Here is a 143,871-nt window from a genome sequence, read left to right as displayed (position 1 = left end):
TCCTATTACTGTAGGTGACTTATCTCCTCTCAGTCTCTTTTGTTTTAATCCGTTGACCAAGATCCTAGCCCTGATGAAGTCTAGACACTTGTTGTTTTCCATTAAACAACATTACAGGTGTACTATTGAGCAACTTATTTTTCTTCAATGAAAAACAGTTCCGTTGGAAAAGTCATCCAAGAAACTCCTTCCAACCCCCAGGTACGCTTTCTGTCCAATAAAGATAAAGGTAAAGGTTCCCCTCGCACATATGTGCTAGCCGTTCCTGACTCTAGGAGGCGATGCTCATCTCCATTTCAAAGCCAGAGAGCCAGAGCTGTCCGAAGACATCTCCGTGGTCATATGGCCGGCATGACTAAATGCCAAAGGTGCATGGAATGCTGTTCCCTTCCCACCAAAGGTAGCCCCTATTTTTCTACTTGCATTTCTTACCTACTTTCAAACTGCTAGGTTGGCAGAAGCTGAGACAAGGAGCGGGAGCTCACCCTGTTACGCGGCACGAGGGATTCGAACCGCTGAACTGCCGACCTTCTGATCGACAAGCTCAGCGTCTTAGTCACTGAGACACCGTGTCCTCCCTTCTGCCCAATAGATACCATTAAATTTCACTTCTCCCCAGCTGAATTCTACCTCCTTTCACAACATATTCCAGGAGGCTTAAGAGCTCAGTCAATTGTGAGCAGGATAATCCTGATGCATCCAGGAGAATTCTGTAGGAGAAGAGCAGATAGGGCTGGGGAGGGAGGCAGAGTTAAACGTGTCATCAGTCTGGAGTCATTGCGTTGCCACAAGAGATCCAAGTCCAACCTTTCCTGAATTCTTTTGAGCCTTATCTGGTGCCAATTTAGTGTTGAGCTTTAATTGACCAGATTCCTGTGTATAGGCTTGAATAAATCTTCTATAGCGCAGCCTGACCAGTGGTCCTGATTCTTTGTGCTTGACAAATTCCTCGGGAACCAGGCAAAGATCATTTGACGGCCCTGACCAAGGGGGCCTTCGCACAGGTACGCCTTCTGCGCCAGTTGCGCCCTTTCCTAGATCGGGATGCCCTTGCCACAGTCACTCATGCCCTTGTTACGTCCAACCGTAATGCCCTCTACATGGGGCTGCCCTTGGGATGCACCCAGAGATTACAGTTAGTCCAGAATGCAGCTGCGCGGGTTGTTACGGGGGCTTCTCGGTACTCCCGTGTGACACCTCTCCTGCGTGAGCTGCACTGGCTGCCGGTGGCTCTCCAGGTTCGTTTCAAAGCCCTACATGGTTAGGCCCAGGGTATCTGTAGGATCATCTCCTGCCTTCCTCCCACCGTCCGGTGCGCTCACACAGAGCGGGCCTCCTCAGGGTGCCGTCAGCCAGACAATGTCGGCTGGTGGCCCCCAGGGGGAGAGCGTTCTCTGTGGGAGTGCCGACCCTCTGGAATGGGTTGCTCACCGACCTCAGGATAGCCCTGGACCTCCTCTTCTTCCGCCGCGAATTGAAGACGTGGCTTTTTCACCAAATGGGCTGAATCCGCAGGGGTGACTTCAAATAATTTTAATAATTTTTAATTGATTTTAATTTAATTTTAAACTGATTTTAAATTGATTATGTAATTCTTTGTTTCGTTTTGTAAGCCGCCCTGAGTCCTACGGGAGAAGGGCGGCATATAAATTACATAAATAAATAAATAAATAAATAAATAAATAAATAAATAAAATTCTTGCTATTTGCTGATCTGACTTGCTTACCTCCATAAAGACAGAGCTCATCAAGAGGAAACCAATCCGTTTTGCTATACGATGGGAGAAGAGCACCTCCTTCATCATGAGCCACAGCTTCGGCGTATGAATCACTCACCCAACTATGCTCTCTCTAAAATAAATAAAATAGAAGAAAAACATTTTAAAAAGGCCGCGTTGGCTTTAAAAAGTTTCAAAGCTGACCCACTAGGCCTGGGGTCTCCAACCTTGGCAACTTTAAGACTTGTGGACTTCATCCAGTGGTGGGATTCAATTTTTTTTTACTACTGGTTCTGTGGGCGTGGCTTGGTGGGCATGGCAGGGAAAAGGATACTGTAAAATCTCCATTCCCACCCCATTCCAGGAGAAGATTACTGCAAAAACCCCATTTCTGGGACTCGGGAGGCAGAGAATAGATGGGGGCGGGACCAGTCAGAGGTGGTATATGATATAGAAGAGAGATAGAGAAATAGAGAGATAGATACAGACAGACAGACAGATAGATACTGCTAGATAAATAGATATCGATAGATAGCTACAGATAGATAGATGATAAATATAGATAGATGATAGATAGATAGATAGATAGATAGATAGATATAGATAGATGATACAGATATAGATAGCGAGAGAGAGAGATGACAGAGACAGATATAGATAGATAGATAGATAGATAGATAGATAGATAGATAGATAGATGATAGAGACAGATATAGATAGCGAGAGAGAGAGATGACAGAGACAGATATAGATAGATAGATAGATAGATAGATAGATAGATAGATAGATAGATATAGATAGATGATAGAGACAGATATAGATAGATAGATGATACAGAGATAGATAGATAGATAGATAGATAAATAGATAGATAGATAGATAGATAGATGATAGATAAGATAGCAGTTAGATGTAGATAGATACAGATATCAGATATAGAGAGAGATAAATGATAGATGATAGAATTGATGATAGATACAGTACAAATGGGGAGGGGAGAGAGAGAGAGAGAGACCTTAAAAGAAAAATAACATCAACTTGCATGAGGAGCCTGGCACAATACCAAGGGAATTAGCAGTGGCATTGTTCCACATACCCACAACTCAGCTTCCTTGTGAGTCAAAGTCACCCCGACCTGCCAACCAACAACAATTTGAAAACAAACCCAAAGTGGCATCCAAAGAAAGAGACTCTGTTCCCGATTCCTGGAAACATCACATTGGCATTTTATGAAAAGGTTGCCCGGCACTGATTTGCATGTTGGAAGCCACCAATAAAGCTGCCAGCATAATGGGAAAAGGCTTTCTGTTGAAATAAAACAATTTTTTTTTTTTGGTTGCATCCATTGAGTCAAGAGGATAGAAAATAGAGGAACTCCAAATGCTGGTAGATGCAGAAATTACTTTTTTTTTTTTGAAGGAGTGGGAGAAAGATACGAGGGGTTCAGGTATTAGAGGGGGCTTGGGAGGGAGGGAGGGGCAGGAGAGCATCACACCCCATGTCTTGGGTTCAGACTGAAAGCGAGACATTGCCTTGGTAAGGCCACACTGAGAATCCTGCATTCAGTTTTGGTTGCCACGATGTACAAAGATGTAAAATGAGATGCGGAGACTCTAGAAAGAGTGCAGAGAAGAACAACCAAGAGGATTAGGGGACTGGAGGCTAAAACATATGAAGAACGGTTGCAGGAACTGGGTACGTTTAGTTTAATGAAAAGAAGGACCAGGGGAGACATGATAGCAGTCTTCCAATATCTCAGGGGCTGCCCCAAAGAAGAGGGAGTCAGGCTATTCTCCAAAGCACCTGAGGGCAGGACAAGAAGCAATGGGTGGAAACTAATCAAGGAGAGAAGCAACTTAGAATTAAGGGGAAATTTCCTGATGGTTAGAACAATTAACCTATGGAACAACTTGCTTCCAGAAGTTGTGAATGCTCCAACACTGGAAGTTTTTAAGAAGATGTTGGATAACCATTTGTCTGAAGTGGTGTAGAGTTTCCTGCCTAAGCAGGGGGTTGGACTAGAAGACCTCCAAGATCCCTTCCAACTCGGCTATTCTATTCTATTTCGTCAAAAGTTCAAAAAAGCAGTGAAACAAAAATCTGTGGATTTTAGGAGCAAATACAGACGGAGTAGACATTGTATTAATTTTGATTTTTGTTTCCTGCTTGCTTATTTGTACCCTATGACTATCATTAAGTGTTGTACCTTATGATTCTTGACAAATGTATCTTTTCTTTTATGTACACTGAGAGCATATGCACCAAGACAAATTCATTGTGTGTCCAATCACACTTGGCCAATAAAAAATTCTAATCTATTCTATTCTATTTAATTATGGAATTCTTCAAATTTATATAGCCACCCATCTCACAAAAAAGGGGGATAGAATCTTACACCTTTATTACACCAAAAGCGAGTTTGCATTTCGGATGCTCCAATAATCCTTGGGTTAGTTCACACCTTGCACCGTGGAATGCACGGTCTTATTTTATTGAATAAACTATAATGCCAGTCCACTAAACCAGAGGTGGGTTTCAGCAGGTTCTGACCAATTCTGGAGAACCGGTAGCAGAACTTTTGAGTAGTTTGGAGAGCCAGTAGTAAAAATTCTGACTGGCCATGCCCCCATCTATTCTCTGTCTCCCGAGTTCCAGCTGATCGGGAGGAAATGGGAATTTTGCAGTAGCCTTCCCATGTCACGCCCACCAAGCCATGCCACGCCCACCAAGCCACACCCACAGAACCAATAGTAAAAAAATTTGAAACCCACCACTGCGCTAAACCAAAAATAAATCAAGCTAGATCATGATTCCAGGTCATCTGTGATAGTGGCGATAGTGCATCCCTGCAGGATTAATTCATTCTTTATTAATAAAGATGGTTAATAGTTGCAGAATTGTCCTCCTCACCCCCAGCCATTCGGTGTCACAAGTCACGAGGCTACCAGTTCTTTGAACTCATTGTTGTGACTACGACCCCCGAGCCTGTCTTATCAGAGGGAGAAGACTTCGAAAGTGAAGGAGAGGAGTTGGCAAGGCCTCCCTCTCCAGGACCCTCCTCTCTGGCAATGCCTCAGATGTCCTCCGAAGGCCAAGAGATAGGCCAGGAGCCAGGCACTTCCGAGCAGCCGCAGTTAGACAGCGACGGAGATGAGTCTTGGCTGGATCCCCGACAGCGTCGGAAAGATAAGCGCGTGCAGCAGAGAAAGAGGCGTGCCAGAGATTAAGCTGAGTCACTGGACCACACCCAACAGGGGATAAAAGGGGGTGTGGTGGCCATTCAGGCCTTGTGATGGACAAAACTGAAAAGCTAGCAAATCATACTGCGTTTCTGGAACTTCGTTATATGCCCTCCTTGGATTTATTATGGACTGGACTTGACAATTCTTTGGCTTTGTGGACTTATTTTGGTGTATCGGACAGAGGAAAAAAACCTCCCTTTGTGAGTAAAGTCTTTGGCAGGCAGCTACTGGGTTGCTGCCAATTCTGTTACCTCAAAGGAATTCCTGACTGCTGGTTTTATTAACTCCTGGCTGACTGTTTGTGTGCGTGTGTGAGACGGGGACAGAACACCCATGAATTTATAACACGGATCCTTTAAGTCGGATCTAACAAGTTATGAAAACCCACTGTTGAAAATCATAATGGTCTCCTCTGTTGAATGGATGCGGCTAGCCACAATTGCATCATTAACCGTGGCTAAATTTTAAAAAAAGGGGGCCTAGCAAATTGTGTGAATACAGACATGGTCACAACAATCCAAGCCAACATATGGCTCTTAATGGGGTCTGATTAATCATTCTTGCTGTAGAAATGTTGTCCTTACTTCTACTCTTTTTAACAAGTTTTCCACCCATTACTTTTTACTTTCCAAAGCACCTGAGGGTAGAATAAGTCAACCCCCCTCTTTTTTGTGACAGCCCCTCAAGTGCTAGAACAAGGGTCAGCAACCTGTGGCTCTGGAGCCGCATGTGGCTCTTTCATCCCTCTGCTGCGACTCCCTGTCGCTGGTCGGTGCCACAATTTGGAGAGAAGCTTCCAGTTAAAGGAGGGAAACATGGCGTCCCAGGAGGAGACTCTATGGCAAGGGGTGGGTTTTCTGGTCAGCTCCACGATTGATAGGGCTTTTGGTTAGGACAAGTAGAGGAAAAAGGACACCGCACTAGGAGGAGACGATGGTGGGGGAACTGGACTTCCAGTTGGCTCCAGAATTGAAGGGGGGGCTTCCGGTTAGGACCTTTGTGGCTCTTTGAGGGTTTAAGGTTGCCGACCCCTGTGCTAGAAGATAGCTATCGTGTCATCTAAATCTTCTCTGCTCTGGGATCTTCTTTTCACTGCTAGGTTCAACTTGTTCTCTTGTTTAGCCCACCTTTGGACGTGGTTGGGTCAGGCTAGAAACTTCTGGTGCTCCCTTCTGTCCTCAAAGCAGGACAGGTTACATGAATCCAGGGACGACCTGAATCTAATTTCTGAACTATGCTGGACTCCCTCTTTCTGGTCAAACATGTTCCTGCTTGCAGATAACATTAAAACCAGGGGTAAAATCTAAAATTTGTTATTACCGGTTCTGTGGGCATGGCTTGGGAGGGTAATGTGACTGGGTGGGCGTGGCCAATTTTTTTTTTTAACTTTTAAAACCATTTTTTCTACAAACCTCTTCGGTGAAGAGGTTGTAAAAAAATGCTTTCAAAAGGCTCTGACGATCCCAGCTGAGTTGCCTGATCAGCAGAGACTTTTTTTTTCTTTTAAATGCCTCTGACGATCAGGCAACTCAGCTTGGATCGTCAGAGGCATTTAAAAGAAAAAAAGGGTTTTTTTCTTTTAAAAGCCTTTGATGATCCCAGCTGAGCCGCGTGATCATCAGAGGCTTTTTTTTTTACTTTTAAAAGCATTTTTTCGGCCGAAGAGGTTGTAGAAAAAATGCTTTTAAAAATTAAAAAAAAAGCCTCTGATGATTGCGCGGCTCAGCTGGGCATGGGAAGGGGGCGCAGGGAGTTTTGCTACCGGTTCTCCAAACCACCCACTGCCATTGCTACCGGATCGGGTGATCCGGTCCAAACCGGGAGCATTTCACCCCTGATTAAAACCCTTTGAGCATTGCACTCTTTCCTTCAATTTCTTCAAGGCACTTGAAGAATGTTGTGTAGGAATTGTCCATCACTGAGCCCTCAGGTGATAATGAGTACATCAGTACAAAAGCATACATCACTCTTTCTTAGTCCCTTCAGGTACTTTAGGGCAAACCTGTGGACTTCGAACTCCACAGTCTGGCTGGGGAATTCTGGGAGTTGCAGTCCACAGGTTTTAAAATTGCCAAGGTAAGGGACCCCCGCTTTAGAGTAAGATTTCCATCACATCACAGCTAGTTTTGCATATTATTTTGTGCTGAAAATGAAAAGAAGCAACTTGGAATTAAGGAGAAACTTCCTAACAGTTAGATTAGAACAATTAAATGGTGGACCAGTTTGCCTTCAGAAGTTGCGGAAGCTCCATCACTGGAGATCTTTCAAGAACAGATCGGCCCACCATTTGTCCAGAACAGTATAGGGTCTCCTGCTTGAGAAGAAGGTTGGACTAGAAGACCTCCAAGGTCCCTTCCAGCTCTATTCAACCATGAAATAATCATGAGTTACAATTAGACTCAAACGAGTTTCTTTGAGGAAGAATTGAATTTTAAGAATAAATCCAGACAGATATTTAGACAGATATAGCAACAAAGAGGATTAGGGGACTGGAGGCTAAAACATATAAAGAACGGTTGCTGGAACTGGGTATGTCTAATCTGATGAAAAGAAGGACCAGGGGAGACATGATAGAAGTCTTCCAATATCTCAGGGGCTGCCCCAAAGAAGAGGGAGTCGAGCTATTCTCCAAAGCACCTGAGGGCAGGACAAGAAGCAACGAGTGGAAACTAATCAAGAAGAGAAGCAACTTAGAACTAAGGAGAAATTTTCTAACAATTAGAACAATTAATCAGTGGAACAATTTGTCTCCAGAAGTTCTGAATGCGCCAACACTGGATGTTTTTAAGAAGATATTGGATAACCATTTGTCTGAAGTGGTGTAAGGTTTCCTGCCTAAGCAGGGGGCTGGACTAGAAGACCTCCAAGGTTCCTTCCAATTCTTATTCTATTCTATATTCATCAAGTCCCATGTTCAGAGATGCCATTGAAGGTACGTTTTGAAATCCAGGCAGAAATTCCACCACCTTCGTTTTATCTTCACCAAAACCCACAAGTTCCGGAGCCTTTTAAGGACAGTAACCATCTCTTTCCTCTTCCTCTCTGGACATTTTTTTTTTCTAGAAGGCTCCTTAGGCTTGAAAGAAGACTGAGAATTCAAAAGGAGGCATCCTAACAAAGTCCTCGGTGCCCCGGTCAGCTTCCCTTTAAAATCCAAAAGCGCCCCAAATCCATGCGAGACTCTACAAATTGGATGATATTTGGAAATATTTGGAGAGGGAAATGATGCCCCTCTCATTCAAGTCTCCAGATACGACCAAGAAAAAAGAAAAAAACAAAAAAACCCTATTCTGTGACCCAGCTGGAAGGACCAACGGCATGACTGGCTGCTGAGAAGGAGAAGGAGAAGGAGGAGAAGGAGAAGGAGAAGGAGAAGGAGAAGGAGAAGAAGAAGAAGAAGAAGAAGAAGAAGAAGAAGAAGAAGAAGAAGAAGAAGAAGAAGAAGAAGAAGAAGAAGAAGAAGAAGAAGAAGAAAGATCCTTTGCACATACTCAGACACACTCTTGCAGAGATACCCCACTTCCTTATCTTCCCCCCCACGCCCCCAATGCAAAATCTTCTGGAGTCAAATCCCCGCTTCGTCCAGACTTCAATTAAACCTTAGCAACTCTCCACCTGGGAAATTGCGCGCGTACATGCCATGTATGCATGTCGATGCATAGTATACTCACACGGCGCCTGTGGTCGAGGTTGTTGCCGTGTCCCTCGGGCTCAACCTCACAACCCACCCACCCACTCACCCCAAGCCTTTCCCGGCCTCGGGGGCGTCTCCCTGCCCCTTACCTCCTTAGTGTGTCTCCTGTATAAGCCTGTTTCCCACCTCCGGGTAGATGGAGAGGTCTTTCTCGCGCCCCACAGACCCCGCGCTGGTGGGGAAAACGCCAGGCACGGCACGGCACGGCACGGCACACTACCACCAGTAGGTCAAGATCGCCCCGGGCGAAGAGGCGAAGAAGCTTGCGCCTCCGCAGAAGACCCGGTATCCAATAGAGGTTTGGCGCGTCCTAGCCTGCCCAGCCACCGCCTCCGCCCCTCCCTGCTCCACGTGGCGTCCTGCTCGGGGGCGGCATTTTAAAGAAACCTGGCTTGGGTGGTGGGTGCGTGCGTGGGTGGGTGAGTGGAAAACGCCTCCCCACCCCCGCCCCCGCGTGGCAAGTTTCTCCTTCTGCAAGCGCCGCGTCCGGTTTGTCTGGTTTTTCCTGCGTAAAGTTGGGAAGCCCAGCCGGCCAGGCGTAGGGCTCGCGCAGATCGCCCTGGGCTCCGTTCTGGAGGGGGGTGGATAACTCACCTGGCCGGCTGGTCCGTTCACACGAGGCGCTGAGCCTTCCGGACGGGAGCTGGACTCCCCAGCGTTACACAACCAACAAGGATGGCTGAGGAGGGGGGTGTGCAATGAATGAAAATATCGGCTAAAGCAGCTTCTTGGCTCTTGGGCTTTGTTTCCATGTGCTAAATTAAGTTGACTTTGTATAAATATACAAAAGTATGAAGGCTATTGCTTAACACATTCAAAGCTGACTTTGTATAAATATACAAAAGTATGAAGGCTATTGCTTAATGCATTGTAAGCCGCCCTGAGTCTCCGGAGAAGGGCGGCATATAAATAAAAAAATTTTTTTTTAAAAAAAGTTCACAAGTATAAATTGTGGCTTAGCAGGTGGGAACACAACCATGGCTTAGGACCAGGGTATTTGGCGGACCTTCTGCGGCCAGCAACAGCTCCCCATCACCCGGTGCGTTCCCACAGAGAGGGCCTACTTGGGGTGCTGTCGGCCGTTGACCCCTAGGGAGCGGGCCTTCTCTGTGGGGGCACCTACCCTCTGGAATCAGCTCCCCCTGGATGGCCCCCGACCTTCGCTCTTTCCGCCGCGAATTAAAAACATGGCTATTTCGTCTGGCCGGCCTGGACTGATGGGGGGTTTTAAAATGGATTTTAATTGATTTTAGGGATTTTATGTGTAACTTTTAACCCAGAGTTTTTGTTTTCTTTTTCTGTTTTATTGTTGTGAGCCGCCCTGAGTCCTCTCGGAGAAAGGGCAGCATGTAAGTCTAAACAAACAAATAAATAAATAATAAAGCGGTTGGCTTGGTTCTGGCTTAGTATGTTTCTATAGCCTTTGATGAATCCATCCCGTCCCATTAAATTAAAGCTTCATCACTGGAAGCTTTCAAGAAAAGACTGGACTGTCATCTGTCAGAAATGGTGTAGGGTCTCCTGCTTGGGTGGGGGTCGGGCTAGATGACCTACGAGTCCCTTCCACCTCTGTTAATCCGTCAATCCGTTAAATAATAGAAAGCAACCAATTGCCATTTAATAGCAATCCATTGTTTAGTTTATTTTTTTAACTATCATCCAAATGAAGAGGGAGATTTTGGCTTTAGCTGCTGAACCCTCAGAACAGCTCTGAATTTGGAATTAGTGTGTAGTTTGGTGGGTTATAAGAATGTAAACAGTGACTGATGCAAACTATGAAATAAGTGGCAACCCCACACATTTTAAACCACTGCATGGATTAGTTTGGCAACACAATCTTCAGACTACAATAGCAGCTCATTTTTCCAAATCTCTGTTATTCTCTTTTTTATTTTAACCAGTGTTTCTTAGTCTCAGCAACATTAAGAAGTATGAAACTCCAAGAATCAATCAATTAATCAATCAATCAACCAACCAATCAATCAAATTCAAATTCTTGGAGTAGTAAGCTTTACAATTTAAAGTTACTGAGATTATATCTTGAGGTACAAATATTTTATCAGTATCATTCTTAAAATATTTTATCAGTATCATTCTACAAAAAAAAAGGACCATAACGGATACCTAATTTATTTTTTTGCTTTGTTTTTTATCATTCTTTGTAGCTATAAAAAAAAAAAGATTCGTAAGAACTAGATAATGATTAAAACATCCCAACTTTAGACTTTTTTTTTTTGATCCAGAAGGACCAAACTATCCTCTCTTTCTGAAGAGTAGGACAAGAAGTAATGGGTGGAAACTCATCAAGGAGAGAAGCAACTTAGAACTAAGGAGGAATTTCCTGAGAATGAGAACAATTAGCCAGTGGAACAACTTGCCTCCAGAAGTTGTGAATGTTCCAACACTGGAAGTTTTTAAGAAGATGTTGGATAACCATTTGTCTGAAGTGGTGTAGGGTTTCCTGCCTGGGCAGGGGGTTGGACTAGAAGACCTCCAAGGTCCCTTCCAATTCTATTATTCTATTCTATTCTATTCTATTCTATTCTATTCTATTCTATTCTATTCTGTTCTGTTCTGTTCTGTTCTGTTCTGTTCTGTTCTTTCCTAATTCTATTCTATTCTATTCTATTCTATTCTATTCTATTCTATTCTATTCTATTCTATTCTATTCTATTCTATTCTACTCTACTCTCTTCTATTCTATTCTATTCTATTCTATTCTATTCTATTCTATTCTATTCTATTCTATTCTATAGAAAGTTTGAATCATCATCATGTCAATTTCCCAAGATTCACTGGTGGCCTCTCCAGTTCTATTCACAGCACTTGGAGTGGCAGCCAGTGCCAAGAGAGCCCTTAAGATGAAAAGCATTTTGCCTTGTTCCTTTATTCCCAAGCACTTCTACATCAAACCAATTGTGTGGGGGGGGGAAAAGCCTTTTAATTTTAAACATCCTGTTTCCAGTAGCAGCCAGAAACTTCTTGCCTCTTGCTAAGATGGAATTGGCTTGCCAGATTTTTAAGTTTCTGGCTTAATACAGGGAATCCTTGATTTACGACCATGATTCAGCCCCCAATTTCTGCTCTTAAGTGAGACATTTGCAAAGTGAGTTTTGCCCCATTTGAGTTGGTTATCAAAAACTCGTTTTTTGGACACATTATAACAGCAGCCGGAATGGTATACGCCCAACAATGGAAAAGTGAAAATATGCCTTCAGAAAGGGAGATAATAAAGAAAATATTGGTTTGCGCAGAAATGGATAGACTGACGTTAAAATTAAAAAACAAAGGAGAGACAGAATATCATGATATATGGATTAGATTTTACCAATGGTTGGAACTGAGAGGTGGGAGTTGGAACAGGAAATAATCAGGATTTGTAGACCAGAAATGTGATGTAATATATGTAAATGTAAAGGAGTATACAGGGCAGAATAATTGTATATAATTAGTAATGTATAATGAGTATATATGATATTTGTTTCATATTTTAGTGTGTACAGTGAAGATAACGCCAGGATGGTCGCACCGTATCCAATATTTTAATATGAAATGAATAAAAAAATTTTTTAAAAAAACTTGCGCCAGATTGATGCAAACTCACTCAGGTTGTGTGATTCCCCATGGTCTTCGCTGAGGGTTCATTAATTTGGCTCCGCTGATTGGTTTAGAGATAAATCGTTATGTACGTTATAACCCGCTCACTCATTTTCACATTGCAAATCCTCGCGGGAGTTCCTTTGGCCCGAAAATGAGATGGAGAAAATTATTTTAATAAGATTCTTTTTTTAAAAAATAAATAAATAAAGATGGCGATTCCACATTTTAAGGGCAATTTTTTTTTTAAAAAAAAAATTCTTCTAAGATAGCAGAGGGCAATCAAATATAAAACTGGCATCAGTCCCCAAGTTGTGTGCTGAGAACAACGTTGTACACTTGTACAGTTGTAGTGTGAAGATGGCTCAGCTGCCCAAGACCCAGCAGCCTAATTTTTCACATGGTATTCATTGTTTTGTATTTTCTTTGCCAGTTCTTTGTATTTGCTCAAAGATTCTGCAGTGGCAGGAGATCTGGACATTACAGATGACCGAGGCTGGGAGGCACGGCTGTGCAAGGGAAAGGTTGCTTCATATTGTTAAGCCACTTCTTGGTGTCCCTGGTCAATATTTATTGACTGCAGAGAAATGAAAACATAAAAAAGAGAGAGAGAAAATGTCCTTCCCAGCTCTCTCAAAGGATTTGGGGGCCTTTACCGAAGGAGGAAGGAGCTCTAATGCTGCTCATTTTTCAGCTGGTTCCTGAAAAAAAACTTTTGCTTGTTTTTCATAATTAAGAAGAGCGATTTTAAGAGGCTACCGAATACTTTTAGCCATTTTCTTGAAAGCTTTTGGGAGAAGAGAAGGATAGGATTCTAAATATTAAATAAAATTAAATAGCGTTGGTCTGAACAGATTCAATATTAAAAGCACAACGGCAACTGTGAAGTATGTATATAAGCATTCCCTTCTCACCCCTAAAGAAGAGGGCTGTGAAAATATTTACAGACCCCTCGCATCCTGGACAAAAACTGTTTCAACTCCTACCCTCAAAACGACGCTATAGAGCACTGCACACCAGAACAATTAGACACAAGGACAGTTTTTTCCCAAACGCCATCACTCTGCTAAACAAATAATTCCCTCAATACTGTCAAATTATTCACTAAGTCTGCATTACTATTAATCTTCTCATCGTTCCCACCACCCATCTCCTTCTGCTTATGACTGTATGACTGTAACATTGTTGCTGGTATCCTTAAGATTTATATTGATTGTTTCCTAGTATGATTTGATTGCTTATTTGTTCCCTATGATTATCATTAAGTGTTGTACCTTATGATTCTTGACGAATGTATCTTTTCTTTTATGTATACTAAGAGCGTATGCACCAAACACAAATTCCTTGTGTGTCCAATCACACTTGGCCAATAAAGAATTCTATTCTATTCTATTCTATTCTATTCTATTCTATTCTATTCTATTCTATTCTATTCTATTCTATTCTATTCTATTCTATTCTATTCTATTCTATTCTACTATTATTCTACTCTATTCTCTATTCTGCCCAGGACTATGAGAGAAGGCCTGGTTTAAGGTCACTCAGCTGCCTTCATGCCTAAGGCAGGACTAGAACTCAAGGTCTTCTGAATTCTAGTTGGTTCCCAGTCCACTACACCAAAGTGGCTCTTGAACCTTTTTTTTTTTTTTTGTAAAAAGCTTTTTATTTTTTATTTTTCAAAATATAAACTTTCCATCTTTCCTTAAACAGTATGCTGTCTGGGTTCATATATGTGCAACAACCTTCAGCATTTACAACATCATTCACATAAGGAGCCTGAGTGGCGTAGGAGGCTAATGCCTCCTACTAAGGCAGCATTTAACATCCAGCTGCCTGCAATTACTGCGAGTTCAATTCTCACCAGGCTCAAGGTCGACTCAGCCTTTCATCCCTTCTAAGGTGGGTAAAATGAGGACCCGGTTTGTGGGGGCAATAAGCTGACTTTGTATAAAATATACAAAAGTATGAAGGCTATTGCTTAACGCATTGTAAGCCGCCCTGAGTCTCCGGAGAAGGGCGGCATATAAAAATAAATAAAAATAAATATTAATATTAATTCTAGAGTCTTAAAATTATAGTATGTTAAACAGTTAAACATTATAAGCCTATTTATTATTCCTCTTAACATATCTTCTAGTGTAAATACAATAATAATAACATTACAGATAATTATCCTCATCTTCATAATACTAACAAATTATCATCTTATTTAGACCCCTATCTTAACCTATTTTCTATTTTTCTTTAATCTTCTTCTTTTATTACCACTTTCCCTTTTTGCTCTCTAACCATTGATAGAATACTTCCCATATCATATAATATTCAGTTTGTTTCTAGCTGGTTTCCAACCCACAACACCAAAGTGGCTCTTGAACTTTAAACATGACCCTGTATTAAAGATCGGGCAAACGGCACTTCTAGGCAAGGCGTAAAAAGGAAGTCCAAAAAAAAAAGAGAGCTGTCTCCAATTACCACATTATGGCATTTGAAACCGAATAACCGGTTGCTAATTCAAGTTTATGGAAACTGCAATTTACAACAGCACATTATGTTTTAATTCACCAAGGTCAGACTGCAGCAGAGAAGTGGAGAAATGGTTTGGACACCCAAATTCAGGACCATGGAGAGAGTACACGTATCTACCCTAGCTTCAGCACCATGGAGAGATCTTGGGGGGGGCGCTACCATTGTTTCAGAACCATGGAGAGCAACACCAAAGATAAAGACCAGCTGCCCTAATTCTGATTTGACTCAAGTGCTATATTCATATAAGACCCCCAGCTACAGTCTTTGATTAGGAAACAGGCCTGTGGTGGTACTTTACCAGACCTGCAAATGGCTCTTCACAAAAATTACAGGTTTACCATGCCTAAATCCTAGACTCCCTCACCTTGGATGAAAGTGCCGTAGCTTTCTTGTACAGTAATAGCCAAAATTGTGGAAACCTTTTGGGAAAAGTGTATTTTCTAAAACTAGTTAATGACACCACTTTTTTTTTTGGACTAACCCTAACCCTAAGCATAACATTATATATCAATGGAAAGATAATTTAATCAAGAATGTAATGCAATAACTACGAGATATATAAAAATGATCACCATAGAAAAAAAGAGATATACAAAAATTATCACCATGTCAGTTAATCCTTCGTTGGGTAACCTTTAGTATGAATGACAGCCTTACAACGTCTTTCCATGGAGTGAACCAAGTCTTTTAGTTCTGCAGCTGTTATCATGTGAAACCAAGATTGAATTATGGCTTCTATTAACTGGGTTTTATGGCTGGGAGGCTTCTGACTAACCAGTTTCTTTAGCCAACTCCATAGATTTTCAATTGGGTTAAGGTCTGGGCTATTCCCAGTCCAGTCCAGCAATGAAATATGATTATCTTGAAACTCCAAAAAAAAAAGTGGTGTTATTAGCCATCAAACCTCAAAAATACACTTTTCCCAAAAGGTTTCCACTATTTTGGCTACTACTGTAGGTATACAACCTTCTGATCATGGCAATCCAAAAATGACAATCTTTGAGGTCAGGATAAAAGCCAAACTCCATGAGCTGTATGACATAGAGGCAAATAGCACCCCAACCTTCCTAATCAGCTTTCTAGTTGAGCTAAATTTTATACCTATGGCATAAATATAGTGAAGAGGGGGAAGGCTGTTGCCTTAGGCCCTACAGGCACTGAGGCCCTTTGGAAGATCTTGACCGCCAGGCTTCACCCCATGTCTTCAACAACAACCTGATTTCAGGGTCATAGGATGGGACTAGCATATCACTGCTGCAGAGATATAGAACAGTAACAGTTTCCATTTCCAGTCATGTCTAACTCATCTCCCAGTGCTCATCTCCTGGTTTTGTCAAGCACTGTTGTCCAAAGACCCTTTCCATGGTCATGTGGCCAGCACGACGATACACTGAGGAGCACAGAACACAGTTACCTTCCCACCAAAGTGACACCTATTTATCTACTCACATTTTGCATGTTTTCAAACTGCTAGGCGGGCAGGAGCTAGCTGGAGCAAGTAATGGGAATTCACCCCATCATATAGGCACTCAGGTCTCGAACCTGGGCTGTTAGAAGAACTCAGTGTCTTTCACTGCTAAGCCATCATGTTCTCGTTGCCGTCATCCAGGGGTGGGCTGCTGGGGGTTCGCAGGGGTTTGAGAGAACGTCTAGCTAAGATTCTGTGCAGTTCGGAGAACCCCCAAATCCCACTCCTGGCTGCCCCACCCCGCCCACCCCACCCCTCCCAGGAGTCCCCACACAGCCCATTTTGGATGCAGGTAAGTGCTGGGTGTGCACGAAGGCTCAGGGAGGGTGAAAAAAAGCCTACCAGAAGTTCGGGAAGAACCTCCAGAGGGCCTCCAGAGCCTGGGGAGGCCGTTTTCGCCCTCCCGGAGGCTTGAGAAAAGCCTCCAGAGCCCGGGGAGGGCAAAAACGCCCCCCCACCACCATGGTGCAGGAGGCTGGCTAGGCCACGCCCACCCAGCAACTGGGCAGAGAACCCCTTGCTAAAATTTTTGAAGCCCACCCCTGCCGTCATCTAATGAAATCCAGCAAAGAGGCCATCCTGACTTTTGCAGAGTCGCCTTGTCAGCCTAATTCTCGGGCTCCACTAAGAGCCGTAGCTGAAGTAGAATTCAGAAGGGAGGAAGCAACGGACAATGTAAGAACTATTGCTTCTGATCACGTTCTCCCTGTGCTTTCCCTTCTGAGTCAGCCATTGTCTCAACAGCTTGTCCTGGAACAGGAGCCCTCGGAGGTTTTCTCTGGCTGGTGACCTTTTCTTCTTGCTCTCCTCTTCCTCCTTCTTCCCTGCTTGGGAAGAAAAGAAGGGAGAGAAGGAGAAGAAGATCATTGTTTGGCTGCAAAAATCCAACTGCTCAGTAGCATGAAAAAGTTTACTGCATCTCTTTGCAGCCATTCGGTGCACAGCTCAGAAGAGAAATCTCCCTTGAGACCCAGTTTTCAGTCCTCTGAGTAGTCCCTATGTGCATATGGACTACTCAGAGGGCTGAAAAAGTTATTTTTGACCGGTCCTCGCACTTTTGACCAGTCCTTGAATTTACGATTGTCCTCACATTTTATGTTTTGTGCCCTATCTTGTCACCGTGATGAAGAGAAGTAGTGGTGAAATGACTGACACAGTTGTTAAGAATGCCGCAACGGGCATAAATGTGAGGATGGTCATAAGTCCGAGGATCGGTCAAAAGTGCAAGGACCAGTCAGAAATGACTTTTTTCAGCCCTCTGAGTGGTCCCTATGCACATAGCCTCGCCCACCTGGTCACACGACCAGCTAGCCACGCCCACCCAGTCACGTGACCACCAAGCCACATCCACCCAGTCACATGACCACCAAGCCACACACACCCCAACTAAACCATGCCCACAGAACCGGTTGTTAAAAACATTGAATCCCACCATTGGATCCAGCCCAAGATGGTTATTTGAGCAAACCAGGATTAAGCAAATTATAGTTAGGGAATCTAGTAGTAAACATGTTTCTGGCTGGTATGTATTTATTCTTTTTGACAGGAAAGAACGAGATAAAAATTAACTAATGCTTCATAGTTTGCTTCTTCTGCAGTGTAGCTCCCCTTCTCCTCTCCCCAGAGGTCTCTTTGTCCCTGTTAAGGCAGGGACCCACCAGCTTCTGTTAGCTGGGCCTTAGATGCCCTCCAGCATCCGTTGCTGGAGGGCATCTCCAACCACCAATTATTTTTGGAGATGGCCTTCAGCAAGAACTGGAAATAGTACAGCTCACACCAACCTCCATTCTAAGTTGAAACCAACCAACAGACTCTGGGGAGGCAGATAAAAGCTGGGGAAAGAGATGGATTTTGATTTGAAACCAAAAAGGTAAGCTGTGAGTGATGGGGAAAGTCCTTCTAGCCTCCAGCTGTTTTCTCAGTTCTAGATTTCCTTGCAAGTCATCTGCACCTCTATAACTGTCTGGTTTGGCTCTGCAACCCAACAAGACAGACACAGACTACAGAGGATCATTAGAACGAGGCTATAGAGCACTGCACACCAGAACAACTAGACACAAGGACAGTTTTTTCCCAAACGCCATCACTCTGCTAAACAAATAATTCCCTCAACACTGTCAAACTATTCACTAAGTCTGCATTACTATTAATCTTCTCATCGTTCCTACCACCCATCTCCTCCCACTTACGACTGCATGACTGTAATTTTGTTGCTTGTATCCTTACGATTTACATTGATTATTTCCTAGTATGCTTATTTATTGTCTATTGAGCAATAGAGTCTATTGCTTATTTGTACCCTTTGACCATCATTAAGTGTTGTACCTTATGATTCTTGACGAATGTATCTTCTCTTTTTATGTACACTAAGAGTGTATGCACCAAAGACAAATTCCTTCTGTGTCCAATCACACTTAGCCAATAAAGAATTCTATTCTATTCTATTCTATTCTATTCTATTCTATTCTATTCTATTCTATTCTATTCTATTCTATTCTATTCTATTCTATTCCATTCCATTCCAAGAAGGGGCAGATAAGTCACCATTCCGGAAGCAGCTAGAATGCCCCTGGGCTCTTGTTAGAGCCTGATTCAACCTCACCTTGGGGACCAGCCATAAATATCCCACAGAATCAGTGGTGGGTTTCAAAATTTTTTACTACCGGTTCTGTGGGTGTGGCTTGGTGGGCATGGCATGAGTTCTAGTCCCGCCTTAGGCATGAAAACCATCTGGATGACTTTGGACCAATCGCCAGGAGATGGTGAGTTCTAGTCCCGCCTTAGGCATGAAAGCCGTCTGGATGACTTTGGACCAATCGTCAGGAGATGGTAAGTTCTAGTCCCGCCTTAGGCATGGAAGCTGATTGGGTGACTTTGAGCCAGTCACCCTCACTCAACCAACCCGCTTGTTGTTGCTGTGGGGAAAATAAGAGGAGGAAGGAGTATTAGGTCTTGAATTACTTATAAAGTAATACAGGAAGGATAAAAAAATCTAATAAATCTAATAAATAAAACAGATGTTGCCTAGATTGAATTATGTCTTAGCAGAGAAACAGCAAGGCTGGGTCCGAACTGGCACAAATTAGAAAAACACCTGTTTTGAAGCTGAGAATTAAAGCAGTGTGAGGAGAATACAATATTATCCATTTAAGCCTCTCAGTGTAATTGCTGAAGCACTGCTTGTGCATTCTTAGCAGGTCAATCTATCACCTGTTTCCCTTGTCCAACCTATAAAACAACAGGCTTATTTTTGGCTCACTGGAAAATATAGGAATATGAGTTAAGCTGCCTTTTTAAGGGGATCATATTTTTGAAAAGAACTGACAGGTGATTTCTTGTATGTACTATTTGTACTTACAGGGCATTGTCAGAGAAACTCAACAAGAATTTAATGGGTTTCTTGCTTTGATTAAACCAAAGAATACAATTAATTTTGATTCTACTTGGAAACCACTTTTGGACTTTGTGCTTCGGGTAGGAAAAAAATGAAACTTTGATTTGGGGTTTTGCTGACTAGATAGCTTTTGTTGTTAGAGAAATGGCTACTGGCAGTATATATTGTGTAAGAGTAAAAAATTGAGGTTGTGTACTATTATTACCTTATTCTATTGCACCAAAATGAGTTGGAAGTCAATGGGTTTTTTTTCTTTTTCTTTTCTCCTTTATCTTGCGCTTTCTCCTCTTTCCCCCTTCCCTCCCCTATTTTCCTATTATTTTCAATCTTCTTTGTGTTTCTGTATTTAACTTTATTGTCATTGTACGCGTATACACAGTATACCCATACAACAAAATTCACTTAACACCCAAAGACCAGGTCCAACACACATAACAATCCCCAAACACCCCACCCACCCACCACAATTCCCCACCCCTAAACCACCCAAACATCCACACCACAGACCAAGTAATGCTGTCCAACAGCTCATGGATGGTGGCCCTTTAGTTCATTGTTGAGTGCAATTATAGCTCTGGGATAAAAACTATTCAGAAAACGTGTGGTCCGAGTTTTAATTGTTCTGTATCTTCTGCCAGAAGGCAACAGTCCAAAAAGATTGTAAGCAGGATGGGAAGAGTCTCTGAGAATGTTATGCAACTTCCTCAAACAGTAAGATTCGAAGATGTCATCCAGAGCTGGTAGCTGGAGCCCGATGATATTCTGGCCTCCACGAACGCAGAATGACGAACACAAAAAGATTTAATGGGGCTCATGAATGATCATCAGGGATATTCTGAGCCAGGGGTGTCCATAGATGGGTCAAAAAAAAAAAGGCAAGATGACCATGGGATCAAAGCCCTGTCCTTTTTGGGAGGGCTTCAATTGCATCAATGAGCCAAGGTGGCGCAGTGGTTAGGGTGAAGTACTGCAGCTACTTCAGCTGACTGCTAGTTCAGCAGATCAGTGGATCAAATATCACCGGCTCAAGGTTGACTCAGTCTTCCATCCTTCCGAGGTGGGTAAAATGAGGATCCAGATTGTTGGGGGCAATATGCTATTTAGTATACTGTCTTTGGCGTAAGCCATCCAGAGTCCTTGGAGAGTGGACGGCATAGAAATATGATTAATCATCATCATCATCATCATCATCATCATCATCATCATCATCATCATCAATTGATTTGCTATGTTGTTTTTCTTAACTCCCTTCTTGCGGACATCCATGTTTGCAGCTGAGGATGGGCTGAGATGTAATTTTAACCACGACAGAACATTTGCGGTGTATTCTAATGAAAAATGACATTTTTTTCATTAAGGAGGAGTTGTTGAGCTACATGAATTACTTCAAAGCATATGAATGCATTTCAAGTTGTTCAAAGCTACACAGCAAGTAAAAAGTGATAATAATTGGAGAGGAATATTGCTATGAACGCCCTATCGGTTACATGACTTAAGTGGCAAAACAGCAATGCTCCAATATCTAAGGGGTGGGGGTCTAGGACTTTTCGGCTCGAACCCTTGGTGCTGTCCGGATGCCATGCTGCTCTTGAAATACCTTTGCCCCCTCCCAGCCCCATCTCCCACTGGGAGAGGCCCTGGGAACCCCACCTGATGGATCTCTCATTCTCTACAGCGCCCTTCCCCCCGTCTTTTGTGGCTGGATCCCTCCCCCATGCTGCTCTCGTCTGCCTCAGGAGGCTCCAAACTGACAGAGCCTCCCTCTCAGGGGTGAAATGCTCCCAGTTCGGACTGGATCGCCCGATCCAGTAGCGATGGAGGCAGGTGGTTTGGAGAACTGGTAGCAAAAATCCCTGCCCCCCCCATATGTCCAGCTGAGCCGCACAATCATCAGAGGCTTTTTTTTTTTTTACTTTTAAAAGCATTTTTTCTACAACCTCTTCGGCCGAAAAAATGCTTTTAAAAGTTTTTTAAAAAAAACCCTCTGATGATCGCGCGGCTCAGCTGAGATTGTCAGAGGCTTTTAAAAGAAAAAAATCCTCTGCTGATCAGGCAACTCAGCTTGGATTGTCAGAGGCATTTAAAAGAAAAAAACCCTTTTGCCTGATCAGCAGAGGCTTTTTTTCTTTTAAATGCCTCTGACGATCCAAGCTGAGTTGCCTGATCATCAGAGGCATTTAAAAGAAAAAAAGCCTCCGCAGATCAGGCAACTCAGCTGGGATCGTCAGAGCCTTTTGAAAGCATTTTTTTTTACAACCTCTTCGCCGAAGAGGTTGTAGGAAAAATGGTTTTAAAAGTAAAAAATAAATAAATTGGCCACACCCACCCAGTCACATTACCCCCACACACACACACACCAAGCTACACCCACAGAACTGGTAGTAACAAATTTTAGATTTCACCACCGCTCCCTCTGAACTGCAGCCTCTGCTTTACTCCCAAAGCCCCAGAACCCTGCACCGACTGGCTGGCTGCGAACTGTCCTGGGTGCCCAAAAGCCTGACGCAAACTGTACTTCGACGAATGGGACGCGGAGAAGGGACTGGGATGGAGGGGCCGTGGCCCAAAATGCCATGGCGTAATAACGCGAAGGCGAAATCCTGGAGGAGAAAGAGGCTGATCTGTCCCCGTCCACACACACACACACAAACACAGCCAGCCGAGGGTTAAGGAAGCACTTGGCACACACCCAGTTCTTTATCTCCAACTTGGCAGCGATATACACACTGTCTGCCAAGTGCTTTTATTTCCACAGAAACAGAAAGATAATATACTCAGCGTACAAGAGTCCAACAGAATAATATTCCTCTCAGCAGTTTCGGACGATGCTTTAGTGACTATCCAAGGTTTATTTTTGTTCGTCACAGGGATCACTGGCCACCACCCTCTATTATATAGTCTCTGGGGTGTGGTCCAGAGACTCAGTTCTAATCCCTAGCACGCCTCCTGAGCTGCTGCAATCATTTATCACGCCTTCGGAGGCGTGCATCCAGGAATGACGTCTCTCCTTCACTCTCATCCGAGACACCTGTCTCCCGGCTAATCTCCTCTCCCTCGGCCGGTTCCTGAGACAGTGCCAGAGGGGAGGGGCCTGGAGAGGGAGGCCTGGCTGACTCCTCTTCCTCATGCTCAGAGCTTTCTTCCTCCGATGGGATAGGCTCAGAGGGCGGGGCCACAACAGAGGCAGCACCAAGGGTTCGAGCCAAAAAGTCCTATTCCGCCTCAAGGGGCTGCCACAAAGAAGAGGGGGTCGGCCTATTCTCCAAACCGCCTGAAGGCAGGACAAGAAGCAACTCATCAGGGAGAGAAGCTACCTAGAACTAAGGAGAAATTTCCTGACAATTGATCAGTGGAACGGTTTACATCCAGAAGTTGTGAGTGCTCCATCACTTGAGGTTTTTAAGAAGAGACTTTAATACCCATTTGTCTGAAATGGTAAGGTCTCCTTCTTGAGCAGGGATTAGAAGACCTCCAAAGCAGGGGTGAAATCCAGCAGGTTCTGACAGGTTCTGGAGAACCGGTTGTGGAAATTTTGAGCAGTTCAGAGAACCGGCAAATATCACCTCCGGCTGGCCCCAGAGTGGGGAGGGAATGGGGATTTTGCAGTATCCTTCCCCTGTGGGGGAAGAGCCTTGGTGGCGCAGCTGACTAAGTGCTGTTAAAGTAGCACCAGCTGCCTGCAATTACTGCAAGTTCGAATCTCACCAGGCTCAAGGTTGACTCAGCCTTCCATCCTTTCGAGGTAGGTGAAATGAGGACCCGGATTGTGGGGGCAATAAGATGACTTTGTATAAAAAAGAACAGCGCTTAGGGGGGCCCGAAAGCCCTACTAAGCAGGTATATACAAAAGTATGACAGCTATTGCTTAACACAGTGGTCCCCAACCCCCGGTCCGCGGACCGGTGCCGGGCCGTGGAGTACCTGGCACCGGGCCGCGCAGCGGCCGGGGGACATGAACGCTGCGGCGCAAAGGCTCCTGGGCCATGCGCAAAAGCTCCTGGGCCGTGCGCAAAAGCTCCTGGGCCGTGCGCAAAGGCTCCAGGGAAGAGAGCCCCGCGCAGGTACGCACGTGTGGCCCAAAGCCCCCACCCCTGCGCGCGCTCAGCGGGCCACGGTAAAATTATCAAAGGCTGATTGGTCCGCGGCGATAAAAAGGTTGGGGACCACTGGCTTAACACATTGTAAGCTGATCAATCAATCAATCAATCAATCAATCAATCAATCAATAGAGATTTTGCAGTATCCTTCCCCTGGAGTGGGGTGGGAATGTAGATTTTGCAGGATCCTTCCCCTGCCATGCCCACCGAGCCATGCTCACTAAGCCACGCTCACAGAACCAGTAGTAAAAACAAAAATGGATTTCATCACTGCTCCAAAGTCCCTTCCAACTCTGTTATTCTGTTATTCAAAGCTATTCCGTCCTTCCGAGGCATAGATATCTTTCAATGCAGTCAGATTTTCTTCTACACACGCACATACCTGATCTTAGCCAAAAGGCTTCTTCACATAGGTTAGACTGGGATCCTATGTGTCCTTTCTTTGGAGTAAAAGTCGTGCAAAGCTGTGGGCATATTTCTGAAGCAGATGGGCACAGAATTGTACAGTAAGGTCACTCTGGCTGAGGTTTACACGGTTTCCAATTTTCTGCACGTTTCATGCCAAGATGACTAACTTCAACTCCCTTAAGTCACTGTTTGCCCCCAAAGCCACTCCAGCTTTTCCTGCCAAATTATAATTGCTAATATGACAGAAAGTAGAAATGATTAAAGACACGCTGCTCAATCGTTTGGAAGATGTTTTCGTTCGCTAAATCTTGATCCTAGTCTCCCCCAGGCCGAGGGTTATAGTCAGCAGTCTATCCTAATAGAATTAAATTCGGGTGAATTCCTCTGGACATCTTCTTGGATCCATGTTTCTCAACTTTAAGATGGGTGGACTTCAACTCCCAGAATTCCTTAGATTATCTGGACTTTGACTCCCAGAATTCCTTAGATAATTTAGGCTTCGACTCCCAGAATTCCTTAGATAATCTGGACTTCGACTCCCAGAATTCCTTAGATAATCTGGACTTTGACTCCCAGAATTCCTTAGATAATCTGGACTTCGACTCCCAGAATTCCTTAGATAATCTGTCAGGGTTCTAAGTACCCTGTTTCCCTGAAAATAAGACATCCCCTGATAATAAGCCCAATCAGGCTTTTGAGCGCAAGCATTTGAGTTTATTATTTTAATTTATTATTTATTATTTTTTGAGTTTATTATTATTTGAGAGCATGTGCTAAAATAAGCCTCCCCCCGAAAATAAGCCCTCCCTGAAAATATTTAAATGCAGAGCTGGAAATCAGGTAAGACGACAAGAGGAGCCCCATCTTGTTCTATGCACCCCAAAATAATAAGACCTCCCCCAAAATAAGGCCAAGCGCTTATTTTGGGGTTCAAAAAAATATAAGACAGGGTCTTATTTTTGGGGAAACACAGTAGACAGATTCTGGCAGATCCAAGTCCGTTGTCCAGTTCTACCATTTCCAGCATCTCCTATCCCCAAAATGCCCTAATGATTTTAATATCCTCTCCGGAGGCTGTGTGGGATACTTCTCTTGAGCCTGCTGTTGAAGGGATGAGAAAGTGGACACACGTTTAATCTCCTTTTTTATCCAGCCAGTAAAAAAATCTCCCCATTTCTCCCCGCCCACGTGGTTTGCTATCCAGACCAGAATTCGCCTTCTCTGATTTATAAATGTCACTGCACAGTTATGGGAAAGTGCCTGGGAGGGAAAGACAGGCTAAATTGTTATCCCCACCACATGTCACATTCCAAGAAGAAATGATGGATCCCCAAGGCAACAATTAGCAATTGTGGCCTTGTAACAAAGGAATAGATTTGCGGCGGATTCCGCACCAAAGCTCATTCTAAATAATGGCAATAATAATGGTGTGTGGGTTTTTTTGTCTCCTTCGGCTGTTCCTTTCTGCTGGCCCACTGCCTTCCTCATTGGCTTTGGCTTGCCTTGTCCTTCGTTACAGCAGGACTGAGTACCCATACCTCAGAAAGGCGAGGCAGATCCTGTGCAGCCATTTTCGTGAGAAAGCCCTTTTTTCTCTCTCTTTAAAGGTAAAGGTTCCTCTCGCACATATGTTCCCGACTCTAGGGGGGCGGTGCTCATCTCCGTTTCAAAGCCGAAGAGCCAGCACTGTCCGAAGATGTCTCCGTGGTCAAGTGGCCGGCATGACTCAACGCCAAAGGCGCACGGAACGCTGTTCCCTTCCCACCAAAAGTGGTCCCTATTTTTCTACTTGCATTTTTTACCTGCTTTCGAACTGCTAGGTAGGCAGAAGCTGGGACAAGTCACGGGAGCTCACCCCGTGACGCGGCGCTAGGGATTCGAACCGCTGAACTGCCGACCTTTCGATCGACAAGCTCAGCGTCTTAGCCACTGAGCCACCGCGTCCTTTATTCTCTCTCTTTATTTCTCTCTAAAAGTTAGCCTTTATTGGAAGTCTGATTTCAAAGGAAGTTTGAAGTTAAGCCAAGGCTCTGGGTTGCCCAGCAACTGAGGGCAAGATAAGAAATAATGGATGGAAGATCATTAAAGACAGATCCAACCTAGAACTGAGGAGAAATATCCTGACAGTGAGAACAATTAACCAGGGAAACTGCTTACTTCTAGAAATTGTGGGTGCTCTCTATCTCTGGAGGTTTTTAAGAAAAGTCTGGACAGCCATTTGTCAAGAATCCTATACGATCTCCTCAGTGGTGGGTTTCAAATTTTTTTACTACTGGTTCTGTGGGCGTGGCTTGGTGGGTGTGGCTTGGTGGGTGTGGCAGGGGAAGGATACTGTAAAATCTCCATTCCCTCCCCACTCCAGAGGAAGGTTACTGCAAAATCCTCATTCCCACCCCACCTCAGGGGAAGGATACTGCAAAATCCCCATTTCCTCCCAATCAGCTGGGACTTGGGAGGCAGAGAATAGATGGGGGCGGGGCGAGTCAGAATTTTTACTACCGGTTCTCTGAACTACTCAAAATTTCCGCTACCGGTTCTCCAGAACTGGTCAGAACCTGCTGAAACCCACCTCTGGGTCTCCTGCCTGAGCTCCAAGGTCCCTTCGAACTTTGTTATTCTATTATTCTGACCGGTTTCCCCTCAATCCTCTTCTGGCTTGAAAGACTGATTCGGTTTCTCTGAGAGAACAAAACGGTTATTAATTGGCTCGTGCTCGATTTTACCTGCATGAGTAGGGGGTTGGACTGGAAGACCTCCAAGCTCCTTTCCAACTCTATTATTCTATGTCCTATGGCCCTTTTCGGACCCCTGCAAGAATTCGCTGCTGCTGGGCCCTCCGCCAATACCTGAGAAAATGCAAGAGAAATGCCTACAATGTACATATTCTATGAGGAGCATCCCAGCCCGTTGCCTACATCTCCTTCATTGAATACCTTATTTGACCAAGTGTGATTAGTGTCCCATGCAGAAGCTCTCAGTATGCATACAAAGCAACAGAACGATAATAATCATAATAATGACACTGATAAGAGTGGGTAGTAGAGAAGATGAGAAGGATAATAATACTGCAGCCGTACCACATGGGTAAATATACTTAGACATGACAATCCTGTGAGAATTAGGTCTTCAGCGGAGTGATGGCAGGAGGGAAAAAACCAGGGGTGGGATTCAGAAATTTTAGCAACCGGTTCTCTGCCTGGTTGCTGAGTGGGCGTGGCCATGGTGGGCATGGCCTACTCAGCCTCCTGTACCACCGGGGGGGAGGAGCTTTTCACCCTCCCCAGACTCTGGAGGCTCTCCTTGAGCCTCTGGGAGGGCGAAAACGGCCTCCCCAGGCTTCAGAGGCCCTCTGGAGGTTGGAAACGGGCCCTTTTTCAGACTTCTGGTACTTCCAGTAGGCCCGTTTTCACCCTTCCCCCCAGCTCCAGAGGGTTTTCTTGAGCCTCTAGGAGGGCAAATATGGTCTCCCCTGGGCTCCGGAGGCCCTTCCGGAACATCCGGTAGGCCCATTTTTCCCCCTCCCAGAGCTTCCGCGTGGGCCCTGCACTTACCTGGCATCCAAAACGGGCTGCATGAAGCAGGGGTGGGTTCTACTTACCTTTACTACCAGTTTGCATCATGCCCCCATGTGCGCGCTCTCCTGCGCATGCGCAGACCGCTTCTGATGACGTCTGGGTCAGTGGGCGGAGCCTCCTGCCGGTTTTACATCTGGTTCTTGCAAACCGGTCTGAACCGGGGGCAACCCACCACTGGTGTGGAGACTCCTGGGAGAGGTGGGGCAGGGTGGGCGGCGTCAGCCAGTCCTTGCAACTACCGGTTCGGCGAACCAGATTAAAATTAACATTCGGTTCGCCCGAACGGATCCAAACCGGCTGAATCCCATCCCTAGAAAAAACTGTCTTTGTGTCTAGTTGTTTTGGCATGCAATGCCCTATAGCAACGAGGTGAGGAGTTGAAACAGTTTATGTCCAGGATGTGAGGGGTCTGTAGGTATCTTCTCAGCCCTCCTTCTGACCCATGCAATACACAGGTTCCTTCCACTTTAATATAGTTATTTGTTTACGCGATCGACCCAAAAGGCTTTCATTGACATCAGAGGAACGCGCTGTTATCTCTCTATTTCGAAAGCTCTGCAGAATCCAGGAGGCCAAACGGAAGCTAAGGGAGGAACGCTTCCAATAAAAGGCCAACAATCTATATATTATATTAGCAGAAATGCCAGGAGGTAAAATTGCTTCATCCATCACAGTTCCTTAGCTAGCCAAAGGTTGAGTAAATAGAGATGGTCAGGGGAATCTACCAATTCAGCTTGCAGCTTTTATTTTTTTGTGGAACAATCACGAAACGCAGCCGCAGAGATGTAGTAGAGTCGAAGGGTAATTGTGGGCAGGGACTCACTAGAATGGCGTTTCTCCAACCTGGCCACTGAAAAACATGTGATGTCAACTCCCAGAATTCCCCAGCCAACCAGGGAATTGAAGTCCACACATCTTCAAATGGCCAAGTTTGAGAAACAATGGTCTAGGTTATTGTTGGCAAACCTTTTCGGCACCGAGTGCCAAAACAGGAGCCCCTGCGCATGCCAGAAACTGGAAGAGCAGCCACCTGGTGCGCATGTGTGCCAGAAACCGGAAGACCAGGTGGCAAGTGTGCATGTGCGTGCTGGAAACCGGAAGATCATCTTCCTGGTGCGCACCAGGGCACCGGGCAGCTGTTTTTCCAGTTTCCGGCGCTCCCACACGTGTGAAGACCAGCTGACTGGCACACCAGAATCCAGAAGGGCAATGAGCGACGACGGTTCACGTGCCCGGAGAGATGGCTCTGCATGCCACTTCCGGCACGCATGGCATAGGTTCGCCATCACGGCTCTAGGTGTTCTAAAGTGCCCCCTTTTAACCCAAACTCCTTTGGATGTCTTGGAGAATATACCCGTCCTCATTGCTCTCTGAGCTTGATTGTTTGCTTGCAGACGTTTTATTACCCTACTAGGTAATATCATCAGTGGTGGAAGGGAGCGGGGCTTGCTCCTTGCTTATATACAATAGCTTGCCCTGCCAATGTTGATGGAGATGTGGTTTCTCCTTGATTGTTCCTTGATTAGGGTATTGTTTTCTGCTCGAGTGTTTGCCTCCTGGGTAGTTCCTCAATTAGGTTATTGCCGGAGATGACCATCATTCACAGCCAGCAAGGTGGGAAGTGTAGTCCAATGCACGGGGCCAGGGAACACCATCTGTCAGGCCTGGGAGCCATCTTTTGTATTAGGCCTTCAGACCTGCCACGTTTCCTACTGTGGGAAACTGGGAGGGGGGATTGTATGGAGCAAGGGTGATATATAGTCATAATAACATTCCTTTCTCAGAGAGTCAAGGACATCCTGCCCTGCACCTGGAGGGGTGTGACTGGGAGGCATCTCCAGTTGGGACGATGCTTTGATTGGACTGTCAGGTTTCGATGCTATCTCAAAATAAATGAATTTCCAAACTGCCGATCTTTGAGGAAATTTTCTCTTTATTGATCATAGTGATCTGTCCCTGGCTCTTTCATGGTCAGTACTGACCTCTGCCCCCCAAGCCCTCCCTTTCTGATCCCCAATTCTCTGCGTCTCATTGGCTATCTTCCAAGCCACTCTCCTCATCCCATCTCCGTCAGATCACAGGAATGTTCCCCCCACTCCTCCCATCTCCGAGGAAACAGAATCTTCAAAGGAATTAAGTAGGACCATGTGATGGACATGAGGGTGCTGGGCAGGGACTTGAACTTTTCTTTGGGTGGGGAAAACCTGGAAGCTTTCAGATTCAGGTTTTCCCAGATGTGCCAATATGACATCTCTAATAAAATGGAACTTTGAGGAACTTCAAGTCTTCTTTCGTTGGGGGTGTTACTTGGAACCCTGACATTAACCCGAATTAACATCTTTAGGCAGTGAAACTTGCACATGAGGCTCACTATCTTCTTAGATTAGAGCTTGTTTGCACTTAAATGTCTCTGCAGATTGACCTTTCAGTGTCATACATACTTTTGTCCCTTGAACCGCAATTAATTGAGTCAAATCTACTGATGATGTTTTCATAACATGCTAACCCAATGAATGAACAGAACAAGGTTACAGGTTAGGGGTTGTGAGAATGAAGGAAAGGAAAGGAAAGGAAAGGAAAGGAAAGGAAAGGAAAGGAAAGGAAGGGAAGGGAAGGGAAGGGAAGGGAAGGGAAGGGAAGGGAAGGGAAGGGAAGGAAAGGAAAGGAAAGGAAAGGAAAGGAAAGGAAAGGAAAGGAAAGGAAAGGAAAGGAAAGGAAAGGAAAGGAGGAAAGGAAAGAAAAGGAATAAATAGAATGGAATGGAATGGAATGGAATGGAATGGAATGGAATGGAATGGAATGGAATGGAATGGAATGGAATAGAATAGAATAGAATAGAATAGAATAGAATAGAATAGAATAGAATTCTTTATTGGCCAAGTGTGATTGGACACACAAGGAATTTGTCTTTGGTGCGTAAGCTCTCATTGTACATAAAAAATACATTAATCAAGAATCATAAAGAGTTTTGTAAAACTCTTTAATAAAAAAAGAATCATAAGATACAACACTTAAGTGATATTCATAGGATACTAAATAAGCAATCAAATCATAGTAGGAAACTAATTAAAACAATATAAATTGTAAAGATACAAGCAACAAGATTATAGTCATAAGTAGAGAAGGAGCTGGGTAATAGGAAGGACGAGAAAAATGATAGTAATACAGTCTTAGTAAATGATTTGACAGTGTTGAGGGAATTATTTGTTTAGCAGAGTGATGGCATTTGAGGAAAAACTGTCATTGTGTCTAGTTGTTCTGGGTGCAATGCTCTGTAACGTCATTTTGAGGGTAGAAGTTGAAACAGTTTATGTCCAGGATGCGAAGGGTCTGTAGATATTTTCTCAGCCTTCTGTTTGACTCGTGCAGTATACAGGTCCTCAATGAAAGGCAGGTTATCTTTATTATTTGGGTTGATTTTTACAGGATGCTGCGGAATTGTTAATGCTTGGCATTTTTAGGAAGGGATGCCAAGGGGAAATATGGCTCATCCCATCTCCAATCCTTCATTGTCTAAAGGTGTAGGACTGACATCTAATTAATATCTTGTACCCAAAGTTGCAGCTCGGTCATTACTTTGCCTGCTGCTTGATGAATTGATGTCCTCATCTGATTAAGAAATAATTGAATTGAAACATTTAATCACTGAAGCCTCTATTGAATGTTTCTTGCCTAAGTGGACCTGTCTGGATCAATGAGATGACCAGGATTCTGAGCCAATATCCTCCTCGATTCTACCTCCACTCTGTTAGAACATAACCTTCACCTAATCTTCCCTTGCACTTTCTCTTCACAAACCATCTTTGAGGAAGACTGAAACATTGATCTGCCAAATAACTTACTTTATTTTCTAGTTTCTGGCAAAAATGGTGGAACTCATCATCCCCTAACCACGGGCTGCAGCACCTGCTGTAAATGAAGGGTAGCTTCTGAGTGCTCAAAATGCAGCCATATAAGCACAGGGGGGCAGACACTGGCACATCAAAACCAGGTTGTAATTCCCATTTTCAGACTCTGCCTGGAATCCGTGTCAAAGCGTGAATCAGCCTCGTTTCCCCCCTGTGGAAACTGTACTTAATTAGAGGTGAATGAATCTTGTTTTCCATGGTGTATACTCTCAAAGAAAGAAAACCCGAAGTATATATTCTAAGAAACATTTTATTATAAAAGTACAAAACTAGCTAACTACATCTTGCCGGCAGTTATCTCACAGACGAACAAAGGAAGTTAAATCAGGAAGTTAGAAAAGAAAGAATGTAGACATGCACAGTAGTCCAATGTCTCACAAGACCAGCCTTATCTCAGCTACAGATATGTTCCCTGGCAAAGTACCGTACTGCTTAGAATGGGAGCTCAGCTGGCAAACACTTAACGCAGTGACAATCCGCACTGTATATCGAACATTAATACGATTGAGCGAGTCCAGAGGTATTTCACGAGAAGAGTCCTCCACTCCTCTGCGCACAATAGAATAATCCCTTATGCCACCAGGCTTGAAATTTTGGTCTTGGACAACTTAGAACTATGCCGCCTACAGTCTGACCTAAGTGTAGTACATAAAATTATCTCCTACAATGTCCTACCTGTCAATGACTACTTCAGCTTCAACCGCAATAATACACGAGCACACAATAGATACAAACTCAAGGTAAACCGCTCCAAACTCAATTGCAGAAAATACGACTTCAGCAACAGAGTGGAATGCACTACCTGACTCTGTGGTTACATCCTCAAACCCCCATAACTTTAACCTTAGACTGTCTACTGTTGACCTCAACCCCATTCCTAAGAGGTCTGTAAGGGGGCGTGCATAAGCGCACCAACGTGCCTTCCGTCCCTGTCTTACTGACCCCATGTATTTGTATCCATTTCCTGTGTTCATATCCATGTTTATACTTATATCTGTTATCTCGTACATGTTTGACAAACTAACTAACTAAATAAATAAACTAAGGAGAAATTTCCTGACAGTGAAAACAATAGATCAGTAGAATGGGTTGCCTCCTGGAATTGTGGTTGCTCCATCACTGGAGGCATTCAAGAAGAGACTGGACAGCCACTTGTCCGAAATGGTTTCCTGCTTGAGCAAGGACTTGGACTAGAAGATTTCCAAGGTCTCTTCCAACTCTAATGTAGGAAGTTAGCACCCACCCCTTTCCTAGATGAATGAAATATTTTGGGAAATATTAAAAAGGCAGAATATGATGTTTCCCTGGGTGAGAAATGGAGAAGCATGTTTTAAAGACAAAACAGCTTCCACCTTCCTGCCCCCACCTTTTGTTAATGGGCCAGAGGCAGAAACTCAATCCTTTGTCAAAGGACTATCATCTGCAACACAATAGGACCCATCTAGGACAGAAACTCACCACATGGCACCTGGGAAGATTACATCAGCCAGCAAGGCTAGCTAAGACCCCCACCCCCGGAAGTCTGACAACCAATCAGGATATTCTTTCTGGGCCCCGGGAAGTTCAAAGCCAGAGAGAGCATAAAAACCAGGGACTCGCTGCATCTCGACCTTTTCTGTTCAGGAACTCAAACAATGTGATCCTGTCCACTATTAAACCATACAAGCAGTCTCCATGTTTCCAGTGTCTTTTTCCCCACTTGGAGCTGAACCCAGAAGGATATTTCTTCCTACACTAATATTCTATATCAGGAGTCTCCATCTTTGGCAACTTTAAGACGTGTGGACTGCAACTCCCAGAATTCCTCAGCCACCATTTCTAATACCAGTAGTTACTCAGCATGGTTGGCTGAGGAATTCCAGGAGTTGAAGTCCACACGTCTTAACGTTGCCAAGATTGGAGAGCCCTGTTCTATATTCTTCGATGAAGGCTCTAAATCACAGAGAGTTTGATAGTAGATTAAAAACCGATAGATTTTGATTGCACCTTGAGACCTGAAGATGGAACAAACATTGGACAATTGAGAGAAGTGGACAATGGTGGAGATCAGTGATGGCTGTCAAAAATTTTTACGACCGGTTCTGTGGGTGTGGCTTGGTGGGTGTGGCATGGCTTGGTGGGCGTAGCTTGGTGGGCGTGGCAGGGGAAGGATACTGCAAAATCCCCATTTCCTCCCAATCAGCTGGGACCTGGAAGGCAGTGAATAGATGGGGGCGGGGCCTGTCAGAATTTTTACTACCGGTTCGCCGAATTACTCAAAATTTCCGCTACCGGTTCTCCAGAACTGGTCAGAACCTGCTGAAACCCACCTCTGGTGGAGATGTGACACAGCTTTCCAGTTCAGCTCCACTCACGTGTGTTGTGCTTTTTGGGATGGCTCCCTCAACGATCTCTTTTGTCGGAGAGGCTGCTGGCACAAAAGAAACCAAATTCTGCTCGGCAGGGAACAGATCTTCACACAGCACTAGCATTGTTCTGCTAAAGGTCTTTCTTTTTAAATAGCTTACAAACAACAACAACAACCCACTTGGAGAAAGCTAGTGTTATTGAATGTTTTCTTCTTCCACCAATTTCCCTCTTTGAAAACATCCAAGCCACCTACCAATCCTTGTGTCTTGGGGCAGTGCAGTCTACCAGCTATCCATGTTTTGTTTTTTTAAAACGTTTTCTGTTCATGATCTATTTGTTGTTTTGACAGTTAGACTCTGGGCTGCAAACTGAAAGACAGATGAAGAGAAGTTCCAAATGCATTATTTAACTGACTAGAATCTGTATTTTTGCTATCCTGTTATTGAAGTTTTCCTGGCACCGTGGAAAAGTTTTGAGCATTTTTTTGGGCAGGTTTTTGTACTTTTTACTCTCTCTTTTTTTTGAAAAAAAGTTTTTTATTAATAATACAAAATTAAAAAAAACATTGGACATAGATATGACATCACTGGTTCCAAACATCTTCCGTCACTTTAAAGTAATATTAGTACTCATATAAACATGTAGTTCTTAAGCTTTGTTCATTATTTAAACATAATATGATATGATATTAATACTTTTTCCCTTATTTATGTATATTTATTTATCTCTTAAACATACATTTATCTATAATAACATCTATATTTTTGTTCTAACACTATACATTTATCTTGGCTACCCTCTTGTTATCTATCCAATCATAAAATTGTTCCTAGATTTTGTAGTACTTAGTTTCACTTTTATCCTCGAGTTCCAAAGTGAGTCTGTCCATTTCTGCGCAGTTAAAGATTTTCAGTAATATTTCCTCTTCAGTTGGAATATCTTTCTCTTTCCATTTTTGAGCGAAGGCTATTCGTGCCGCTGTGAGTATATTCAGTAATAAATAATTTGTATCTTTCTTATATTTTCTTTCTATAATTCCCAGTAAGAAAAATTCCAGTTTGACTTCTATATTTATTGACAAAATTTCTCCCAGCCAGTTCTTTAGTAAATTCCCAACGGTCTCTCCACACTTCCAGCATATCGAGGATTTCACCTTATTCATTCGTGCTAATCTTTTGGGCAGGGAGATGCCACCTATAGAACATCTTATAGAGGTTTTCCTTATAGGAAGTTTCTAGTGTGATTTTTAAATTTTCCCCATAAACTTTGCCAATTGTCCAAATCTATATTGTGCCCAAAATATTTACACCGAATTATCATCGTTTCTTTCACCTGTTCCACAATCATATCTTGTTCTAATTAATATCGATATAGTTTACTTATGGTCTTGCCTTCCTGCTAAATATTATCTAATTCTGATGATTCTTGCTTTATGCCCCATTCCTTTTTATCTTTGCTAAATTTAGATTGAATTTGGAGATACGCCCACCATTCCAATTCGATTCCTTCTTCCTTTAAAGTATTTCTCGCTTTTAATTCTCTTTTCTCATTCAAAATATCTTTATAGGTGACAGCTCCCCCTCGTTTTGTCAAATTTGGATGTGTGTACATTTCTAATGTTGACACACCTTTTACTCTCTTTATGACTTTATATCAGTGGTGAAATCCCATTTTTTCCCTACCGGTTCTGTGGGCGTGCCTTGGTGTGCATGGTGTGGCTTGCTGGGCGTGGCTTGCTGGGCATGGCAGGGGAAGGATACTGCAAAATCTCCATTCCCTCCCCACTCCTGGGGAAAGGATACTGCAACATCTCCATTCCCACCGCACTCTGAGGCCAGCCAGAGGTGGCATTTGCCAGTTCTCCGAACTACTCAAAATTTCCACTACCGGTTTTCCGCTACCGGTTCTTCAGAATCTGTCAGAACCTGCTGGATTTCACCCCTGCTTTATATTGATGACCCATAGATATGGCTGTTGAATATTCTAATTCATTTGTGATGCTTGCTTTGTTTGCAATAAACGTTGTTTGGAGCAAAGGAGAAAAACGTGGCTCAGTGGCTAAGGTGCTGAGCTTGTTGATCAGAAAGGTCGGCAGTTCGGCGGTTCGAATCCCTAGTATAGGTCTCCTGCATGAGCAGGGGGTTGGACTAGAGGACCTTTAAGGCCCCTTCCAACTCTGTTACTGTTAAAACCTTTGGAGAAGTATAAAGGTGTACTTCTTCATCCTATTTCATTCTTCCATTGCTTTTATTTTTAAATTAAAGGGACACACATGTTCTATCCATTCCCCATCGGGAAAGCAATCCACCCCCTGCCCTTTTCTACCCCAGGATATTAACAGCTTGAAGGTGGAGAAAATGTGTTTTTCCTTTTTTTTTTTAATTTACCCCATGCCTTTGAGTGGCTGTTTTTTCCCCCAGAGGTTATTATTTCCTCCTATTAATCTATTCTGGATTTTGCGTTTCCAGTTGCTTCTGTCCTAGCTGGCTCCTTAGCGTGCACAAATTCAATTAGTTAAACTTGGCCTCGGTGAATTTGTAAGTATTAGAAATGATTTCCAAGGTTTGGGGAGCTTAAGCAAAGTCTCCAGGGGTCTGTCCTGCTGGGCTCACTTCCTTTTCATTACTTACAGCAGTAATGAAAAGTAAAGGCATTTAGAGAGGTTGCTCTCAAGCCTAAATTAGGGCTAGAATTCACTGTCTCCTAGTGATTGGTCACCCAGTTAGTTTTCATGCCTAATGCAGGACTAGAACTCACCATCTCCTGATGATTGGGCTAAAGTCACCCAGCCATCTTTCATGCCTAAGGCGGGACTAGAACTCACGGTCTCCTGGTGATTGGGCCAAAGTCACCCAGCCACCTTAAGGCAGGACTAGAACTCACCATCTCCTGGTGATTGGGCCAAAGTCACCCAGCCAGCTTTCATGCCTAAGGTGGGACTAGAATTCATCATCTCCTAGTGATTGGTCACCCAGTCAGTTTTCATGGCCAAGGCGGGACTAGAATTCACCATCTCCTGGTGATTGGGCCAAAGTCACCCAGCCACCTTTCATGCCTAAGGCGGGACTAGAAGTCATCTTCTCCTGGTGATTGGTCCAAAGTCATCCAGATGGTTTTCATGCCTAAGGCAGGACTAGAATTCACCATCTCCTGGTGATTAGGCCAAAGTCACTCAGCCAGTTTTCATGCCTAAGGCAGGATTAGAACTCACCATCTCCTGGTGATTGGGCCAAATGTCAACCTCTGCTTCTATATTGCTTGCTTGCTATGGCTGCCATTGTAACGGGGGGGAGGGGGAGCTATCTGGGTAGTTGGGAGGGCGGGAAGTGAGCTGGTGGAGATGTCTTTTTGGAGAAAGTTTTCCTCAGCGCTTTCTCTGCGGCTGGGAGGCGTGCTGATAACCAGTCAAAGTCAACCGTCCTGGCATACCAGAAGGATGGAGCCATCTGAAGCTGCGTCCCACATGACACCTTGGGGGGATGTGGATTGGATAATCCTGACTGGACCCTTGGGGGGGGAGGGTTTTGGGGATGCTTTCTATATTTGATTTTCATGCCTATTACCTCAGACCTTTCTTTTTTTGGGTTGCATTCAGTTCATACTCAGTAAAAGTACCTTTCTCTATGAAAATGGAGTCGGGGTTTTTCTTTCTTGAGTTGTGAAAGGAGGCATACCTGACACCAAGTCACCCAGCCAGCTTTCATGCCTAAAGTGGGACTAGAATTCACCATCTCCTGGTGATTAGACCAAAGTCACCCAGCCAGCTTTCATGCCTAAGGTGGGACTAGAACTCATCATCTCCTGGTGATTGGGCCAAAGTCACCCAGCCAGCTTTCATGCCTAAGGCGGGACTAGAACTCATAATCACCTGGTGATTGGGCCAAAGTCACCAAGCCAGCTTTCATGCCTAAGGCAGGACTAGAACTTACCATCTCCTGGTGATTGGGCCAAAGTCACCCAGTCAGCTTTCATGCCTAAGGCAGGACTAGAACTTACCATCACCTGGTGATTGGGCCAAAGTCACCCAGCCAGCTTTCATGCCTAAGGCGGGACTAGAACTTACCATCACCTGGTGATTGGGCCAAAGTCACCCAGCCAGCTTTCATGCCTAAGGCGGGACTAGAACTCATAATCACCTGGTGATTGGGCCAAAGTCACCCAGCCAGCTTTCATGCCTAAGGCGGGACTAGAACTTACCATCTCCTGGTGATTGGGCCAAAGTCACCCAGTCAGCTTTCATGCCTAAGGCAGGACTAGAACTTACCATCACCTGGTGATTGGGCCAAAGTCACCCAGCCAGCTTTCATGCCTAAGGCGGGACTAGAACTCATCATCTCCTGGTGATTGGGCCAAAGTCACCCAGCCAGCTTTCATGCGTAAGGCGAGACTAGAACTTACCATCACCTGGTGATTGGGCCAAAGTCACTAAGCCAGCTTTTATGCCTAAGGTGGGACTAGAAGTCATCATCTCCCGATGATTGGTTATTACCTTTAAAGATGTTGGTTATTACCTTTAAAGCCCTACATGGCTCAGGGCCAGGTTATCTTCGAGACCGCCTTCTACCGCATAGCTCCCAGTGACCGGTAAGATCCCACAGAGTTGGTCTCCTCCGGGTCCCGTCAGCTAAACAATGCCAGCTGGCGGGCCCATGGGGGAAGGCCTTCTCTGTGGCTGCCCCAGCTTTCTGGAACCAGTTACCTCCTGAGCTCTGGACCATCCCCACCCTATTGGCCTTCCGAAAAGCGGTGAAGACCTGGCTTTTCTAGCAGGCCTGGGGCCCTTTTTTTTTTTTCTTTTTAATTTGATTTATATGCCGCCCTTCTCCGGAGACTCAGGGCGGCTTACAATACGTTAAGCAATAGCCTTCATTCTTTTGTATATTTTATACAAAGTCAGCTTATTGCCCCCACAAACTGGGTCCTCATTTCACCTACCTTAGAAAGGATGGAAGGCTGAGTCAACCTTGATCCTTGGAGAGATTCGAACCAGCAGAAATTGCAGGCAGCTGTGTTAATAACAGGGTGCACTAAACCCCTGTACTATCAAGGCCCTTGATCTCACTCTTGCGATCCAGCGAGATCCAGCCATGAATGGGATGAATGAGTTTTAATGTTTTTAATTTTTAAATGTTTTTTATTAGGATTTTAAATGTATTGTGAGCCGCCCTGAGTCTTTGGAGAGGGGCGGCATATAAATTGAATTAAATTGAAATTGAAAATTGAAATTGATTGTCCCAACTGGCTTTTATATATAAAGCAGGCAGCTTTCTCCTGTCTCCCAAGCCCATTTCTACACACCACTTCAGATGTATTCACCTCCGAGATCTTTGCATCCAAGTTCTGATAGCGCCTACGTGTATATTTCCATCAGCCTCCTATTTACAGTTAGAGCAGATGGTGTGTCATTATAAGGCAATATAATGCAATCATAAGCCTGAAAGACATGAGGCTTTTCTTTCCACAGTCCTTTCAGTTAACAGATTGAATCCTAGTTGGGAGAAAATGTCATTTCTTTGTCATGCAAATCCACAGAAATATGATAGGGATGCTAGTTATTTAAGAATGTTGCTTCAGCAAGTGCATCTATCCCAGGGATGAGAAATTCTATACCGTATGAGCCTCTCTGTATATTATTAATTATAGGCCAGAGCAATGGAGCATAATTTCTCTAATGGAGGGGACAAAGAAGGAAAGGACCATCTCTGTTATTTATATATAACTGCCTTGCCAACGTTCAACATTTAGGAAAGGAAGTGAAATTGTTGCACGGCAATTCTGCACTTTTGTATTGGCGCAACAAGCTTTTTCCCTTCTCCTTCAAGTGGCAATTGCACTTACCACTCGTTCTTCAAAAAATAATAATAATAATAATAGCACCACAGCAACCAGTGGGCTCTTGAAATGTTATTATGTCCTCCTCCCACTCAAAAGACTTAGTGGTGCTCTTGGCGCTGGGAAAGTGTGACGTTAAAGGCCCAAAAGAAAAATAAAAAAGCATTGGCTGCTGTGAAGAATCACAGAAAGAGCTAGTTTCGGGTAGAAAAAAAGCACTTTTGAAGTCTGAAGGATGGGAAGGGCGATTGGTCACTGCTGGAGCTGGAAAGATTTGGTTGACGGTGGAAAGAAATAAGATAATAATACGTTTGAACGTTTCTCTTAGGCATATTGTCGGAAAGTTATGACAAAGCAGCCATCTACTTAGTGTTACATATATTGACGGCAGCTGGAATTACATATGCTAAATATCAGGAAAATGTGAACACCCCACCGGATGATGACATAATTAGGAAAATTTGGGATTGTGCTGAAATGGAGAGAGAGAGAGAGACTAAGAGAGAGAGAGAGAGAGAAACCAAGAGAGAGAGAGTGAGAGACTGAAAGAGAGAGAGAGAGAGAGACTGAAAGAGAGACTGAGAGAAAGAGAGGGGGGGGAGAGAGAGAGAGACCAAGAGAGAGAGAGAGAGAGACTGAAAGAGAGCGAGACTGAGAGAGAGAGAGAGACTGAAAGAGAGAGAAAGAGAGACTGAGACAGAGAGACAGAGAGTGAGGGAGAGAGGGGGAGAGAGAGAGAGAGAGAGAGAGAGAGAGAGAGAGAGAGAGAGAGAGAGACCGAGAGAGAGAGAGAGAGAGACTGAGAGAGAGAGAGAGAGACTGAAAGAGAGAGAAAGAGAGACTGAGAGAGAGACAGAGACTGAGAGACCGAGAGAGAGAGAGAGAGAGAGAGAGAGAGAGAGAGAGAGAGAGAGAGAGAGAGAGAGAGGGAGGGAGAGAGACTGAGAGACTTAACTTTAAAAATTAAATATAAAGAAGACGAAATATTACAGGACATGGAATAAATTTTACGAATGGATAGAGACAAGAGGTAGAAATGAGAGGGAAGTTTATGAATGTCAGTAGAACAAAAGTGTATAAAACTATGGATGTCATATAGAAAAATTTGTAAATAAGCTAATGTAAGTAGAAACTTAGTTGAAGTTTTCTTTTATTTCCTTTTCTTTTGTTTTTGGTTGTATTGTTGCAATTACTGTTAACATAGTACAGTTATAGTTATTAGCATGTATGTTAGATTTACTATTAATCTTCCCATCGTTCCTATCACCCATCTCCTCCCACTTATGACTGTATGACTGTAACCTTGTTGCTGGTATCCTTACGATTTATATTGACTGTTTCCTAGTATGATTTGATTGCTTATTTGTTCCCTATGACTATCATTACGTGTTGCGCCTTATGATTCTTGACGAATGTATCTTGTCTTTTTATGTACACTGAGAGCGTATGCACCAAGACAAATTCCTTGCGTGTCCAATCACACTTGGCCAATAAAGAATTCTATTCTATATTATCATTGATCTCTCTCTGGCTTTGCTTTATTTGCATTGTTATCCTGACATGGCACTGTCTTTTCAATAAAATAAAATTTTAAAAAGTTTGAACATCTGGCTGGCTGTGTAGTGAACCAAAATAATAATAAAATGGCAAACGCAGAAACTTTTAAATACACGAATAAGTCAAGTGATTGAATCATTAGCTTTGCTGTCAAGGGATTTTTCTTCTAGAGACAACAATAGTAAAAAAAAAAAAATTGTCCTTTACTTATGACCGTAATGGAGCCAGTCTATTCTGGTCATAACTCATGATTTAATTTAATTTTAATTTATCGAATTTCTATGCCGCCCAACTCCCAAAGGACTCTGATGGTTGTAAAACGGGTCAAACCCATGTGACCCACCCAATTTTGTAAGCTTTTTGCAGCAGTCATTAAGCGGATACCATGGTTATTAAGAGAACCTATCTGTGGTTTGCTATGGGCTGATTTTGCCAAGCCCAGGAAGTAAATGCTACATTTTGGCAAAAATGTCATACAATATAGTTATGTGACCGTGAGATGTGCAAATGGTATATGTGTGGGCCAGTTGCCAAGTGACCAACATGCAGGGCGATGGTGATGCAAGGAGATGACCAGGTTGAAGTGAGGGAGGGGTCAAACACACCATTAATTTGGAGTTGCTATGCTCCCACAAGAGAGCAAGGTCCAGCTCTCCCTTGAATTTTGTTGACTCTCTAGCATCAATTTGCCTTGACCATTAATAGATCAGATTCTTGTGTATACAGTAGGTAGCATGTAATAAACTTGCATTGCTTTGAACTCAACTCCTGCTCTTAGTTACTAGTGCCTGTCAGGTGGTGGCTGTTGGAACTTCAGATCCAGGCTGTAAGTACTCCCAGGGAAGTCCATCATAACTTCAAATGGTTGCTAAGCAACTAGTCACAAGTCAAAGACAACCATGTAAACACATAGGGCAATAGAGTTAACCAAGATTCAGTACAAAGACTGACAGGTGCAAAGGATCAGGACTATTTGTTAAGTGGCAGTAGCACTTATGCTTATATACTTAAATGTATGATTTATTGGGTTAGAGATTTTCTGTTTCCACTGTGAGTTGTATTGTGTTGGGGGGGGGGGGTGTGCACTGAGGGAGCTCCACCAATCTCATTGTACATATGTTGTGCAGTGACAATAAAGGTTGTTATTGTTATTATTATTACTATTATTACTATATTATTATTATTATATATTGATTAATCTTTAGTGAGATTCACAGCCTTTGAGGCTGGTTAATAGCTCAGCAGCTCGAGTCCTAACCAAGGACCTAGGAACTGTTAAGGTATCGTCGGAGGATGTAAGCTGTTCCGAGTAAGGTGGTTTTTTGTAGAGTCAAAATGTTCAAGTCCGGCAAATTTAGAATTTCTAAATAGCGGGGTAGCCCTTTGGGTATTGCTCCGAGGGCTCCAATTACAATCGGGACAACACACGATTTCTTTTTCCACAGTCACTCAACTTCAATTTGTAAGTCCTGGTACTTTGTTATTATTATTTATTATTATTATTATTATTATTATTATTATTATTATTATTATTATTATTATTACTACTACTACTACTACTACTACTACTACTACTACTATTACTATTATACAAAAATAATTACAGTACAGTAGTGGAAAAGAATTATAGATAAATCGTTAAAATGCAGTATATTTTAATGATTTTTCTATAGTTTCCCCCCCCCCATTGCTGTACTGTAATTATTTTTGTTTTACATCCACTTTATCATGACATTTTTTAATTTATTCCACTTCATTGTTCTCCTTCAATAACAATCTGTATGAATGTCCTAGTAGGTGATCTGGGTTTTGTAAAAGCATTTCAAATGCTTACAGAAACAATGTTTTATAGCAATTGTCTCAGAATTATAACACCATGAGCTATCCGGCCGATCCCGTATTCCAGAGCTCTAGTGATAGGACTGGCCCATTGGTCATCCTGGAGCAGCTCCTCCATCGGTGTGCGCTGCGGACCACCTAAATTTTCCACCTGTTGGTGGACCTCTGAACCAAAAAGTCCAGATGCCTCTTGGGGGAAAAAAAAGCACCTTTACAAAATGGATAACCAAACAGTGAAATTGGCGCTGTCCACTTTCAAGTGCTGAAACAAAACGAGGGACATTTTCTGGGCTCAGAAACTAACCAGGGTCGGGCCTATTATTGATCTGTTCATTTGATCTATAGAGCTGGAGCAACTCTGGGGGCATAACTGCCTTTAAAACCTGAACCCGAACAACCTCAATCCGTGTGAGAGCAACCCAACTAATCTCAATCTTACCTTAATATTCTATTCTGTTCTGTTCTGTTCTATTCTAATTCTATTTTATTTACTCTACTCTACTCTACTCTACTCTACTCTACTCTACTCTACTCTACTCTACTCTACTCTACTCCTATTCTGTTCTGTTCTGTTCTGTTCTGTTCTGCTCCTATTCTATTCTATTCTATTCTATTCTATTCTATTCTATTCTATTCTATTCTATTCTATTCTATTCTATTCTATTATTATTCTAGTCTATTATATTCTACTCTACTCTACTCTACTCTACTCCTGTTCTATTCTATTCTATTCTATTCTATTCTATTCTATTCTATTCTATTCTATTCTATTCTACTCTACTCTACTCTACTCTACTCTACTCTACTCTACTCTACTCTACTCTACTCTACTCTGTTCTCAAATCAACTAAATGGACTTCAACAAATCATATGCCCAGTGACACGCCTTTGTGTGAAAAGCTGGGGCACCCTAATCTCAGGAGGAATGCTGTTTCGGATGACTGTCTTCATATTCCAAACTCTTTTGTATTTTGTATTATTGTATTTATTGTCCACTTTGCTTTCTGCGCCGCGTGTGTAAAATACTTCTGAGCAGCGCAGATCAAACTCCTGCCAGCCCCGCTTTCTTCCTCGCCTTCCATTCGCTCGTTCGACGCTGGGGCTCCGCCTTCCGCTCCGCTTGAGCCCCGCCGCTCGCCGTCGCCCCGTTGCCATGGCTACGTAAGCGGCGCGGCCTACTTTCGCCGCGAAGCCTGGGGGAGACGTTTACCCGACGAACCGAATCGGCCGACGGGGTTGTTGCAGCAAGCCGTTATGTCTTTCCGCGATCTCCGGAGTGAGTCGAACGGGCCCGGGGGGCGGGTGGGACGGCCCGATGCAGAGAGTCCCAAGCGAGCCTTAATCACCCGAGCGGGGCGCCCCGCACCCCATTACCAAAGAGCTCAGGGCAGCGAATGTGACACACACGCACACATCCCACCCCGCTTTGATCCATACAACAACCTTGGCAGGTAGGAGTCCCAGGAGGACTAAGAATAGATGGCCTGCAAGAATCATCCCGACCACAGAGGGCAGCAAAGAGGCGGAAGGCAAATCCTGGCTCGCTGCTGCCATCTAGAGGCCGCCTACAGCCATCCAAAATAACAAAAGCTGTTTTTCCCTGGAAGCTTTAAGATGATGTGGAGTCCCATCGTCCCCAGCCAGCATGGTGGATGTGTGGATCTGTGTGGATGAGAGAGAGAGAGAGAGATGGGGAGGGAGGGAGGCAGAGAGAGACAGAGAGAATGAAACAGAGAGAGGGAGAGAGAGAGAGAGAGACACAGACTGAAAGAGAGACCGAGGGAGGGAGGGAGAGACAGAGAGAGAGAGAGAGACTGAAAGAGAGATTGAGAGAGAGAGAGAGAGAGACTAAAAGGGAGACTGAGAGAAAGAGAGAGGGAGGGAGGAAGGGAGGAAGGGGGGGAGAGAGAGAGAAAGACCAAGAGTGAGAGAGAGACTGAAAGAGTGAGAGACAGAGAAAGAGACAGAGAGAGAGACAGAGAGAGAGCTGAGAGAGAGAGAGAGACTGAAAAAGAGAGGGACACAGAAAGAGAGACTGAAAGAGAGAGAGAGAGAGAGACTGAGAGAGAAAGAGAGAGAGACTGAAAGAGAGACCTAGAGAAAGGGAGAGAGAGAGAGAGAAAGGGAGGGAGGGAGAGAGAGAGAGAGAGACTGAAAGAGAAAGACTGAGAGACTGAGAAAGAGAGAGAGACTGAAAGAGAGATTGAGAGAAAGAGAGAGGGAAGGAGGGAGAGAGAGAGACCGAAAGACTGAAAGAGAGAGACTGAAAGAGAGACCGAGAGAAAAAGAGAGAGAGGGAGGGGGAAAGGGAGAGAGAGACTGAAAGAAAAAGAGACTGAAAGAGAGACAGAGGAAGAGAGAGAAACTGAAAGAGACACCGAGAGAAAGAGAGAGAGAGGGAAGGAGGGAGAGAGAGAGAGAGAGACCAAGAGACTGAAAGAGAGAGAGAGAGAGAGAGAGACTGAAAGAGAGACTGAGAGAGAGAGAGAGAGAGAGAGAGAGAGATTAACACACGAGAAGGGCATCAGATTAGGAGAAACCACTCAATTCCTAAATTAAAATAATGCTAATTCCAATAACTGTGTTTAACTTGTATGCCAGCCAACTCTCAGCAGTGAAAACGATGAAAAGTGGGGCTCCTCCCAATCTCTGCTTTCTACTGCTTTATTGCTTTCTCCTAGGTTTAATTGTCAGCAACCCCCCCCCCCCGGATGTCATTGGGAGCCTCTCAATTTAATAAAATTGTGATAAAGGATGTGTAGGGTGCTTTTTGACCTCTGGTACTCTTTTGGCCTCCCTCTAAGGACCCATGTGATGAAAAGCTGTTGAGTCAGGAAAAAAACTGACTCCCCTGGATTTTAGTTCAGGTCTGAAAATGTTATCTAATTGAAGAAGCGAGTCAGTCTGTCTTCCTGTATTAGAGGCCAAAGAAGAGGAGGCTCTCATTTTGGGGAACGGGGGTTTCTCGGGATGCAATGATCAGATCAATGCTGGTGCCACATGAAGCTAATATGTTGAAGGTTGGACATATTTCACACAAAATGTTTACCCAGGTCAAATAAAGAATAGAATAGGAATAGGAATAGGAATAGGAATAGGAATAATAGGAATGGAATGGAATGGAATGGAATGGAATCGAATGGAAGAAAGAAAGAAAGAAAGAAAGAAAGAAAGAAAGAAAGAAAGAAAGAAAGATAATAGAATAGAATAGAATAGAATAGAATAGAATAGAATAGAATAGAATAGAATAGAATAGAATAGAATAGAATAGAATAGAATAGAATAGAATGCAGGAATGAGCAGGAGCAGAGCAGTAGAATAATATAGAGTATAGAATAGAATGTAGAGTAGAGTAGAGTAGAGTAGGGTAGGGTAGGGTAGAGTAGAGTAGAGTAGAGTAGAGTAGAGTAGAGTAGAGTAGAATAGAGTACTTCCAGTGGTGGAGCACCCACAACGTCTGGAGGCAAGTTGTTCCACTGATTAATTGTTCTAAAGTAAACTGTCAGGAAATTCCTTCTTAGTTCTTGGTTCTCCTTAGTTCTCTCCTTGATTAGTTTCCATCCATTGCTTCTTCTCCTGCCCTCAGGTGCTTTGGAGAATAGCTTGACTTCCTCTTCTTTATGGCAGCCCCTGAGATATTGGAACACTGCTATCATGTCTCCCCTAGTCCTTCTTTTTCACTAGACTGGACATACCCGATTCCTGAAAATATTTTCGTATGTTTTAGCCTCCAGCCCCCTAATCCTCTTTGTTGCTCTTCTCTGCACTCTTTCTAGAGTCTCAACATCTTTTTTTACATTGTGGCGACCAAACAAACAAAAAAAAAAGACTATAAATTAATTGAATAAAAAATAAACTGCAGAAAAAGTAGCGGATTGAAGTTAAAACGGGGTCTCAATAAAGAACAAAGTTGGATTGGTTTAGTTTTGTACATGTAGTCCTCGACTTAAGACCACAATGGAGCCCAACATTTATGTGGCTAAATGAACCATTGCATTTGTAAAGTTAGTAATAGGGTTGTTAAATGAATCTGGATTCTCCATTGACTTTGCTTGTCAGAAGGGTGCAAAAATGGATCACATGACCCCAGGATTTGCTTAAGGACTGGATGATTCACTTAACAACTGCGGTGATTCGCTTAAGAACCATGGCAAAAACAGGTGCAGATCACCAGAACAGCCTTCTTTAGAAACGGAAATTCTGGTCCCAATTTCCATTGCAAGCCGAGGACTACCTATATATGGGAGTAGATCTCTAAAAGTACCCTTAATACAGTGTTTCTCAACCTTGGTAGCTTGAAGACGGGTGGACTTCAACTCTCAGAATCCCCCAGCAAGCAGCGCTGGCTGGGGTATTCTGGGAGTTGAAGTCCCCCCATCTTCAAGCTTCCAAGGTTGAGAAACACTGCCTTAATAGTTTATGACCCATATTTTAAAACAACGTAAAGAAAAGCTAACATAATTCTGCTTTTTATAAATAGGCAAATACAGCCAACAACCCATCGCGATATCTTATTTTTCATACTTATGGTACTAATGCTGAAGCTTATGACTAATTCTGAGTCACCTTTTCTGACAAACTCTACTTATCTGCTGTTTTCTGCACTTCGTTTTCATTTGTTGGCAGGCCACGCATTCAAAGCATAGCATGCAAAATGATTTCTGCTGCAAAACCTCTGCCGCTGCCCTCATCTAGTGTCTTGTGCTCTCCCTAGAGAAGAATTCCTTTACAAGTTCATTGCCTTCAGTTCTGTCTTCCCAGAGGTCGCATAACTACACTAACCCATAATTGTGATTTCTTTTCTTTTTGCCTTTACTGCTTGTTGCTTGTTTCCAGCTTTGGTGATTTGTAAACCATGGTTAGTGAATTCATGTTCTGGTTTGTCGTTTTATTCAAGAAACCCAAGATCTGGAATGATGCGCTAAAGATCTGGAATGATGCGTCATATCGTCACCGCTACCGGCTCGGCCGAACCGGGAGGAACCCACCACTGGCGCAGAAGCATTTTCATGATGTCAGGGTCAGTGGGCAGAGCCTCCTGCCGGTTTTACTACCGGTTCTATAGAACCGGTGCGAACCGGGGGCAACCCACCACTGCTCCTGACAAGCAAAATCATGGGGAAGCCAGATTCGCTTAACCACTGTGTTACTAATTTACAAACTGAAAGTGATTCGCTTAACAACTCTGGCAAGAAAGCACGTAAATGGGGGCAAACCTCACTTAACCAACAGTCTTGCTTTGCAATGGAAATTTGGGGCTCAATTGTGGTCATAAGTCAAGGACTGACTGTACTCTCCATGAATATCTCTTAGTAGCAGAATATCGAGTGCAATTTTCCCATTCCAGCATGGAAGAAAATTAAGATGTGATGTACTTGAATTTATTAAAGGTTTCCTATTTATTTTTTGCCAAAAGATTTTACTGAGATGATGAGGGCTCTGGGCTATCCCCGGCTTATCTCCATGGAGAATTTTCGGACTCCAAATTTCATGCTGGTTTCAGAAATACTCCTTTGGCTGGTGAAAAGGTTGGTACTTAGCTTTAATTTGAAAATAAATATCAGCAACTGCACACACCGTTCTTGTGAAATGCTTGGAGCTTTCTAAAAGAGTTTAAAATTGAAGTTGAAGTATTCTGGAAGATTTCCAGTTGAAAAAAATAAATAAAAGGTTACAACCAAAATATATTCAAAGCTTTAAAAAATATTGACGCTTAATTGTCAGTTTATACCATCTGTGTTGTTTCTCTGTGGAAGTTCAAACATATTTTTTTGAGATTAAAATATCTTTCCTTAGTTTGTTTTGCATTTGAAATTAAACAGAGGAATTTTCTTCTAATGAATTAAAAAGACTGGTAAGATATGTGGGGTTGGGGGGAAAAAGCGGAGTTAAGATTTGTTGTGTATTTTGTAAACAAAACATTTTGGTGATACACAACCTAAAATTCCTGGGTTATCTGCAGTTTCAAACTTCAAGGTTTTGGGATAGGCCAGAGGTCCTGCAAAAATTGCTATTTCAATTGTAGTTTGCAGCAGGACAGAAGATGGAAACTATTAAATTCACAGGGAGCAATTACATTAAACTAAATTAGATTAAATTGAAATTCAGTTACCGGTAAGTTTATTTTTGGGACTGGCCCTGCCCACTTCTCATCCCATGTTCTTTTTGTGTGTGACACCCATCACACCATGAGCCCTGGTGGTGCAGTGGTTAAAAATGCAGTATTACAGGCTAACTCTGCCTACAGTCTGGAGTTCAATCCTGACCGGCTCAAAGTTGACTCAGCCTTCCATCCTTCCAAGGTCGGTAAAATGAGGATCCAGATTGTTAGGGGCGAATAGACTGACTCTGTAAACCGTTTAGAGCAGGGGTCTTCAACCTTAAATACTCAAAGAGCCATTTGGACCCGTTTCCCACAGAAAAGAAAACACCGGGAGCCACAAAACCTGGGTGGGTGTGGCCAACTCGATGACATCACTTCTACCAGTCACATGACACCCCCCCTAGCCGCACCTACCCAGCTGGTCATTAGGGCAGAGAACCAGTTGTTAAAAAACACCGGGAACCACAAAATCCTTTTGACACATCTCTCTCTCCCCTCCCTCTCTCCCTCTTTCTCTCTCCCTCTCTCTGAATCTCTCTGCCTCTGCCCTGGCCATTTCTCCATCCCCCGCCATCACCCTTACCTTCTCAGGCCAGGCGAGGAGTGACTGGGAGAGGAGGGCCAGCCAGTGGTGGGATCACCTGACAGGGAGCCATAGTAGAGGGCCCAAAGAGCCACATGCGGCTCCGGAGCCTCAGGTTGCTGACCCCTGGTTTAGAGAGAGAGAGCTGTAAAGCACTGTGAAGTGCTATATAAGTCTAAGTGCTATTGCTATCACACCACTCAAAATCCAGAGGCGGTCCTTAGCCCATAAAAAGTTATATGCTTCTGCCTTGAAGATTAGGCAAAATAGATTACTGTGATTCAGTTTGAGAATTGTTCCAGTAAGAACTCAAAAAATATGTCAAAAGAATTAGCTTTCTTTTAGAGAGACCTGTCATTTTCTTTGAAGAGCAGAGACAGCTTTATGCCTTATTCAGTTCTGAGTTTAAAATAGTCTTCAGGTGACTGTTTCCTCCTCCTCTCTGCGGTGAAATTAAAGGTTAGCATGAAAGTCTGTAAAGTTGTCTCAAGTACAGCTAGCCCTTGATTTATGGCCACAGTAGGGATTCATGCCTTATTTTACAACCTTTTTTGCCATGGTTTTTAGAATTGAATAGAATTCTTTATTGGCCAAGTGTGATTGGACACACAATGAATTTGTCTTGGCGCATACGCTCTCAGTGTACATAAAAAGACAAGATACATTCATCAAGAATCATAGAATCATAAATTAGAATAGAATAGAATAGAATAGAATAGAATAGAATAGAATAGAATAGAATAGAATAGAATAGAATAGAATAGAATTCTTTATTGGTCAACTGTGATTGGACACACAAGGAATTTGTCTTGGTGCATACGCTCTCAGTGTACATAAAAAGACAAGATACGTTCATCAAGAATCATTGAATCATAAATTAGAATAGAATAGAATAGAATAGAATAGAATAGAATAGAATAGAATAGAATAGAATAGAATTCTTTATTGGTCAACTGTGATTGGACACACAAGGAATTTGTCTTGGTGCATACGCTCTCAGTGTACATAAAAAGACAAGATACGTTCATCAAGAATCATAGAATCATAAATTAGAACTGAATTGAATTGAATTCAATTCAATTCAATTCAATTCTTTGTTGGCCAAGTGTGATTGGACACACAAGAAATTTGTCTTGGTGCATACTCTCTCAGTGTACATAAAAAGACAAGATACGTTCATCAAGAATCATAAGGTACAACACTTAATGATAGTCATAGGGTACACATAAGCAATCAAATCATACTAGGAAACAATCAATATCAATATAAATCTTAAGGATACCAGCAACAAAGTTACAGTCATGCAGTCATAAGTGGGAGGAGATGGGTGATAGGAACGATGAGATTAATAGTAATGCAGACTTAATGAATCACTTCAGTGTTGAGGGAATTATTTGTTTAGCAGAGTGATGGCATTCGGGAAAAAACTGTCCTTGTGTCTAGTTGTTCTGGTGTGCAGTGCTCTATAGCGTTGTTTTGAGGGTAGGAGTTGAAACAGTTTATGTCCAGGATGTGAGGGGTCTGTAGATATTTTCACAGCCCTCTTTTTGACTCGTGCGGTATACAGGTCCTCAATGGAAGGCAGGTTGGTAGCCATTGTTTTTTCTGCAGTTCTAACTATCCTCTGAAGTCTGTCTCTCTCTCTCTCTCTTTTTTTTTTTAATTGAAAAAGTTTTTCAAATACAAATTTTTCCCCCTTTCCCCCCCCTTCCCTCCCTAACCCTCCCTTACCCTCCCCTCCCCCCATGGCTTCTCCAGTATGAAATCCAAATCGAAATCCCATTATATAATACTTTACCACCCATTTACACCACCCCCTATGTACTATATATTTCTTCCTAACATTCTATCATTGCATCCCCTGTATGCTATACATTTCTAGACAATATTCAGCTATGAAACTATCTAGTAGATCCTGGTTTAATATTTATTCATAAATATTAAGTCTGTGTCTCTCTTGTTGGGTTGCAGAACTAAGTGCAGAATTAAGGGAATCACATGGTCGTTATGCAAATCCAGCTTCCCCCGTTGATTTTGCTCGTTGGAAGCCAGCTGGGAAAGTTGCAAATGGAGATCATGCGACATCACCCCCCCCTCCCCAAGACGCTGCAACTGTCATAAATATATGCACCGAACTGCAAGCCATTTTGAACAGCTCAGAGTCACCTGAACCGTGAGATGGGCGGCAAATAAATTTGATAAATAAACATCTGTAACATAAAGGAATGTAAACATTTCAGTTCAGATAAATGCAAAGGAGATGCTGGGGCACCAGCTTCATTCTACATCTGTTTCCTTTTGCAGATGCTTGTTTCTTTTTTTTTTCTCTTGAACAATTTCATTAGTTTATAATATAGTCATAGCACTTAGACTTATATACCGCTTCACAGTGCTTTGCAGCCCTCTCTAAGCGATTTTTACAGAGTCAGCCTCTTGCCCCCAACAATCTGGGTCCTCATTTTACCCACCTCGGAAGGATGGAAGGCTGAGTCAACTTTGAGCTGGTCAGGATCGAACTCTTGGCAGTCGGCAGAATTAGCCTGCAATACTGCATTCTACCACTGGCAGGGAGGGAGGGAGGGAGGGAGGGAAGGAAGGAAGGAAGGAAGGAAGGAAGGAAGGAAGGAAGGAAGGAAGGAAGGAAGGAAGGAAGAGCAGCTCTCTTTTACCCACCTCAGAAGGATGGAAGGCTGATCGTCAGAGGTATTTAAAAGAAAAAAAGCCTCTGCCGATCAGGCAACTCAGCTGGGATCATCAGAGCCTTTTGAAAGCAATCTTGAGCTGGTCAGGATCGAACTCCTGAACAGTGACTTAGCCTGCAGTACTGCATTCTAACCACTGCGCCGCCATGGCTCTTATATATAGCATACAAAGAAAATACAAAACTAAATAGTAGGGAAGTTAGGGAAGGGAGAAGAGAAAAATGGGGGAAGCAAGGGGAAAACAGAAAAAAAAAAAAGGCATTGACTTCTGACTCCCTTTGGTGCAGTAGAATAAGGCACTAACATCAAACCTCAACTTTTTACTTTTACATAATGTTATAAACTAGCCATTTCTATAACAACAAATCTATCTAAAACCCAAAGTGCTTAATTCTGTGTGTATTTCCTTTTGCAGATACGAGCCTCAGACTGATATCCCTTCCGATGTTGAAACAGAGCAGGACCGGGTTTTTTTCATTAAGGCTGTTGCTCAGTTTATGGTGAGTTTATTTATTTAATGTCCCTGAAGGATCAAATACAAAATATGAAATTCAGTACCAGAGTGCTCTCCAGTTAATTTTTGAATGAAAACACTTCAGGTACACACATACACAAATAGAATGATCACACTTTTTTATTCTTGTGTATATTTGTTGTTTTTTAACAGTCGCGTGGTCGATTGTCGTTGTGAACCACCCTGAGTCCTCGGAGATAGGGCGGCATACAAATTTTATAAACAAACAAATAAAATAAATAAAAATAGATCCAGGTTGCATTGTGGATCTGCAAGAGCTTTAGAAAGAGCAGGATCCTTTTAAAACAAGTGATCCCATTAACAAAAGTGCTGCAGCCTTTGCAAAAAAAAAAAAAAAAAAGGCCACATGGTATGGGCAAAACTGATGTGCCAATTAACTGAAGAACTGATCAACTGTAAATTTCACCCCCGGTGAACTAAAGCAATAAAATTCCTGTGCAGAATTTCTCTTTTGGTTAATTAGGAACTGGCTGGGGCGTTTGCTACGCTGGGATGAATCACTGCTCAAGCATTCTTTTTCTTCCCTGTGTTAGAATTATAGGATCTCGCTGAAAGTACTTCGGTTTTGGGCTAAAACATATTTGATGTATTGTTAGGATATAGGACTGGAATCAGGGAAGCTGGATTCAGCCACGGAGACATCGCCCATGTCTTTGGGTCAATTATGATTTCAGGTCAACCTATCTGACAGGTTGGCTTATGCAGGAATAACATTCGGAGAAAAAGCTGCCATGGATGCTACCTCAAATTGTCTGGAGAAAAGACAAATAAATGTAACCCATAAATACATTGAATAAAAATTTTGCAAAAATTTCTTGCAAAAAATATATATATTTGCAAACTAAATATGCTCTTGCAAAAATATATATATATTTGAAAGCAGGCTATAGATCCCAGCAATTGTGGCACCTAGTCAGAAGGCACGTAGGTCATAGAAGAACAGAGTTGGAAGGGAGGTCTTCTTGTCCAACCCCTTGCCTATGCAATAGACCCTATACCAGGGGGGTCAAACTGGATTTCATTGAGGGCCGCATCAGGATTGCATTTGACTTTGGGGGGCGAGGGTGGACATGGCCAGCTTGACATTGAGCCAGGCTAAGATTCGATATTGGGATAAAACTCAAATATTAGAAATCCAAATCTTTGGTCAAGACAGAAGTGCCTCTTCCGTGCCAAGGTGCTAAGATGGCAAAAGGTATTTGACGTAGGTACAGAATTGTAAAAGGGCAAACTGACCCTAAACAGATACATCCTGTTGTTTAAAGTTTATTACACCCCAAATGTCATGTATATCCTAAGATGAGAAATACTGCTTCCTCTATTGCCCTTGAGGCATCTCTAAGCCCCTTATCTCCTCTTTTATTATGTCTTGAGCTCCGGAGCTGAGAACCTGAGCCTGTGGGAAAAGGGCTGTTAATGTCTTTCCTAGAGATAGATTAAAGGGTAACTTCTACGTGTGAAATGTCTCACTCTTCGTAATAACTTTGCCTTTATACTGTATAAATATCTGGCCAAAAACAGCCATCATTGTTCAGACCCTTTGCTGCCTTTGGACTGTTTGAACCGTGCACAATAAACTCTTTCCTGCATTGAAGAGCTTGGCCTAGGTTCCGTCATTTCTCCTATAACAACATCACTCGTGTCGGGGGTGCCTGTGGTGGCCAGAGCGCTCTGCCAGTGAAAATGGGCTCCCGAGTTCCATTTTCAGCTGCAGCGGCTTCCTGCAGCCCTCCACCAGTGAAAACGGAGCTCCTGAGCTCCATTTCCGCTAGCAGAGGCACTGCGGGCCAGTCCTTTGCTGTTTCCAGGATGGCCCTGTGGGCCAGATCTAAGCATCCCACAAGCCGAATCCAGCCCCGGGGCCTTGAGTTGACACCCCTGCCCTATATCATTCCGGACAAATGACCATCCGGTCTCTCCTTGAAAACCTCCAGTGATGGAGCATCTGCAATGACCTATTTTAATTTCCTGAGTTGGAAATCATTTGGGAATCCTCTATAAATAGCTATGACCCACTTCATCCTCAGATAGAAACATACATGGAGAGAGGTAGATGAGCCTTCATTTCTTGTTCCAACAGGCCACCAAAGCTCACATAAAACTCAACACCAAGAAGCTTTACCAAGCCGATGGCTATGCCGTGAAGGAGCTGCTGAAGATCACCACGGTGCTTTACAACGCCATGAAGAGCAAGGGGATGGAAACCACAGCTATGGGCGAAGAAGACGTCGGCAAATTCAAATTTGATCTGGGTTCCAGAGTAAGGAACTTTGAATTTCTTCTTTTATGCGCTGAGTCTCACCTTTCCTCTTGAGGCTTAAAGCATCAGTTAAGTGATACTTAAGCTCCTTTAAGGGACATGGTGGCTCAGTGGCTAAGATGCTGAACTTATCGATCAAAAGGTCAGCAGTTCAGCGGTTCAAATCCCTAGTGCCGCGTAACGGGGTGAGCTCCCGTTACTTGTCCCAGCTTCTGCCAACCTAGCAGTTCGAAAGCAGGTAAAAAATACAAGTAGAGAAATAGGGACTGCCTTTGATGGGAAGGGAACAGCGTTCCATGCGCCTTTGGCGTTGAATCATGCCGGCCACATTACCACGGAGATGTCTTCGGACAGCGCTGGCTCTTCGGCTTTGAAATGGAGATGAGCACCGCCCCCTAGAGTGAGGAACGACTAGCACATACCTTATTTTCCGGAGTCTAAGACGCTCCGGACTATAAGACGCACCTACTTTTTTTGGTGAGGAAAACAAGAAAAAGAAATTTGCCTCTGCCTCCCAGCAATTTTGCCTCGTTGCAGCAAACAGCAAACATCATGCTTTACTTTCATTTTCGTTTTCAGCATAGCTTAATTAGCACAAGGGAAAAAAAACCCTGCTCCCAGCAATTTACCTCCTTGCAGCAAGCAGCAGAGACCCGAGCAAAACAGCTGAGAGCAAAACAGCTGAGAGTCGGGAGGCCGATCCAATCAACTTGTGCTAATTAGGCTGTGCTGACGCTGAAACGAGCTGTTTCTTCTTGCTGCTTGCTGCAAAGACGTAAATTGCTGGGAGGCAATAGGCCAAAGGGTGGAGGCCAGTGGTGGGGCAGGGCTACATTCGGTGTATAAGATTCACCTAAATTTTCACCCCCTTTTAGGGGGGAAAAAGATGCATCTTATACTCTGAAAAATACAGTATGTGCGATGGGAACCTTTACCTTTATGTTGACCTCCTCAAGAAGAAAGTGACCAGGTTGATGGAAACATCTGGGAAAGTTATGAGAATTGGCCTTAATGTATGCAAGCATTCTCTCCCCATTGAGAAAGCCAATTGTGTTTTCTGCGAATGGTATGATGTAGACCAAATAGCATCTATGGTGACTTTCGGTAAGAAGGTGATGCGGTCCTTCTCCCATCCCCTCAATCCAGACCAAGAGCACATTCCAGCTTGGAATTTCGTGCAGCTCCTTTTCCTTCAAAATCGAAAAGGTCTGTGAGAGTAACGTAACGCCCAGCTTTAAAGCTCACCAACTCACAAAACAAATAAATTATTCAGATCCATTGAAGCCCGTGCACAAATGATTACGGTTATTCATCTGCTTGGAGAACAGGCACTTCCAAACAGACTCTCATCTCAGTATACGGCTTTAGTTAGAAGCCATTCCCTCTCCACTCCTCCCTGCTAACCCCGTTTGGAATGGTAAACTCTGATTTGTCCAAATGTCCGTTTAGATCAGCGACTTGAAAACAGCCAGGCACCTCGCTTCAGAAATCACTCTGAAAGGAGCGTCTCTGTATGATTTGTTGGGCAAAGAAGTGATGCTGAGGGTAAGTCGACAAAGAAACATTTCAACGGTCCCTTACTTGCACCCAAAAACGGGTTTTCTATTTTTAATATTTCTAGGCACGCGATGCCCAAAACTTTTCAGTAATCAAATCTGTGAATATCAATTCTCCTTAATTGTTGTCCCAAAGGTGCTTTTTCCAAAAGGTCTTTTGGATTATCTTGCTGTTTTCCTTTGAAAATGTTTCGCTTCCCATCCAGGAAGCTTCTTCAATTCTTCAGGAAGACTAGGGGTGACATGATAGCAGTGTTCCAATATTTAAGAGGCTGCCACAAACCTACTCTGAACCTATTTTCCAAAGCACCAGAAGGCGGGACAAGAAGTAATGGATGGAAACTCATCAAGGAGAGAAGCAACCTAGAACTAAAGAGAAATTTCCCGACAGTGAAAACAATTAACCAGTGGAACAACTTGCCTCCAGAAGTTGTGAATGCTCCAATCCTGGAGGTTTTTAAGGAAGAGATTGGACAACCATCTCTCTGAAATGGTATAGAGCAGGGTCAGCAACCTGCGGCTCTGGAGCCGCATGTGTCTCTTTCATCCCTCTGCTGCGGCTCCCTGTCGCTGGTTGGCTCCACAATTGAAAGGGCTTTCGGTTAAGACAGGTCGAGGAAAAAGCTGTGCTGGGAGGAGACTCTATGGTGGGGTGGGGGAGAAACAGACTTCCGGTCAGCAGAGGAAAAAGGATGCTGTGCTAGGAGGAGACTCTATGGTGTGGGGGAACAGAATTCCGGTCAGCAGAGGAAAAAGGATGCCGCGCTAGGAGTGGACACTATGGTGGGGGGAACTGGACTTCCGGTCGGCTCCAGAATTGAACAGGGGGCTTCCAGTTAGCACCTTTGTGGCTCTTTAAGTGTTTAAAGTGTTTAAGGTTGCCGACCCCTGGTATAGAGTTTCCTGCTTAAGCTGGGGGTTGGACTAGAAGACCTCCAAGGTCCCTTCCAACTCTGTTATTCTGTTAAAGAAAAAGAACCAAGAAAATCCAGCTGCCTTTTGGAAAGAGCACCTTTGAGATTACCATGACCTGGATGATTGAGACTCTCCATAGACTCTCCTTATTGTTGTGTTGCTGTCCACCTTTTTAGCTCTGTCCATTTTCAAGCAACACGGGTTCCTTTTTGCCCCTCCTAAATTTCAACCTTTTCAATCATGCACTGAACAGTAGAGATGTACAGGCTGGGGAATTCTGGGGGGTTTGTACTCCACACATCTTAAAACCTGGCAAGGCTGAGAAATTTTGCTCTGGTGCAGTGGTGAAATGTAATTTTTTTTTTTTTGCTACCGGTTCTGTGGGCATGGCTTTGTGGGGAGATCATGTGACTGGGTGGGCGTGGGTTTTTTTTGTTTGTTTTTTTGTTTTTAAAGCATTTTTACTACCTATTTGCCCGGTAGTAAAAAAATGCTTTAAAAAAGTAAAAAAAAAGGTTCCGATGATCTCGCGGCACAGCTGTGATCGTCGGAACCATTTTTTTAACTTTTTAAAGCATTTTATCACTACCGGTTTGCCCGAACCGGAGTAAACCGGTAGCATTTCACCCCTCTGCTCTGGTGGGAGAAGATCTTTTTCTGTCTCAAGAAAACCAGCTGTTCCTTCTGCCTCATTAGGGGTCAACAGGACCTGTTCTTTTCCTAACGATCAGTGCTTCCCCCCCCCTTCCTTCTGCGTTCTGGGCAATTAATTAAAATGAAGACGTGGAACTCCTACCAAGGCAGGGATGTTCAAGCAAAGTTATTATTGCTCTCTGCTGAGCTGCTGTTACTGATCTAGTCTTCAGCAGCCTTAGGCATGGTTATATTAGCAAAAATCCATGTGGAATGAATCTTGGGGATAATCCTGTAAATATTAAAGACTTCCGACACACTCCTGTCTCATCACCCTTGTCAGGCAAGTCAGGAGGAGTTTTCCTACACTTTGCATTTCCTTGAGGAATAAATAATTTTCTTTATCTGCTGTGGGGGGAGGGGAATAAATGATGTAGTTGGGGATATTTCTCATTTTATATGCAATCAACCTTGTCTTTCATCGACGCTTTCGGTCATTAAAGTCTGGGGCTCTTATTTTTGTCTCCATCAGAGCCTTTGCCGGTTGAATTGATTTCCCGCAACAAGAGACATTATGGAATAATCATGTCGTTAAATTGTCATTTTTCATCTGAGGCAGCGCAAGGGTAGAATGTTTAATGCCTAGGTTTCAGATGTTTTGAAATCCACGGAGAAGAGTTTTTGGGGGGGGGTCTGTGGCAGGTTTTACACCAAGGTTTGATTGATTCTCGGAAGACCTTACAATGGTGGGATCACCTGACAGGAGGCCACAGCAGAGGGCCCAAAGAGCTGAATGCGGCTCCGGAGTCGCAGGTTGCTAACCCCTGGCCTTGAGGGTTTGGCTTTAAAGTAATATGAAGTCTTTGGATCTAGAAGTTCTATTTGGTTCTCAGGCTAGTCATTCATTATGGGCTTAGGGTAGACTTGCATGGTTTGGAACTATTAGGGGACTGGAGGCTAAAACATATGAAGAACGGTTGCAGGAATTGGGTATGTCTAGTTTAATGAAAAGAAGGACTAGGGGAGACATGATAGCAGTCTTCCAATATCTCAGGGGCTGCCACAAAGAAGAGGGAGTCAAGCTATTCTCCAAAGCATCCGAGGGCAGGACAAGAAGCAATGGGTGGAAACTAATCAAGGAGAGAAGCAACTTAGAACTAAGGAGAAATTTCCTGACAGTGGGAACAATTAATCGGTGGAATAATTTGCCTCTAGAAGTTGTGAATGCTCCAACACTGAAAGTTTTCAAGAAGATGTTGGATAACCATTTGTCTGAAGTGGTGTAGGGTTTCCTGCCTGGGCAGGGGGTTGGACTAGAAGACCTTCAAGGTCCCTTCCAACTGTTATTCTTAACCTGTAAATTCTAAAGGATGAGAGTTAACACTTGGGGCATAGAGTTTTTATTTTGTATTCCTAGGTCATAAGGGGAAAAATAAGTATCAATTTGATATAGATCTTACACTTCATTGGAAAGTAATTGAGATGTTTACAGTTTGCCATTCTTCCTAGAGTACCGGTGCGGCATGAAATTTTAGCTATGTTTTGTGGCATTGAGAATGAAATCCACTCAAGCTTGATCTGCTTTCGAAATACAAGAGTCCTGAATTAATGAAGGAATTACAAGATATTATTCTGTGCGATGCTCCTTGTCATACAGGTCATTTTTTCCCCCCTAGGGAATAATTCAAGGCATTAAATATATTTTCTTTCAAGGCAGAGTGCAATGACACATTTTGTTAGTAGAAGAGAGGCAGGGGTGAAATCCAGCAGGTACTGACAGGTTCTGGAGAACCGGTAGCGTAAAGTTTGAGCAGTTCGGAGAACCAGCAAATACCACCTCTGGCTGGCCCCAGAGTGGGGTGGGAATGGAGGTTTTGCAATCTCCTTCCCCCAGGAGTGGGGAGGGAATGGGGATTTTGCAGTATCTTTCCCCAGGAGTGGGGAGGGAATGGGGATTTTGCAATCTCCTTCCCCCAGGAATGGGGATTTTGCAGTATCCTTCCTCCATGAGTGGGGAGGGAATGGGGATTTTGCAATCTCCTTCCCCCCAGGAGTGGGGAGGGAATGGGGATTTTGCAGTAGCCTTCCCCTGGAGTGGGGAGAGAATGGAGATTTTGCAGTATCCTTCCCCTGCCACGTCCACCAAGCCATGCCCACAGAACCGGTAGTAAAAAAAATTGGATTTCACCACTGAAGAGAGGCAATCTGAGTGATTTGGGGTTGTGTGGGGGTGCAGGGAGTCACTTGCTTCAGGTACTTTCCTGATTTCGATTGCATAAATTTCTATAGTGGAAAGATTATGAACTTTCAGAGTTTTAAAATGGCCATTAAATTAGCCATTTAGGACATCAACCCCAAAACTGCTGCTCCACAGAAGTATAAGACCTTCAAAGAGGTGAATGAAATGTCAGATTCGATTCTTAGGGCGTACGGACAAGCCTTGAAATACCATCAGTCTTCCCTCCTAGTTGTTGTTTTCCACTCTGACAATCAATTTTATTTTTCTCCTCCAAATTGCTCCCACGTTCCCCATATAGTTTCCTTCAAACCTGGCGGGCTCCAGATGTGTTGGGAGTAGAATTCCCCGTGGCCAGGCTGGGTATCGGTTCTGCTTCTTTGGCTATTAGCTTTCTTTCCCGAATGCATAAAGACCCAATGCCATCTCTGTGGAATATTTTGAATTTATGTTAATTGCTTTAAAATGACTTTCTGCTTTAGCTCATCAGCGTTAATGCTACGTTGATGCTCCCCTGATTTCTAATGAGTGGATGTTGCAGAATAACGCAAACAGAAAGGAGCACCTAGCCTCCTTGACTTTTCTAAGTTCTACATTTAGGCAAGAAAAACAAAATGCACAGGTACAGTATAGGTGGTACCTCGCTCAATAGTAGCAACTGTGAGAGGGATCTTGGAGTCCTAGTGGAAAACCATTTCGATATGAGCCAGCCGTGTGCAGCAGCTGCCAAAAGAGCCAATACAGTTCTAGGCTGCATAAACAGAGGGATAGAATCAAGATTACATAAAGTGTTAATACCACTTTATAATACCTTGGTAAGGCCACGCTTGGAATCCTGCATCCAGTTTTGGTTGCCACGATGTAAAAAAGATGTGGAGACTCTAGAAAGAGTGCAGAGAAGAGCAACAAAGATGATTAGGGGACTGGAGGCTAAAACATATGAAAAACGGTTGCCGGAATAGGGTATGTCTAGTTTAATGAAAAGAAGGACCAGGGGAGACATGATAGCAGTCTTCCAATATCTCAGGGGCTGCCACAAAGAAGAGGGAGTCAAGCTATTCTCCAAAGCACTTGAAGGCAGGACAAGAAGCAATGGGTGGAAACTCATCAAGGAGAGAAGCAACCTAGAACTAAGGAGAAATTTCCTGACTGTTAGAACAATGAATCAGTTGCCTCCAGAAGTTGTGGATGCTCCAACACTGGAAGTTTTTAAGAAGATGTTGGATAACCATTTGTTTGAAGTGGTGTAGGGTTTCCTGCCTAAGCAGGGGGTTGGACTAGAAGACCTCCAAGGTCCCTTCCAACTCTGTTATTCTATTCTATTCTATTTATTAATAGTAATAATCTATTCATATTTGAGCGTGGCTAATCCTCAATTTATAACCGTCCGTTTAATGAATATTTTGCTTAACTCTTAAACTTCAGAAATGAATGCTACTGCCAGGGTAGAGCTGCAATGTAATATTAGGGCTGCTATTCCCAACCATGATTCTGTCAGGATTTTTTCTATAATTCCAATAACACTTCCTTAATTTGCTTCCAATGGGTATTTCCTGCAGATAGAAATGTTTTTCTTGCATCTGCGATACGGTAAGAAAATAGAGAAGATTTTGCATGTTCAAAGATTGCTCTCTGCCCACTTGTAATTTGGCCAGTCAAATTAAGATTCAGGAGCTATAATCCTCCATTTATTATTCTGAAATTCTCGCTGCCTGTTGCCTTGAGCTAACTTGTCCGCTGATGTTGCTCTTGCAGTGACTTTCGAAAAGAAAAATCCCTGCAGATGGAAACAGAGTTCACGACAAGAGTAAAATGAAATAATGCCTTACACAGTGGTGAAATCCAATTTTTTTTACTACCGGTTCTGTGGGCGTAGCTTGGTGGGCATGGTGTGGCTTGGTGGGCGTGGTAGGGGAAGGATACTGCAAAATCTCCATTCCCACCCCAGGAGAAGGATACTGCAAAATCCCCATTCCCTCCCCACTCCTGGGGGAAGGATACTGCAAAACCCCCATTCCCTCCCCACTCTTGGGCCAGCCAGAGATGGTTTTTGCCGGTTCTCCAAACTACTCAAAATTTCCACTACCGGTTCTCCAGAACCTGTCAGAACCTGCTGGATTTCACCCCTGATCTTACAGCCGATGCAAGCAACACAAAATTAACCAGTCGCTACACTTGAAGCAACGAGAGGCAGGATTTGGTTGTGCATTCTGCACTTCATTGATGTATGTATTTATTCATCCGTCCACTTAGTGATTTTTCTATGGCCATCAATTCATCATGACTCTTAGCATCCAAACGAGAGCAATCACCAAAATAATAGATATCAAAACAAACAAAGCAAATTGGCAGCCAAGGATGCTAATTCTGGATCTCGCTCCAGAATCTAGTCCACTGCCTGTGAGGGAACGGCCAGGTTTTTGAGCCTTCAAAAAAAAAAAAAGCCAATAGGATTGGAGCCATCCAAACCACATCAGGATGGAGACCAAGCTGTTCCACAATGACAACAGTGCAAACGTTTGAAAAAGTCTTGAGGTAAACATGTTTTACTTCACATCTAACATATGGTCAACCATGTGCCAGAAGGTCTACCACGCAGAGAAGATGGCTTCTGGCAGTCCTTCCCATGTCCTCTTCTAACTGGATCGTCTCCATTTATCATTTTAATAGAGGCGACACGATCACCTATGCCAAAAGGAAATCTCTGGGATACATTTTGGATTAAAATTGGCAACTTCTTCCTTTAAGCAAAATCTGTTTGAAGGTATGGTAAGCCAGGATGGAAAGGGTAGCGGTTGGGCCAGAATCTGAAATTCAGAAAACTGTCCTTTTTTCTCTTTATTTCTGTCTCTCAAGCAGCAAGTTGGTGGGAAGGAGGCAGTTAGCTTTGATCAAAAGTCTGATTTTCAAAGGAGGTTGGAAGTTAAGCCAAGTGGACTCTGGATTGTCCACTTCTGATTCTCCAAAGCACAAGAGAGCAATGCGAGAAGCAAGGATCACATGGCTTGAGTTCCTGAACAGAAAAGGGGGCAGAGATGCTGTGGGTCCCTTGGTTTTATGCCCTCTCTGGCTTTGAACTTCCTGGGCCCCCAAAAGAGTATCCTGATTGGTTGTCAGACTCCCAGGGGGTGGGGGTCTTAGCTGGCCTTGCTGGCTGATGTAATCTTCCCAGGTGCCATGTGGTGAGTTTCCGTTGCTAGATGGGTCCTATTGTGTTAGTTTCTGTTGCTAGATGGGTCCTATTGTGTTGCAGATGATGGTCCTTTGACAAAGGATTGGGTTTCTGCCTCTGGGCCATTGACAAAAGGGGGGGAGGCAGGCAGGAAGGTGGGAGCTGCTTTGTCTTTAAAACATGTTTCTCCATTTCTCATCCAAGGAAACATATTCTGCCTTTTTAATATTTCCCAAAATATTTCATTCTTCTAGGAAAGGGGTGGGTGCTAACTTCCTACAATTGGAAAGATGGTTTTTAATGGTGGACAGGACCACATGCAGGGGCGGGTTCTACTTATCTTTACTACCGGTTTGCATCGCGCATGCGCAGATCATCTATGATGACGTCCGGATCAGTGGGCGGAGCCTCTTGCCCATTTTACTTCCGGTTCTCGCGAACTGGTCCGAACCGGGGGCAACCCACCACTGACCAAATGGTATTTGGTCCTGGGCAAAAAGCACATGGTTGAGAGAGAGACAGATTTATACCCTCTGTTGGGCTTTGAATTTGATCTTGTATTCTGATTGGTTGTCAGACTCCCATGGGACCATGGAGGGACAACTCTGTAGGTTGTCTCTTGAGTCCCAAGCTTGGTTGACTCTTGCTGGGTGATGATGTAATGAAGGGGCTTTAGGCAATTCCTATTATGGCTCTGCTTGAAAGAGGGATTGATTGATTGATTGATTGATTGATTGATTGATTGATTGATTGATTGATTGATTCGATTTATATGCCGCCCTTCTCCGGAGACTCAGGGCAGCTTACAATGTGTTAAGCAATAGCCTTCATACTTTTGTATATACCTGCTTAGTAGGGCTTTCGCCCCCCCCAAGCGGTGTTCTTTTTTATACAGTCAGCTTATTGCCCCCACAATCCGAGTCCTCATTTTATCTACCTCAGAAGGATGGGAGGCTGAGTCAACCTTGAGCCTGGTGAGATTTGAACTCGCAGTAATTGCAGGCAGCTGGCAGCTAAGTGCTACTTAACAGCGCTTTAGTCTGCTGCGCCATCAAGGTAGATCTTTGTTATGTAGAACAGACTGGCCCAGGACTTAATGGCCCATTGACAAAGGTGTGTGGGGAATGAGTTTCTGCCTCCCCTTTAGGGGATCCTAAAATATCTCATTTTCCTAGGAGAGGGGTGGGTGCTAACTTCCTACGTTACATTTCATAATTTTATCGAGAGCAAAGGCTGCTCTTTGCAAACATGCATGCAAGCTGTCTTTTGATCTTCACCTGCCGAGCACTAAGCAGATTTTTCCCCTGCATTCAACAAACATATGATCTTTTGTGATCCAGTCAACCCATCTAACAATCTTGGAGGTCTCTTTGTCACTGTTAAACATATTATAGCAGAAAACATTCCTTCAGGATGTTTCCCTGTCTCTCTTCATATGCTAAATTTCTCCCCTTAGTAAATCCCTGCCAGGAATTGAATGAAATGCCAAAGCTTTCAGCTGCTGTGCCATAGAAACAGCATTGAGCCTTCAGAATGAGTAATGGACCACAGCCGTTTCTTTGACAAATAGCTTAGTTTTACGTTCAGAAATAAAAAAAAAAAAATCGGGAATGGAAGACCGTTTCATTGCGAGGGCTGAGTACATTCAAGATTTCAGAATTAAAACCTGATAACGTCTAATTACAGATTAACAGAGTTGGAAGGGACCTTGTAGGTCATCTAGTCCACCCCTCCACCCCCCCAAGCAGGAGACTCTACACCATTTCTGACAGATGGCAGTCCAATCTCTTCTTGAAAGCCTCCAGTGATGAAGCTCCCACAATTTCCGAGGGCAACTTCTGTTCCATCGGTTGATTGTTCTCACTGTCAAAAAAATTCTCCTTATTTCCAGGTTGAATCTCTCCTTGTTCAGTTTTCCTTATCTGGCCTTTGGGTGTCTTGGAAAATAGCTTGACCCCCTCCTCTCTGTGGCAGCCCCTCAAATATTGGAAGATGCTATCCTGTCTCCTCTGGTCCTTCTCTTCACTAGACTAGCCAGCCTAGTTCCTGCAACTGTTCTTCATATGTTAATTGTGTCTTTGCTTATTAAAACTGTTCAAACGCAGAGGCTGTCTCTTTCTCATCAGCAAAAGGTCACCTGCTTTCCACCTCATGCTATGTTATACAGGTAGTCCTCAACTTACGACCACAATTGAACCCAAAATTTCTGTTGCTAAGCAAGACAGTTGTTAAGTGAATTTTGCCCCGTTTTACGACCTTTCTTACCCCAGTCGTTCACTTTGCAAGTTAGTCACACCGTTGCGAAGTGAATCTGGCTTCCCCCCACCCTCCCCCTTGACTTAGCTTGTCAGTAAGTCGCAAACGGGGATCACGTGACCCCAGGAGTCTTCAACCGCCATAAATATGAAACCAGTTGCCAAGCGTCTGAATTTTGATCACGTGACCACGGGGATGCTGCAATGGTCGTAAGTGTGAAAAACAGTCATACATCACTTTCTTCAGTGCCGTTGTAACTTTTTAACGTTCACAATCACAAATGAACTGTTATAAGTCAAAGACTACCCGTAATGCTTCTTATAATGATGGAATGGCAGCTATTATCGCTTTGTTCGGTAAACCACGGTTAGTAAAACTGTGGCTTAATTAAGATGCATTCCCAACCGATGACTTCTAAAATGATTCTTGCTGTGACACATGAGCCTCCTTTGAAAGCCAGGGGAGTGTATATGTTACGCTTGGCCCATCTTATTTTAATAAAGCATCATTTAAATCGATGTTGACGGGCTGGATTTTTTTTAACTGTTAACAAAGAGATTACACCAAAGAGGGTTGCCAACTTTGAAGATGTACGATAGCAATTAAAGCGAGTTCTCGGCGCTTTGCCGTACGTTTCCTCCTTCGGAAGACTTCCTCCTTCATTTGGGGATCGATTCGCCTCCTAAATCCTGAGTTGCTGCCAAGAAAGAACAAAAAAAGCATATTTAATGTCCGTAACGGTGTCTTTCTGGTTTTTGTCCTTGTTTGCTCTTTTGTTTCATTTTGTTTCTTTTCCTTGTTTTCCCCTCTCAGGAACTGAGAACAGAAGCAATCGGAAGACCTCTGGAGATCAACGAAACCGAGAAAGTGATGCGCATTGCCATCAAAGATATTTTGGTAAGGATGAGGGGGTTTTCAACACAACGGCTTTGTTAGTCAGTAAGTTGCCTATTTTTTGCTGTATAGATCTGTCATGGCGAACCTATGGCATGCATGCCAGAGGTGGCACGCAGAGCCCTCTCTGTGGGCATGCATGCCGTCGCCAGCTGCTCTTCTGGTTTCCGGTGCGCACATGCACACCAGCCAGCTGGTCTTCACAACCATGCGACTAACTCAGGGGTCAGCAACCTGCGGCTCTGGAGCTGCATATGGCTCTTTCACCCCTCTGCTGCGGCTCCCTGTCACTCAAAATATGCGTCACAACCACCAATGTGCAACACCCACCGGCACGCAATTTATTGAGCTTTTCAACCCCTGGCAGGGCAACCATGGATAAATCCAAGAAAAGAAAAGTTTCGGAAGAAAACAGAACGTTTAATTCAACTACATATGCTAGTTTTATGGCCGCTCAAGAAATAGTCAGGCACGGGAAGGGTTTTGTGGCTCCCGGTGTTTTCTTTTCTGTGGGAAACGGGTCCAAATGGCTCTGAGTTTTTAAGGTTGCCGACCCCTGGACTAATTTAACAAGTGCAGGGATTCACTTAGCAACCGTGGCAAGGATGGTTATAAAATGGGGCAAGATTTACTGAACAAGTGTCTCGCTCAGGAACAGAAATTTTGGGCTCAGTTGTGGCTGTAAATCGAAGACTACCTGTATTTGGACTTTTTTAAAGATGGTTTTCCCATATCTTCCTTCTCGAATTTACCTCAAGGAGCTTTTTCGTCTTTGTCTTTCTCACTCTTACCCACCTCACGTCCACCTATAAGTAGAGTCACAGGTGTCACTCTGGGTGGCCTGCAATAGAATTGGCAGCTCACCTCAGCTGCGTGTGATTCCTTCATACACACCCTTTTTTTTTTCCTTTTTTTCCCCTTTTTTTGCAGGAGCAAGTCCAGAAAACCAACGACATGCTCAACAACGTGGCCGCTGATGAAGCCAGTTTGGAGGCCAAGATCGAAAAGAGGAAATCAGAGCTGGAGAGAAACCACAAGCGGCTGCAAACCCTGCAGAGCGTTCGGTAGGTGAGGAGCTGAGGAACCGTCGGTCCCTCCCAAGAGTTAATTGAAGGTTCATTGTCCTGCAATGAGGTGGTAACAGTTTGACCTCCCAGGGCTGCTGTAATGCCCGGCTTCCCCGATTCCTTCTAAGGTGCTCTCTGCAACGATGGGATGTTTTTTAATCATCCTTTTGCCTGGTCATGATAGATAGATAGATAGATAGATAGATAGATAGATAGATAGATAGATAGAGATGGATGGATGGATGGATGGATGGATGGATGGATGGATGGATGGATGGAGATGATAGATAGATAGATAGATAGATAGATAGATAGATAGATAGATAGATAGATAGATAGATGATGGATGGAAGGAAGGAAGGAAGGAAGGAAGGAAGGAAGGAAGGATAGATGGAGATGATAGATAGATGGAGGGAGATAGAGGGAGGGAGGGAGGGATAGATGATAGATGGATGGATGGATGGAGATAGAATAGATAGATGATAGATAGATAGATAGATAGATAGATAGATAGATAGATAGATAGATAGATAGATGGATGGATGGATGGATGGATGGATGGATGGATGGATGGAGGGAGGGAGATGATAGATAGATAGATAGATAGATGGATGGATGGAGGGAGGGAGGGAGGGAGGGAGGGAGGGAGATGATAGATAGATAGATAGATAGATAGATAGATAGATAGATAGATAGATAGATAGATAGATAGATAGATAGACGGAGACAGGAAGACAGAGATAGCTAGGATAGATAGATATAGATATGTTTGTGTATATGCATGTATGTTTGTGTATAGCATATGTATAAGTGTGTGCATGAATGTGAATGGGTGTATATATATATTTTCTTTTGAGAGTGGGCATCAGTATGAATCTGCTAGGATGCTCACAATAAAATACAACAATAAAGGTTATCTCATCTCACCTTATCTCATCTTATCTCTTATCTCTTGTCTTATCTTTTATCCTACCCTACCCTACCCTCTTTCCAGATGAACAAGCGTAGGCTACTCTAAGATTTACTCAGTCATTTTGGCTTAAGCTTTCCATGGTAATGACTTTTAAACCCACCACAAATTATATTTTTTTAAAAAAAAAAAAACACGGGATCTTTTCAGCAGGCAATTTCTTTTCAGCAGCTGATGGTACCCCGCAAACTTGAGGCTTCAACTACAGACTTCATAACCCCCAGGAACTCCAGCCATGTTTCCTGCCCTTGGGACAGATCAGACCTGATGTTGGGCAGTGAAGAATTGATGGGTGCTTGTCATCCAGGCTATATATTTTGAGGAGTCCTCGTTCTCTGAGTTGGTTGTTTTCTTGCAGAGGTTTCATTGCCCAAACTAGGTAACATCATCAGTGCTTCAGGTCAGGGGTCCCCAACCCCCAGGCCATGTCCTGGTTCTGGGACATGGCCTGTTTGGAATCAGGCCACACATGAAGTGGGTGAGTACATGTATGTGTTGTGGTCCACCAGGAGAGCTGGTGGCAGACTCCAACAGTGAGGAGGTTGGGGAGGAACATGGGCCAGTCCTGGAGTCTGGGGAAGGCTCTGATGAGGGCTCTGCATCGGAGGCAGAGAGGGGGCCAGGGACGGATGCCAGTTACCAGCTGCCTTTGGAGTCGGACATCAGTGGGGCAGAAGAAGAGCTGGAGCCTGTTCCCAGTGTGCACATGCGCAGAGCTGCCAGACGAAAGGAACAGCTGAAGAACAAGGGTCGACTCGGGAGTAAGGCCACAGGTGGACGATGAATGGCGCCTCCCAGAGGGAATAAAAGAGGAGTGAAAGGGGAGTTTTCAGAGACAATTAGTTCGCTTAATTGGTTCGTAACTCTCTTAGACTCCTTGCCAAGTTTTGAAGATATCGGCCTGGCAGCTGTCCAAGCCAGATAAGGTCCGTGACTGTGAATTCTCTCTTGAAAGACTTTGCTGAGTGGGAATGAGAGGAATTTACAGTCACTTAATAAAAAGGGGTTTTTGTCGGGGGACAAGGAGTCTGCTTCCTGCTCTTGGGAAGCCTAGGTCAGAACAATATACAGCTCCGCTTGCACACATGCCTGCCACTCACACAGAACCCTCCCCTTCCCCCCCCCCCAACTGGTCTGCCAAGCCAGAAATGTTGGGGACCGCAGCTCTAGGTAACATCCCAGCACCGATGATGTTACCTCGTTTGGGGTAATGAAACATCTCCCAGCTAGTTATAACCAATAAATCATGATGAAATAAACCATGGCTTACTGCAATGTACGAACCCAGCATTATTGTTTTGTCCTTACCAGCCCAGCCTTTATGGATGAATATGAGAAAATTGAGGAGGAGTTGCAGAAACAATACAGCTGTTTCGTGGAGAAGTTTCGTAACTTGACACACCTGGAACAGCAGCTGGATGACCAGCACCGCATGGAGCAGGAGAGATTTGAGGTGAGCATTTCTAAATATAGCTGTACTCGAACTGCTTCAGTCAGAATTTCTACCGTGCGTCTCCCTAAGCACCATTCTGTTATCTGCTGTTTGATCCTAATTATTGGATATGCTCAGTGCTGGAGCTTGATTCTGTATTCTGTAATCCTCAGGGTACTGATTTTCATCTTTTCAGAAAACTGCCCTCTTTTCAAAGCATAGCCAAAGAGCCATAAAAATAAAATTATACGATACCTTTAAAAATCCCCACTTGGGTGATGAGAGACGCTGTGAATAAATGGAAATATAGTAGAGTCATTTGTAATTGTGAGCCCTGTTTTTCTCAGCAATTATAGTAAAGTACATTGACCCATGCACTGGACTCTAGTTGTGTAATTCATCTTTTTTTATTTTTTTAAAAAAATGGCCTACAGACATTTTAAGGAATTATAGAAATGCTTTGGGAATGGGTAGGTTACCGTAATTATTTTACCTGTCCAAGCCAGTAACTTAACTTTCTGCAGTGAGATACCGTAACAGTAACAGAGTTGGAAGGGACCTTGGAGGTCATCTAGTCCAACCCCCTGCTCACGCAGGAGACCTATACTAGGGATTCGAACCGCCGAACTGCCGACCTTTCTGATCGACGTTCAGTGTCTTAGCCTCTGAGCCACCTAGTCAGGGTAATACATCTTTGGCACATTAAACTTTGCCTAGTTGCATATAAAAAAACCCCCTACATTCACAGCAATATCGAATAGAATAGAATTTTTTATTGGCCAGGTGAGATTAGACACACAAGGAATTTGTCTTGGTGCATATGCTCTCAGTGTACATAAAAAGAAAAAAAATACATTTGTCAAGAATCATAAGGTGGTGAGCCTTGGTGGTGCAGCGGACTAAAGTGCTGTTAAGTGCTAGCACTTAGCTACCAGCTGCCTGCAATTAGTGCAAGTTTGAATCTCACCAGGCTTAAGGTTGACTCAGCCTTCCATCCTTTCGAAGTAGGTAAATTGAGGACCAGGATTGTGGGGGCAATATGCTGACTTTGTATAGAACAACACCGCTTAGGGGGGCCCGAAAGCTCTAATAAGCAGGTATATACAAAAAAAAAAAGTATGCAGGTTATTGCTGTAATGCATTGTAAGCCGCCCTGAGTCTACGGAGAAGGGCGGCATATAAATTGGACTAATAAATAAATAAATAAATAAGGTACAACACAATGATAGTCATAGGGTACAAATAAGCAATCAAATCATACTAGGAAACAATCAATATAAATCTTATGGATGCCAGCAACAAAGTTACAGTCATGCAGTCATAAGTGGGAGGAGATGGGTGATGGGAACGATGAGAAGATTAATAGTAGTGCAGACTTAGTAAATAGTTTGACAGTGTTAAGGGAATGATTTGTTTAGCAGAGTGATGGCATTCGGGAAAAAACTGTCCTTGTGTCTAGTTGTTCTGGTGTGCAGTGCTCTTTAGCGTTGTTTTGAGGGTAGGAGTTGAAACAATTTATGTCCAGGATGCGAGGAGTCTGCAAATATTTTCCCAGCCCTCTTTTTGACTCGTGCAGTATACAGGTCCTCAGTGGAAGGCAGGTTGGTAGCAATTGTTTTTTCTGCAGTTCTAATTATATTCTAAATATATAATAATATATTCCTTTATAAACTAAGGAAACTACTACTCTTAATCTTACACTAGTGTACATTTACTTTCAGCTTTCCACGTGGGAATCATAGATAGAAAACCACACACAGGCACAAAATACAGACTTTTAATATATTTATATTGTATTCTTACATAAACAGATGTCCTTAATTCTTATTATAATGAGTTGGTCTATAATATTATGCTTGTTTTCTTTAGTTGAGTTTAGTTGAGTTAAATTGACTTTACCAATTCTGTTCTTGTGGTTTTCTTCTACATTAGTTGTAACTTCATAAATCAATACATTTATAGAAGAATTTTGCAATTAAAAGTTCAGGTGTCTTCTTCAAAGAACTTAAAGGCACTTTGGAATCTTCATCCCAGAATGTCTTTAAAATGTGGTTAGATGGCCATCTGTTTGAAAAAAATAGCTTTTTTCTTTTCTTTTTGCTGTACTAATTGCTTACCTTTTCAGCATATTTTCCAGAATTTTTTTACTGCCAATGTTGGGAAGTCATTTATTCCAGCCCTTTTTGGAACTGCACTACAGTCTTTTCTAATCATTATCTCCTTCTTCATATTAACAAAGAAATTAGAAATTGCAATCTTTGTAATGAACATTTACTTCTGATTTGCCTTTTCTTTTTTTTTTTTCTTTTTTTTTTTTGCCGGTTTAGCAAACACTTTAGTAAACCTGGTGCAAAGAAAATAATATCCTCTGGCCTCTAATTTCTTGAGAGGATCAAGATACTTGGTTTTTGTTTGTTTTCCTGGAGTGTTTCAAAGAATTTTGCTTTTTTTTTTTAATCCTTGCCTGGGGGAGAAATGAATGTTTAAAAGGTGATCTACTTCTAATCTCTAAAACGCTTGGCAAACACAATGCTTTGTGTTTTTGGCTCTTATACCACAACTGGCGATAATGGATAGATTACATTTTTAATTGGAAAAGAAAATCAAAGATTGAGCAAATATTTTCTCATCTGAGACCCTCTGGATTACATACAACAAGCTTTTGAAAAGTTTCTCTTGCCATTTGTAAAAGACAATGAAAAGAAATTGCATTCAGTATTTTAAGTATGTAATCACGCCTATTCTTTTTTTGTTCTCTGTAGATTTTTTTTTTTAAAAAAAACCAATGGTACAGAATAGGACTGCAGTGATTCATTTAACAACTGTGGCAAGAAAGGTCATAAAATGGAGCAGAACTCTCTTAACAATTGTCTCGCTTAGCAACAGAAATGTTGGGCTCAATTGTGGTTATAAATCAAGGACTATTTAGAGAATTTACATGGCCACCCACTCACTCTCAGAGACTTACAGAAAATGATATGTATATTGTATGATATATATGTTATCATGATATATGATATAAGTTAAGAAGGTATTTCTCGGAGTCTTCAGATATGACATCAACAGATGCCCCATAATGTTGCATTGAAGGCGCTAATGCTCAGCTCCATCCAGTCGCCCCAATTCTACCCCAAATTAAAAAATTGCAGGATTGTAAAAAGGGAGTTGCATTGAGGGCTCTGAGTTAGAACCAGGGGTGGGCTTCAAAAATTTTAGCAAGGGGTTCTCTGTGTCAGCGTCTCAGCACTGACATAGAAAAGGGAGGATGAAGCCTGAACTTTTGCCTGCTAAATCCCTTTGAAGATTCAGTCTCCTCAGAGATGAGGAGGGGGGAAACATTCCTGTGAACTGACGGAAAAAGGAATCAGGAGAGTGACTTGGAAGATAGCCAATGAGAAGCAGAGAATTGGGGATCGGAAAGGGAGGGATTGGGGGGCAAAGGTCAGTGTTGACCGCGAAGAGTCAGGATCCGGTTGCTGGGCTCAAATAAAGAGAAAATTTCCTTAAAGATCGGCAGTTTGGAAGTTCATTTATTTTGAGATAGCATCGAAACCTGACACTCTGCCTGGTTGCTGGGTGGGCATGGCCATGGTAGGCATGGCCTAATCGGTCTCCTGCACCATGGGGGGATGGGTGTTTTTGCCCTCCCCGGGCTCCGGAGGCTTTCCTTGAGCCTCCGGTAGGGCGAAAACGGCCTCCCCAGGCTCCGCAGGCCCTCTGGAGGCTGGAAATGGGCTTCCTGAACTTCCGGTAGGCCCGTTTTTCGCCCTCTCCAAGCCTCCATGCGCACTCTGTACTTACCTGCATCCAAAATGGGTGCATCCAAACATTTTGGGCACAAAGCATCTGACAACTGAGCTGGAGGTTGGCAAACCCTCTGCAGGTGATCGTATTATTCCAGCTCTGCTTCCTGAAGCGACTGGGTGACAGTCAGTTGCAATTTTAACCTCCTTGTTTCCTTTATTAATGTGGACATCTCTCATTAAACCTCTCCCCGATTAAGGGCTGGTTCTGCAAATTAGCAGTGGGTGAGGCTAATGAGGAAAATAAATCATCTCTAGGTGAGGAAATGGTTGAAAATGCCAGAGTTAGATGGAGCAAGAATGGTTTCTCATTGAGGAGCAAGCAGGCTTTTGAGTAGGATCTCTATCATAGAGCCAAAGATGCTATGGGAGATACCAGGAGTGGGCTTCAAAAATTTTAGCAAGGGGTTCTCTGCCCGGTTGCTGGGTGGACGTGACCATGGTGGACGTGGCCTAGTCAACCTCCTGCACCACGGCGGGGCGGGGGCGTTTTTGCCCTACCCGGGTTCTGGAGGATTTCCTAGAGCCTCCGGAAGGGTGAAAACAGCCTCCCCAGGCTCCGGAGGCCCTCTGGAGGCCAGAAACAGGCCTCCAGGGTGCCCTGCACTTACTTGCATCCAAAACGGTCCGTGTGGGGACTCCTGGGAGGGGCAGGGCGGGCGGGGCCATCCAGGAGTGGGATTTGGGGGGGTTCTCCAAACTGCACAGAATCGTAGCTAGAGGTTCTTCCGAACCCCTACGAACCCCCAACAGCCCACCCCTGGTTAGAACCAGTGGAAACAAGGCACATAAAATAAGATCTTCTAATTCCGGTGTTCGCTATTCCCTCTCCCACCCTAACTCCTCATCAGCCTGTCCCAGATGCACAGATGCCGCTGCCAATATGCGTGAAGACAACGGTGACACCCTAAACTAGTAAGATTTCTCTTAGCTGGCTCTCAGAAGCCCCATCTGTGAAACTAAGTCCTCCGTCAGGATTAATTTGCCTGGCAAACTTTTTCAAGCGTTGCAAAATGTTCCTGTGCGTTTTCATCCCACGGTCTCATCCGCGTCTCCTTATAAAGCCCGTGCATTCAACCAGCTCTCCAAAGTAAACTAAGGGACCAGAACTTTCAACGCCTCAGGAGAATAGCAAATGAGCCTTTATTGAATCATTACAATTCATACTTTCCACCAGCTCCAGAGAGAAAAGTAAGCAAATAAATAGGAGGACCTGTTGAAGTCATTTCGGATACAATGGAAACACACTCGATTTTAATTGGAGATGTCCCTGATTGAAAAGCTTTGCAAAGAGTGGGCCATTGAAAAAAAAAAGGACTTATTATGAAGAAACGTACACTGGTAACACATCGTAGTCCCTTAATGATTCTTTTTAAAACAACAACATCAACAAACGACAACAGTGTGGTTTCCTGATCTCAGTTACCAGCATTTACATCTTGTTCCCATCCCTGTTGACCTTCTTTCCCAGACATAATTTTAAATTTAAAGCTCTTTGTGTCCGAAGATACATTATGTTCAAGCAGCAACAACAACAACAACAACAAAAAGATAAACTCTTGTGAGTTAGAATTTGGCATTTCTGTTTTCTTCTTCCGTGGACTCTGTGCTTGTCGCTGTTCAGTTCTTGCATAAGATTAAATGTTTCTTGCTGCTGGCATGTCAAATGAGAAGGATTGTGAAAACTAAAGGCCCTTCTGGATTGAACTGTGAGGATACGAAGAGTATCTCTGGAATGTGTAGGGCAGGGGTCTGCAACCTTAAATACTCAAAGAACCATTTGGACCCGTTTCCCACAGAAAAGAAAACACCGGGAGCCACAAAACCTGGATGAGCTCAACCGATCATCAGAGCTACCGGTTCTCCTGAACCGGTCCGAACCGGTAGAATCCCACCCCTGGGCACACCCAGACACAAAACAAAAGGAAGGGGAACCACTCAGTCTTACTGCCATGGCTTATAACATTGATTCTGAAGTTAACTTTAGTTGTGTCAAGTAGGGTGCTAAGGAGAAGCAGAAGGAACCCAAGGGAGCCCAGCTGTGAGAGGGATCTTGGAGTCTTAGTGGACAACCAATTAAATATGAGCCAGCAGTGTGCGGTGGCAGCCAAAAAAGCCAATGCAATCCTCAGTTGCCTTAACAGAGGGATACAATCAAGATCAAGTGAGGTGCTAATACCACTCTATAAAGCCCTAGCAAAACCACACCTAGAGTACTGCATCCAGTTTTGGTCATCACACTATAAAAAAGATGTGGAGACTCTAGAAAGAGTGCAGAGAAGAGCAACCAAGATGATTAGAGGACTGGAAGCTAAAACATATGAAGAATGGTTGCAGGAACTGGGTATGTCTAATTTAATGAAAAGAAGGACTAGGGGAGACATGATAGCAGTCTTCCAATATCTCAGGGGCTGCCACAAAGAAGAGGGAGTCACAACCCCATGTTTAGCTGCAAGCACAAATAGTCAGAATCAGCAAGGATTCTACATCTGTCTCCTTGATTTTCACCCCTTGTCCTATAGGCAGAAAAGAAGGAGATGATTAGGGGACTGGAGGCTAAAACATACGATGAACAGTTGCAGGAATTGGGCATGGTTAGTCTAGTGAAGAGAAGGACCAGGGGAGACATGATAGCAGTCTTCCAATATTTGAGGGGCTGCCACAGAGAGGAGGGGGTCAATCTATTCTCCAAGGCACCTGAAGGCCAGACAAGGAATAATGGATGGAAACTGATCAAGGAAAGATTCAACCTGGAAATAAGGAGAAATTTCCGGACAGTGAGAACAATCAACCCATGGAACAGAAGTTGCTTTCGGAAATTGTGGCTGCCTCATCCCTGGAAGCTTTCAAGAAGAGACTGGACTGCCATCTGTCAGAAATGGTGTAGGGTCTCCTGCTTGGATTAGATGACCTACAAGGTCCCTTCCAACTCTGTTAATCTGTAATCTGTAAGGAGCCACGGCTTCTGTAAATTGGAAGAACCGAACAAGGCAACGCGACTTTATGGATGTGTCCAACACTTGACTTGAAGGCACCAGGACACCACTGCAGACTCACCAAAGTTGTGAAGGCAGCTTTGTAGGAACCCTACGGGAAAAATAAGATTTGTGCATTGCAGGCCTTTGGTGTTGGTCAACCTCATTAACTGGTGTTTTCTTCTGTTTATTCTGCATCCGCCTTTGTTTTCAGCTTTTTAACCTCCTTTGGGAGATAGCTATTCAAACTCCAGTCTAATCCAACTTCCAGAATCTGCATTCTCCTTTTATAATTTTCTGTAAAATGATTTATTACCTCGGCGCTTCCAAGAGTTTTTTTTCTCTCCTCCCCCCCCTCCCCCTCCTCAGCTTAAAGACTGAAGAGATGAGGTCTAGGATATTAAACAGGCTATTAATTAATACATGATCGATAGAAATAAATGAACGTTTTCATCCTGGCCCCGTCAACATACGGATTGGTAAAGATTCTTCGGCTTGATCGCCAGCTGGAAGCCCTCTGTGCTGCAAATTAAAGCAAGACCCAGATAGAAGGAAAACGGATAATATATTTTATACCAGAAACAATCTGGATGGTTTTTTTTCTCTCTCCCCACCTCCAATACCTGGATCAGTTCTGCCCAGATTTGCCCCCCCCCCCCGCGCGCGCAAACTTGCTTCATCCCGTGCACATCCGGTTCGCCTGTGCGCCTGCTTTCCACACACCCGCCCAGCCTTCCACGCATGCGCCCGACCTCAAAAACGTCCCCCAATAGGACGGCATAGAGCTGGGGTGGGGGAGTGGGTCCACCCACGATTTCCGTAACCGGTTCGGGCGAACCGATCCGAACCGGCTGAATACCAGCTCTGCTGTGATCCCATCGCTTTGCAAAACATTAGGTTGGAAGCGGGGAGATGGTTGTGCTGACAGATTTCAGGATATTTCCTCCCCCCCCACCCCCGAGGCAAAAATGGACTTGCAAAGGCAAATGCCTGTGATGTGTGGAGCAGAGAACACACCGTTCCACTCGGCTTTTGCGCATCACGTTTGTTTATTTGCATATCGTCGCCATGCCATCACAGATCAAAAGCTCGAACCGTGGGAACTATAGATCTGTTTTTCTTTCAATCACTGCTAAAGGTGAGCGCAATTGAGTCAAACATCCCCATTTAGGTCAGTCAAATTTTATTTTGTCAACCTGTCTGGCAAAAAAACACACAAAAAAAACACAGCCTCCTATAAACCTTTTGCTAGGATCACATACCAAACCTCTGTAAAACATAAGAGAAGCAGTTGCAACCTTAAAAATTTGAATTATCCCTGGCAAAAATTCCTCGAATTTTTCCCTGTAAACTTCCATTCCCACAGCTAGAAAATGTGGCATTTTACAGCCGGGTAGGTTTCTTTGCTTGCAGGAAAGATAAATTGTATTCTCAATTAAGTCTCCCACTTCTCAGTCTGAGAGCTTACTTAGGGTATTATACAGAGGCTAATAGATGTTAAGTGCCCATCTGTTTCAAACCGTAAATCTGCTGCAAAGTGAATTTAATCAGTGATTCAAAGATGAACAGGAGAAAACAGAGGCATAAAAGATTTTTTTTTTTTAAGTTTGTTTTTCAGGCAAGAGGGGAATTTTTTCTAGTGGGCTTCTACTCCAGGAGACGTATGAGACGCACAGGGTGGAAAGGGAACTGCCTATCCCAGTGGTCAGCAACCCGCGGCTCTGGAGCTGCATGTGGCTCTTTCATCCCTCTGCTGCGGCTCCATGTTGCTGGTCGGCTCCACAATTGATAGGGCTTTCGGTCAGGACAGGTAGAGGAAAAAGGATGTCATGCTAGGAGGAGACTCTATGGTGGTAGTGAAACTGTGCTAAAGATTGGCAGAGGAAAAAGGGACGCTGTGCTAGGAGAAGACTCTATGGTGGGGGAACCGACTTCCGGTCGGCAGAGGGAAAAGGACACCATGATAGGAGGAGACTCTATGGTGGGGGAACCGGACTTCCGGTCGGCTCCAGAATTGAACGGGGGCTTCCGGTTAGGACCTTTGTGGCTCTTTGAGTGTTTAAGGTTGCCGACCCCTGGCCTATCCTAATGAAGAGAAGGGTTAAGGGGGACATGATAGGTAACTTCTGGTACTCAAGGGGCTGTCTCAGAGAAGAGGGGATCACCCTGTTCTCCAAAGCACATGAGGCCAGGACAAGAAGCAATGGATGGAAACTAATCAAGGAGAGAAGCAACCTAGAACTAAGGAGCAATTTCTTGACAGTGAGAACAGTTAATCAGTGGAACAGCTTTCTTTCAGAAGTTGTGGATGCTCCAACACTGGAGGTTTTCAAGAAGTCAAGGACAACCATTGGTTCAGAATGCTATAAGGACTCCTGCCTTGGGCAGGGGTTGGTCTAGAAGACCTCCAAGGTCCCTTCTATACCTACGATTCTACGTCTATGTCTACCTGGGTTATAACTCTGTCCTTTACTGAGAGTGATGTAATGTATCAAAATGGTGTTGACAGCTGTCTTGTCACTAATTGCTGCCTCCATGCTCGTCCTTCTTTTCATGAATTGCCAACTGTTTTTCCTTAACCTTTTGGAAGCGCCAGAATGACATTTCCGAATCACTGTCTTCCAGATGTTGCTACCTATCCTTCCGTGTGTCTTTGTGTGTGACTGTGAGTGAGTGTGTTTAGGGCTAACACATATTTAATATGAAACTGCAGTTCTGCATAAGTATACAGAGCACTATAAAGCTATTTGGGGGGCTCTTTTTGAAGCTCAATCATTTAAACATATTCCTTCCCTTTAAATGCTGGCAGTTATAGTGGTCGGTTGATCACGAAGCCAAGGGAATTATGGTATTCTAGTCACGAAGATAAAATATTTTCTCAGGTATCCCTGAAATAATAAAAATGGCATTTAATTGTCTCTCTAGTGTCTGAAGGGTTTTTTTCTCCTTCTTCTTAGGCTTAGTCAACATGCTTTCCTCACTACATTTGTAAGGTGTTTTTTTTTTAATATTCTTTTTTTACGGTGGAAGCCAAGACCACATATCACAGTGTTGGTGAACCTTTTCGGAACCGAGTGCCGAAACGGGAGCACGCCGGGAAGACGATCTTCCGGTTTCCAACATGCATGCACACATGAAAACCAGCTGGCTTTCACGGAAGAGCAACAGGCGACGGCTCGTGTGCCCGGAGAGATGGCTCTGCGTGCCACTTGTGGCACGCGTGCCATAGGTTCGCCATCACGGGCATATCAGTTCTCAATTTCTGGAACTAAGCTGTCTTTTCTCGCATGCTGGCTGCCTCCTAAGCCGAGGAATTCTCGAGCAGTGACCATCCTGATTTTGATCTTCCCTTACAGGAAGCAGAAAACACCCTGCGGCTGATGCAGAATAAGCTGAAGGAGGAAGAGAAACGTTTGCTGAAGAGTGGAAGTAAGTTACTTTTTCACGCGGCAGGGGGTAGTCCTGTGGGCTTTGTCCACATCCAGTTCTGAATAAATTGTTCTGACCCAGGCGTTCCCAAACCACGACACAAACTCCTTGTGCCAACAAAAGCACCTTTTTATTAAGTTACTGTGAATTTGTCACATTCACATCCAACAGAGTCTTTCAAGGGAGAATTTACAGTCACAGACCTTATCTGGCTTGGAGAGCTGCCAGGCCGATATCTTCAAAACTTGGCCAGGAGTCTCGGAGACTCACAAACCAATTAAGCGAACTAATTGTCTCCTGCAAACTCCACTCCACTTTCGCTCCTCTTTTATTCCCTCTGCGAGGGGCCATTCATCGTCCACCTGTGGCTTTACTCCTGAGTCGACCCTCGTTCCTTAGCTGTTCGCTTCTCCTGGCAGCTCTGTGCATGTGCACACTGGGAACAGGCTCCAGTTGTTCGTCTGCCTCACTGATGTCTGACTCTGAAGGCAACTGAGAACTGTCAGACTGCCCTGGCCCCATCTCTGCTTCCGACACAGAGCCTTCCTCAGACGCCAGGACTGGCCCATGTTTCTCCCCAAACCCCCTCAGTGCCCAAATCTGTTGCCAGCTCCACTGGCCGCTGGAGGGCCACAACATAAATGGGCAAAAATAAAACAGCCCAATTGAACGGACCTTCGGAAGAGGTTGCTCTTAGTCACGACCAGCACAAGAACTCATTTCTTCAACCTCACATAAACACCCACCCACTAAATACAGTAAGTTTGTACTCCCTAGAACAGGGGTCAGCAACCTGCGGCTCTGGAGCCACATGCGGCACTTTGGATCCTCTGCTGTGGCTCCCTGTCAGGTGATCCCACCACTGGCTGGCTCTTCCCTCCCAGTCACTCCTCGCCTGGCCTGAGAAGGTAAAGGTGACGTCAGGGGATGGAGAAGCAGCCAGAGCAGAGACAGAGAGATACAGAGAGAGGGGGAGAGAGGGAGGAAGAGGAGAGAGAGAAATGTCAAAAGGATTTTGTGGTTCCTGGTGTTTTTTAACAACTGGTTCTCTGCCCTAATGACCGGCTGGATAGGCATGGCTAGGGGGGGTCATGTGACTTGTGGAAGTGACATTGAGTTGGCCACACCCACCCAGGTTTTGTGGCTCCTGGTGTTTTCTTTTCTGTGGGAAACGGGTCCAAATGGCTCTTTGAGTATTTAAGGTTGCAGGCCCCTGATTTAAGTAATCCAGGTTTATAGATGAGTCCACCAAAGTTGCTATTCACACAAAGTTGATCAAGTCCTGTTCTTGCAGGCTTAAACATTTGTGATCTAAAAGACCATGGTGAAAAGCTGCCTCTGTTCATTCTCATTCATTCATTCCCTCAATCTTTCATTTGATTTATTTCCTGCAAGGGACAACATAAAATCTGGAATGAAAAACGGATAATCTCCTTTCTTCCTTGTCACCCTTTGGTCAGATCTCTCTCTGTTGGAACATCTCCTTTGGAGCAGGATATAATTAAGCTGGGCGTTGAAATATGTAACAGTATAAATTATTAACATAATAACTTTTGACTGGAAAAATTAGTGGTAGATTGGAATAATTTATTTGGGAGCTTCTGCCAACCGTTTTGACTCATCTTAAATAAGACGTCAGCAAAACCCGTGTGGATGATTCACCTGGGCGATTTTAGTATTTGCCAAACAGAGTTAACTTGAATTAAACAGACGGTCTCCAGGGAAGCGATTAAGGAAATTAAGCCATATATTACCATTCTTGTTGATTTTCCATTGGCTTGTGGCTTTCCTCTGTTCTGTGCCTTTTTTTCCTATTGTGCAGAAACTAAAGTCTGTACGCTGATAGTATCAGGATCACCTGGAGTGATAGAACAGCTTTATGCATCCAGGTTTGGTCATCATTTGCGTGCATCACGATCAGGGGTGGGTTCTAAATTTTTTTACTACCGGTTCTGTGGGCGTGGCTTATTTTGTGGGTGTGGCTTGGAGGTCATGTGACTAGGTGGGCGTGGCTAGCTGGTCAGAGTCATTTCTGGAAGGTCCTCACACTTACAACCAGTCCTCGCACTTACGACCCAACTCATTTGTTTGCTTTTAACATTGATCAGCTGTAGGACGGCCCTTTGAAGCTCCGTGGCAAGAGTTTAAACAGTTTTTTTCCCTCTAGTCATCAGCTGGGACTCAGGAGGCAGCAATAGATTGGGGGTGGGACTAAATAAAAGGTAAGAATAACATGGGGGGGAGAGAACCGGTTCGGTGACATCATATTGTCACCGCTACCGGCTCGGCTGAACCGGACCGAACCGGGAGGAACCCACCACTGATCACGATACAAAAAAAGAGTGCAGAGAAGAGCAACAAAGATGATCAGGGGACTGGAGGATAAAACATACGATGGGAGGTTGGGGGAATTGGGTACGTCTCATCTAGCAAAGAGAAGGACTAGGGTTGACATGATAGCAGTCTTCCAATATTTGAGGGACTGTCAGAGAGAAGAGGGGGTCAACCTATTCTCCAAAGCACCTGAGGGCAGAACAAAAAGCAACCAATAGAAGCTTATCAAGGTGAGAAGCAACCTAGAACTAAGGAGAAATTTCCTGACAGTGAGAACAATTAACCAGTGGAACTCCTTGCCTCCAGAAGTTGTAAGTGCTCCATCACTGGAGGTTTTTAAGAAGAGTCTGGACAGCCATTTGTCCGGAATGGTATAGGATAGTGGTGGCGAGCCTTTTACTCACTGAGTGCCAAACAGGTATGTGCTTTGCGTGAGTGCAAGCTATCTGCACTAACCCACGGCTCCCCCATGCGTTGCATGCACAATCACACCATCTGTGCATGCAGGCAGGTTTCGTGTGGCTCCCCCATGTTCTGCACATGAAATCACACCATCTGTGCATGCATGCAGTTTTCATGCGCAATGCACGTGCACGAATGCCATTACACATGTGCACGCTGCGTGCAAGTACTCACACACATGTGCAAACGTGCACACATATGCAGGAGAGCTCCAAAGACCAGCTGGGTCCCCTGAATTGCTCGCATGCGCACTGGAGGCCCAAACACCAGCTGGGAGGTGCGTGCTTGCCCGGAAAGTTCGCCTGCCCGGAAAGATGGCTCTGCGTGCTACCTCTGCGTGCCCCCACAGAGAAGGCTCTCCCCCTGGGGGTCGCCAGTCGACATTGTTTGACCGACGGCACCCTGAGGAGTCCCTCTCTGTGGGAGCGTACTGGCCGGTGGGAGGCTATCGGTAGCAGAAGGCGATCTCGTAAGTACCCAAGTCCTAAGCCATGGAGCACTCTAAAGATGGGAACCAACACCTTGAATCGCACCCGGAAGACCACCGGGAGCCAGTGCAGCTCGCGCAGGAGAGGTGTTACATGGAAGCACCATGTCGTTCCCATAATCACCCGCGCAGCCGCATTCTTGACCAGTTGGATCCTCCAGTGCTCTTCAAGGGGAGCCCCATGTAGAGAGCATTACAGTAGTCCAGACGGGAAGTGATGAGGGTGTTGGTAGGCCTAGAGGAGAAGAGGCAGACAGTGGACACATCAGCAATGAAATGCTACCGGTTCGGGTGAACCGGTAGTGATAAAAACTACCAGTTTGGGCGAACTGTTGGTTTAAAAAAACTACCAGTTCGTCTGAACCGGTATTTCCAACAATCAGCTGTGCCGCGCGATTTAGATTCACTAGAAAGCACGATTTCCTGCTTTCTAGCACTTTTCCCCTCCTCCCTGTTCTATTTACCTTCCCAAGCCTCCTTTTTCCACACGAAGCACATGTTTGGCGCGTACTGTGCATGCACACTCACGCAGCGTGCGTTTAGCACGCATTGCACATGCGCAGGCAGCAACCCGGTAGCAAACCAGGGAAGATTTCACTACTGGGACACGTTCAGAGTTCTTGCATTTTAAGAATGTTTGGTGGATTTCATCCCCATCACCTTAGGCCCATGATGGCAAACCTATGGCACACGTGCCACAGGTGGCACACAGAGCCATATTGGTGAGCACGCGAGCTCAGCTCCAGCGTGCATGTGCGTGCCGGCCAGCTGATTTTTGGGCCTTCTGGGCCCACCTAGAAGCAGGGAAACAGGCTCTTTCTGGCCTCCGGAGGGCCTGGGGCAGGATGGGGATGGCCTGTTTTTTTGTTCTCTCCAGGCTCCAGAGCCTTTCTAGGAGCCTGGGGAGGGCAAAAACAGCCTTCCCCACCCCCTTGGAGGCCCTCCGGAGGCCGGAAACGGCCCATTTGCCTACTTCTGGTGGGACCGGAAGGCCCATTTTTTTGCTCTCCCAAGGCTCCAGAGCCTTTCTAGGAGCCTGAGGAGAGCAAAAAACAGGCTTTCTGGTCCCACCGGAAATCAGCAAACAGGCCATTTCCTGCCTCCGGAAGGGTTGCGAAAGCCATTTTCATCCTTCCCAGACTCCTAGAAAGCCTCTGGAGCCTGGGGAGGGCGAAAAAACGGGCCTACCAGGCCCACTGTGCCATCGCATGCCAAAAGCGGGGGGAGCACAGGGGGTCGTGCGTGCATGCACGGGGGTCGGGGCGCATAGAATTATGGGTGTGAGTACGCACACACACGACACACACACCCCCGCACTCCCCCTGCTTTTGGCACACGATGGCAAAAAGGTTAGCCATCACTGCCTTGGACTAACAGTCAAAAATGAGCCATTTGCCTAAGGCCACAAAATAAATTTCTGAGAGAAATGCAAAGGAAATCAGGCACATCAAGTGCCGGATTTGGAATTATCCCCCTAGTGAAATCATTATCTCGGCTCCCGCACAGCTCCTTCTTATCGCAGACATCCTGTCGAGTTGTTTATATGATAGCAAAATGCCGTAAGGAGGATCGGGGCAGGGGGCTCAGTTCCAGAGCTGGCCATTCAAAGGAACATCCCATAGATTTGGTAAAGAAATATTGGAAGCTCCAGGAAAGAGCAGTATCGGAGTACCAGGGCCCCACCATCCAAGGAAACAGGCTCTCTGGGTAAATGCAAAGCACATTTTGTTCTTTGCCAGAAGCAAAGAAAAAAGGACATATAGAATAGAATTCTTTATTGGCCAAGTGTGATTGGACACACAAGGAATTTGTCTTCGGTGCATAAGCACAGAGTGTACATAAAGTTATAGGTGATAAATCATGATCCTAGTCATCATAAAAATACATTTTCATCATAAACCATAAGATACACTTAGTGATAGTCGTTGGATACTAAATAAGCAATCAACATAAATCATACCAGGAAACTAAATTAAACAACATAAATCGTAAAGATACAAACAACAAAGTTATAGTCCTAAGTAGAAAAGGAAAGGTAAGAAGAAGAATAGTAATACTGCCTTACTAAACAGTTTGACAGTGTTGAGGGAATTAGTTGTTTAGCAGAGTGATGGCATTTGAGAAAAAACTGTCCTTGTGTCTAGTTGTTCTGGTGTGCAGTGCCCTATAGCGTCGTTTTGAGGGTAGGAGTTGAAACAGTTTATGTCCAGGATGTGAGGGGTCTGTAAATATTTTCACAGCCCTCTTTTTGACTTGTGCAGTATACAGGTCCTCAATGTAAGGCAGGTTGGTAGCCATTGCTTTTTCTGCAGTTCTAATTATCCTCTGAAGTCTGGGTCTGTCTTGTTGGGTTGCAGAGCCTCTGTAGGATTGGTTGCATATCTCTCTGTAGGAAATGGTGTAGGCAGGGTCTTCTTCTTGAACGGTGGGTTGGACTAGATGACCTCCAAGGTCCTTTCCAACTCTGTCAATCTGTAATCTGCCTGCTGTTACAGTGGAACCAGAGTTTGATAAGGAAGGTGTCACGCACCGGGGAGATCAAGAGATTCAGGCAGTTCAAATGAGCATAAAGATTTATTGCAAGTTTAAGCTCTCTGCAAGAATCTGGCCAACTCGCGGTCAAGGGAAATGAGCGGGAGATAAGAGAGGCATTCAAGGTGGGATGGACCTTGAGTTTTTTGGGTTTTTTTAAAAGAAAACCCAAATAAAAGACCGAGAAACAGGTAGTATCTTATGAACAAGCAGACCCACTATGGAGATTCTCAGTCATCCAGGTCATGATTTTTTCTTTTGAAGACGTTTTTCGCTTCTCATCCGAGAGAGCTGAAGAAGCTTCTTGGGTGAGAAGCGAAACGTCTTCAAAGAAAAACCAGGAAGTCCCGTTGCCTCTTGGGGGAAAAAAAAAAACACCTTTGGGAGAGGCAGATCCACCATAAACGGGATAATCATAATTCTTGTTAGAAGGAAAATCCATCTGGTTCAGTTCCAAGCTGGGAGAAAAACGCTGGAAACAACATGGAGGCTGATTGGAAAGAAAGTTGAATGATGAACAAGAGCCTTGGTGGCGCAGCAGACTAAAGCACTGTTAAGTAACACCAGCTGCCTGCAATTATTGCAAGTTCAAATCTCACCAGGCTCAAGGTTGACTCAGCCTTCCATCCTTTCGAGGTAGGTAAAATGAGGACCCGGATTGTGGGGGCAATAAACTGACTTTGTATAAAAAAGAACACCGCTTGGGGGGAGGGGTGAAAGCCCCATTAAGCAGGTATATACAAAAGTATGAAGGCTATTGCTTAATGCATTGTAAGCCGCCCCGAGTCTCCGGAAAAGGGCGGCATATAAATCGAACCAATAAATGAATGAATGAATGAATGAATGAATGAATGAATGAATGAATGAATGAACAGAGCCAGTAGTTTTGGGTCAGCTTGCACAAACGGTTGAATGAGTGGATGGATCTTTATAGGTTTCTGTGACTTTGAAGTTTAAACTGTTGTGGGGGGCGGAGTTTGTGCAATATCTGAAATGCCCTTAGGGGATTGGGCAATGTAGTGAGCTCTATCTCTTCTGCTAAATGGTAGTGGGTTAATCTTTTGTTGTTGTTGTTAGTTGCGACGTCATGTCCAACCTATCGTGACCCCATGGACAAATTCCTCCAGACCTTCCTGTCCTTGACCATCCTCTAGAGTCCACTTAAGCTCACGTCGACTGCTTCAGTGACTCCATCCAGCCACCTCATTCTCTGCCGTCCCCTTCTTCTTTTGCCCTCAATTGTTCCCAGCATTAGGTTCTTCTCCAGTGAGTCCTTCCTTCTCATTAGGTGGCCAAAGTATCTGAGTTTCCTCTTCAGGATCTGGCCTTCTAAAGAGCAGTCAGGGTTGATCTCCTCTAGGACTGACCAGTTGGATCACTTTGCAGTCCAAGGGACTCGCAGGAGTCTTCTCCAGCACCAGAGTTCAAAGGCCTCCATTCTTTGGCTCTCAGCCTTCCTTATGGTCCAACTTTCACAGCCAGACATTGCAACTGGGAAAACCATATAGCCTTGACTATCTGCACTTTTGTTGGCAGGGTGATGTCTCTGCTTTTTAGAATGCTGTCTAGATTTGCCATAGCTTTCCTCCCCAGGAGCAAGTGTCTTTTAACTTCTTGGCTGCAGTCCCCATCTGCAGTGATCTTGGAGCCCAGGAAAATAAAATCTGTCACTACCTCCATTTCTTCCCCATCTACTGTATTTTTCGGAGTATAAGACACACCGGAGTAAAAGAAGCAGCTTAGTTTTGGGGGAGGAAAATAGAGGGGGAAAAATCTGCCTACCAGGTATTCAACTGGCTAGCGTCCTTAATCTGGTCAGCTTCAGCACATTAGTTTGCTGGTTTTTATCCCCTGCTTGGGTGTAAAAAACAGCTTCTAAAGCACAACTGATCTTTGGAGAGAGAAGCAATGAGAAAAGCAGGCAAACCATGGAGATCGCTTCACTCGCTAGCGCCTCCTTAGGGCTGAAAAAAAAAGCTTCACAGCTGGAGAGTCAGAGGAAGCAGGCAAAGCAGGAAACATTGCTTCACTGAAAAAGCTAAAGCACAGCTGAGAGTCGGAGGTAGATCGCTTCAGTCGCTAGCGCCTCGTTAGGGCTGAAAAAAAGCTTTGAAAAAGCTACATTCGGAGTATAAGACGCACCCAAATTTTCAGCCTCTTTTAGGAAGGAAAAAAGTGTGTCTCATACTCTGAAAAATACAGTATTTGCCAGGAATTGAGAGTGCTGGATGCCATGATCTTTGTGGATTGCTCTTATTGTGTCCTAAATGGCCATGTCCTGTTCTTCTTAATCCCATCATCCTGGAGCTGAAGGTCTTTTGTTTTGTAGATAGGCTGGCCCAGTCTTTCATAATGAGCACGAAATATATACCGGGGGTGGTGGTGGTGGTGGTGGCTATTAAGAAAGGCGGAGTCTGCTTTCTGCCTTTAAGAGCATGTTTCTTCTAGTGAGAGGGCTTCCCACATTCTGAAATCAAACATTTTGGCGGGTATAATTGAAAACCTGGTGATGAATAATCCTCCTCCTCGTGTAATAGGGGGTGGCTGGTGGTTCGTCAGGTCCCCCTAGGATGCTTTGAGAAGGGCAAGAAAATTGATAGCATCGCTTATTTGCAATGGAGGGAGGAGGAGCAGTGGCTGGGGAGCTGCTTGGCTGTTCCCCAAGGGCTCCTTGGCAGACCAGACTGAGCCCAAATGCCAGTGCTTAGAGCTGTGTAAATGTGAATTGGGCGAGTCAGGCTACATAGGTCAATTGACAGCAAATGCATCTGGGGTTTATCAAGCCTGACCTTCTGTTTCCGTGATGAATAACCGGCTGGCAGGCGAGAAGATGGCGTGGTTTGTGCCAGCAAAGCTCCCGCTGGAGTTTGTAAACATAATCAGTGCAAGATAGCGCGTGAAAAATGCCCGGCGTGATCTCACTCGGCCTGATACAGACAGGACAATTCGTCTGACGTGTTCGTCATGTGGAAAGGAAAAGGGGAAAAAAAAAAAAATCAAAAGTACCCAAAAAAGGAATACACAACATTACTCAAAAGTTTTTAAAGGGAAGGCGAATTGAAACTTCAGGGTTTCTTTTTTTCCCCCTCCTACTAGTAATTGTTCCACAACAAATGAATTAAAAATATCATTGTCACATGTAAATGCCTTATTCTCTAATATGTAAATAGTGTATGAACGGGATATTAGGGGTTAATTTATTCTTCACTTCTTAATGTATTCATACTTTACCACTCCCATACTTAGCTCCACCCATTGTATATATAAGGAGCTGCACGCACCCATTCCTTGCTTCTATCTGTGAATATTCAGTGAATATAGAATGCCTAGTGTAAATAAAGAGAGATATATTTGAACTCTTAACTCTTACTAGATTTATTGAGTCTGATCCTGAAAATATTGCAACAATCATTGTAGGAGATGATCGGGGCTGAGTGTGAGGGAGGAGTCAAATCTGGCCTTCAAAGGTGCTTTGGAGAATAGCTTGACCCCCTTTCTCCTCTCTGTGGCAGCCCCTCAAATATTGGAAGACTGCTATCCTGTCTCCCCTGGTCCTTCTCTTCACTGGACTAGCCATGCCCAGTTCCTGCAACCGTCCATTGTATGTTTTGAACACAAAGGGATTCTCGTTTTTATTCAGGTCACGATGACTCGGACATGGAGATCCACGAGGACGAGGGATCGGACAGCGACCTGGAAGACCGGCAGCTGATCAAGCAACGCACAGCCATGGAGATGCTGATGCACGGTGGGTCGATCTGCTCCTCTTCTCTCCTCTTCCCAAACGGCTTTCAAGGCACGTTTTCAAACTGTGCAGCCTGTACCCATGACGGTGCAAATGAGAAAAAAAAAAATGGCTTTTAACAGATAAAGCGATGCCAGCTTGTACCAGCGTATTAAAAAAAAAAAAGAAAAAAGGTTCCCAGATTTAAAATGCTAAAGATTGCCTTATTCCCGAGCTGATTTTAGACAGCTGGCCTTTCTTCAAATTCCAGATAAAATCCAAAAGAAAGAGAACTTAAAGGAGGGAATAGGGAGTTGGCAGTATCCTTCCCCCTGCCACGCCCACCAAGCCACACTACACCCACCAAACCATGCCCACAGAACCGGTAGTAAAAAAAATTGGATTTCACCACTGACCCACGGCCTCAGATTCCCACAGTGAAAGTTTTTGAAAATAGATGACCAACAGTCTTAGACCAAGTCAGTTTCCTTTACTTTAAGCCCATCTTACCTAATTCAACCTGAGCCAAAGGAAAAGATGCTCCTCGGAGGGGCGAAATCCCACCCAAAAGGTGCCCACTCTGACAGGTGTGAACGTTTCTACCTTTGATAGCTCTTCTGACGATGGAAGCATCTATGTCCTTTGAGTTTATTTTATCGATGGTTCTGCCAGAGCTTGGCTTCCATTTTTGTGACGTTTTCTGACAAATATCAGGTTTGCCTGATTCGCCAGTTGCGACCCTTTCAGGATCGGGACTCCTTATGCACAGTCACTCACACCCTCGTCACTTCTCGACTGGACTACTGTAATGCTCTCTACATGGGGCTCCCCTTGAGGTGCACGCGGAGGCTCCAACTGGTCCAGAATGCAGCCGCGCGGGTGATATTAGGAGCAAGATGGAGCTCACATGTAACACCTCTCTTTCACGAGCGGCACTGGCTCCCAGTGGCCTTCCGAGTGCACTTCAAGGTGTTGGTTCTTACCTTTAAAGTGCTCCATGGCTTAGGACCTGGGTATCTACGAGACCACCTTCTGCAACCGATAACCTCCCACCAACCAGTGGACCTCCTCAGGGTACCATCACTAAAGCAATGTCGACTGGTGGTTCCCAGGAGGAGAGCCTTCTCTGTGGGGGCACCTACTCTTTGGAACAGGATACCCCCAGGGATAAGAATAATCCCAGATCTTCGTACTTTCCGTCGGGCACTTAAGACCTTCCTCTTTCACCAAGCCGGGCTGGCATAATTAATTTTTTCTTTCCTTTTCCTAATTGTGTAAATTTTATTCTGAAGATCCTAACTTAACTGATAAGCCAAATTGACTTAATTATTATTTATTGCTTCTATTCACATTTTTATATATATGTTTATTTTGAGTGTTCACCGCCCTGAGTTCTTTGGGAGAAGGGCGGTATAAAAAATTAAATAAATAAATAAATAAATAAATAAATAAATAAATAAATAAATAAATATTGTGTGTTTCAGGGCGGCCGAGCAAACGGCTTGTTGGAACCATGCAAGGGGGAGACACGGAGGACGAGGTAAGCGGCTGTGGCTGAAATACCCGTGATCACGTTTAAACATGAGTTCACGTGCACTTTTTTTTGCAAAGTAGAAACAAAGGTTGTTTTAATGGTTTTCCTGCATGAAGGAAAGCATGAAGGTTTTCGCTTATTTCCCGCCAGTGCAGTTTTGCATTTATTTATCATTGAACCAAACCCCATTTCCTCTGCGTGCAGTTACACCGGGTTTAAAGTAACAATTATTTCATGAACTTTTCAACGTTGGCTTTTTTTTTTTTTTTTTTAATTTGATTTATATGCCGCCCTTCTCCGGAGACTCAGGGCGGCTTACAATGTGCTCAGCAATAGCCTTCATCCTTTTGTATATTTATACAAAGTCAGCTTATTGCCCCCACAACTGGGTCCTCAATTTACCTACCTTAGAAAGGATGGAAGGCTGAGTCAACCTTGAGCCTTGGCGAGATTCGAACCCTGCAGTAATTGCAGGCAGCTGGTCTTAATAACCAGCTTAATAACAGGGTGCCTTAAACCCCTGTACTACCAAGGCTCTTAAGTATCCCTGTCTCTTATTTTAAATTTAATGTACTGTTTTTATGTTTGACTGTGTTATTTGTACACCCACCGAGTCCTTCTGTAAGGCAGAGGGGTGGTTTCTAAATTTGATTCATTAATTACTTAAATTAGGCAAGGTTCAAAGTGACAGTAACAGAGTTGGAAGGGACCTTGGAGATCATCTAGTCCAACCCCCTGCTTATGCAGGAGACCTGTACTAGGGATTCGAACCGCCAAACTGCCGACCTTTCTGATCGACAAGCTCAGTGTCTTAGCCACCCAGTCAGGCTGAGCAGAGGTGGGGGAGGATAAGCTAGGATTGTGAATTACCTAAAGATAGTATGTTCCACTATAAACCTATGATTTCTATAGCTGATGCTTCTCTCTGATTTTTTTCATATGTATAGTACAGGTAGTCCTTGACGTACAACTTGTTGTGGGCGGAACTGGCAGCAGATTTGGACAGTGAAGAGGTTGGGGAGGAACATGGGCAAGTCCTGGGGGCTGGGGAAAGCTCAGACGAGGGCTCTGCGTCGGAGGCAGAGAGGGAGATAGACAGCAGTGAGGCAGAGGAACAGCTGGAGCCTGTTCCCAATGTGTGTATGCTAAGAGCTTCCAGAAGACAAGAACAACTAAGAAAGCAGGGTCGACCTGGGAGTAAAGCCACTCCTCGGAGGTGATTGGCCCCTCCCATAGGAAACAAAAGAGGAGCAAATGGGGAGGGGGCTTTTGCAGGAAACAATTCGTTCGTTCGGTGACTCAGAGATTCTGTGCCAAGTTTTGCCTTGTACTGCGTTTGGAAACTAGTTACCTGGCAGCTTTCCAAGCGAGATAAGGTCTGTGTTGATAAACATTCCTTTGAAAACCTGTTTGGACAGGCCTTGCTGACTGTGAATGAAAGGAATTCACAGTTGTGTAAATAAAAGAGGCTTTTTCTGGGACCAAGACCCTGCTTCCTGCTTTTTAAGGGAGCCTAGGTCAGGACACAACTGTTCATTTAGTGACCATTTAAAGTTACAAAAGCACTGAAAAAGGTGACTTATGACTGTTTTTCCCAGTTACGACTTTTGCAGACGCTTGGCAACTGGTTCATATTTATGAACCCCTTTCTGAACAAGCAACGTCAATGGGGAAGCCAGAGCCACCTAACAATCGTGTTACTACCCTAACAGCTGCGGTGATCCACTTGTGATCACTGAAAAAAAATGTCTCACTTAACAACAGAAAGGTTGGGCTCCGTTGTGGTCGTAAGTCGAGGACTACCTGTATATTCAAATAAAAGTGCGCTCTGCACTCTAAAAGCATCTGGGATTATGAACGAGCTTCGGATGATTTATAGAATTCGCTTTGATTAAAAGTGCTCATGAATGCTAAGAATAAATATATATTTATGATATATATTTTAATAATATATAATTTAATTTATTTTAATAAATATTTGCAGTATAATATCTTCAAAGGCCACTAACTACCTATTTCTCAGAATTGATAGCTTGGGCCTGAATCTTATTTAAAGGCTTAATTTTGCAATTTACTCCTTAGTCCCATGGCTTTCATGGCACTTGAAGTATTTTGCTCTGGGCATTCAGAATTTGGCTGAATTTTTATACAAGCCTCTGTATGAGACGCCCCTTTTGTTTCCGATGCAAATAGAAATTAGAAACACGCCACTTATCATTTGCTGCTCTACAATATGGAAAGTCCTTGAATTGCAACCATTCCTTTAGCGGCTGTTCAGAGTTACAACAGGATTGAAAAAAGTAACTTACGTCCAGTCCTCATACTTACAACCATCGCTCCATCTGCATGGTTACAAGATCTGAATTCAGGCACTTGGCAACCAACAAGTATCTGTGATGATTGCAACACCCCAAAGTCCCTTTGTCACCATTTGCAACCTTTCCGGCTAGCTTATGAGAAGCGGTCTATATATACACACACACACACACACACACATATACATACAGTAGTGGCCAAAATTGTGGGAACCTTTTGGGAAAAGTGTATTTTCTAAAACTAGCTAATAACGCCACCTTTTTTTTTTTTTTAGAGTAGTACCATAAAATTATATATCAATGGAAAGATAATTTAATGAAGAATGTAATGCAATCACTTTTAGGAAGGATTTGCTATTAGAATAGCAGTTAGAGTATAAAGAAGAAAAGTGAAACACATAGAAAAAACGAGGTATAAGAAAATTATCACCACGTCAGTTAATCCTTAGTTGGGTAACCTTTAGCATGAATGACGGCCTTACAACATCTTCCCATGGAGTGAACCAAGTTTCATTGGCAGTGCACTCGGGTCACCACAGGTGCCTCTGACATGAGCGATGTTGAGTTAGCCACGCCCACCCTGGCCACGCCCCTGCCTCCCTGAGGTCAAACACAACCCTGATGCGGCCCTCAATGAAATCAAGTTTGACACCCATGCCTTAAAGGGTCTGCCTTGGTTCATGCTTCCTCAAGCAGATAGTTGCTCTCTTAGCTTGGTCCAGTGTCATGCTTGAGCTGATCATGCCGCTGTCTTCTCCAGCCTTGTTTGGATTCTCTTTTCTATTTGCCTTCTGCACTCACGCTTTTTTTTTTTTTAACCCTCTCCGGTGTCGTTCCTCTTAATTTCTTCCTACCTCCATCTTGCGTGGCCTCGCATGCTGCTGCTCCCAAAGATCGGGGCAGCCCAAGCCCGAACCAAAAAGCGCAAAGCTTCCCGAGCCAAGGCAAAGGTGCGTGACTCTCCTGCCTACCCAACACCTGGCTCCTCCTCATCCCTTGCCCACAATCCCCCTCGCCTCTCTTCTCTGCTCTTGGGGTCCTGCTCACCATCAGACGCCACTGGCGGTGGGAGGACAGGGATGAAGGTAAGACGCGAGAGCTGGCATGCCGTCTGCCAGGGATGGAGGCCACCCACTGTTGTGGTCCACCGGCAGCCTGTGGAGCTGGCAGCAGAGTCGGACAGTGAGGAGGCTGGGGAGGAACATGGGCCAGTCCTGGAGTCTGGGGAAGGCCCCAACGAGGGCTCTGCATCGGAGGCAGAGAGGGGGCCAGGGCCATCTGGGAGTTATGTGCGGACTCCGGAGCCTCCAGAGTCGGACAGCAGAGAGGCAGGGGAACAGAGGGAGCCTGTTCCCAGTGCGCGCTTGCGCAGAGCTGCCAGAAAGACAAAAGGGGCGACTCGGGAGTAAGGCTTGGAGATGATTAGCCCTTCCCGTAAGACATAAAGGAGGAGCAAAGGAACGTGAGCCTTTGCAGGAAGCAACTTTGTTAGTTCCCAGCGGTTTAAATTCTGCAGCTCTGTTTTTACTCTGTGCTCCGTGTGGCCTTGCAAAGTTAATTGCCAATTAGGTCCTTGGCAGCGTGTCAAGGGAGATAAAGGTGGGTGCTTATCAGCCTTATCCTGAAGGCAGACTTCTGTCGGACTCTTTACAAACTATTTGTGACTCATCACAGGCTGTGAATGATCAGAATTCACAGCCGTTGAAATAAAAAGAGGGTTTTTGGGACTAATTGTGTGCTTTTTACTGTCTCAGAAAGCCTAGGTCAGACCACCCACAATAGCTTCTCCCTAAACTCAGATTGTGTCTGGAGACTACCAACGAGGGAGGAGGGGGGCGGGGTTGGATCTAATGCAGTGTTTTTCAGCCTTGGCAAACTTGGAGATGGGTGGACTTCAACTCCCAGAATTCTGGGAGTCGAAGTCCAGACATCTTCAGCTCGCCAAGATTGAGACACTCTGATCTAATGGAAGGAAGTCATCCCAGAACTAAGAAACAGAACTTTCTCGGGAGTAGTTTTGCAAAAACCGTGTTTAGCCATAATTTTCTGGGTTGTCACAACATATTAAGGTTTAAATTGTGTTTTGGTAAACCCACTAGAGCAGGGGTGTCAAACTCAAGGCCAAATCCAACCCGCAGAATGCTTAGATCTGGCCCGCAGGTCCGCCCTGAGAACAGTGAAGGACCATCCCGCGGTGCCTCTGCCAGTGAAAATGGAGCCATTTTGGGGGGTGACAGTCTCCTGCAACCATCTGCCAGTGAAAAATGGAGCTCGGGAGGGCCGCGCGTGGCCCTCCTGAGCTCCGTTTTTACTGGCAAAGCGCTCAGGCCACCACATGCGCCCCACAACACGAGTGACGTCGAGCTGGCCACGCCCCCCCCCAGCCCCCCCCCCATCAAAACGCAACCCTGATGCGGCCCTCAATGAAATTGAGTTTGACATCGCTATACTAGAGGATGTGAGAACCAGGAAATGTAATATTCCTGTTTCTGTTTTTTTTTTTTTTTTTTTTTTTAAAGGAAAGGCAAGTTTGATAGTATAACTCTGTTTCTTTCCCCTCAAAATTTCCTTTTTTCACTGTACTTCCCTGTGGAACTGTATCTTCAAACAAAAATTTTCAGAGGACAGCAGGTTGCCTTAGAGGGGATAAGGCTTCTCTTCCAGGCCTCCCTGTGTCCTTCTCACACACGTACACAAATTTCTTTGTTCCTTAAAATTAGCGCTTTTATTCACAATGAACTAAAGAGACTATAGATTATGTAACTGGATAGCAACTGTATTCATTCAATCTTACGGATAAATATTATCTATATTAATTCTTCAAGACCAGGGTGTATTTTTTTTAAAAAAAATATCAGATAACCAATGCATACTTTTTCCTACAGGAAGACTCAGAGGAAAGCGAAATTGATCTGGATGATGATGACGATGACGATGATGATGATTTGGAAGATGACAGCATGGACATCTCCCCCACCAAAGCCAATCGGAGGGTCAGGAAGCCGGAGCCACTGGAGGAGAGCGATAATGATTTCTGAGGAACCTCAACAGGGATGACAAATGACAACTTGCCCATGACGTATGATGAGGCCATGTTGAGGTAGTGCAAGCTGTCCAAGAGAGTGATGATATATATGCTTCATGAATTTCACAAGCTTTAAAAATTGAGGACGCAAAATTACACCGAACACCAGAAGCCATGGAAGTCCTACCATGCTGAAGGTCAAAGAACCTCACATCTTCAAGTTAACAGTCTAGAAACAAAATCTCAGTCAGCGCTAGGATGTGATTCTCGGTGATTTCAAAGAGCAGTTTAGGATGAGTTATCAGCTTGAGTTTGTGTCTACTTTACAGACTGCAGTTGAGTCTTGAAAACTCTGCGACAAGATGAAAAATAATAATAATTTTTTATCAAAGGCAAAATTGTCAGTTGAGCAAAGTGGAGAAACCCCCTCCAAGGAGAAGCTGATGGGTTTTGAGCTATTCCAGGTGTTTGAACTCCCCATTTGTCCTTGAAGCTATTGGTACATCCAATTCCAAGTTGGTCCATTGAGGAGAAACCCTCATCAGAGAGGGGGGTGGAGGAGAGAAATAGCTCTAGGGAAAAACAGAGTTTATTTTAACCGAATTAATCATATACAACTCTAATACCATCCCTGGTCCGTCTGTAGAAGCATCTCTTTTCAGATTCATGGACGTATTTGATAGACCATTTTGCTCAAGTCAAGAAGTATTAACCTTGTTCTGTACTGACGTCTCCTTGGTTCACAACTCTAAGGCCAACGACAACCTTCTTTCCTTCCAATTTTGACTGTAACATTCCTGCATTTTGCAAATAAACCCTCTTCACTTCCTCTCCCTTGTCTTTGCTCTGATATCTTTGCCCCCAATTAAGAAATTCAACAAAACGTAATTCCAAAATCAATCTACCGGCCTCTTTCAAATCAGCTTTGGTCATGCCGCTTCATCCAAGTATCCTCTTTGGAGCAAAAAAACAAGAAAGCTCATGATTGGTTGAGAGTGAGTCGGGCTTCTCTTTGATCCCAGTTTCATGGCTGCATCTCCCCTTCAGGTCTATCCTGGGACCTTCAAGGACATCCATTCTTTCACCGTGCCCTCAGTCAATGGGCACCATGCCCAACGTAGTCCCAACTGTGCTTTATATCTCCACCACGCAGCTAGGGGTGTTCGCTCGGATAGCCTCGGAAATCACCTTCGCTCCTGATTCACCAATTTTATTTCCCAGTAAGCTGTGGGAAGAAACAAAGAAGCTTTAGAGGGCCACTTCAATGCAAAGGCTTCAGACTGATTAGCTATCCAATTGCACCAGGTTGGAAATAATAATAATAATAACTTTATTGTCATTGTACGTGTATACACTGTATACCCATACAACAAAATTCACTTAACACCCAAAGACCAGATCCAACACACATAACAATCCCCAAACACACTCCCACCCACCACAATTCCCCACCCCTAAACCACCCAAACATCCACACAACAGACCAAGTAATGCTGTCCAACAGCTCACGGATGGTAGCCCTTTAGTTCATTGTTGAGTGCAATTATAGCTCTAGGATAAAAACTATTCAGAAGACGTGTGGTCTGAGTTTTCATTGTTCAGTATCTTCTGCCAGTAGGCAACAGTCCAAAAAGATAGTAAGCAGGATGGGAAGAGTCTCTGAGAACGTTATGCAACTTTCTCAAACTGCGAGATTCGAAGATGTCGTCCAGGGCTGGTAGTTGGAGCCCGATGATATTCTGGGCAGTTTTAATGATTCTCTGTAGAGCTTTTTTGTCCGCTGCAGAGCTGCTCCCATACCATGCAAGAATGCCGTATGTCAGGACACTCTCAATGGTGCTGCGATAGTAGGACAGAAGTAGATGCTGAGATAGATTGATCTTCCTGAGCAGATCCTGAGATAGATTTATATTCCTTTGTACAGGAAGTACAAAGAGATGTGGGTTGTACCTTCACTGCTTAACTTTCAGCCGTTGGCTTACGGTAGTTGTCGTTCGGTCCTTTCTGACCCTTCTTGACCTTATTTCAGCAGGTCTAACAGCTTCTTGGAGCGACTGCTTGGATCATCAGTGGCAACGGTTGGCCACCTTGTTTTCTGCTGACTTCTTTTTCAAGTGCATTTGGTTTTTCCAAGCACCGGGGGCTTCTCTGTTGACACTTACCTGTGCATTAGGTGTCCAGAACATCTAAGTGTATAGTCTATTACACCAGCATGACCTTAATGATACCACTTTCTAACCTGCTGGTAAGTATGAAAAACTCAAACATCGTATGATCTTCACTTCACCATCAGTGTGGCAGTAGGAACTTTTGGAGTTTCTAGACCAGTGATGGTGAACCTTTTTGGCACCAAGTGCCCAAACCAGAATGCAAGTGCATGCGCCGGAGCACAGGAAACCTGAAAACCAGCTGGCCGGTGCGCGCATGCCTGTTTTTTGGGCCGTTTTTTGGGGTGTTTTCTGGACATTTTCAGGACATTTTTGGGCCATTTTCCCAGCTGTTTTGGGGCTGTTTTCAGGCCATTTCCAGGCTGTTTTTGCCATGAAAAACGGCCCAAAAAATGGCCTGAAAACAACCCGAAAAACAGGGCAAAACCAGCCCCCAAAATGGCCTGTTTTTTGGCTGGTTTTTTGGGCCATTTTCAGGCCATTTTCCGACGCTCCAGCACCCGTGAAGACCAGCTGGTGACGGCGCGCATGCTCACAGAGAGGGCTCTGCTTGCCACCTCTGGCACGCATGTCACAGGTTCGCCATCACGGTTCTAGATCAACATCTCCAGTAGGCATCGCCCTTGGGAAAGGCTGTTTTAGTTCAATCAAAGGTACTTACTTGATGTAGGTGAGGTTGTGGCTTCCCGTCAGTGCCGTGGCAATGCAGATCGCCCCATCCATGCCCAAGGAGTTCTCCTGGAGACTAAACAAGAACATGGAAACATCTGGCTATCTATGCACAAATAGGAAGTTCTAACATGGTTTGCTCAGCCTGCGGAGCGAACCAATTTCTTGCCATTTGTATTTGTGTTTCAGCCTTTGGTCTGATCTGACACGTGCCTTGTATCTGCTCTAGCTTTATTTTCTACTAAAGATCCTGAAAAACATCAAATGGATACTAAGAATCGATCAAGACGTACGCCTGAAGGAAAGTCGTACGCAACTCTAAAGCCGTGTTTGAAAAATTCGCCGATGCAACAGTCCTCTTTGGCATTTCCTATTTCCTTGAGCTTAAGCTGCTTCTTTCAACTTAAGACATTTCCTCGAGCTTAAGACATTTCAAGGCAGCCAGTTGGTTTAGGAACAAAGATATGACATTCTTGAAATATTGATAAGCCTTGTACTTCACAAATCTAACAACTGCTTGATGATAGGTACAATATTGGTTAGAGTAGGCTCTTAAGGCTATCTGCTTCTTTCTTTGGATAATAAATGAAAAACCATTTCAGTATGACTCAAGCAGAATATATATATATATATAAATTTATAAATTTATATAAAATATATAAATTATAAAAAATTATATTTCGCTGATAAAGAAATTCAGCGAAATATAAATTTGGTATAAAATGGTTTGTCGTGAATGCGACTGCTTGAGGGCTCCTGGATTGGAGCTGAAAGGCGAAAGGGATGCAGTATGCTCCCTCCCACATGCTGGAGTGTCCAACCTTGGCAACTTGAAGACTTGTGGACTTCATCACCCAGAATTCCCCAGCCAGTCATGCTGGTGGAGAATTCTGGGAGTTGAAGTTCACAAGTCATAAGTCTTAAAAAGTTCTGGAATTCTGGAAGTTGAAATCCATAAGTCTTTAAAGTTGCCAAGGGTTGGACACTCCTAGCATATAGTAGGAATTCTTCACAAGCAGCCTTTCCCACACGCACTACTTACTTCAACCTGCGGAGGGTGCTGTTAACTTTCAAGGAATGGGCCATAGCCTTGGCTCCCATCAAACCAATGGAGTTTCCTCTAAGGCTGAAATCAGAAGGAAGGAAGAATCATGAGGAGGAGGATTGATGGAGCTACAGCTTGATGGAGAAGTTCAGCCATCTCTGAGAGAGAAAGGGGGAGAGAGGGAGAGAGAGAGACCCCACCCCCATAATCCAGGCAGGGAATGACCCCCTTCCCCAATGTTCCCAGGTGGTATCCAAGAAACACCATTAAATATATATGAATGAATGAATGAATCTCGTGAGAAGTTGGGACAGCTGAAATCTAAATAGGTTTCAGAGATTTTTGAGAGGGCTTCAAGCAGGGATGGGCTGCTGGGTGTTCGCAAGGGTTCGGGAGAACCTCTCGCTAAGATTCTGTGCAGTTTGGAGAACCCCCAAATCCCACTCCTGGCTGACCCCGCCTACCCCACTCCTCCCAGGAGTCCCCACACGGCCTGTTTTGGATGCAAGTAAGTGCAGGTAAGTGAGGCTTGGGGAGGGCAAAAAATGGGCCTACCGGAAGTTCAGGAAGGCCGGAAACGGGCCGTTTTCGCCCTCCCGGAGGCTTGAGGAAAGCCTCTGGAGTCCGGGGAGGGCAAAAATGCCCCTCCACTGTGGTGCAGGAGGCCAACTAGGCCACACCCACCCAGCAACCGGGCAGAGAATCCTTTATTAAATTTTTGAAGCCCACCCCTGCCTCCAAGTCTGAACTCGTGAATTGGGCAAGGCTGACACAGATCTAGTCACGTGTCTCTCCACCTCAGCAATTTTAAGATACGTGGACTTCAACTCCCAAGAGTCCTCAGCTCGGGGAATCCTAGGAGTTGAAATCCACCCACTTTAAAAGTTGCTGAAGTTGAGAAACCTGGTTCTCTCCTAAGGGCACTTCCCAAGAATGCTCAGCCATCTCAGCAATTCCCGGTGGGGATAATGGGAACAGTAATCCATCCCACCTGGTGAGTGGCAGATGTGTGAAGTTGGACTCAGCCAACTTCTTAAGGTCTGAGATGGATGAGTGGAATCCCCCACTCCCACTCTGCACCTTTATTGAAACCAAGCAGGGGCTTTTTAGATCGAGCCAAGGAGATGGTTACTACACCTCAGTAAAGGTAAAGGTTCCCCTTGCACATATGTGCTAGTTGTTCCTGACTCTAGGGGGCAGTGCTCATCTCCATTTCAAAGCTGAAGAGCCAGCGCTGTCCGAAGATGTCTCCGTGGTCATGTGGCCGGCATGACTCAACGCCAAAGGCGCACGGAACGCTGTTGCCTTCCCACCAAAAATGGTCCCTATTTTTCTACTTGCATTTTTTAACCTGCTTTCGAACTGCTAGGTTGGCAGAAGCTGGGACAAGTCACGGGAGCTCACCCCGTTTCGCGGCACTAGGGATTCGAACCGCTGAACTTCCAGCCCTCTCGATCGACAAGCTCAGGGTCTTAGCCACTGAACCACCGTGTCAAAAAGCCCAATTAAAAAGATGGAAACTTCACGTGAAACATCTTCAACATTGGATAGAACAGCAACGAGGAGTTGCTTGGAGATTCGAAGGAGGAGTGGACGGTTTGGAGATGTTTAAATAGACTCTGCACTGGTTTGGCTAGCTAGAACTAAAGACCCCATGGAAAAAATGGGGGCTTCTCCCAGAGGATACGGATATTTACTGTGAATGTTGGCACCATTCAAACCACATTTCCGGATTCTTGCATAAGTGGATAGCTGCGTTCCTATCAAACAGGCAGCAAGTAGTCAAAATAGGGAACTCCGCTTGACAATGCTGCTACTCTACAAAAAGACCTCGACTATGTGTCAGAATGGTCAAACAATTGGCAACTCCAAATCTCAACCAACAAATGTTCTGTCTTACACATTGGCAAAAAAAAAAAAAATCAGAACACCAAATACAAGCTGGGTAGATACGACCCTCACTCAGGCAACCCTCACTCTGTCAAGGACCTTGGAGTACTCATCTCAAATGGTCAAAGCGCCAGAGCTCACTGTAACAGCATTGCTAAAAAAAAAGAGCATTAAGAGTTATTAACCTAATCTTGCGTTTCTTCTCCGGTAATATTGGGTAAGGGGCGTGCATAAGCGCACCAGCGTGCCTACCGTCCCTGCCCTAATGTTTTCTTTTATTCGTATCCTTTCCATGTATTTATAATTATGTTTACACTTGCATCTGTCCTAAAATACATGCTTGACGAAATTCTATATAAATAAAAATGTAAATGTTCGTTTGTTCAAAATCTTAAATCTCCGAAAGTTCTTCACCGATTGCTTTGAAATTTTGACACAACGTTGCATTCGAATACGCGCGTGTTTTTATATACCTATATTATATAGATGTCACACCTGTGACAGGTAAAAACATGCTTTTTTGAAAAACAGCGCCATCTGTTGGACATAAAAGCAACACACGCTATACGCAGAGCCCACCAGTCTTTTCACTCGGTTGATTGGATTCAGGTCTCAGTTGCCTTTTTCTACGTTTCTTTTTGGACTTTAACGTCGCAGCACCACAATGGCAGGCGCGAGCCAGGTCTTTTCCCCTCAGCGCCACCGCCGCCAAACCCACAAGCAAAATGGCGGGAAATGTCAACCGCTGCGAAGCCCGGCCGGAGCCCTCCGCCACTCCCATGACACACAGCTCTCCCAATACAAGCACCAAATAGGTAAAAGTCCAAGAAAGCAATTGATTAAGCAATGTTAAAGTCCAAAAAGAAACGCAACTCAGGTCTGAATCCAATCGACGGAGTGAAAAGACTGGTGGGACGGAGACAAAGTAGGTGTGACCTGAGCTACAGAGGGAAATTATTGGCACTCGGTCAAAAAATATTGTATACCCACAAGACTGAGCCACGGCAACGCTTGGCTGGGTACAGCTAGTAAATAAATAAATAAAAACTATCCGTCTTTTACACTGCCCCCCTGGAACCGACATGCACACAGAATGACACGCTGGTTGGAAATATCCCTTAGCCATGAACGTTTTTAATCTTTTAAAATTTTAAATTAATAATTCCCCCCTTTCTAGTGCGTTGTTCACACAAGACGAGTTCCTTCCTTGTGGGAAATAAGATGAGATTACTTACTCCAACACGGCAAGGTTCTTGTTAACGACCAATGCTTCTGCCAAGGCTATGGCTCCACTCACCCCGATTGCTGCCACCTGCAGGCTGCAAATAAATTGGCACCTTTAAGAAGGGCTCCAACGATGCCTGCCTGCCATTTGGCAAAGTGCCAATACAGTATAAGAGAAGATTTGTAGCTCGGTTGAGATGAGGGGTCCTTGGTGTTCTCTGAGCTTGGTGGTTGGCTTGAAGACATTTCATTATCAAACTAGGTAACGTCAGTATGAGGAAGTGTGGGTTGGTGGAGATACAGTGAGTTAATAGCTTGACTCACTGTAGAATAGAAACCCCACCCTCTCCCTAGTACTGATGATGTTACCTAATTGGGTAAAGAAACATCTGCAGGAAAACAATCCAGCTCAGAGAACACCAAAACTCCACCATTCATCAGAGCATCCAGGAACTCGGTAGGATCCATGATCAAAAGAAGGAAAGGTTGTAATTTTCATGATTCTGAATTTTGATATCCAAAATAGATTGGGCCTGCTGCTCCCTGTCCTCTCTGCTTTCCATATAAACAGGATGAAACTGTTGTGGCCCCGCCCTCTGAGCCTATCTCATCGGAGGAGGAAGGCTCCGAACATGAGGGAGAGGAGTCAGCCAGGCCTCCCTCTCCAGGCCCCTCCCCTCTGGCACTGTCTCAGGTGCCGGCCGAGGGAGAGGAGATTAGCCAGGAGCCAGGTGTCTCAGATGAGAGCGAGGAAGGAGAGCCGTCGTTCCTGGATGCACGCCAACGAAGGCGTGATAAACGGTTGCAGCAGTTAAGGAGGCCTGCTAGGGATTAGAACTGAGTCACTGGACCACACCCCAGAGACTATATAAGAGAGGGTGGTGGCTGATAAAACTCAGTGACAAACAAAAACGAACTTTGGCTAGTCACTTGAACAACGTCTGAAACTGCCGAAAGGGATATTGTTTTGCTGGACTATTTGCAATGCGTATGTAATTTATGTTATCTGTTGCAGTAAAAGCTCTTGGCAGACGGTGATTATATTGCTGCCAAGTTTGAGATAACGACCTGTGTGCGTGCCAAGTACTTTCTTAACCCTCGGCTGGCTGTGTTTGTGCGTGTGTGTGGACGGGGACAGATCAGAAACACACAGGAGAAGCTGGTGAGATCAAAACTGGTGTAGGGTTTCCTGCCTAAGCAGGAGGTTGGACTAGAAGACCTCCAAGGTCCCTTCCAAATCAGTTATTCTATTCTGTTCTGTTCCTGGTTGGTCCTTTTACTTATAAAATTCCTGTGGAAAATGAAAGTCCCATCCAATATTTTAATGTGATGTTTTTCCATTCACAAAAGAACTGCCAGATTGGTTTTATGGGATTTGATGGCCTCAGGTTTTAGAGAAGGGATCTAATTGTAGTTCATTAAAGTCTTCTGATGTTGGAAATAACAAAATAACAGATAAATCATCAGCCATTAAACCAGGGGTGAAATCCATCAGGTTCTGACAAGTTCTGGAGAACCGGTAGCGGAAATTTTGAGCAGTTCGGAGAACCGGCAAATGCCACCTCTGGCTGGCCCCAGAGTGGGGTGGGAATGGAGATTTTGCAGTATCCTTCCCCCAGGAGTGGGGTGGGAATGGAGATTTTGCAGTATCCTTCCCCTGCCATGCCCACCAAGCCACACCATGCCCACAGAACCGGTAGTAAAATAAATTTGGATTTCACCACTGCATTAAACATAACAGGTAGTCCTTGAATTAAGACCACAATTGAGCCCAAAAGTTGGGCCAACAGTAGCTGATCTCATCCACCGAACGCTTTTGCCCGTCTCTCTTTTAATTGACGTGCTACCCTTCTACCATGTTTTCCCGAAAATAAGACATCCTCTGATAATAAGCCCAATCGGGATTTTGAGCGCATGTGCTAAAATAAGCCCCCCCAAATAACCCCAATAATAAGCCCTCCCCAAAAATAAGCCCTCCCCAAAAATATTTAAACACATGCTCAGCCGGTCCTCACAATTTCCTCTGGTTAGGGTTAGGGAGACAGAGCTGGAAATCAGGTAAGACGGCAAGAGGACGGGGCGTCTTGCTCCACGTGCCCCAAAATAATAAGACCTCCCCAAAAATAAGGCCAAGCGCTTATTTCGGGGTTCAAAAAATATAAGACAGGGTCTTATTTTCAGGGAAACATGGTATGTAGCAAAGAGACTTACTAGAGAGCTTCCAGCGTTGAGTTCACCCTTAAGGCAGAAGCCAAAGCAGCCGTTCCTTCATCCCCAATGGCATTTTCTTGCAAACTGAGAGACAATAAATGCAAAGGACTAGTTTACTTCACAGCTCAAGATTGATGGAGATTTGACCGTTATAGGCTCAAAGGTTTGACAATGCCCACAATGGAAGAACAGTTTTGAAGATGATGAAGATTGTGGAGATGACTTCTTGGATTAAAGAAAAAAAACACGACGTTGATGGTTGACTGGAAACATCTTAACAGAGTATTTGCGTAAAGTTTGCGTATGGGAGACTACCTATACCTACCTCACACCTTCTGAACCAGCCAAGAATTCTTTTGAACCCAATCAAATCCACTTCATTCTGTTAAACAGAGGCCTTTGGGAGAGGATTCAACATGGTAGTGTTGTGGCTCCATTACCGGAGCCTGTGTCATTGTCAGGAGAGGACTCCGAGAGTGAAGGGGAGGAGTTGGCAAGGCCTCCCTCTCCAGGACCCTCCTCTCTGGCAATGCCTTCGGTGTCCGCCGAAGGGCAAGAGATAGGGCCAGGGCCAAGCACGTCCACGCAGCCACAGATGGACAGTGATGAGGGTAATGAGTCTTGGCTGGACCCACGCCAGCGTCGCAGAGATAAGCGTGCGCAACAAAAGAAAAGGTGTGCCCGAGATTAGGCTGAGTCACTGGACCACACCCCACAAGGTATAAAAGGGAGCGTGGTGGCCAGTCAAACCTTGTGACGAACAAAGCTGAAAGCTTCCACGCCATTCTGCATTGCCGGACTTTTGCTTTAAGATTTTGCTGGAGTATCTCTGGACTTGATTAATTCCGTAATTATTGAGCTGCTTTCCTTTGATGTATCAGAAGTGGGGAGAAGTTATCTCTCCTCTTTGTAAATAATAAACTCTTGGCAGGCAGCCACTAGGTTGTTGCCAAGTTCCGTTATCATAAGGAAAAGGATTTTGCTGGCTGGTTTGGTCTTTAACTCCTGAACGTCTGTTGGTGTGTGTGTGCGGGGGGGTTGGGGACAGAACAGGTAGCACCAACTTAGTTGATGGTTACCCAGACCCATACATGCTCTAATGGTTGCCTTCACACCAAGCTAAACAAGGTGAGTTTTTTTAAAAACCTTGGTTAGTTTTGCTTTGTGGATTAACATGTTGTGCAACCTCCTGCCTGCTTCACTGGTTATGGTTGGATGTATTGACTAAGTGCAGGTGAGGCTGTGTTGTGGCTCGCCAGCGGAGCTGCTGGCAGACTCAGACAGTGAGGAGGTTGGGGAGGAACATGGGCCAGTCCTGGAGTCTGGGGAAGGCTCTGATGAGGGCTCTGCATCGGAGGCAGAGAGGGGGCCAGGGCCGTCTGACAATTGTCAGCTGCCTTCGGAGTTGGATATCAGTGGGGCAGAAGAACAGCTGGAGCCTGTTCCCGATGTGCGCATGCACAGAGCTGCCAGGAGAAGGGAACAGCTAAGGAACAAGGGTCGACTCAGGAGTAAAGCCACAGGTGGACGGTGATTGGCCTCTCCCAGAGGGAATAAAGAGGAGCGAAGGGGAGGGGAGTTTGCAAGAGACAATTCGTTCAATTCATTAGAGTGAAGATCTGTTCTTTTTTTTTTTTTAATTTGATTTATATGCTGCCCTTCTCCGGAGACTCAGGGCGGCTTACAATGCGTTAAGCAATAGCCTTCATACTCTTGACTTCTTGCCAAGTATTGTCTGCTACAGAGTGGCGTTCGGAAGATATCGACCTGGCAGCTCTCCAAGCCTGAGAAAAGGTCTGTAGTTGTGAAATCTCATGAAAGACTATTTGCCGGGACTTTGCTGGAGAGGAATTTCCCTTTAACCTAAATAAAAGAGGTTTTATCGGGAGGAGGAGGTCGGCTTCATGCTCTCGGGAAGCCTAGGTCAAAACACCGTGGTCCATTGACGGGATATATAATAGTTAAGATTAAAAAGTAAATATGTAATTAAAGCAGAGTCATCTCAAAAGCCTACTGCTACAACCCAATTATCACATGTCTACATCAATTATTATATGTATATGAAATCTTAATCTGATCACCGCCCTGAGTCCTTCGGGAGAAGGGCGGTATAGAAATTCAATAAATAAATAAATAAATCCCGAGATTTTAGAAAGGTGGAATCCCCACCCCCACCCCCACCCCAATTCATTGCAAAAACGGTTCATCTTAAGATTTAGATGAAAACTTACTCCAAGATAGTCAGGCTCCTGTTGCATTGCAAAGCTAGATTCAGGGCCTTAGCAGCTTTGGCCTGAATGAAATTCCACTGCAAGCTAAAAGAAGAGAGAAAAATCAGAAAGAAAGCCCAATCTGGAGAGTTATCAGTTCAGAATATGGATGCTGGGGGTCTGAATGAGTCCCCTTGGCTTTGCATTTCGGAAGATGCCAAGGCCTAAAAGCAAGGATGAGGCCATGCCAAGAAAGACTTCAAACGCCACCCTGGCATAAATTCCACAACTCACTGCAGAGAAGTGAGGGCTTGGTTCTCCTTCAAGGCCTGGGCAATGGCATGGATCCCCTCGTCATGAAGCAAGTTGGCAGCCAAGCTGGAAGAAACGCCCAAAGAAAAGAGGGTTTAAAAAGGTGCATGGATGCCACCGAAGATTCAGCTTCACGGGGATTATTTCAAAATAATATAATATACTCATAGCTTCCTGGTTTCTAGCCCTATGCCTTTAATTGCGACAGCAACTTGGCTCTCAAAACTATTGTAGAAAGTTAGCACCTATCCCTCTCTTAGAAGAATGAAATATTTTGAGAAATATTAAAAAGGAGGAATATTGTATTTCCCTAAAGGGAGAAATGGAGAAACATGTTCTTGGAAAGCCGCCCCCCCCACCTTTCTTGATGGCCCTCAGCAAATGTCAGCATTTAAGACATAAAGAGATAGATAGCCTTATTCATAAGCAAATTCCCTGCAGCAAGGTCTGAACCAGTGGTGGGTTTTAAAATTTTTTACTACCGCTTCTGTGGGTGTGGCTTGGTGGGCGTGGCAGGGGAAGGATGCTGTAAAATCTCCATTCCCTCCCCAATCCAGGGGAAGGTTACTGCAAAATCCCTATTTCCTCCCGATCAGCTGGGACTCGGGAGGCAGAGAATAGATGGGGGCGGGGCCAGTCAGAATTTTTTCTACCGGTTCTCCGAACTACTCAATATTTCCGTTACCGGTTCTCCAGAACTGGTCAGAACCTGCTGAAACCCACCTCTGGTCTGAACAAAGGTAGAGTTAGTCCTCAGCCTCAATAGGAATTGCCCAACAAGCCCCTTCATTGCATCAGCCCAAACTTCAACCAAGCTTATCTCAGACAAACTCCTAAGGGATTTGTACATGGTCCTATGGGTGTCTGATAACAGCCAATAGAATACATGCTCTTGCACAGGAACAGGAAGCTCAAGTGCAAAGCCCAAGAGAAGGAATAAGCCCCACCCCACCCCACTCTCAACTCCAAGTGGTCAGCTGCACCAGAAGCACAAACGTGGTTCTGTTCATCAATAAATGGACACTCTTTCCAATCGGCCTCCGGCCTCCATTTTGTCTCCCGGGTTGGAACTGAACCAGACGGATATTTCTTCCCACACTATCAAAGCAATAGTTAAATAGCCAGCATCCAAAAGTTTTAATATGGTGCTGTTACAAGGCCTTTTGCTCTTTGCATTTAGGCCCACAATAGATCTTTTTGAGAAATACCTCCCTTAAGATCAAGTGTCCCAATAAACCAATGAAACACATCCTCCATACAAGTAGCGACTTACAATGCATAGAATGGGACAACTCGCTGTGGCCACCTTTCTACAGCCAACTCACCGTCGGACAACTCACGGCAGGACAATTCAACACTTCTATTTAATTATTTAAAATAAATAAAATGAGTGGTACAGTGGCCTAGAGGTGGAGCTCTCACCTCACAATCAGGAGGCTGCGAGTTCGATCCTAAGTAGAAGCAGATATTTCTCTGGGCACGATGAGAATATTATCTGCTGAACAAAACTCCGCATTGGCAACAGGAAGGGCAGTTGGCCAGTAAACGCTCTGCTAGCTCCATTCAGTTGCCCAGACTCCACCCCGCAAGGGATTATGGGGTCATTAAAAGAAGAAGGTTTAAAATAAATAAAACATTATTTTAATTTCTGGCATTCACATTTCATTCTGTCCCTCCTTTTGCATTCTTTAATGATTCTATTCTGCCATTTCTTTGATATTAGTGCAACTTTTGTCCTGCGGCGAGTTGGACGTGGTGAGCTGGCCATGGCAAGCACAACCCTTCATTACAAACAGACATGAGAAGTTTGAAATTGAACACGGAAGGGACTCACTCCAGGTTCTTCAGGGTACAATTAGCTCGTAGAGCATTGGCGATGGCTTGCGCTCCCTCTTGGCTGATGGAGTTTTCCCGTAGACTGGTTTTTTTTAAAAAAAAAAAAAGGAAGAGAAAACCATTATTGGTGGTTTCTTACTACCTTCGTTTGGTATGACACTCCAGTCTGATTTAAGAAGATAGAAGAGGATAGAAGATAGAAGAGATAGAAAAGGATCTGCATCCTTACGATCAGGGGCGGGATTCAAACAATTTTAGCAACCGGTTCTCTGCCAGGTTGCTGGGTGGGCGTGGCCATAGTGGGCGTGGCCTATTCGGCCTCCTGCACCACAGCAGGGGGGAGCGTTTTCATCCTCCCCAGGCTTCGGAGGCTTTCCTTGAGTCTCTAGGAGGGTGAAAACGGCCTCCCCCAGGCTCCAGAGACCCTCCAGAGGCCGGAAATGGGGCCATTTCCAGTCTTCTGAGAGACCCATTGTTGTGGCCCCGCCCTCTGAGCCTGTCCCATCGAAGGAAGAAAGCTCCGAGCATGAGGAAGAGGAGTCAGCCAGGCCTCCCTCTCCAGGCCCCTCCCCTCTGGCATTGTCTCAGGTGCCGGCCGAGGGAGAGGAGATCAGTAGGGAGATAGGTGGCTCGGATCAGAGTGACGAAGAAACATCATTCCTGGACGCACGCCTCCGAAGGCGTGATAAACATTTGCAGCAGCTTAGGAGGCGTGCTAGGGATTAGAACTGAGTCACTGGACCACACCCCAGAGACTATATAATAGAGGGTGGTGGTCAGTGATCCTTGTGACGAACAAAGCAAACCTTGAATAGTCACTAAAGCCTCGTCTGGAATTGCTGAGAGAAAGATTTCTTGTCGGACATTTGGACTCTTGAGTATTTATCTTTCTGTTTTACTGTGAAAATAAAGGCACTTGGCAGACGGTGTGTCTATTGCTGCCAAGTGGGAGATAAAGAAACTGGGTGCGTTCCAAAGTGTTTCCTTAACCCTCGGCTGGCTGTGTTTGTGTGTGTGTGGGTACGGGGACAGATCACCCATTTTCCACCCTCCCAAAGCCTCCGCACGGGCCCTGCACGTACCTGGCATCCATAATGGGCCACGTGGCGACTCCTGGGAGGGGAGGGGAGGGGTGGGCGTGGCCAGCCAGTCCTTGCAACTACCAGTTCGGCGAACCAGACTAAAATTAGCATCCAGCCGAACCGGCTGAATCTCACCCCTGCTTATGATTCACTTTTGTGATGATTTAATAGCTAATTAAATCATCCTCCTCCCCAACAAGAAGTAGACACGAGAGATGAATCTTCCAGATATCCCGAACACCTGATAATCTTTGGGGAGGTATAATATTGTAAGTGTAAGTGTGCTGATAGAAGAGAAGATTTATAGTTCAGAGCTGAGCTGTAGGGTCAGTGGTGGGATTCAGCCGGTTCGCACCACTTCGGGAGAACCGGTTGTTAACTTTCTGAGCAGTTTGGCAAACTGGTTGTTGAAAGAAAACATTAGGGCAGAGAACCGGTTGTTAAATTACTTGAATCCCACCACTGTGTAGGGTCTTTGGTGTTCTCTGAGTTTGGTGGTTTTCTTGCAGGCGTTTCATTACCAAGCTAGGTAATATCATCAGTGCCAGTCATGGAATGTCTGGCAGAAAACAACCAAGCTCAGAAAGCACCGAGGGCCTCACAAAAGCAAGTGTGTAGGATCATCCCTGTTGACTTTGGCCAATGTGGTAAACCAGAGGTGGCTGGAGAATTCTGGGAGTTGAAGTCCACAAGTCTTAAAGCTGCCAAGTTTGAAGACCTCTGTGGTAAACAATCAGAGCCAACGGTATATTCTAAATATTCCTCCTTTTAGAATTTTAGGCAAAGTGTTGTGACCCCGACTCCCGAGCCTGTCCTAACAGAGGAAGAGGACTCAGAAGGTGATGGGGAGGAACTGATAAGGCCTCCCTCTCCAGGACCCTCCTCTCTGGCAATGCCTCAGGTTCCATCCGAAGGCCAAGAGGAACAGCCTGGGATATGCCAGGAGGAAAGCATATCGGAACAACAACAGATAGGGAGCGAGGATGATGAATCCTGGCTTGATCCCAGGCAGCGTCGGAGGGAGAAGTGTGTGCAGCAACGAAAGAGGCGTGGGAAGGCCAGAGATTGAGCTGAGTCACTGAGCCACACCCCACAAGGAATAAAAGTGGGTGGGATTGCTCTTCAGGCTTTGTGATGGTCAAAGTTAAAAATCTGAGAGTCACATCGCGTTACCTGAAATCTGGCTTGTACATATTTGGATTGGACCTTGGCTAACTCTCGCTTCGTGGATTACTTTTTTGCTACTGGACCGGACTGAGGATAAACTCTCTCTCGCTTACTGTGAGTGAAAACTGACTTGGCAGGCATTTCGCAGTTTACTGCCAAAACTCTTATCTGCAAGGGATTCTAGTCTGATTGCATAATAAAACCTTGGCAGGTGTGCCTGGTTGTGTGTTTGCCTGTGTGGGGATGGGGGGACAGAACATCAAGGTCAGAAGACTTCATAGGAGTTAGGACTGGGCACACCGCGGTTTGGACCTACTTAAGGCTGGTGAGACCTCGGTTGCAGCAGAGAGCGCGGGTGAGTGCTGTCACTCCGATGTCGCTGATGGAATTGCTCTGGAGGCTGAAATAGACACAAAGGCCCGGAAAATGAGAAAGATTTGCTAGCTAGATCTCTTCATAATCATATTCTTCCCGTTCTGTTTGAAGTTTTTTTTTTCACTTAACAACTGCAGTGATTAACTTAATAAGCCTGGCCAAAAAAAAAAAAAAAAGTGGGGGTGGGCCTTAAAATTGACCACGACTCACTTAACAACTGCCTTGCTTAGCAACGGAAGTTCTAGTCTCAATTATAGATATTGATATCCCGCCTTTATTTTTACAAACAACCCGAAGTGGCGAACATATTTTAACACATCTTCCTCCTATTTTCCCCACAACAACCACCCTGTGAGGTGAGTTGGGATGAGAGAGAATGACTGACACAAAGTCACCCAGCTGGTTTTCATGGCTAAGGCGGGACTAGAACTCCCAGTCTCCCAGTGATTGGCCCAAAGTCAGCCAGCTGGCTTTCATAGCTAAGGTGGGACTAGAACTCCCGGTCGCCTGGTGATTGGGCCCAAAGTCACCCAGCTGCCTTTCATGGCTAGGGTGGGACTAGAACTCCCAGTCGCCTGGTGATTGGGCCCAAAGTCACCCAGCTGGCTTTCATGGCTAAGGCGGGACTAGAACTCCCGGTCGCCTGGTGATTGGGCCCAAAGTCACCCAGCTGCCTTTCATGGCTAAGGTGGGACTAGAACTCCCGGTCGCCTGGTGATTGGGCCCAAAGTCACCCAGCTGGCTTTCATGGCTAAGGCAGGAACTCCCAGTCGCCTGGTGATTGGGCCCAAAGTCACCCAGCTGCCTTTCATGGCTAAGATGGAACTAGAACTCCCAATCGCCTGGTGATTGGGCCCAAAGTCACCCAGCTGGCTTTCATGGGTAAGGCGGGACTAGAACTCCCAGTCTCCTGGTGAATCGCCCAAAGTCACCTAGCTGGCTTTCATGGCTAAGGCGGGACTAGAACTCCCGGTCTCCTGCTTTCTGGGCTGGTGCTTTAACCACTAGACCAAACTGACTCTGTAGTTTCTTTCCAAGACAGATAAAAAGTCACCCCAATAGATAAGAGACCAGCAGGGCGAGCCACTTACTCCAGGGTTAGAAGGGTGTGATTCAACCTTAGTCCTTCAGCCAAAGCTGCCGCACCCAAGTCGCCAACACAATTTCCCGACAAACTATAAAGGAAGAGCAACGAACGGAAGTCCATAAGTCACCGGTTGATTTAAACTTGCAGAAGGACACTTTAACGGACGATTACTAAGGTAAGTTCTCATAGACTTGATTTGCATTCCATCTGATGGATAGAGACATCATCCGCTAAGGGAGAAAAAGATCTATTTATTTAAGGAAATTTATATGGCTGGAGGCTGCTCTTGGTATCTCTGGGCAGCTTGCAAAGATAAAAACTCAATAAAGATACAATAAAAGAGCAACAACCCCACCCCTTTGGCCACAACAATCAACAAATAAGTCACTTGATGGGCTCCATCTCTCTCTGGAGCCCCCAGGCCTGTTGGCAACCAGCATCTATACAGCATGTGTACACAGACAGACAGACAGACACACATAGACACTAGCATGTAGAACCAAGACTTCAGGGCCTGTGAAAGAGTGTGAAAATGGGGGCCAATCTTTTCTCTGCAGGGAGGATTTATTTATTTATTTGTTTGTTTGTTTGTTTCAATTTCTATACCGCCCTTCTCCAAATAGGACTCAGGGCGGTGAACAGCCAAAGTAAAAAAATAGGACATACAAAATTTAAAAACAGTTTAAAATAATTAAATATTTTGGCCGTAAATTAAAACAACCCAATTTAAAATCAAATTTAAAATTTAATTCAAGCCAGCCCAGGATGTTCCACAGGGAGGGAGCCACCACGGAGAAGGCCCTTCTTCTTGGTCCTATGAGAGGGACCTCTTCAAGAGTGGGCTTCAAAAATTGTAGCAAGGGGGTCTCTGCCCGAATGCTGGGTGGGCGTGGCCATGGTGGGCGTGGCCTAGTTGGCCTCTTGCACCACGGCGGGGGGGGGGCGTTTTTGCCCTCCCCAGGCTCCAGAGGCTTTCTTCGAGCCTCCAGGAGGGCAAAAACGGCCTCCCCAGGCTCCAGAGGCCCTCTGGAGGCCAGAAACGGTTCCATTTCCGGCCTTCCTGAACTTCCGGTAGGCTCGTTTTTCACCCTCCCCAAGCCTCCGTGTGTGCCTTGCACTAACCTGCATCCAAAACGGGCCGCGTGTTGGGAGGGGTGGGAGGAGCCAGCCAGGAGTGGGATTTGGGGGTTCTCCAAACTACACAGAATTTTAGCTAGAGGTTCTCCCGAACCCCTGCGACCCCACAGCAGCCCAGCCCTGGATCTCTTTAGGAAAAGAGATCTGTAGTATTCCCTGCCTCCCTGCTCCGGTGAGTTGGCTAGATGTGACCAGCAAAAGGCAGAAGATGGAGCTCAGTTGAGTGGATTCAACCTTGGCACATTCTGTTTCGAAACACAATCTTCTCATGACTTCATGGGTGGTCTGATTCCTACAATAGGTAGGTGTGTGATGTCCTGAGGCCCATATAATGTGACAGAGTCCATCCTACAATGCATATATCATGATTTCCTCCCTCTACAAATCCCCACGGACCAGTCTGCCATCTTACGAATGGCCACCATCAATGGTTAATGACCACCCCATGACCAAGGAGAGGGATTTTGTTTCTCACTCCTCACATGAGGTCCTTGAGCCCCCAGTTCCTCTTCAGGGCTTCGGCCAGCTGCTTTGAACCTTGCGGCCCCACCCCGTTCTTCTGGAGGCTGGGAAAGGAGAAGGAGAAGGACATCGTGTGTTTCGAGGTCGTCTCAAATAAATTGCATTTCAAATAAAGTCTGCATTTACTCTAGTGCTGACACGTGAATGGATCCAGGCCTCACACAGGCCCCCCATGATCAGCCAAAGAGGTTGTAAGGGGGGGGGGATTCCTTTAAAAGCCTCTGGAGATCCCAACTGAGTTGCCTGATCATCAGGGGCTTCTAAAAGCATTTTTTTCCTGCAACCTCTTCGGCCGAAGAGGTTGTAGGGGGAAAAAGGCCTTTAAAAGCCTCTGGTGATTCCAACTGAGTTGCCTGATCGTCAGAGGCTTCTAAAAGCATTTTTTTCTGCAACCTCTTAAGGTTGTATAAAAAATGCTTTTAAAAGTAAAAAAAAAAAAGTTGGCCACGCCCACCCAGTCACATTACCCCGCACCTAGCCACACCCACAAAATAAGCCACACCCACAGAACTGGTAGTAAAAAAATTTAGAACCCACGCCTGCCCCCCACGCCCCATTTTGGCCAGCAGGGTGCTACAGGAGTCATCGATCCCATCTCCCACCACCACCACCACCGGAAGCCCGCAAAGAACTACAATGCTGATCCAGCCCTCGAACAAATCCAGTTTGACACCCCTGGCCTAAACCGCAAAGTAGCCGATAGCCTGGAATGCCAGATGTTTCCCAGGAAGGGACAGGGTGCAAATGATGCCATGTGACAACGATGGGATGAACTCACTGCAGCGTCATCAGTGTTTGATTGCTGGCGAGCACCTCGGCCAGGCCTGCTGCCCCTTTGTCCTTGATCAGGTTGCTCTGGAGGCTGGAGGAAGAGAATAATCTTGTTAGAAGGCCAAGGATCCAAGCAGGCCTCAACATGCAGCCATTCAATTGGAGTGAAATCCAGCAGGTTCCAACAGGTTCGTAAGAACTGGTAGCGGAAATTTTGAGTAGTTTGGAGAACCGGCAAATACCACCTCTGGCTGGCTTCAGAGTGGGGTGGGAATGGGGATTTTGCAATATCCTTCCCCCAGGAAGGGAGGCAATGGAGATTTTGCAGTATCCTTGCCCTGGAGTGGGGTGGGAATGGAGATTTTGCAATATCCTTCCCCTGCCACACCCACCAAGCCACGCCCACAAAACCGGTAGGGAAAAATTTTGGATTTCACCCCTGCATTCAATGGTATAGATTCTCCTGCTTGAGCAAGGAGGGCTGGACTAGAAGACCTCCAAGGTCCCTTCCAGCTCTATTCTCTTCTACATTAGGAGCCATGCAAAATCACAACTCTGCTGAAAATAGTGGCTTATGATCAGTCCTCCCACTTAACAACCGTCACAGAGCTGTGGAGCCCTGGTGGCGCAGTATTGCAGGCTAACTCACTGCTCGCTGCCAGGAGTTCGATCCTGACCGGCTCAAGGTTGACTCAGCCTTCCATCCTTCCAAGGTGGATAAAATAAGGACCGAGATTGTTTAGGGCAATATACTGACTTTGTAAACCATTTAGAGAGGGTGGTAAAGCACTGTGAAGCGGTATATAATTCTAAGGGCTATTGCTACTGCCCTTCCCTTCCCTTCCCTTCCCTTCCCTTCCCTTCCCTTCCCTTCCCTTCCCTTCCTTCCTTCCTTCCTTTCTTTCTTTCTTTCTTTCTTTCTTTCTTTCTTTCTCTCTCTCTCTCTCTCTCTCTCTCTCTCTCTCTCTTTCTTTCTTTCTTTCTTTCTTTCTTTCTTTCCTTCCTTCCTTCCTTCCTTCCTTCCTTCCTTCCTTCTTTCTTTCTTTCTTTCTTTCCTTTCTTTCCTTCCTTCCTTCCTTCCTTCCTCCCTCCCTCCCTCCCTCCCTCCCTCCCTCCCTCCCTTTTAATTCCCTTTCTCATTCTCCTTCCTGATAGTGCGGTGGTTACGAGTTCAATATTGCGGGCTAACTCTGCCAACTGCCAGCAGTTCGATCCTGACCGGCTCAAGGTTGACTCAGCCTTCCATCCTTCCGAGGTGGGTAAAATGAGGACCCAGATTGTTTATGGCAATATACTGACTTTGTAAACTGTTTAGAGAGGGCGGTAAAGCACTGTGAAGCGGTATATAAGTCTAAGGGCTGTTGCTACTGCCCTTCCCTTCCCTTCCCTTCCCTTCCCTTCCCTTCCCTTCCCTTCCCTTCCCTTCCCTTCCCTTCCCTTCCCTTCCCTTCCCTCCCTCCCTCCCTCCCTCCCTTCCTTCCTTCCTTCCTTCCTTCCTTCCTTCCTTCCTTCCTTCCTTCCTTCCTTCCTCGCTCTTTTAATTCCCTTTCTCATTCTCCTTCCTGGTAGTGCAGTGGTTACGAGTTCAATATTGCAGGCTAACTCTGCCGACTGCCAGCAGTTTGATCCTGACCGGCTCAAGGTTGACTCAGCCCTCCATCCTTCCAAGGTGGGTAAAATGAGGACCCAGATTGTTGGGGGCAAGAGGCTGACTCTGTAAACCGCTTAGAGAGGGCGGTAAAGCAGTGTGAAGCGGTATATAAGTCTAAGGGCTATTGCTATAGCATCCTCATGGTCCTCTGGTCAAACTTTGACCGCTGGACAACCAGCATCTATTTATGATGGTTGCCACATCCTGAGGGTCATGTGATCATCATTTTTTACCTTCCCATCTGGCTCCCGACAAGCAAAGTCATTCGCTTAACAACTGCATGATTCACAACAACACAAATTCACAAATGGGAATGCCTCATTTAACATCCGCCTTGCTCGGCAATGGAAACTCTGCTCCCAATTGGGGTCATCTGTTGAGGACTGCCTACTCAAGGCTTGTGGGTTCAAGCAAGGCCAAGAAAATGGAGTTGTCCTTACTTTAGCGAGAGCAAGTGTTGGTTGTTTTTCAAGGAGTCAGCCAGCGCCTTCGCTCCGTTGGGCCCGATGGCGTTGCTCCGAAGACTTTACAGAGGGAAAGAGAGGAAAATTAGCAGCGCACTGATCATCTCCCGAGTCTGCTATCATCTCGGAAGATGGATTTTTTAAAAATGCTTTTTAAAATACAATGAATTCTAAGCAGAGATAGAGGTTTCCCTGTTGAGTGGTGCGATGGCTTAGAGGTGGAGCTCTCGCCTTGCAATCGGGCAGCTGTGAGTTTGATCCTAGGTAGAGGCAGATATTTCTCTCTCTGGGCACAATGAGAATATATCTGCTGCGAACTCCGCATTGGCAAAAGGAAGGGCATCCGGCCAGTAAATACTCAGCTCCATTCACTTGCCCGGATTCCACCCCAATGCAAGGGATTATGGGGTCGTTAAAAGAAGATAACGATGGTGATAGAGGTTTGTCTGTTGGGGCAGGCTCAACTCAATGGCAGCCAGTTGCCGACCCCTCTCATAGCACCACAATGTTTTTTTAATCCCACCAAATACTTACTCCAGAGCTAAAAGGCTCCTGTTGACCATCAGGGATTTAGCCAGAGCTTTTGCTCCTTTGGTACCAATCTGGTTTTCTGCCAAGCTGCCAAAAAACAGGTAATTTAAAAAATAGTTAAAGGCGTTTTTTTAAAAAAATCTCTCCATAAAACAACATATAGATCTGAAACCAGTGATATTTTTGCTGGGCATTCTACCAGAAAAATATGATAAAAAGACTGCATATTTGATCCTGCATATACTAACTGCAACTAGAATTGTGTTTGTGCAACAATGGGAAAATGAGGAGATCCCATCCGAGGGGAATGTGATTAAGAAAATATTAGAATGTGCAGAAATGGACAGACTAATGCTTACTATTAAGGATAAAGAAGAAACTGAATATTTTCTGATATGGGACGTATTTTATCAATGGCTAGATAACAGAAACAGAAGTTAGAAAGGAGGAGATATAAAAAGAGGAAACGGAAAAGTGGAGAGTTGTTAAAGAAGATGACATTAAGTGTTAAATATTTATGTTATTATGTTATTATATTATCAATAGGATGGTGATGAATGTCACTACAACGATGTGCAATATGACTATCTAAACATAATTGTTCCCAGAACACACACTGTTTGATGAAAATTGAATGTTATATAAATAGGGGAGTCATGATAGCAGTGTTCCAATATCTCAGGGGCTGCCCCAAAGAAGAGGGAGTCAAGCTATTCTCCAAAGCACCTGAGGGCAGGACAAGAAGGAACGGGTGGAAACTAATCAAGGAGAGAAGCAACTTAGAACTAAGGAGAAATTTCCTGACAGTCAGAACAATTAATCAATGGAACAACTTGCTACCAGAAGTTGTGAATTCTCCAACACTGGAAGTTTTTAAGAAGTTGTTGGATAACCATTTGTCTGAAGTGGCATAGGGTTTCCTGCTTAAGCAGGGGGTTGGACTAGAAGACCTCCAAGGTCCCTTCCAACTCTGTTTATTCTATTCTAAATAAAACAAATAAAACACGAGGGGGGGAGGGAAAATCTCTCCATTCACAAGTAAAGGCCAAATAGGCTTTTTAGGCGGATGCCTCGGCATGCATATTTTCCAATGAGACAAACCGAGACAGGAAGATCGTTTTATTACAATTTATCAGAATATTCAGATTCCTCTCATTCAAAGAGGGAACCCCGATCCTTAGCTTACATCCCCTTTTAGAGTTAACATAACAAAGAAAAAATGAAAGAGGAAAGTTGATTGGGCAGGATAAAAGTCACCTCCCCTTTGCATAGGAAATCAGTGACATGTAGTCAAACATGTCACATATTTGCATCCCATGATATCACACATGTTCATTAAAATAAGGCCTGACATCAGAAGAGGAAATAAACCAGACCCCAATTTATACAAACTTTTTTTGATCTGGAGCTAGTCTCCAGCTTGTTTATCAGTATAGGAATGTTAAAAGCTAATAAACCTTTTAAAAGAGAGAGAAAAAGAGAACATCATTTTAAAAGAGAGAAAATAAATCAAATTAAAATACAAAATAACTATGTTAGCAGTGTGCAGAGGCAGCCAAAAAAGCCAATGCAATCCTAAACTGCATTAATCAAGATCAAGGGAGGTACTAATACCACTCTACAAAGCCTTAGTAAGACCACACCTAGAATACTGCATCCATTTTTGGTCACCACGCTATAAAAAAGATGTTGAGACTCTAGAAAGAGTGCAGAGAAGAGCAACCAAGAGGATTAGGGGACTGGAGACTAAAACATACGATGAAGGGTTGCAGGAACTGGGCAGGGCTAGTCCAGTGAAGAGAAGGACCAGGGGAGACAGGATAGCAGCCTTCCAATATTTGAGGGGCTGCCACAGAGAGGAGGGGGTCAAGCTATTTTCCAAAGCCCCCAAAGGCCAGACAAGGAATAATGGATGGAAACTGATCAAGGAGAGATTCAACCTGGAAATACGGAGAAATTTTCTGACAGTGAGAACAATCGACCCATGGAACAGAAGTTGCCTTCAGAATTTGTGGGAGCTTCATCACTTGAGACTTTCAAGAAGAGATTGGACTGCCATCTGTCAGAAATGGTGCAGGGTCTCCTGCTTGGGCGGAGGATTGGACTAGATGACCTACAAGGTCCCTTCCAACTCTGTTAATCTGTAATTAGTTAACAAATGACAAAATCCATGTCATTTGCCCCACAATAGGTAGTGCAAATTCTGTCTATCAGATATCGCAATCGTTTTAATAAAGGAAGACTGGGCCAGTTTATCAACAAAACAAAAGACCTTCAGCTCCAGGTTTACGGGTTTAAGGAGAACAAGACATGGCCCTTCAGGGCATAATAGGATTAACCCACTACTATTTACTAGAAGACACAGAGCTCACTACATTGCACAATCTCCGAAGGGTATTTCAGTCATTGCATCACCCTCAGAAACTTCAACCAAACTTAGCTCAGACAAAAAAAAAAACACCTAGGATTTGTACTTCGCCTATAGAGCCAGCGATGACCTCTACATAACCCCTACATGGCCCCATGGGAGTCTGACAACAGCCAATAGAATACATATCCTTGCACAGGAACAGGAAGGTCAAGTGCAAAGCCCAAGAGAAGGTATAAAAAAAACCCACAATCTCAACTCCATGTGTTCAGCTGCCCCAGGACTACAAACACGTAGTTTTGCTTCATCAATAAATGGAGCCTCTTTCCAATCAGCCTCCAGACTCAATTTTGTCTCCAGTGCCTTTCTCCCACCTTGGAACTGAACCAGACGGATATTTCTTCCCACACTATCTTTAAAAAATGTTGCGCTCAATTGAAGCAACTACAACCCAATCATTTACAAGTCAGTTTTGATCCCCATCGCTCCGTCCTATCTGTAAGAAATTATTCCTAAAAATATAGTCTTCTCCTTCAAATTACAGTGTCAGAGGAGATATCAATGGTCATCCATCATAAGAAACTGCATTATTAAATATTTGTTCTTGATTGTCTTACAAGTAATAAAAGCCTTGGAACATCAAGAAAAGTGACAGCCGCAAAGAATTTGTCCTGTCTCTATTTGGCACTTTTAGAAATCAACAGAGATAGGATCTCTGATAGATGGACCAAGGAAGAAGAAAAGCAGAAAATGAACCATCTCTTCCATCTCTGTCATGAGATTGCAGTCTTATTGTCCGAAGTGGGAGCGATACTGTATGATTTCATCCCAAAACAAGGATAATTTCTTCCACGCATAGGGGATAATTCTGCCAGCTGCTAATCACTTCCAAGCATGGAAGCATAAATATAAAATCCCCGTGTTCGATCTGTACAGAGAATAAGAGAGAAAGGAAGAGAAAGAATTAGAAAGAGAGAGGAAGAAAAATAGAGAGAAAGAGAAAAAGAAGGAGAAGAGAGGAGAAGGAGAAAGGGAAAGGGAAAGGGAAAGAATGAGAGAGAGAGAAAAAGAGAGAAAAGGAGAAGGGAGGGGAAGGAGAAAGAGAAAGGAAGAGAAAGAATGAGAAAGAGAGAGAGAGAAAGAAGAAGGGAGGAGAATGAGAAAAAGGAGAAGGGAGGAGAAAGAGAAAGGGAAAGAATGAGAGAGAGAAAAAGAGAGAGAAAGAGAAAAGGAGAAGGGAGGAGAAAAAGAAAGGAAGAGAAAGAATGGGAAAGAGAGAAAAAGAAGGAGAAGGAAGAGAATGAGAATGAGAAAGAGAAAGAGAAAAAGAGAGAAAGAAAAGGAGAAGGGAGGAGAAGGAGAAAGAGAAAGGAAGAGAAAGAATGAGAAAGAGAGAGAAAAAGAAGAAGGGAGGAGAAGGAGAAAAAGAAGGGAGGAGAAAGAGAAAGGGAAAGAATGAGAGAGAGAGCGAGAGAGAGAAAGAGAGGGAAAGAGAAAAGGAGAAGGGAGGAGAAGGAGAAAGAGAAAGGAAGAGAAAGAATGAGAAAGAGAGAGAGAAAGAAAAAGGGAGGAGAATGAGAAAAAGGAGAAGGGAGGAGAAAGAGAAAGGGAAAGAATGAGTGAGAGAGAGAGAGAGCGAGAGAAAGAGAGGGAAAGAGAAAAGGAGAAGGGAGGAGAAAGAGAAAGAAAGAGAAAGAATGAGAGAGAGAAAAAGAAGGAGAAGGAAGAGAATGAGAAAGAGAGAAAGAGAGAGAGAAAGAGAGAGAAAGAAAAGGAGAAGGGAGGAGAAGGAGAAAGAGAAAGGAAGAGAAAGAATGAGAAAGAGAAAAAGAAGAAGGGAGGAGAAAGAGAAAGGAAGAGAAAGAATGAGAAAGAGACAGAGAAAAAGAAGGAGAAGGGAGGAGAATGAGAAAGAGACAGAGACAGAGACAGAGACAGAGAGAATTGTCCTGTGGATAAGAAATACCTGATTCTTTGAATCTGACAGTCTTTCCCATTCAGCACACTGCTGAGGAGGTCCATGGCACTGTCTTTCAACTGGTTGCAATCCAACCTTGCCAGGGAGAAAAGGGAGGGAAAAAAACAAAGCATTTTCCATTAATCCAAGATGGAGAGAAGAAAGAAATGGATGGGTTATTTGAGCGCAGATGGAGAAATGGTGGCTGTGAGAACATTTGACCAAAGGGGGCTGGCTGGGTGTGAACCGTGTGAACCGAGGCAATAATCTGTCTTGAACCTATCTTAAGGAAGATGAAGACTGGACAGAGCAGGGAGATTCAAATTCTAGTTTTCTTCAGCCAGAGGTCTATGGAGATTCTCCATCATCCAGGTCATGGTTGTCCCAATGATGTGGGTTTTTTTTTTCTTTTCCTAAAGACAACTAGATTTTCTTGGGGATTTTTTTGTTTGAAAACGTTTTGCTTCTTATCCAAGAAGCTACTTCTGAACTGAAGAACCGGAGAAGCTTCTTGGGTGAGAAGTGAAACGTTTTCAAGCAAAAAAAAAAAAAAAACGCAAGCAAGTCCAGTTGCCTCTTGAAAAAAAGCATGTGGTGGCGCAGCAGACTAAAGTGCTATTAAGTAGCACCAGCTGCCTGCAATTACTGCAAGTTCAAATCTCACCACGCTCAAGGTCGACTCAGCCTTCCATCCTTTCGAGGCAGGTAAAATGAGGACCCGGATTGTGGGGGCAATAAGCTGACTTTGTGTAAAAAAGAACACCGCTTAGGGGGCCCCCGAAAGCCCTACTAAGCAGGTATATACAAAAATATGAAGGCTATTGCTTAATGCATTGTAAGCCGCCCTGAGTCTCCGGAGAAGGGCAGCATATAAATCGAACCAATAAATAAATACAATAAATAAATGTTTGGGACCTGAGCCATGGAAATTCCCAGAAACAATCCAAGAAGCTCTCAACTCTGAAGTGAACCTAGCTGGGGCCATCTTTGAAGCTTCAGGGTTGCCACTAGATGGGAGGGGGAGGGAAATAGTTAACTGGGGCTTTGCAGTCAAAACAAAAGGTGGGAACCAAGGTCATTCCAACAGGTGACTGGGAGAGGAGAGGAGGAGCGAAGTAACCAAGCAACCGGCCAGCACTTCTATCGGACCATGTGACTGATGACTTGGGAGAAAGGAGAAACTTTGACTTTTTAATCGGGTGAAAACCGCGGGAACCTTCAGAGTCGGTTTTTATCAGTTGTGCCAATGTGGTGTATCCAATAAAATGTTCTTTGAGGAATCTACCTGCCTCGGAGTTCTGCTTTCAATGGGTGCATTACTTAGAACGCTGACATTAGTGTTATGGGGAAGAGGGTAAAAGTACTGAATGAGAAGAGGGGAGATCCAAGTTCTAATTCACCCCAGCCGTGGAAGGTCCAGGGGGGATTTTGGGCCAGTTCCTCCCTCTCAACCCAAGGAGTGTGATAGTGTAGTGGGGAAAGTTCCTGTTGTGGGAGAAAAATACAAGGAGGGAGAATTTTGTACACCACCATGGACTCCTGAATGAAAGACAGGATATGCATTTAATAACTGTGTAATCAAGCTGTGGTGAGCCTCGTCTCATTTCAAATCCTGGATAAAACCAGGGGTGAGATTCAGCTGGTTTGGACCGATTCAGGCAAACCGGATGTTAATTTTACATCTGGTTCGCCAAACCAGTAGTTGCAAGGACTGGCTGACCCCGCCCACCCCACCCCGCCCCTCCCAGGAGTCTCCACATGGCCTGTTTTGGATGCCAGGTAAGTGCAGGGCCCACTCGGAGGCTCTGGGAAGGCGAAAAATGGGTCTACTGGAAGTACCGGAAGTCCGGAAATGCCCCCGTTTCTGGCCTCCAGAGCCCGGGGAGGCTGTTTTTGCCCTCCCAGAGGCTCGAAGAAAGCCTCCAGCGCCTGGGGAGGGCGAAAAACAAGCCTACTGGAAGTACCGGAAGTCTAGAAATGGGGCCTTTTCTGGCCTCCGGAGAGCCTCCGCACCCCGGGGGAGGCCATTTTCACACTCCCGGAGGCTCAAGGAAAGCCCCTGGAGCCTGGGGAGGGCAAAAACGCCCCCACCCACCATGGTGCAGTAGGCCACGCGCCCATGGCCACGCCCACCCAGCAACCAGGCAGAGAACCAGTTGTTAAAATTTTTCAATCCCACCCCTGGATAAAACCTACCTGAGACTGCGGCAGTAAAGAAGCTGAGAGAGAAGACTTTGCAAGATGTGATAAGTGAGACAATTGGAGAGATTGGCTTCTTCCACACACGCCTCTGATGTCTGTAGAACGTAAGCCAAGGCGGAGCAATTCATCGGGGTCAACATTCCAGCTAAGTTCTCCGTTTTCATGGCCTCCTCAACATTGGCAGCCACGTCTGTGTGTTGAAGCTCGTGTAAGCACCGCACGAGGTTCACAGTCCTGCAGGAGACCACTTGGTCCACTGCCAGGAAATTCTGGAAGAGGCCCACCACGTGACTCTGGTAGCCGTGGTGCTCGTCCCTCACCAGGAACCAATCGGACAAGACTTTGTTCACCTGTGAGGAAAGGAGACCAACAAGGAAGCGTATAAAAATGTCGAGGTGTCCATCCTCGGATTGTAAGGATCTCTGGATGGCGTTTTTTACATGGTTGACAAAGCCCAGCTTGGGCCAAGACATGCCACTTTCGACAAAGAGGTCAAAGAGGGCCCGCTTTGCCACGGAATAATAATAAGTAGCCGCTAGATATTCCTGAAACGTTAAGTGGGAGAAATAGTAGATGCTAGAAAACGGGGTCTCCTCCTTAAGCAAGATTCTATTGGACAAGCTGAAGTGAAGGGAAGAGAGGTCAACTCCGTAGGCTTTCATATCCTGCTCAAAAAACATGTACTTCCTCTTGATCAGGCTGTAGAAGGCCAGTCGGCCTAACCCATTCATCACCTTCTTGCCGTTGTTCACCATTGGTTCAATCCGGAGGACTTCCTTCTGTTTCCCTTGCCAATCACTGCACAGCAATATTTTAAAGTAATAGGAATAGATTTCCGACAAAGTCTTAGGAACGGCTGAAGTTTCAGGAGGCCGATCAGCACCCGTTAGAAAATAGCCCATCGACGAGCCACAGATGCAGCAAAACGCTGGCACGGTGCAGAGGGCATACAAGGACTTGTTGGCCTTGAGATGTTGCATCACGCCATCTGCTAAACTTTGGTTTTCGCTGAACATGTGATCTAAATAGTTTTTGATTTCTGTATCTCCGAAACCTTGTACCTCGGTCAACCGGTCTACGAGACCCCCTGGGATTTGGCTGGTTGCTGTTGGCCGAGAAGTAATCCAGATGGACATCTTTCGCAACAGGTGTCCTCGGATGATGTTGGTGATTAGGTTGTCCACTTGGATTTCCTTCTGGGGGTCCGTGCAAACCGTTGTGTTGGAAAAATCTAGAAGCGTCTTGAATTCGTCGAGTCCATCCAGGATCAGAAGGGTTCTGGCACCACTCATGGAAAGGCGGCTCGGGTCCATTAAATGGGGGGCTGCCAGCCTGACCAGCTTCTCAGCCGACAGTTTTTCGTAAGCGTTCAGTTCCCGAAAAGTGAGCGGCAAAACAAACGTAAATTTTTTGCTCAGCTCTCTCTTCGCCCAAGCGTGGACAAAGAATTTGACCAAGGTGCTCTTGCCGATTCCTGCCACACCAATCGTCACCAAGATCCGTGGAGGTCTGCTTAACTTAGAGAGAGGCAGGAAGAGTTTCTCCAAGGGGATCTTCTTGGAGATGTTCCTTAAGCCATTGGTGGTTTCAATCTGTATGAAATCGTGCTGCTTCTGCTGGAGATCGCTCAGACCTTCCACGAGGAGGAGATCGGTCAACCTCTCCAAAGGGATGAGTTCTGGGTTAGCACCACACCAGGTCTGAAGACCTTCAATGTGCCTTTGGACCATTGGTTCTGTGAAGAAAGAAGGAAGAGAATGACCAAATGACCAGAGATACAGGAATGTCACATCAGGGATTGGGGTATTTGTCTAATAAGCCACAGGTGGCTGGCAAGACCTTCATTATTTATTTTATTTATATTTATATATTTGTTTGTTTGTTTGTCTGTTTGTTTGTTTGTTTGTCAAGCACATATAACAGGTAGAAGTATAAACATAATTTGAATACATAAAAAGAGTAAGAGTAAAAAGGAATATTAGGACAGGGACGGAAGGCACGCTGGTGCTCTTATGCACGCCCCTTACAGACCTCTTAGGAATGGGGTGAGGTCCACAGTAGACAGTCTTAAGTTTAAAGTTATGGGGGTTTGGAGATGAAACCACAAAGTCAGGTGGTGCATTCCAGGCATTGACCACTCTGTTGCTGAAGTCATATATTCTGCAATAGTTTGGAACGGTTTACCTTGAGTTTGCTTCTACTGTCTGCTCGTGTATTGTTGCGGTTGAAGGTGAAGCAGTCATTGACAGGTAAGGTGTTGTGGCAGATGATTTTGTGTACTATTTATTTATTTATTTATTTATTTATTTATTTATTTATTTATTGGTTCGATTTATATGCCGCCCTTCTCCGGAGACTCAGAGCGGCTTACAATGCGTTAAGCAATAGCCTTCATACTTTTGTATATACCTGCTCAGTAGGGCTTTTGGCCCCCCCCTAAGCGGTGTTCTTTTTTATACAAAGTCAGCTTATTGCCCCCACAAACCGGGTCCTCATTTTACCTACCTCGAAAGGATGGAAGGCTGAGTCAACCTTGAGCCTGGTGAGATTCGAACTTGCAGTAATTGCAGGCAGCTGGTGTTACTTAACAGTGCTTTAGTCTGCTGCACCACCAAGGCTCTTACTACACTTAGGTCAGACCGAAGGCGGTGTAGTTCTAAGTTGTCTAAGCCCAAAATTTCAAGCCTGGTGTCATAAGGTATTCTGTTGTGAGCAGAGGAGTGGAGGACTCTTCTCATGAAATACCTCTGCACTCACCCAATTGTATTTATGTCCGATATGCAGTGCGGGTTCCAGGCAGATGAGCTGTATTCGAGAATTGGTCTAGCAAAGGTTTTGTATGCTCTAGTTAGCAGTACAATATTACCGGAGAAGAAGCTTCGCAGGATTAGGTTAACAACTCTTAATGCCTTTTTGGCAATGTTGTTACAGTGAACTCTGGCACTACATTTCAATAAGGCTGAAGGGGAGGGCTCTCTTCTAAATACAATCCCTTCTTTTTCATGAATCAAACAGCATGATGCTCAGCACTGAAAGATACAGAGTAAGTTGCTTGATGTTTAAGGCTTTGAAAGGTATAATAGGAATCCCCTCCAAAATTCTGGAGGAACTGGAGACAATTCTATCAGCCAATGTTGGTTTCAAAGGGAAATGAAAGTTCAAGTTATTTCTTCTTTATATATTTAGAATCTCCCGTATAGGGAAGAACCCTAAACCAATATCCATACAAGGCCAGGAGTGGTTGAAGCATCTTGAAAGAAACATGGTCCGTGGAGTAAAGTCACTTTTATTTTTATTTTTCTTATCTTGAGGTTAAAGACTAGCAAACCCTGAAAACTGTCTAGATGACTCACATACAAAAGTATTTTTCATAACCTTCAGTGGAGGAGGAGGAGGAGGAAAAGAAGAAGAAGAAGAAGAAGAAGAAGAAGAAGAAGAAGAAGAAGAAGAAGAAGAAGAAGAAGAAGAAGAAGAAGAAGAAGAAGAAGAAGAAGAAGAAGATTCCAAGCTGTTTTTTGTAATTGACAAAATCCTGTTAGTCAATTGCAAAAGGCAGCTTTATGTGGAACAGCTCACATCCTGTGAGGATATCTTTAATACCATCAAACAACATCTGCTTATCCCAGGTCTTTGGGAAAAACTCAACAGGTGGGCAAAAATGCCAAATCCAGCCGAAACATCTGGCTGACTATGCACCCAACTGCAATAAAATAGAGCAAGAATGCATCCCCTGGTAAGACTATCTACTCACCATCCATCAGGGATTTGCTGGGATCATTAGCTGCAATAGAGTGTTGACTGCATGTAGCAGACAAATTCCACCATGTTCATCCTTCAAAACTGTCTACTTGATGCATCCCATGGGATGTCTTACTGGAAAAGCCTTTATCCATGATTCTGAAGGAGGGAAAAAAAGATTATTGCTAAGGCAGAAGGGAAAAAAAATCAACCTTTTCAATACATCATTTCTTCTCTCTATTTCTGTTGTTGTATGTCCTTCTAAGCATGCTAAAAAGCAGAGACATCACCTTGCCAACAAAAGTGCGTATAGTCAAGGTGATGGTTTTCCCAGTTGCAATGGATGGCTGTGAAAGTTGGACCATAAGGAAGGCTGAGCGCCAAAGAATGGAGGCTTTTGAACTCTGGTGCTGGAGAAGACTCCTGAGAGTCCCTTGGACTGCAAGGCGATCCAACCGGTTAGTCCTAGAGGAGATCAACCCTGACGGCTCTTTCGAAGGCCAGATCCTGAAGAGGAAACTCAAATACTTTGGCCACCTAATGAGGAGGAAGGACTCACTGGAGAAGAGCCTAATGCTGGGAACGATGGAGGGCAAAAGAAGAAGGGGAAGGGAGAGAAGGAGGTGGCTGGATGGAGTCACTGAAGCAGTCGGCATGAGCTTAAATGGACTCTGGGGAATGGTAGAGGACAGGAAGGCCTGGAGGAACGTTGTCCATCGGGTCGCGATGGGTCGGACACAACTTCGCAACTAACAACAACATCCTTCTATTGTCCTAATAGCAGCACCCAACTAGCAGCATAAAACACAAGAAGAACAAAAGGACTTGATCAATCCCAACTCGCCATCTTTATCTATCCAGGAACAAAGACAAGAGAATGTATGTCAACTACGTCTGAGCTTTACTCATGAGTTGGAAAAATACTCGGGATTGTGGTCTGCATTACTAAAACAGCCTTGTCCAGAAACCTGGAGCTCAGCAATTGCAGATGCAACATCCTCATAGCTCTGCTGAGTTATGGGACACCTATGTTGAGAAGCTGAGCTTTTAGTTCTGCAGCTGTTATCATGTGAAACCAAGATTGAAGGATGGCTTCTATTAACTGGGTTTTATTGCTGGGTCGCTTCTGACTAACAAGTTTCTTTTGTCGGCTCCATAGACTTTTCATTGGGTTAAGGTCTGGGCTATTCCCAGGCCATTCCAGCAGTGGAATAGGATTATCTTGAAACTCCAAAAAAAAAAAAAAAAAAGTGGTGTTATTAGCCATCAAACCTCAAAAATACACTTTTCCCAAAAAGGTTTTCACAATTTTGACCACTACTGTATATTGCATTGTTTTTCTTTTTTCATTTTGTTTCAGTGTCCCTCAATATGTGCTTTACTATTATCTTGAAGAATGGCTGAATGTGTAGGATAAACTTTCGTATTAAAGAGGGGGGGGGGAACCCCACATAGCTACGTCTGCAAAAGGAAAATGACTGAGATAGTCCCATCTCTTCAGGAAATAAAAAAATAAAAATAAAAATAAAAACTCCTCTGCTGAAAAGCTCTGCCAGGCAACCCAAATGGTGGTAGGACAGGACTCAGGTCTCCAAAAACAAAAATGAATTTGCATTTTGTATCATTAACACCGTTAACGATTCTCGCTCTCCATTTTGTGAAGCTTCCCCAGGATTTGATTCTACTGATTCTAGGTTGAAGCTACGAATGTTTCCTGCAAACATCTTCAGCCATTTCCCTTGCTTGTGGTATTAAATTTAAAACTTAACAAAACTATCCCTTACTGGTTACGTTTCCCATGTACACATCTCCACATCAGTGGCCACAAGATGGTATAATGTGACTGCTGTCAGAAGGCACACAACCGGTTTAAGCTTTGAAGGAACAGGCCAAATCTTGGCTGCACCGTTGTCAGGAATGCAAGTCTTTTAGCTACCTTATCGGGAAAGAAATTTAAAATAGTTTTTGCTTTCTTCTGTTTTTTTTTTTTTTAAAAAACACCCCCAAAATACAGGTTACAACCACGATTGAGCTCAAAATTTCTGTTGTTAAGTGAGACAGTTATTACCCTGTGTCCCCCAAAATAAGACATCCCCTGATAATAAGCCCAATTGGGTTTTTGAGCGCATGGCAATAAGGCCAAGCACTTATTCCAGGGTTCAAAAAAATATAAGACAGGGTCTTATTTTCGGAAAAACATGGTATCTATCCTATCCTATCTATCTATCTATCTATCTATCAATCGATCTATCTATCTATCTATCGATCGATCGATCTATCATCTCTCTTTCTCTCTCACTCTCATCTATCTTTCTATCTATCTATCTATCTATCTATCTATCTATCATCTATCTATCTATCTATCATCTCTCTCATCTATCTATCATCTCTCTCTTTCTCTCATCTCTCTTTCTATCTATCTATCTATCATCTCTCTATCATTTATCTATCATCTCTTTCTCATCTATCTATCTATCATTTATCTATCTATCATCTCTCTTTCTCTCGCTCTCTCTCATCTATCTTTCTATCATCTCTTTCTCTCTCTCTCTTATCTATCTATCATCCCTCTCTCTCTCTCATCTATCTTTCATCTCTTTCTCTCTCTCTCATCTTTCTATTTATCATCTCTCTCTCTCTCATCTATCTTTCTATCTATCATCTCTCTCATCTATCTTTCTATCTATCATCTCTCTATCTATCATCTCTCTATCATCTATCTATCTATCTATCTATCTATCTATCTATCTATCTATCTATCTATGTACCTACCTACCTACCTACCTACCTACCTATCCTGTTTCCCCCAAAATAAGACATCCCCTGATAATAAGCCCAATTGGGCTTCTGAGCACATGGCAATTAGGCCAAGCGCTTATTTCAGGGTTCAAAATATATATATATAAGACAGGGTCTTATTTTTGGGGAAACACGTTAAATGAATTTTGTCTCATTTTACCAGCATTCTGGCTACAGTTATTAAGTGAATCACTGCAGTTGTTTAAGTTAGTAATGCAGTTGTTAAATGAATCTGGCTTCCCCATTGACTTTACTTGTCAGAAGGTCGCAAACGGGATCGTATGAGCCACACAAACACCCCCGGGGACGTTGCAACCATCATAAATATGAGTCAGTTGCCAAGCGTCTGCATTTTGATCCCATGATTATGGGAATCCCAGTGCCTTTGTAACTCTGAACAGTCACTAAATGAACCGTTGTAAGTTGAGGACTACCTGTACGTATAGGCGCACACACATAATTTCCTATCTCCTTTGTAAATACTTACATTTCTTGAAGTTCCTCCAGGACTCCTTGCAACTTTCATTTTAAAGCAAAACTTCCAGCTTATCGAACGCCAAACGTCTGTATTTTGAGCGCTACACTTTCGAATATGTCTCCTTGCTCGGAAGACCCGGTTTTGAACGACGATATCCTGTCTGGATCAACGGTTTCCAACCGCTGAGAGTTTTTATGATAAAAAAGGTAGATTCAAGTCTCTTTTGGGATGCCCTCGGTCCAAGAATAAAGCTGCGATGAGGCTCACTCGTGTTGCAAACGACAGATTTTTCTTGTCACTGAATGGCCGACATGGTTCCAGCAACGTTGCAGTCTCTTTTTTTAATGATTTTTTTTTTTTAGTTCAGAGTTTCACTGTTCACCTCTTCCTGTGCTGCGGGGACTCATTTAATCTTCCTTCCTGTTTGTTGCACAGGCTACAAGACAACCTGGTGCAGTGAGGTGGCCACCAAGGAGCTACGTGACAGAGGGTGAACCTTAGAGTGTCTTGGTTGATGCTACCAGACCGTGGCAAAAAAAGAAGAAGAAGAAGAAGAAGAAGAAGAAGAAGAAGAAGAAGAAGAAGAAGAAGAAGAAGAAGAAGAAGAAGAAGAAGAAGAAGAAGAAGAAGAAGAAGAAGAAGAAGAAGAAGAAGAAGAAGAAGAAGAAGAAGAAGAGAAACCAACTCTCTTTTGATGTGAAAAATCAGCTAGGTGGGAATCCCATTCAATCAATTAAAACAGAGTTATGATTCCGATAGTAGAGAATATTTGTAGCTCAGAATTGAATGGCAAAGTCTTCAGAATGGGTGGTTTTCACTCCCCAAGTAGACCTTTCACTCCCCAAGTAGATAACATCATCAGTGCTAGAGGGAGTGGGGTTTGCTCTCTGTTTATATACCAGTGCCAATAGGAGAGAATATTTGTAACTCAAGGCTGAACTCTGGGGTCCTTGATGCTCTCTTCAGCTTGGTGGTTTTCTTGCAGATGTTTCATTACCCAAGTACAGGTACACTATATGTGGTAGCTCACTCAATAGTAGCAACTGTGCAGGGATCTTGGAGTCCTAGTGGACAACCATTGAAATATGAGCCAGCCGTGTGCAGCAGCTGCCAAAAAAGCCAACACAGTTCTAGGCTGCATAAACAGAGGGATAGAATCAAGATCACGTGAAGTGTTAAGACCACTTTATAAGGCCTTGGTAAGGCCACACTTGGAATTTTGGTGGCCACGATGTAAAAAAGATGTGGAGACTCTAGAAAGAGTGCAGAGAAGAGCAACTAAGGTGATTAGGGGACTGGAGGCTAAAACATATGAAGAACGGTTGCAGGAACTGGGTATGTCTAGTTTAATGAAAAGAAGGAGTAGGGGAGACATGATAGCAGTCTTCCAATATCTCAGGGGTTGCCACAAAGAAGAGGGAGTCAAGCTATTCTCCAAAACACCTGAAGGCAGGACAAGAAGCAATGGGTGGAAACTCATCAAGGAGAGAAGCAACTTAGAACTAAGGAGAAATTTCCTGACAGTGAGAACAATTAACCAGTGGAACAACTTGCCTCCAGAAGTTGTGAATGCTCCAACACTGGAAGCTTTTAAGAAGATGTTGGATAATCATTTGTCTGAAGTGGCGTAGGGTTTCCTGCCTAAGGAGGGGTTTGGACTAGAAGACCTCCAAGGTCCCCTCCAACTCTGTTATTCTATTCTATTCTATTCTATTCTATTCTATTCTATTCTATTCTATTCTATTCTATTCTATTCTATTCTATTCTATTCTATTCTATTCTACATCATCAGTGCAGTGCATAATTCATTTTGCTCAAGTTTTTTTTTTAATTATTATTTTGGCACAGCTCACAGCCATTTCTTATTTGCAGGAGCATTTCCAGTGGATTTCAACATGCAGGTTGACATTTTACTCTTAATAAAAACAAGCCTCTGTTATTTGAAGCAGTTTCTTGTTTTCATTTATGGAACGTCTCTTAGGAAGTTGCTGCGAAAACTGTTACCTTTATCTATTTAATAGGTTGGAAATTTTTTTTCTTATTAAAATAGTTTTTATTGAATATAAATATTAAAAAAGACATACGTAACATATACACAACTAACATTTATACAACATATACACAAAAAGAATATAATTTCTTCTTAAGCATTTTTTCAGAGTGACGTTCTACACTTCTACTTATAATATATTCCTTCACCTTTCTGTAATCTAATAATATTTTTATTACATATATATGTATCAATCAGTAATATATCCCCTATATTTTTTGTATATTTCTAATTTTAACCAATTATACCAATTATTCCATATTTTATAATAGTCTGATTCTTCTTTTTCTTGTAATTCTTTGGTTAACCTATCCATTTCAGCGCATTCTAAAATTTTCCCTATTACTTCTGTTTCACTTGGTATTTTTTCTTGTTTCCAATTTCTTGCGTAGGTTATTCTTGCAGCAGTTAATATATGAATTGTAAGATATTTGATATCCTTAGGGTATGATTTGTTAAATATTCCTAATAAAAATGTTTCTGGTTCTTTTTCAATCTGTGTTTTTGTTATTTGTTCCAACCATTTTTTAATGTTAGACCAAAATTTCTTTGCTGCCGGGCACGTCCACCATAAATGATAGAAAGTCCCTTGTGCCTTTTTGCACTTCCAACAAATTGGGCTATTTTTAGGTTGTATTTTTGCCAATCTGGTTGGAGACATATGCCACCGATAAAACATTTTCAGTTGATTTTCCTTGTACGCCGTTGCTTTCGTTAATTTTTTTTTCTTTAATAATTCATGCAAAAGTGTTTTTATTTTTATCAAGAGTTCACTATTTTTCCTGTGTTTTTAATTTTATCCAGTTTCCTTTTTTCATTTCACAATCATATCCATCCAGAGAGAGTTAGTATGGTGAAACCAGTCCCAGCTGGTTTTCTTTTGGAGCAAAGAAAACTTCATCTCCATGGGCTGAAAACTACTTGATTCCATTCTGTTTCATAAAATTAATTTATGGCTAGCTGGTTATTTTAAAATTCACAACTTTTTAGAATAGAATAGAATTCTTTATTGGCCAAGTGTGACTGGACACACAAGGAATTTGTCTTTGGTGCATAGGCTCTCAGTGTACATAAAGGAAAAGATACATTCATCAAGAATCATAAGGTGCAACACTTAATGATAGTCATAGGGAACAAATAAGCAATCAAATCATATTAGGAAGCAGTCAATATAAATCACAAGGATACCAGCAAAAAGGTTACAGTCACACAGTCATAAGTGGGAGGAGATGGGTGATAGGAACAATGAGAAGATTAATAGTAATAGTAATGCAGACTTAATGAATCGCTTCACAGTGTTGAGGGGATTACTTGTTTAGCAGAGTGATGGCTTTTTGGGAAAAAACTGTCCTTGTGTCTAGTTATTCTGGTGTGCAGTGCTCTATAGTGTCATTTTGAGGGTAGGAGTTAAAACAGTTTATGTCCAGGATGCGAGGGGTCTGTAGATATTTTCCCAGCCCTCTTTTTGGCTCGTGCAGTATACAGGTCCTCAATGGAAGGCAGGTTAGTAGCCATTGTTTTTTCTGCAGTTCTAATTATCCTCTGAAGTCTTCCTCTGTCTTGTTGGGTTGCAGAACCAAACCAGACAGTTATAGGAATCGGTGACCCTAGATTCAGACACAGAAGGCTAACCAGTTTGGCTTGATGATGCATAATTGGGCTGGATCCAGATGCTACCAAGTTATTGTCTGTCAAAAGTCCAGCTACATGCTTTGTCTACCCCAACCTGACCTCTGCTTTCCTGTTCTTTGGTAATCATCAGCCGTGCTTCGGAGAAACAGGTATTAGACATTGGGTATTTGATCAGCTTCCTCTTCTTGGAATTCTCCAGATGTGCTAGTGCTTCAACGCCCAGTGACTGGAATGCTAGAAATTTTATTTATTTATTCTGCGACTGTATATGGCCACTTTAACCAAATAATTCTGGATTCTGAACCAGGGTGTTCTTTGATTCAGCAGTTGTTGACGGCCACAAAGTACCGTGTTTCCCCAAAAATAAGACCCTGTCATATATTTTTTTGAATCCCAAAATAAGCGCTTGGCCTTATTTTCGGGGAGGTCTTATTATTTTGGGGCGCGTGGAACAAGATGGTCCTCTTGCCGTCTTACCTGATTTCCAGCTCTGTGTTTAAATATTTTCAGGGAGGGCTTATTTCCAGGGGGAGGCTTCTTTTAGGAGATGCGCTCAAAAGCCCAATTGGGCTTATTATCAGGGGATGTCTTATTTTCAGGGAAACAGGGTAGATGAAACTACGTCTCCCAAGTGGGTGAAGTAGTTTCTTTGATTTTTTAAAAAAATATTGTGGTAAGTTGATTGTAGACCTTATGCTATGGTTTCCACCACCTTCCTGTTTTAAAATGGCAAGAAATGGCTTCTTCAGTTTTCAACAATGCATTCAAATTTGCAAAAAAAGGGGGGAGTTAAAGGTTTGCATCATGCCCAATCCTTATTTGAACTGACAAACTTCACTCAATTCAAGGTTGACATTGAGCATTAAAAAAGCAATGTGTTTGAAGTCAAATTATGTTGAATACTGTGTACTCTGAAAATGTTTGCTCATTCATCCTAGGACCCTTTCTCTCTCCTTTTCCCCGTTAATCCTTTCTTTTTTTGTCCTTCCTTCCTCCCTCCCTCCCTGTCTCCCTCCCCTTTCTTTTTCTTTCTTTCTTTTTATTCTCTCCCTGCCTTTTCTTTCTTTCTTCTTTCTTTCTTTCTTTCTTTCTTTCTTTCTTTCTTTCTTTCTTTCTTTCTTTCTTTCTTTCTTTCTTTCTTTCTTTCTTTCTTTCTTTCTTTCTTTCTTTCTTTCTTTCTTTCTTCTCTTTCTTTCTCTTTCTTTCTCTTTTCCATCCAGCCAGCCAGCCTAGGTCAACTATCTTCCGTCTCCTTGTCACTTTGCTCAGATGGTTATAGACTTGTGGCATGCGAGCTCTCACATCAAATCAGCCTATAGACAGGATGCAGAAAACCACATTCAAAGAAGAAGAGGGAGGCACGGACATTTTATGACATGTCAATTCTATAACCGAGCAAGGGGTGGAAAAAAACAACCACCCCTGAATACTTCAAATCAGCCGCCCAATTTGATTATTCTGAGCTTAGGAGAGACCATTGCCAACGAAGTGTCATTGACAAGGTCTCCAATCAGTTAAACCGACAGCTGCCAGTTAGAAAACCTTATTAACATGCCAGATGTGGTATCTGTAAAGTTACGGCTGTTGTGAATGTGGGTAAAATCCAAGAAACTCAGATAGTAGAAGGACGAAAATAGATTTAGCTGGTCGATGTGCAGGCGCCGGAGGCCTGGGAAAACACCATGGAGTAAACCAAGAGTGTGGGTTTCTTCTTTGGGGTGGGGGTGGGGGAAAGGGGAGAGGGGAGAGGGGGGTTTACAAGAGAAAGCAGTTGTCAGTCTCACTAGATTATGGGTCGGCAACCTTAAACACTCAAAGAGCCACAAAGGTCCTAACCAGAAGCCCTCTATTCCATTCTGGAGCCGACCGGAAGTCCAGTTCCCTCACCATAGAGTCTCCACCTAGCATGGCAACCTTTTGCCTCTACCTGTCCTAACTGAAAGCCCTATCAATTGTGGAGCTGACCGGAAAACCCGCCCCTTGCCATAGAGTCTCTTCCTGGTGCGCCATGCTTTTCCTCCCCATAACCAGAAGCTCCTCTCAAAATTGTGGCGGCGACAGGGAGTTGCAGCAGAGGGATGAAAGAGCCACATGCGGCTCCAGAGCCGCGGGTTGCTGACCCCTGCACTAGATGAACCAGATCAGGAAATCAACACTACAGGAAGACTGCTTTTATTGAGTTGGCTTATAAACAGAATCTTGCCATTCTGCTTGTGTGGACCTCACCCCCCACTTATACTCCAGTGAATTGGGGAGGTTGTTTTTCTGGGCTGCTTTTAAATGTTATATTGTTCTGGACTTGAAAAACCATTGCAGCCCCTTCTGCTTAGATCTCTGCATCTTTTCATTAAGGTCATCATGTTGACTCTCTACAGTAGTGGATTTACAGGGCTGGATCCAGCATCTTTGAAGAAAACTAATACCTGTACAGATTTTATTCCGAGGACTGAGTTCTAGGGCAGCCTTAAATACTCAAAGAACCATTTGGACCCGTTTCCCACAAAAAAGAAAACACCGGGAGCGTGGCCAACTCGATGTCACTCACTTCCACCAGTCACATAACCCCCTAGCTATGCCTACCCAGCCAGTCATTAGGGTAGAGAACCAGTTGTTAAAAAATACAGGGAACCACAAAATCCTTTTGACATATCTCTCTCCCCTCCCTCCCTCTTTCTCCCCCCTCTCTCTGTATCTCTCTATCTCTGCCCTGGCCGCTTCTCCATCCCCCGCCGTCGCCCTTACCTTCTCCGGCCAGGCAAGGAGTGACTGGGAGGGGAGGGCCAGCCAGTGGTGGGATCACCTGACAGGGAGCCATAGCAGAAGGTCCAAAGAGTCACAGGTTGCTGAACCCTGTTCTAGGGAGTACAAACTTACTGTATTTAGTGGGTGGGTGTTTATGTGAGGTTGAAGAAATGAGTTCTTGTGCTGGTCGTGACTAAGAGCAACCTCTTCCGAAAGCAGATCTCCATTCCTTTCTTTTCTGGATCCTTTTAGATCTCTTGATGTTATGAACCCTGACCCTTATGAATGCTGATCAGATATAGAACAGAATAGAATAAGAGTTGGAAAGGACCTTACGAGGTCTTCTAGTCCAAACTCTGCTTAGGCAGGAAACCCTACGCCACTTCAGACAAATGGTTATCCAATCTTAAAATCTTCCAGTGTTGGAGCATTCACAACTTCTGCAGGCAAGTTGTTCCACTGATTAATTGTTCTAACCGCCAGGAAATTTCTCCTTAGTTCTAGGTTGCTTGTCTCCTTGATGAGTTTCCACCCATTGCTTCTTGTCCTGCCTTCAGGTGCTTTGGAGAATAGCTTGACTCCCTCTTCTTTGTGGCAGCCCGAGATATTGGAAGACTGCTATCATGTCTCCCCTAGTCCTCCTTTTCATTAAACTAGACATACCCAATTCCTGCAACCGTTCTTCATGTTTTAGCCTCCAGTCCCCTAATCATCTTTGTTGCTCTTCTCTGCACTCTTTCTAGAGTCTCTTTTTACATCGTGGCGACCAAAACTGGTGGTTTCATTCCAGGAAAAGGCTGTAGCTTTTAGTACATGCTTGCCCACCAGATCAAGCAAGGAAATCCCACTCCTCTCCTCCTTGGCAAATCAGTAGCAGACAGGGGTTTTTCTAGAGCAGAATTCTGGAAGTGGAAGTCCCAATATCTTAAACCTGCTTTAGTTGAGAAACCTTGCTCTTTAGTCACGCTTACCAATTTCAGAAATGTTTTAATGATTTCATGGGGTGCGGTGGGGCCAAGAATGCCACATGTGTTTAATTATTAAATTTCAAACTAGGTGTCCAATAAAAGAAAACCTTACTGGTCCACAGAAAACTGTTTCAGCAGAGAGAAGTAAATAAAAGATAAGGCTGTGTTTCTAATGGGATGGAGGAGCTTGTTACGTTTGCATAACGGAAAATCTGGGTTCTGCATGGAAAGCATTTGCCTCAATTTGCCTTGTGTTAAGATGTTCCTAAAATGCTGCTTGCAAAAGTGTGTTGTTTAGCGCTCTCTATTCTGGAACAGCTTCCTTCTGCAAAGTGATGGAATGTAGCTTTTGCTTCAAACCAAATCAAGAATAAGAGGATTTATTTTGCCTTTTGGGTGGTGTTGGTGCTAACGGAGGCTCAGTAATTAAGACATTGGGCTTGTCAGCTGGAAAGCCCGGGTTTGAAACCCAAGTGCCACAAGACGGGGTGAGCTCATCTCCTTATCTCAGTTCCCACCAATCGAGGTCAAAAGCATGCAAATGTGAGTAGATAAATAGGTACCACGTCGGTGGGAAGGTAACAGTGCTCCGTGATGTTACCGCTGGTCACATGATCACAAAAATTCCTCAGAGTGCAGGCTCAATGGCCTTGAAATAGAGATAAACACTGCCCCCTATAGTTGACAATAACTAGCGGAGTAAAATCCGCGGGGACTTTTTTTTAAAAAAGAAAAAAGTATATTTAGGCTTTGTAGACTTCTAGAACCACTGCAGTGCTTCATATTCTGCAGACTTTTCCATCAAACTGGTCGGCTTGCTCGGAAAGGACTCCATCCATCCTCTTGGGATGTCCAAAATCTCATTTTGAAAAAGGCCGCGTTATGGAATAGACTGCAGTTTGCTGGGTTCACACAATATGCCATGCTATAAACCATGGTTTACAAAACCACAAGGATGCTATTCATGTACTATGTGAAATCAAAGCCAAACGAAGCAGAGTTTGGCTCAGCAAGAGGTCTGAATCCAGTTAATGAAAGAATCTCGGTTTAAATCCAAGTCTTCTGACTTCGGGACTCAAAAGGAAGCAGCAACTAATTAACTACTCAATATGCAGACTGGAAAATCTAATTCCAAGGGTAAAGCAGAAAAATACCCAATTATTTAATTACAGCATAAGAGCCTCTTATAAGATACTTGAAGAGGCATTATGTTATATTATTCAAATAAAATAGGAACAATTTTCACCCGTAATGCTACAAGCAGGATAGGAGGGATTATCCTTCAAGTGACAAAATGTCAAGTTAAAATTTAAGAGTTTTAAGCTTTTAACGCAGCTACAAGTCTGTTGAGTCCCGTTTTGAATCTGTACGAGGTCTATCTTCCACTCACGCCACACAAATTTCCCAGAATAGGTGCTAAAATGGCTTGAGGATTCATGCACTATTTTCTCACGAGAGGCCATTTATGAATTGATGGATGCGTATGAATCCTACGTGCTTGTTTTAAAGCAGTTTTCAGAGATGTACCAGTTAGGAGCGTAAATCCTCCCCATCCAAATCTGTTTTTAGGAGTACTGGTTCATTTTACGACTGAACATGGGCCCATTTAGAACTACGCTGAAGTTTGTAGCTTATATCTCCTTCATTTTTACTTGGATCATCTGCCGTTTCATAAACCACCCTGATGATTTATTTGTACTGAAAAGTGGAGATTATACATGTATTCATTCCATAAATTACATCCGTCTAAGTAAGAATTATCAGGGATGTGGTGGCTCAGTGGTTAAGATGCTGAGCTTGTCAATCGAAAGGGGCAGTTCAGCGGTTCAAATCCCTAGTGCTGGTAACGGGGTGAGCTCCCGTTCCTTGTCCCAGCTTCTGCCAACCTAGCAGTTCAAAAGCAGGTAAAAAATGCAAGTAGAAAAATAAGGACCACCTTTGGTGGGAAGGTAACAGTGTTCCGTGCGCCTTTGGCGTTGAGTCATACCGGCCACAAGACCACAGAGACGTCTTCGGACAGCGCTGGCTCTTCGGCTTTGAAATGGAGATGAGCACCACCTCCTAGAGTCGGGAACGACTAGCACGTGGGGAACCTTTACCTTTTCCTTTTAAGTAAAAATTACTCAAGTAGCTTCTCACCTAACATTTTCTGAAGAAATGGAGATCAATTTAGCCAATTAAGGTCACATATATACCATGCTATTTTTTCCCCCGTGACTGGATGAATAAGGTCATGAATAAATTCTACAAATTTTAGCTGCTGCTTGCCGTAAATATAACTGGACATTTGATACTCGTTGCAATTAGCTGCAATGTGTTCTGTCTTGGCTTGTCAGGTTGATTCCTGCCAAACTGAAAATATTGAGAAGCCAACTAGGGTGAAACTAACATGTTATCCGTTTCCGTATCTGGGCTGATCAGAACAATCTTACATGAATACCTTTTCTAATATATTTATTATGCAATAAGACATAGCAGGCCATATAGGGCTATGATATTAGGACTGAGAATGCCACTTTGCACTTGGTAGACATTATAGAGGCGTGAATGCCACCTGCTGGAATGCCAGAGCGCGACTTTTGTTGTTGCAAGTCACTGACAAATCGGATCTCCAGATGCATTGAGCTGTTCTAGTCATCTCCAGCCAACAAGGCCAAGGAGCAAGCTGGAAATCCCAATATACTACCATTGGTCATTAAAGGGCTGGTGGGCACAGAGTTGAAAGAGCTCAAGTGGATTTCCAAACGGTGTGAACGGATCAGGGTGCTGTCGGCCAAACAGTGTCGACTGGCAGCCTACAGGGGGAGAGCCTTCTCTGTGGGGGCACCTGCCCTTTGGAACGAGCTCCCCCCGGAGATACGGAGGATCCCAGATTTACGCACTTTCCGCCGTGCCCTCAAGACTTTTTTATTCCAACAAGCGGGGCTGGCCTAACTCTTTTTAATTGTTTAATTTTAATTCGAATTTGTTTTTAAAAAAGGGGTGTTTTTAATAAGTATGGGCCAAATTTATTTAATATGTTTTTTAAATTGTTTTTTAAATTTTATATTGTATCTGTTTTATCTATGGCTGTTCACCGCCCTGAGTCCTTCGGGAGTAGGGCGGTATATAAATCTAAATAAACTCAAACTCAAACTTATGTCCAATATTTCTTAGGTGAATTATAGTCTATTTCTTGTCTAGTCTGTTTCCCCATCCCCATCCTTTGAATTTAAAGCAGAAGACTATGATGCAACACGCAAATGTGCGGATTAGCCCGGTCAATCCAGAATCCCAAGGAAGTCTGGAAAAGAGATCTCTCAAGTACAAGCTCAAAAGGATTCTGGATCCGATTTCATCTGATGAGAGACTTCCTTTTATAGTAGACTCACACACCATTTAGGTTCCTAGTGTGTCTTGGTTTGGCACTCGGAAGGAACATGACTCATTTGGTACAAGGGAGTCACA

General features: G+C 44.2%; 3 protein-coding genes across 4 annotated transcripts in view; 1 reads left to right on the top strand and 2 right to left on the bottom strand.

Annotated features, from left to right (window-relative positions):
• Window positions 1-1,805, bottom strand: part of LOC139325344 (glucagon receptor-like) — an 18,250-nt gene extending 16,445 nt beyond the window's left edge. Inside the window, exon 1 of the mRNA XM_070955172.1 lies at window positions 1,728-1,805. Within this exon, the coding sequence (XP_070811273.1) occupies window positions 1,728-1,805 (78 nt within the window). The remainder of the gene's footprint in view (window positions 1-1,727) is intronic.
• Window positions 1,806-44,403: 42,598 nt separating this feature from the next.
• CLUAP1 (clusterin associated protein 1) lies at window positions 44,404-97,151 on the top strand. 2 transcript variants are annotated; one of them, XM_070955087.1, is made up of 12 exons: window positions 44,404-44,480; window positions 48,621-48,732; window positions 53,008-53,092; window positions 55,208-55,387; window positions 56,837-56,932; window positions 66,969-67,052; window positions 67,980-68,113; window positions 70,398-70,539; window positions 80,653-80,725; window positions 90,181-90,288; window positions 91,749-91,804; window positions 96,999-97,151. In XM_070955087.1, the coding sequence occupies exons 1-12, from the start codon at window positions 44,459-44,461 to the stop codon at window positions 97,149-97,151; spliced, it is 1,245 nt and encodes a 414-aa protein (XP_070811188.1). In that variant the 5' UTR covers window positions 44,404-44,458. The 2 variants fall into 2 exon arrangements, with proteins under 2 accessions (XP_070811188.1, XP_070811189.1); XM_070955088.1 differs by lacking the exons at window positions 55,208-55,387; window positions 56,837-56,932.
• NLRC3 (NLR family CARD domain containing 3) lies at window positions 90,160-129,791 on the bottom strand. Its single transcript, XM_070955090.1, has 18 exons — window positions 129,769-129,791; window positions 126,012-127,752; window positions 123,825-123,911; window positions 119,494-119,577; window positions 118,936-119,019; window positions 116,852-116,935; window positions 116,034-116,117; window positions 114,419-114,502; window positions 113,269-113,352; window positions 110,702-110,785; window positions 108,850-108,933; window positions 108,577-108,660; window positions 106,346-106,429; window positions 104,146-104,229; window positions 101,018-101,101; window positions 99,968-100,051; window positions 96,987-98,363; window positions 90,160-90,358 (listed from the first exon to the last, which is right to left on the bottom strand). The coding sequence occupies exons 1-17, from the start codon at window positions 129,773-129,775 to the stop codon at window positions 98,273-98,275; spliced, it is 3,018 nt and encodes a 1,005-aa protein (XP_070811191.1). The 5' UTR covers window positions 129,776-129,791; the 3' UTR covers window positions 90,160-90,358; window positions 96,987-98,272.
• Window positions 129,792-143,871: the final 14,080 nt, after the last annotated feature.

The sequence above is a fragment of the Pituophis catenifer genome, unplaced genomic scaffold (genome assembly GCF_029215685.1).
Source record: "Pituophis catenifer annectens isolate HBS135680 unplaced genomic scaffold, rPitCat1.0.hap2 SCAF_16, whole genome shotgun sequence".
NCBI classification, from domain to species: Eukaryota; Metazoa; Chordata; class Lepidosauria; order Squamata; family Colubridae; genus Pituophis; species Pituophis catenifer.
The sequence above is the reverse complement of the archived record's forward strand: the minus strand, read 5'-3'. Positions and strand labels throughout refer to the sequence as shown.

Excerpts from the sequence above, each read along its gene's own strand:
- NLRC3 (XM_070955090.1), bottom strand. Across the intron at positions 119,020-119,493 it reads AGGAGCCTTTTAGCTCTGGA|TCTTCGGAGCAACGCCATCG; the intron begins GTAAGTATTTGG and ends CCCTCTGTAAAG. Across the intron at positions 108,934-110,701 it reads TGTACCCTGAAGAACCTGGA|CTTGGCTGCCAACTTGCTTC; the intron begins GTGAGTCCCTTC and ends CGTTTCTTCCAG.
- CLUAP1 (XM_070955087.1), top strand. The coding sequence starts at position 44,459 with ATGTCTTTCCGCGATCTCCGGA. Across the intron at positions 44,481-48,620 it reads GTCTTTCCGCGATCTCCGGA|ATTTTACTGAGATGATGAGG; the intron begins GTGAGTCGAACG and ends TTTTGCCAAAAG. Across the intron at positions 80,726-90,180 it reads ACGTTTGCTGAAGAGTGGAA|GTCACGATGACTCGGACATG; the intron begins GTAAGTTACTTT and ends GTTTTTATTCAG.